Raw genomic sequence first — 144,179 nt, 5'->3', positions numbered from 1 at the left:
TTATGCTGATAATTATAATTTTAATAACCATAATAATTAAATATTAATAATCATAATAATAATAATAATAATAATAATAATAATAATAATAATAATAGTAATAAAAATGACAATAAAAATAATAATAAAAATAATAATAATCTTTTTAATGAAAATGTTAATAATAATAAAAAATTATGTTAAGAATAGCATTAATAAAAAACGTAAGAATAAAAATAATAAAAATGATAATGATAATAATAATAAAAATAACAATATTAATAATAATAATATTTATTATTATTATTATTTTTATTATTATTATTATTATTATTATTATTATTATTTTTATTATCATTATTATTATTATTATTATTATTATTATTATTATTATTATTATTATTATTATTATTATTATTATTATTATTATTATTATTATTGTTATTATTATTATTATTATTATTATTATTATTATTATTATTATTATTATTATTATTGTTAATATTATTATTATTATTATTATTATTATTATTTTTATTATTATTGTTATTATTTTTATTATTATTATTATTATTATTATTATTATTATTATTATTATTATTATTATTATTATTATTATTACTGTTATTATCATGATAAAAATAATAATACTAATGCTGATAAAAGTAATTTTAGTAAAAATAATAATTTTGGTACTGAGATTCCTCAACTTACCAACACTATATCTTGAACCGAAAAGAGACTCAAACGCACGACTGTAATCTCTTACACATATGGCAGAATTGTACTTGATCATTTCGCACTCTGTCTATTAGTGCAAGAGCACCGGTCACGGTAAATGTGATGAGTCAACGTTGAAACGATTGCAGCTTTAATAGATGTTAAAAAGTGTATACTGCTTGAATGATTATTTATTTACTGCATCAATGTAACTGGAGTTTGAACACACAATAGGTACCTACGTACCACATTTCCCGTCAAAGAAGAAACAAATTTCACAAAGTTTGTTAAAATTCATGTTGGTCTAGTTCTCGAGCAGTCTCGTCCTGTCGAAAGAGCAATGCATCCGTGTCGGAGTTGTTTGCAGAGTTGGTAGGCTCATGGTTGTTCCCTTTGCTTAGGGGCATACAATCTTCTTGTTCTGTCTAAGCCGGCATGAAATTGGAGGTGCCCGTGAAGCGGTTCCTCGGGGACCCGTCCGTGTCGTCGTCTGTAAATGGGATATCTGAGTGTCGGCATTGAACCGGTTTTGTCTTGAACCGTTTATTCCGCCGTGGTCCTTGCTCCTCTGAAATCTCATCAACATCAAAATATCCTTTGTGGTTGTAATCTGAATCCTCGTTCTCAACTGATACGCCCTGTTTTTTGGCTGGGTCCTCTCCTTGAGCCTTTTTTGATGACGCTTGAGATTACTCTTTTTGTCTTCTGGCTCTATATTTTCCCTTTTTTGATGATTAAATGTATTTCCGGTTGATGGGAACTTTTGTCTGAACAACTTTTGTCAAATTTTCTAGGTTCGGATTTGCAAAGGAATCCTTCGGCCCTTTGCGCTTGCCCTTTAGCTTTGCCGTCTGCTCTTTTGAGTGCTGTTTCATCTGGCGTTGTATGTTGTTATGATGGCTGATCACAGCTTTTCTTGCAGCAAATTGAAATAATGGGATTCGGGGTCGGGCTAGGGTTTCGAACCGAGCACCTTCGGATTTATGTAGTAAGGCATCGTCTTGGCCAGGACACTTGATTGTCATGTTGAATTCGCTCAATTTTGAGTTACCTCGAACAATCCTTAAGGTGTTTTTTTCTAGTGGCCCTTATTGTTTTGCGAGCTAGCTGTAATCCTCGACTATTCTCAGCAATTTCTTCAAAAGCTTAAGTTAATTACAGATGTCTGCTGGACGTCCAAAAAATGCCTCAAACGGTAATACTTTGGTTGTTTTTTAAGGCATCCTTATTTCATATGCTACTTGTCTTAATGACTGCTTTATGTTGATGAGTTGTAGATTTGGGTCTAGTTAATTGCAATCTAGTCTTCGTCTGAAAAATTGTATAAGTCTGTCGACGAGTACTATCGGTCGATGGTCGTGAGTGGGGCGAAGCCTACTTTGATTTTAATTCTATTGCAGAATTCTTTGATTATGTTCTCTGTTTGGCATCTGGCCTTGAAAAACTAGATATTTGCTTAGGAAACGTTCTATAGTGGTGGCAGTAGCGTTATTATAGATCTTACGGGTTGGGAATTTTGAGAATTGGTCGATGCACGGGAGGAAATATATTTGTCTGTCTTGACTGTCTAGTAATGCTCCACCGAAATTGATTTTAATCTCTTCATTAGATTTCACGCATGGTGTGCTCGACGACAATTTAAATTTTGGTTTTATGCTTTTAAGAGTCTTACCGAACTCGGTGCAAGGGGGGGCACGTTTTGGACTCGTCTATTCAGTCTCTCTTGGTGAAGGACCATCATAGTGTATAAGTAATTCAGTCATTCCCAATGCGCCAGATGAGTTGCGTGTAAGACATCTGTGACTGCCTATTTCGTGATGTCTTGGATTGCGAGTTTGTTGTCGAGTAACATGCGCCCCTCTTTACACTGAGTTGGTTCCAATGAGCGTGAATTTGCTTGCTTACGGCCTTGCACCTTTGCACGTCGCCTTGTGTGAGTTAGTCTCTGATTTCTCACCGGACCGAATATCTATTTGTCATGGCTTTAAAGAGTTCTGCCGTGAACACGTCTTTGATCGCTTTGTCTAATTCAGGGCTTAGTTTTGGGTCGGTCTTTTTTGCATGGGCTCAGATATGTTGAAAACGATAATTGGCTTTTTGATGGCGTAACTGGAGAAGTGTGTTTTGAATTGCTATGTTGAGAGCTCACTTCGATTAAGTTAAAATGATTTGATAGCGACTGTGTAAAAGATGCACAAATTGGCAAATGCCATTTGCTACTGCGCGCTGTGTTACTATTGCTCTTTTCAAGTCATTATACGTCACGCCGTTGTCTAGGTTTGGTTTGTTTTTTTTTGCTCTTTAGGCTGTAATTATGTTGTTATTGATGTGTGGGCATTTTTGTCTCGTGAATTTGCGTAATAGCGTTTTCTTTGTGGAATCTTCCTGCGAGTGCAAATATATTTTTCTTCGGCGTCCCCTTGGGCTTTTCTTTTCAGAACCTAAATTTTTTGTTGTGGAATCGTTGAAAAATTCCAGTGTGTCTATTTTTCGTGGTCTCTCTCGTCGCGTCATTGCATTCATAATTTATATGATGGCATCCAGTTCAGCAATTACGAATTTTTCATCGTACAAACCAATTAACTTTGCTGTGCCTTGTGGGTTTCGTGACATAGAATCTGTCAGTCCCAAGTTTGATCCCGGTACGTGTTCGATTTGGAATTGAAAGGCGACTAGTCTATCACACCAACGTGTTAGCCTACTGTGATGTGATTTGTTAGCCCTGTCTTTGAGGACGGAAGAAGTGTCCTGTGATGTGTGGACTATGAAAAACTGGGCGGATAAATAGTGTTTAAATGTTCGAGTAGACTACTCGTAATAGTTCGATCTCGTTTTTACTATATATTTTGTCGACTTGTTCAAAGAAACGTGACGGTATTTTTCACCACCCCTTGTTTGTTTCCTGTTCTATTACTGCTCCGTACAAACTCTTGTCTCTCTTGTGGAATCGTAATGTGGATTCTATTTGTCAAGTCTTTCAAGGCATTTGATTACCTTTTCTTGGTGATTCCGAACTCCTCCTCCGGAGAAGATAATTATATCGTCTAGAAAGCTGTATGTGTCTTTGAGGCCTATTATCGTTTTGTCTATTGGCTTTTGAAATTCTGCCGGTACATCTGTTAGGCCATAAAAGCCTGTTATAAATCGGTAAGTACTGGTGGTTTGACTGCCTACACTGCTGAAATTGCACTGTGTTGCAGTTGATTCGCCTAATTGTAATTTTTTATCTCGGTACCGTAAGTTGCCGTTGTCCAACGATTGCGAGATTGATTGTGCGATGTTGTCCATTAAGAAATAGATGTTACGCATTTAGTATTTGATTAGTAGTTCTCTTGTATTTGTTCCATGGCGGTATTTAAGGATACTACTTTTGTTCCTTCTTCCAGTCGTGTCTGATCGTTTTCCGTTATTTCGTCGTTTTTTCTGGGGTTGTTTATGAATAGGTTGGATCTACAGACTTTTGTAAAGTGATTGGGCTTGTTGCAGCGTCTGCATATCTGAACAACTGCTTGACACTTTACTCTATGTTCTTGGTTCCAAGGCTGTCGGTAGTTGCGTCTGTTGTGTTGTGGTTGTTGTTAGACTGGTAGTCTAATCGACTCAGTGTAGCCTCCTCTGGATTGACTTGGTTTGAATCAATATCTTGAGCTGGAAATTGCTAAAACGGGCTGTGACGTTCCTACTATCAAAATTTTTGAGGGATCGGTATTGTTTGTAAGGAATTTTGTAAGAATTTCCTTACAATGAAGTTTGTAATGAATTTGATCAAAATGTGTGCGAAAATTAAACAACGAAAATAAAGAAATGTGCGAGAGTTATTTACTATTATGGATGAACTCTCTAGTTTTGAAGTTTTGTTTGATTTAGGCGATTTGATGAAGAATATGCTGAAGTTGTCTAAAAATTGCCTCGACAAGTGATGCGAATTTTTTTAGCGTCTAAATATATGCTGTGAACACATTCCGTACTTTTTCTTAAATAACTTCAACACATTCAGCGCATTACTGCCAAAATATTTCGTTTATAACCACTCACACCTTAACTTTCTCCATAAAATGAATTTGGTTGTTAAAAACTACGCATTGCAAGATATTTGCGAGATAGGTTTATCTTGGAAGGTCATGCGAGATAATTTTTTGTTTCTCTACTATTAAAGCTAAACACTTCTAATTTAATGTTGTGCTAACAGCTTAAAAAAGCTGCTCGTGATGTTCAACAGAGAATAGACGCAAAATGCATTAGCGGCAAATGACCTGCAGAGGTGTCATCAAAACTTAAGTTCAAGCGTTACCGCCCTGTTATGATACTATTCAACGATGATGGGAGACAGTTTTCATAGCTTTTAGTTCCCGGATCGAGATGTCAGCGCCGTTTCAGCGCATTTTTTTGTAAGAAGTGCGCTGAATGCGCTGAAATTTTGTAAGAATTGCGCTGAATTTTCATGGCAATTCTTACAAAGTTTCAGCGCATCTCAGCACATTTTAGCGCATTATAATGTAAGGTTTTTGCACTGAACTTTTTGAAAAATAGGCGCATTTCTTACATAATTTTTGGAAAATTTCTCGACCCGAGTTTGATCTAGCAACCAGTAGAACATAGAACAATACGATTTACTTATCTTTTTTGGAATCCAATAACCTTCCAATAGAGTTGTTTAGAATAAATGTTGCTTCGATGAACTTCGGCAATGAACTCTGGGTTTTTGCTTTTTTAGTTTAGGTGTGAGGATATGAAGTTTGATTTGTGTAGGATAAAATTTATTTAGAGTGTCTTTACTAGGAAACAATTGGAGTCTACCGAAATGAACAAAGTGACGATCTCCGAAACGTAATACCATGGCACCCATTGGAGCCAGATAATGGGAATAGAGGCCATCAGTACGAAGTTTACTTGGACTGTGAGGACTGGAACCCAGGCAATACTAATAAAAATAGGTACGGAACTGAATATGCGGATCTTCCTGGAGGTGTGCCCTGTGACGCCAATCCACCCTAGGACAGATGTTGGAGCCCAATTCTAGGAGCTTCTGGTTTCCTAAACCCACTGTTTTTAAAATTAGCGGCTACCTCGTTTCAGTTTCCAGACTTTCACCTATAATCAGGCCTGATTTTGCTAGCACACGGGGGTTTAGTGCGATCCAAATTACACGTCTGACAAGGGATATAAATTGCATTAATCCTCAGGACTGTGGTCGAAAAATGGTCTGGTCGATCATACACACACCATTATCAGCTTATGTGCAAAATTATGTGCTTATTATCAATGTGACATAACACAAGACAGTGAATTGCCCCCCCCCCCCATATCGACTAACCAACTAACCCCATTTCTAATGGCTGCAGGTAATCAAAATTAAAGGGTTAATTCACGGTACCTCAAAACATTTGAGGCCCATCACGGTAATTCAAAATATAAGGCTTGCAGAACCTTGATAGATAAACATATTTTTCCTGAAGCTTGCAAGATTTTGCAAGTTAACCATCCATTCTCGCCTGGTGTGTTATTGATGCCATCCCAGGTTAAGTCTGAGATGTTCTCCCTAAAATCCTCCCATTTTGTTGTAAGAGGGGGGGGGGGGGGGTACATTGATGTAAGAGTGATGGATAATTTGGTCGAGGGGTAAAACGATGTAAGAGTTGGGCTGCAATGGGAGGACTTTGAGGAATTCCCTCCCCACCCCCTGATAAAAATTGCCATGTAAGAGTGGGCCTCAATCGGCTGCAATGCGAGGACCTTTGAGGAATTACCCCTGACTCCATTTGCCATGTAAGAGTTGGCTGCAACGGGCTGCAATGAGAGGACTTCTGAAGAATTACACCTGACTAAAATTGCCATGTAAGAATGGACTAGGTTAATTTGATGTAAGAGGATAGGGGGTAAAATGATGAAAAAATTGGGCTGTCAAGGTGGGTAAAATGTTGTTAGAGTGAAGAGTTATTTTTTTCAGAGGGTTTAAAATGGTTTGCGAATGAGTCTGAAAAGGGGACTAAAATGTTCTAAGAGTAAGGAGGTAACTTGTTGACAGAGGGTAAAATCATGTAAGAATTGGGCTTTCAAGGTGGGTAAAATGTTGTTAGAGTGATGAGTTATTTTTTTCAGAGGGTTCAAAATGGTTTGTGAATGAGTCTGAAAAAGGGGATTAAAATGTTGTATGAGTAAGGAGGTAATTTGTTGACAGGGTATAAAATCATGTAAGAATTGGGCTTTCAAGGTGGGTAAAATGTTGTTAGAGTGAAGAGTTATTTTTTTCAGAGGGTTTAAAATGGTTTGCGAACGAGTCTGAAAAGGGGACAAAAATGTTGTAAGAGTAAGGAGGTAATTTGTTGACAGAGGGTAAAATCATGTAAGAATTGGGCTTTCAAGGTTGGTAAAATGTTGTTAGAGTGAAGAGTTATTTTTTTCAGAGGGTTTAAAATGGTTTGCGAATGAGTCTGAAAAGGGGACAAAAATGTTGTAAGAGTAAGGAGGTAATTTGTTGACAGAGGGTAAAATCATGTAAGAATTGGGCTTTCAAGGTGGGTAAAATGTTGTTAGAGTGAAGAGTTATTTTTTCAGAGGGTTCAAAATGGTTTTTGAATGAGTCTGAAAAAGGGGACTAAAATGTTTTAAGAGTAAGGAGGTAATTTGTTGACAGGGGATAAAATCATGTAAGAATTGGGCTTTCAAGGTGGGTAAAATGTTGTTAGAGTGAAAAGTTATTTTTTTCAGAGGGTTTAAAATGGTTTGCGAATGAGTCTGAAAAGGGGACTAAAATGTTGTAAGAGTAAGGAGGAAATTTGTTGACAGAGGGTAAAATCATGTAAGAATTGGGCTTTCAAGGTGGGTAAAATGTTGTTAGAGTGAAGAGTTTTTTTTTCAGAGGGTTCAAAATGGTTTGTGAAAGAGTCTGAAAAAGGGGACTGAAATGTTGTAAGAGTAAGGAGGTAATTTGTTGACAGGGGATAAAATCATGTAAGAATTGGGCTTTCAAGGTGGGTAAAATGTTGTTAGAGTGAAGAGTTGTTTTTTTCAGAGGGTTTAAAATAGTTTGCGAATGAGTCTGAAAAGGGACTAAAATGTTGTAAGAGTAAGGAGGTAATTTGTTGACAGAGGGTAAAATCATGTAAGAATTGGGCTTTCAAGGTGGGTAAAATGTTGTTAGAGTGAAGAGTTATTTTTTTCAGAGGGTTCAAAATGGTTTTTGAATGAGTCTGAAAAAGGGGACTAAAATGTTGTAAGAGTAAGGAGGTAATTTGTTGACAGGGGTTAAAATCATGTAAGAATTGGGCTTTCAAGGTGGGTAAAATGTTGTCAGAGTGAAGAGTTATTTTTTTCAGAGGGTTTAAAATGGTTTGCGAATGAGTCTGAAAAGGGGACTAAAATGTTGTAAGAGTAAGGAGGTAATTTGTTGACAGAGGGTAAAAACATGTAAGAATTGGGCTTTCAAGGTGGGTAAAATGTTGTTAGAGTGATGAGTTATTTTTTTCAGAGGGTTTAAAGTGGTTTGTGAATGAGTCTGAAAAGGGGGCTAAAATGTTGTAAGAGTAAGGATGTAATTTGTTGACAGAGGGTAAAATCATGTAAGAATTGGGTTTTCAAGGGGGGTAAAATGATGTTAGAGTGAGCAGGTATTGTTCAGAGGGGTTAAAATGGTTTGTGAATGAGTCTGCCAAGAGGGCTAAAATGTTGTAAGAATGAGGGGCAATTTGCTCAGAAAGTGTAAAATGATCAGAATGTCAGAATTGGGCTGCCAGGAAGGTTAATTTGATGTATAAGTTATGGGGTAACTTGAGAGCGGTAAAATGATGTAAGAATTAAGCTGCCAAGGGGGGTAAAATGATGTAAGGGTGAGGGGGTAAACTCTCCTGAAGGGATAATTCAAGGAAATATAATTCATAAACAGAGACCGTCAAGAGTTGGACAAGCATTGATTTTCTGGAGGTTAAGGAGAACCAGTTGAAGGTACAGAGGTTGTGGGTTTAAAACTAGCAGTTTTTGAGTATGGGGCTAAAACAATGTAAGATTAGGGCTTCCAAGTGGGCTAAATTTATGTAAGAGTGAGGGGGTAATTTGTCCAGAGGATGTAGAAAGGTGTAAAAGTGGGGCTACGATGGGAGGATTTTTTTAGGGAAATGCAGCTCAAAACTCTTACATTGTTTTGGGCTACATTAGGTTTGTAACAGCGGTAAAATGCTGTAAAAGTGAGGGGGTAAAATATTAATTAACCCCCCACTTATACATATTTTTGGTCTGTCAAGGGGGTTAAAATTCTGTAAGAGTTCGGGTTTAATGAAGAAATTCCCCTCCAACTCTTATATTATTTTAAACCCGTGGATAGACCAAAATGATTTAAGAGTGGTGGGTTAATTTGTTTTTTACACCCCTCACTTATATACCCCCCGTTGGAAGCCTAATGCAGCGATGATGTAAGAGTTTTGAGCTGTCTTTTCTTTATAAATTCTCCCAAGGCAGCCCCACTCATACATGATTTTGAACTGAAAAAATTGATCCCGGCACCTCTGACCAGACTGACGCAAGAAAATCTGATCAGAGACCAATTTATGGACACTGTCTTGACAAGGGTTGCACAGAAGTCTGATAAAACCCCGGGAGGAGGTTTCACCCCTATTTCACCCCTAATTAGTGGGGATTAGGGTGTAATCCGTTTTCCACTCTCATTTATCCGGGAAAACAATATAAGAGTGTAATTTTTAAAAATTACACTGTTATTACACTTTTTTGTCCACTCTTCTTACACTCTTAAAAAGAGTGTAATTGGGAGAGGAATGATAAAAGGTTACAACATTCTTTCCACCCTTATGAAACGAATCAATCATTTTTACACTTTTACAGTGTTTTTATTGAGAAAGTCTAACTTAAAGTGGACTAATAAAAAATAGAGTGTAAAAATTAAAGAAAAAATACACCCCTATTTCTCCGCTTGTTAAGTGGTGTAAAAGTGTAATTGTGAAGATTATAATTTTAAAATTGACAGTGGAAGAGTTTAGAAATAATTTAAAGGTGTAATATGAAGAGTGTAAAAGAAAATTGAAAATGTAATTATTATTTTAAATTACACTCTTATAATTACACTCTTACACCGCTAGTTAAGCGGAGAAAGAGGGAGGTAATTTTTTTATTTTTACACTCTTTACACTCTTTTCCCCGTTATTTTCGGGGAAAATCCTCTCCCCGGGAAACCAAGTTTTGGATATAGTCGGGAAAATAATTGCACAAAAGTGCGCAAGGGTGGCACAAAAGTCTGATCATAAATCAAAGTCTGAAAAAAGTTGCCCTAAAATCTGATCACAAAGGATTAACTGACCATTTTCATTTGACTGCAGTTCTTAGCCACTTTTTTGGTAACACAACGGTAGAATTGCAGGCAGTTCAAATTGTCTTTTTGTTGACAATTTCGTCACTTGATTTCGTTCTGAACTTAACAAGATAAATCTTATTCAAAACTAACTTGAGCACTATAGGCTAGAGTTGCTGGTTTTTATACAAATTCCGGGTGGTGTATGAGGAGTGCTCTGATTAGAAGGCAGAGCCTGGAAAATTGTCTGATTAGATGAAGTGTTGGTCGCACTAAAGCCGCACACAAATTTTGGGTAGCGCGAAAGTTGCAGGAAATTGAGGGGCGCATGAAGGTCTGATCAGAGGTCGCTTTAATATGGCCTTGTCTGGTCAGTAGTGGATACGGTCACACAAAGATCGCACTTTTCCTTGGGTCGCATGAAGTTCCATTCAGATGTCATTTCGGTGTAGCAAAGTCTGGACATAGTCTGATAAGAACTAATCTTGGTCTGGGACCTTAACCTGGATCCTTGTTTTTTTACGACACAAAAGAGAAACACGGATTTTCTACCGGTTTTTTAGGCGGAAAGAATATATCTCTTCATCAATTCAAACCGAATACACAGAAAAAGTAGGATTGTGAACAAAAAGGAATGAAGAGAGTCAAACCTAAATTTGGGAACTGGAATCAGCATAATAGAAAAAAAATAGATTATAAGGCCTTAATCCCCACTGATATCGGCACTCATTCATGCAGAGGTTGGACTACGAACAAGAAATTGAAAGTAATGTAAGAATACGGGCAAAAGAAGCCTGAAATTGCCATTTTATAAGACCTGAAATTGCAACAACAATGTGTTAAGAAATAATAGTAAAAACAACGAAGTTAATTTTCTAGAAAGTACGCAGTTCATTGACCACAAAAACACAAAACCAGAGTCCAAATTGTTTTGTGTTACATGAGACAGCCCCGTTCGAAAACCTCTTTCAAAACGTGAAAAAAGCTATTTAAGGAATTTAATGTGCTACTAAATGACAAATTTGATAAAAGTAAAAAGTCTAATTTTTTGTGATTATCGATAGAAATGACAATGTCGATGCCTCCTGGGGGGATCGTTTGGTGCTCGGTTGGGGGGCGTCGACTTGCCTTCTTTCGGATTTTTCTACTCTGTTCTTTGATGTTTCAAAACCTTAGTCCTCAAAATTATCTTAATTACATTGTTGTCACGTGCCCCTTTGGTTTCAAATTTCTTGTGTTATGAATCAATGTTTGTTAGTTTACAAGGATTATGACAATTTTGCGGTAAAAAAATTTAGCGCCAATCAATAAGAAGATTATCGATGTCGATAACATTCTCGGGGCCTGCCTTACCTGACCTGGTTGGATTGGTTTCGGGAAAACATGTGCTAATCTCACAGCTGGGCGGGTTAGAAGACCTAGAGCGGTTTTTACTTCACAAGATCTAGCAGTTTGGTCGGGGCCGGTGAACGTCCTTGTCACGCGTCCTAGGGGCCAAATTCCTCTGGGAGTCCACTCTTCCAGTACCCAAACAATATCGTTGACTTCAAGCTTTGATTCTGGGTTGGTCCACTTCCTTCGGGTGTTCAGGGTAGGCAGGTATTCTCGGACCAGCCTCTTTCATATTGCTTCCAATCGTTGTCTGAGCTGCGTCCAATTTTTCGTCTTCAGTGAAGGGTTCTCAATGAACACACAGGCTGGTATGTTAGGGGAAGCTCGACCAATAAGGAAATGATTTGGGGTTAGTGGATCTTCGTCTTCGTTGTCGCTTCTGACGTGGGTCAAGGGGCGTGCATTAACTAAGCATTCTGCTTCTGCGACAATGGTTGTGAAGACGTCCCAAGTCAATTTGGCAGAACCCAAGCTCAGAAGAGCTCGTTTTACTATCGGTACGAGCCTCTCCCACACGCCTCCAAAGTGAGGAGCAGATGGAGGGTTGAGGGGCCATTCAACTGACTGGTTCAACAAGTTGTTCTTGATAAAGTCGTGGTCCAACTGCAGATTTTGTCTTCTGATTTGTTTTCTGGCTCCCAGGAAGTTGCTTCCGTTATCACTGAGTAAGAGCCGTGGTTGTCCCCGTCGAGCAATGAATCTGTGGATGGCTGTCATACAAGCTGATGTTGTCAGATCTTCTGCCACCTCCAAGTGTACTGCTCGAGTCACTAAGCAGTTGAAAAGACAGATATAGGCCTTCTCTTCTTTGCCTCTTTGAATAACGGTGAAGGGCCCAATATAATCTAGTCCTACATTCGTGAAGGTTACGGGTGATTCGTTTTCTGGAAATCGAGCATCAGGCAGATCTGCCATAGGTGGCTGAAGACCTTGTCCTTTAAAACGTCTACATTCAAAGAACTTGTATGAAATGCTTCGTAAGGAGTCTCTTAGGCCAAAAACATAGTAACTTTGCTGTACAAAGTTTTTGACATACTCTGTTCCAAAGTGCATGCAGATTTCATGGAACTTTTCCAGGAAAAGTCGGGCGATTGATTCCTTTGCGTTAAGGACAATTGGATGCTTTGTGTTATATCCCAAAGTACTTCTCTTTGTTCTGCCACCAACTCTTAAAATATTATCCTTCAGAAAGGGTGAGAGCGGCAGAAGTTTGTCTTTGGATGGCAAATTCTTGTTTTTATTCAAGAGAGCGATTGAGGGACCGAATGAATTCTGCTGAGATACTTGAATAAGGTGGTTCCTGGCGTTTTCGACATCGTTGATGTTGAGTGCTCTTTTGGATTTAGTTCGCAAGATTTCGATGAACCGAAAGACTTGGGCTGTTGCTTTTAGCAACTTCGTCCATTTTGAGAAATTTTTTGCTGCAACCACTGGTTGAATTGTTTGTCGCGCCATTGTGGTGTTTGTCTTCTCGGTGTTGAGAAAAGTGCTCCAGTTTTCTTTCGGTTTGAACAAAAATGCTGGTGGGCTCAGCCAATGCTCTTTAATGTCAGCAGGAAGAATACCTCAAGAAACGTTATCGGCTGGATTGCTTTTCCCACTGATATGTCTCCAGCTGCTGGTTGGCGATTGACTTTGAATTTCGCTTACTCGGTTGCCCACGAAAACTATAAGTTTTTCTGAGTTTTTGATCCAAGCCAGGACAGCCATGCTGTCACACCAAAATGTGGTATCTTTGAACTCTATAGTATGGTGTTTCTTGATGAAGTGAGCTAAACGGGTTCCAAGGACGGCGGCTTGAAGTTCGAGTTTTGGGATACTTTGCTGCTTGATTGGAGCAACTTTGGCTTTGCTCATTAGGAAACTACAAGATACGCCGTTTTCAGAGATAATTCGGGCATAAGCATCGGCACCATAGACTAGTTGAGAAGCATCCGTAAAAACGTGTAGTTCATAGGCTTTTCTGGTCGCTACGTCTAGTGTTAGGCAGCGAGGGATTTCAATTGGGGGAGAGCACATGTAATTGTCTATCCATGTTTGAATTGATTTAATCTTCTCCTTTGGCAGGCTGTCATCCCATGCTAGACCCTCTTTCCATATCTCTTGTAGTATAATTTTTAGAGTGATGATTACGGGCGCTATAATCCCTAGTGGGTCAAAAAGGCATGCGATTAGAGATAGTAGATTTCGAACAGTGTAATTCTCTGCGTTGGTTTCAAATTTTGATGGTTTCTGATGGAAAAATTTGTCAGTTGATTTATTTCATTGAACACTTCAAGCTTTGATTCTGGGTTGGTCCACTTCCTTCGGGTGTTCAGGGTAGGCAGGTATTCTCGGACCAGCCTCTTCCATATTGCTTCCAATCGTTGTCTGATCTGCGTCCAACTTTTCGTCTTCAGTGAAGGGTTCTCAATGAACACACAGGCTGGTATGTTAAGGAAAGCTCGACCAATAAGGAAATGATTTGGGGTTAGTGGATCTTCGTCTTCGTTGTCGCTTCTGACGTGAGTCAAGGGGCGTGCATTAACTAAGCATTCTGCTTCTGCGACAATGGTTGTGAAGACGTCCCAAGTCAATTTGGCAGAACCCAAGTTCAGAAGAAGAGCTCGTTTTACTATCTGTACGAGCCTCTCCCACACGCCTCCAAAGTGAGGAGCAGATGGAGGGTTGAGGCGCCATTCAACTGACTGGTTCAACAAGTTGTTCTTGATAAAGTCGTGGTCCAACTGCAGATTTTGTCTTCTGATTTGTTTTCTGTCTCCCAGGAAGTTGCTTCCGTTATCACTGAGTAAGAGCCGTGTAATTGTCTATCCATGTTTGAATTGATTTAATCTTCTCCTTTGGCAGGCTGTCATCCCATGCTAGAACCTCTTTCCATATCTCTTGTAGTATAATTTTCAGAGTGATGATTACGGGCGCTATAATCCCTCGCGGGTCAAAAAGGCATGCGATTAGAGATAGTAGTTTTCGAACAGTGTAATTCTCTGCGTTGGTTTCAAATTTTGATGGTTTCTGATGGAAAAATTTGTCAGTTGATTTATTCCATTGAACACCAAGTACGCGGTGACAGTCCTCGCTATTTTCTTCACCATCGCTGACAATGTCTATGGCTGTTTGCTCATTGGAGACAAACTTTGTCAAGTTAAAGCCGGCTCTCATGAGGGTTTTCTTCAGCGACACTGCGGCTTCTTGTGCAATCTACAAAATCGTCCATGTAAAAACTAATTTTAACAAGATTTTGAATCGTTTGGTTCGGCGCAAAATCTGCCGCCGTTTTCTGGAGGACAAAAATAGCTGTTGATGGTGAGCATCGAGCGCCAAAAATGAGACGGGTGTACTGGAATTGCTTCACACTGTGATTGGTGGGCCATAGAAATCTCATTGAAGGCTGGTCTTTCTCAATTATACCTACTTGCGTAAACATCGCCTCAATATCGGCGCTGACTGCAACTGGATTTTCTCTGAAACGAAGCAGGAGACCAACCAGATTGTTGATCAGGTCTGGGCCTGTCAAAAGGTTACTGTTCAGAGAATTCCCTTTAAAAACAGATGCAGCATTTGAAACTCGCCGTACCTTTCCAGGCTTATTGGGGTTGATGACTGGGTGATGTGGTAGGTACCATACGCGGCTAGGGGCGATGCTAGAAAAAATAACCGGCTTGACATATCCCTTCTCGATGTCTGTATCGAGTGTCTTCTGATACATCTCTTTCAGCAGCTGATCTTTGCTTAGTTTCTTTTCGAGGCTTTGAATTTGTGCCTTGGCTACAGGATAGTTGTTCTCCAAATTTACTTTTTCTTTCCAGAGAAGACCGATTTCGTACCTCTCGCCTGTGTGACGCACTGTATCATTCAGTATTTTAAGTGCTCTGGTGTCATCTTTTGACAAAGGCGTTTCATTTTCATTTTCCGCTCCCGATGAATCGATCTTCCAGAAGCTGGTTATATAATCTGCCAGAGGATCTTCATTTGTTGTGAGCGTCAATTCTCTGTCGAATGCTTCATAGCTAAGAGAAAGGAAGTTGGTTCTTTGTTGTTCCTCATGGCCGAATTTGATTGGACCAGTTATAGTCCAGCCAAACAGATTTCTGATTGCAAATGGCGTGTTTTTGGGTCCCTGTAAAACTCTCTTTCGAGGATGTACTGTGTTGCGTCAATTCCAAGTATTACTTGGATGCGATTGTTTTTCAGTTGGGGAAAACTGATGAGTTGAAAATGGGGATGTTTGCTGCAAACATCATTCAGTTCTGAAATGGGGGCATCATCAAAATGCCAATTGTTAATTGAATAAACGTAATTCAAGCGAAACAGTGGTTTGTTGCTGTTAAAGAGTCCAATATCAAGTTGTACAAGTTTGGCTTCCATTGAGGAATCACCAAAGGCAGTCGAAACGCTCAGAGTTGATTCTAGGCTCGTCGGTGCTGCATTGAGTTTGGTTACCATGGGATCGAAAACATAAGATATCGTGCTGCAGCTGTCAAGTAAAGCATAACATTCGCATGTTTCGTTGGGACCGTAAAGTTTGATGGGAATCATTGGAAGCTGATTTCTAATTTTTCGAGGGAAAACTGGGGTGTAGTTTGGTGATTTCGTTTCTTTGCTGATCTCGTCAAAGGACTCGCATAGTGGTAATTCGTGTTGAGTAGCGTTTGTTTTTTGCTGTGAGACGTAATTGTTGTCATGTAGCATTGAGTGGTGTTTCCGTGAACAATGTCTGCATGAAACTTTCCATGGACATGTTTTTGCGTTATGGGTTGAGCTAAGACAATTGTAGCAACGAAAATTCTTCTTGACTTCAGCATTACGTTCAGACGGTGACATTTGCAGAAATTTTGGACACTTCCCTATGTAATGGTCTCCTTGATCGACCGGACAGTTTGTACTTCTGTTTTGTTGAGACTCGTGTTTCTTTGGATTGAATGGTTTGTGAACAAAACTGCTGTTGTTGCTTTCAAATGTTTTTGCTCTGTTAGCGTTGTTGTGATGATGTTCGTTTGCGTTCTGGTTATTATTGTTCGGGTTTTGGTTGTGGTGGTTCTTGTTGTAGCCCGATTGGCTAAATTTTTGGTTTCCGTTTCTTTCTTTGTGCCTGAAATTAGATTTATGGTTAAATTTACCTCTATTGCGGTCGTTCTTGTCGTGATTTCCGTTGTTCGTTTCGTTGCTGGAAAAGCTGTTGTCCTGTAGATGTTCACAGGCTCTAACCTGTTTATCCATCCATATCGAGAGGTCTTCCAATCCTGGAAATGGACTTCCATTGTCGACTAGGTGTTCACTCCATTTCATTTTCAATGACCATGGTAGCTTATCTCGGGCGATCCGGACTAAATAGGTAGAATTCAAGTCTGCGTAAAAACCATGTGCATTAAATGTCTGGACTAGTTTTCTCAGGAAAGAAGCGTAGCTTATCAATGTTGCGTGGTTGCTTGCTTGTGGTCTCTGCCACAGTTCGAGTTCTTTGGTGAGGGCGGCGAAAACGTGTTGAGGATTTCCAAAGCGTCTTTCAAGTTCCGATAAGGCATCATGATGGAATCCGGGGTTAAAGAGATATCCCGAAATGGCTTCTCTTGCTGGTCCAACCACCAATGTTTGCAGGTAGCTCATTCTTTCATTGTCAGTGATGTCACGGTTTTGATGAATAGCTGAGGAAAACATGCAGGACTATTCATTCCACTTCAGTGGGTATCCGTCAAACTTTTGTATTCGTATGTCTGGCAGCTTCACTGAGCGATAGTTGTTTCGAAAGAATGGCTGATGATGATAGCTGTCGGAGTATTGTGGACGCGCAGTTTGCTGATTAGCTTTATTTCCATTGTGGATTGGTTGTTGGTGACCATTTACATTTTCCGAAGAGGGTTGTTGACGGTTTGTACAGTTATTAGGTTGAATATATTGTTCACGTGTCGTTGGCAGTTGCTGATGGAGGCCTGGTGGATGTATCATCTGCTGAGTTGCAGGGGGTACGAAACCCTCTTGGCAGTAATTTTGGTTTATTGAGGCCTTTTGGTGGTTTTGGCCAAGACTTTCAGGCCAATTATTTACGACGCCAAGTGAGTTGAGCGATTCCTTTTCCTTCCACTTTGTGAGATGCTGTGTGCTGTGGCTCGGTTGAAAATGTGTATGGCTTTGTGCAGGAAGGATGTTTTGCGCAACGCGATGATGAATTAAAGGACCATTTGCTTTGGGGTCCATAATTGAAAAACCCTGGTTGCTGCTGAGGCTGCCGATTGGTTGCGAATAGCTACAATGCTGGTTTATGTCAGGAGTTGATAATGGGATTGATGTAGAAAGTTGGGTTGAACCGATTTGTTGAGGATATGCATTGCTATTGGCGTGTGATATTGTTGAGATTTCTCTTAATTGGCATGCAACGTTTTGACTTTCTTGTAAGCTTGCCACCACCTCTGTGATTCCACGGCCCTCTTTTGGTAGGAGACAAGGTTCTGATGTCTTCTGACGGAATGTGTTATAGGATTCTCGTTGTTGCTGACTATTCAGACAATTCTGCGTCTTAATTTGTAGCATTTTCTGCCTAGAAGGCAAGTATATTCCCTCAGGGTTTCGTGTGTAGTTGGGCTGCACGTCGTTGTTTCTTAGGTTATTAGGAAGAATGGAAATGGGATTTTCGGTTGTCCGATTATGATCACCAGATCCGTCTAGATGATTTACATCGTTGTTGTCAGATTCATCTTCTTGTGAAATGACGTTCTGACTTGGGAGAGCTGTTTGTGTGTCAAAATCTGCTTCTCCACCCGTGCATGCGCCCAATTTTGGTATGCTTCTGTTCCGCAAATTGTATTTACCAATCGTTGTTGTTGTTTCAGTTTCTTTGGTTTGTCAACATGCCTGCTTCCAGTGGTTTTTTGCTGATTTTTCCTCAAAGTGCTTGAAACAGCTGACATTCGACTTCTAAGTGATGATCTGCTACTTGCTCTGGAGGTTTCTTTGCTCATCGGAATTTCGTGTTGCTTGACAATTTGCATTATTTCAATTTTCATTGTAGTTAGCTTCTCTGCCTCTTCAAGAGGTTCCAAGACTTGACTGCTTTCGGACTGGGCCATTACCTCCACGATTTTTCCTGTTTGTTCGACATTTCGGATGAATTCCTGAAACGTCTGAGAAACTATTTCTGAATCAAGATTGTCTGATATTTGCCTCCTTTTTTCACTCTCAAGCAGTTGCGCGTTTTTAAAGCGTTGGTGGAAAAGCTTGACAGGGCTATTTATGCTTTGCTTGCTATTTACGAATTTCGATTTCTTTGTTAGTGTTGTCTTCATTTTTGTTGCTCTTTATATGTTTTGGTCTGTTTGAGGGGTAAGTTCGTCAATTCATAATTCTTAATCCAATAATCTAGGATGTTATTGGGGGCTTAAGGGGATAAATTGCTGACCTTAGGGGTTGATATATGTCAAGTTGGATGACGTTGGTGGACACACGGATAATTTTGTGGCGAATTTTGGGGTGAGCTCGGAGGGCACCTTGCGTTTCTTCGAGGGTTGAGTGAGATCAACTTGAGTGAACTCGGGGGCTCTTTGAAGAGCTTTGGATGGCCTTAAGTGGACTCTGGGTGACCTTTGGGGGCTTTGGGTGATCTTAGTTGGTATTTTGGGTGACTTTGGGGGGCCCTTTTGACCTTGGGGGGTAATCTTGGTGACCTTTTGGGCACTTTGTGTGATCTTTGTGTGCACTTTTTGGTGACCTTGGGGGCACTCTGGGTGACCTTTGGGGCACTTCCGGTGACCTTGGGGGGGCCTTTGGGCGACGTTGGGGGGGCCTTTTTGTGACCTTGGGGGCACTCTGGTTGACCTTTGGGGCACTTTGTGTGACCTTTGGGGGCACTTTGGGTGACCTTTGGGGCACTTTGTGTGACCTTGGGGGGCACTCTGGGTGACCTTTGGGACACTTTTGGTGACCTTGGGGGGAGCTCTGGTTGACCTTTGGGGCACTTTGTGTGACCTTTGGGGCGCTTCGGCTGACCTTTGGGGCACTTTGTGTGACCTTAGGGGGCACTCTGGGTGACCTTTGGGGAACTTTGTGTGACCTTTGGGGCGCTTCGGGTGACCTTTGGGGCACTTTGTGTGACCTTAGGGGGCACTCTGGGTGACCTTTGGGACACTTTTGGTGACCTTGGGGGGGTGGCCTTTGAGCGATGTTGGGGGGCCTTTTTGGTGACCTTGGGGGGCACTCTTGGTGACCTTTGGGGCACTTTTGATGACCTTGGGGGGCACTTGGGTGACTTTTGGGGCACTTTGTGTGACCTTGGGGGGCCTTTGAGCGACGTTGGGGGGCCTTTTTGTGACCTTGGGGGCACTCTTGGTGACCTTTGGGGCACTTTTGGTGACCTTGGGGGGGCCTTTGAGCGACGTTGGGGGCCTTTTTGTGACCTTGGGGGGCACTCTTGGTGACCTTTGGGGCACTTTTGATGACCTTGGGGGGCACTTTGGGTGACCTTTAAGCACTTTGTGTGACCTTGGGGGGCACTCTGGGTGACCTTTGGGACACTTTTGGTGACCTTGGGGGGCCTTTGACCGACGTTGGGGGGCCTTTTTGTGACTTGGGGGGACTCTTGGTGACCTTTGGGGCACTTTTGTGTGACCTTTGTGGACCGAAGGCCGGCTGCTGTTGACTGGTTCTACAGGCGGAAAGATTAACTCGGCTGGTTGCGGCTGCACAGATGTCCGATTGGCCGGATTGCACTGGCTGGCTGCTGGGGTGGTGTAGATGTCGACTACGGCTTGGATGTTCCACTGGCTGAACGATGAAGTCGGCTGGTTGAGGCTGCAGAGATGTCCGGTTGGCCGGATTGCGCTGGCTGGCTGCTGGTTTGGTGTAGATGTCGACTACGGCTTGGATGCTCCACTGGTGGAACAATGAAGTCGGCTGGTTGAGGCTGTAGAGATGTCCGGTCGGCCGGCTTGCACTGGCTGGCTGCTGGGTTGGTGTAGATGTTGACTGCGGCTTGGATCTTCCACTGGCGGAACGATGAAGTCGGCTGGTTGAGGCTGTAGAGATGTCCGGTTGGCCGGATTGCATTGGCTGGCTGCTGGGTTGGTGTAGATGTTGACTGCGGCTTGGATGTTCCACTGGCGGAACGATGAAGTTGGCTGGTTGAGGCTGTAGAGATGTCCGGTTGGCCGGATTGCACTGGCTGGCTGCTGGGTTGGTGTAGATGTTGACTTTGGCTTGGATGTTCCACTGGCGGAACGATGAAGTCGGCTGGTTGAGGCTGTAGAGATGTCCGGTTGGCCGGATTGCACTGGCTGGCTGCTGGGTTGGTGTAGATGTTGACTGCGGTTTGGATGTTCCACTGGCGGAACGATGAAGTCGGCTGGTTGAGGCTGTAGAGATGTCCGGTTGGCCGGGTTGCACTGGCTGGCTGCTGGGTTGGTGTAGATGTTGACTGCGGCTTGGATGTTCCACTGGCGGAACGATGAAGTCGGCTGGTTGAGGCTGTAGAGATGTCCGGTTGGCCGGATTGCACTGGTTGGCTGCTGGGTTGGTGTAGATGTCGACTGCGGCTTGGATGTTCCACTGGTGGAACGATGAAGTCGGCTGGTTGAGGCTGTAGAGATGTCCGGTTGGCCGGATTGCACTGGCTGGCTGCTGGGTTAATGTAATCTTTGCAAAAGTTTCACCGGACCCGAATTTTATAATATAACAATTTGAACTGCTAATAATTTTAACAATCGCTTAGCTGAGAACCTGTTTTTTTTTCAAAAAAAGGAGAAATCCTGAGTTATAGTTACGCAAACCCTGTTGATAATTGGTGACTACGCCTCTTCAGGGAGGGGGGGATGTTATTTGCCCCGAGAATCAATAAATGGAGTGATATAAAAAATATATAAGTTCTCAAAGCTTATCTGATTTGTCATTTCTTCTCACAGAACACCTGCACGAGACACTTCCATAATGCAAATTCAACTTTTGTCCAATTCCAACATTCCACGTATTTCTTTTTTAATGTAGCTTCCTTTCCACCCTCTTTAGCATCTGTGTTGACCAATTTGTCCACAGAGGAGGTTGCTCTGCTGTTCGGGTTGGATCTGTTCGTTTGAAGCACCAAATGACAATGTCGATGCCTCCTGGGGGGATCGTTTGGTGCTCGGTTGGGGGGCGTCGACTTGCCTTCTTTCGGATTTTTCTACTCTGTTCTTCGATGTTTCAAAACCTTAGTCCTCAAAATTACCTTAATTACATTGTTGTCACGTGCCCTTTTGGTTTCAAATTTCTTGTGTTATGAATCAATGTTTGTTAGTTTACAAGGATTATGACAATTTTGCGGTAAAAATAATTAGCGCCAATCAATAAGAAGATTATCGATGTCGATAACAAGAAATGCTGCTGGTGACGATCTGGTGACATTCATTCATATAGTTACTTTTATTTTGACAATGTATACTTCAAAAATCAGGAAAGGCGTTCTTTTTCTGAAAATTTGCACTTATTGAATCTCCTCTTATATTCTCAGTGGTTTTTTTATATAAAAAGCATAAATTACCTGCGTTTTAAAGAAGGTACCTGTTAATACAAAATATTGTTTCACTGAATGTTGCCTGAAGTTGGCTCTCAGAAAAAAAATCTTTTTGAACTCTGCAATCTGTAAACGAATCAATTGCCGTGCTGTAGCTGTGATAGCAGCTTTGAAAACGAAAAAAAGAGAGAGAAAAAAGGAGATAGTAATTTTATCGATACCAAAAACATTTTCGGCGAAATCGATAGCTGATCCAATTAATTTTTTCAAGGACCTTGAGAGCTTATGCGTAGGAATAATACCTAACAATATTAGGTCGCCCAGGTGCCACATCTAGTTAAAAACATCATTTAAATAAATCGTTTAATTGGTTTTCACCAATTAAATCTGAAAAAAAAATTATCAAAAGAAATTGGTGTCAAATTTTGATTATAATGTCATTACAGGAGAAAATTTTCTTTTGATTTGTGGCTACTTTATACACTCCACAAGTAGAACTTAAAAACAAAACATAAAAACAGCTCTAATATCATATGTTTTGAACGTTCACAAAAAAAACTGAAACAACAAATCGGTATAAGGAGTTGTACCACTCCACTTCGCTTTTTGACTGCTTGGATTTGGATCGTATTTTATAGCAAACATTTTTGAGTGATACTCTCCTGTGTTCAGATTGTTTCTCTCAAGTTTCTTGAATACTAAATCTGAAAAACTAATAACCAAGAGCAATCCCGTTCTAAAACAAAAGGAATGTCAGAAAAAAATTTAAACGTTTTCTAACCGAATAATAAATGAATTCGCTGAATCTACTCAATTTTTCAAACAACTGCGGAAAACGTTGGAAATTGGACAGAACCGTAACGCAACCCAAAAAAAAAACAAACAAAATAATCACAATCAAAACATCTGGGAGCTATTATCAAGAACTTCTTAGGAACCGAGCCACAAAAAGTGTCAACCTCTTCTATTATTGATTCACGGAAGAGGGAACATAAAATAATGTAAAAACTACAACATCCAAAGCAATAAAAAAAACCTGTGATTCAATTTTAAGCAAGTATACGTATCTTTATTAAACTCGGCAAAATGAAACTCCAGGAGCCATCACTTTTTCTCGATAAGCTTCGAAGGAGTCGAATCAGTCGTTACCAAAGATCTCTCAATAAATGAGAACTTGTATAGATCAATCTTTAATGTGTTTCTACTCCCGTCTGCCCACCATGTGTTAGAGTTAAAAATAGCGCTTTTGTGTTTGTTGATAGCACTGATAACAGACAGAAATCTGCATTGTTCACATTAGAGGTATAACAAATTTTGTTGATTTGTTCAGTTCAATGGTATTTCAAATAAATACACCTTAGTTGCCAACTACACTAGAACGTTTTCTTTAAAGAATTTTGAGCAAGCAGTAAAGTACCTAATTTTATTTCTTGATCTTCTTATCTACAAACAAGTCGTTCCTTGAAATCAAACCGTCTGTTTAGTTTCAGGAAATGGAGATGAGCAATCTTTTGTCTAGATACTATGAGTATTATGACATGTGTTATAATACTTCTACGACAGAGAAACGCGTCTTGACAACAAATGCTAAAATATATGAAGTACCTTGTTCGTTTGTCACCATCCAATTATTCAAAAAGGAAGCTGAAAGCAGTGGATATGGTCGGAATCAAAAATTAAATTTCACTCTATTGGAACTGGAACAAATTTCCTCACAATTTGACAAAATACAAGATCTGACGGAAACTAAAACCCAAAAAAACTCTCGAGGAAAAAACAATGGGAAAAAATCGGTCAGAAAGCTCAAAAACACTACCAGGGAGCAAAAGCTAAAAACATAACACCAAGACTGTGACCTTAAAACTGAAGACTAAAACATCAACTCAGAAACATACAAAAGGGATCTTTCCATCAAAGTCTTGAGTTCTAATCAGCGATAGTGGAATCAATGTATGAGCGGTCACCGGAATTTTTTGAAAAGTTCAAAAGTGATTTCTTTTTTTTCACCCTCTACCAAAAACCGTCCTTCGATACCTCTCAATGTTCTTGTTTTGTGTACTCATTTCACGAAGATTCTAACGACTTCTGCAAATAATTTTGTCCCCATTATCACCTTTCATTAGAAAAATTGAACGTAAAAGAATGCCCCTAACTATCAGATTTTTCTTCCTACAAGATTTTCCTCTTTCAGGATAATTCACCAAATGCTTAATATCGTGGGAAAGAATTTAAGAAACTAAAGGAAACAGTTATTTTTAACAAATATAGATCCATAGAATAGAGACATCGAAACCAACTGTAAAACGAAATTGCCTAATTTGTAAGAGTTTTTAAAGGTGAATGCTCAAACTCAAACTGACTTTGCACCGACCTCTACAAATTCTCGGTTCCTTAATTTATACAACAATGGCCATTATTCTGATTTTTTGAAAATAATTGACAAAATGAACAGTGGATAAGTAACTATAGACTTTGATAGCAATACATTGTTTGTAAAATTGTTCTTGAGAAAAAGTTGGTTTGGTAATTCGTTGACCGCATAATGAAAAATTTGAAAAAAAGTTTTCCAGAAAATTTTTTTATTTATTTGAGCATGTGTTTATCAAATCAAAGTAAATCAATGTCATTCATGTACACAATGTATTGATAATATGATTCAAAAAAACGGTGAGCAAAATAGATGCAAAACAGACCAAATACCTTTGAGTTTGGAGTCTGATTTGGGTCAATTTTGAACACTTGGTAAACTTCATCTTTGTATCTCAATTCCTTTTAAAAAAATTAGGTATTATTGCAATGGTAAGCCCAAAGGATCAGCAAAATATAGTTTCTATTGTTCTAGGCACAAACAAAATTAGTGACTTCCTGTCATGAGTGATTCAGATGCGTTTATAATCACAAGTGATCCATTCGTTAATATGGAAAAATTGTCCGTGGCAAAAATGAAAATGAATTTAAACTTCACGTGTTCGCATTGTTGAACTAAGTCCAATATCATCATAAAATTGACGTATCCAATTCTTGGGTTAGTGATCAGGGTAATTTTGGCTAATTTTCTATCAGATGACACTTTAATTGCTGAGGTACGTTCTCCCATAAACAAAACTTTAAAATTGATTGTTAGAGTGGCTGAAAAATTAATATTTACTGATATAGAACATTTGGATAACTCCGGACGAACAAATTCATGAGAGGTTTCTTAAGTCGAAGCCAGGTCAAAAACCATGTTGAAGTGGTTTGAGTTTTTTGAAAGTTTTATTCCATGTCCGCCTTTATCAAAGAAATCTATACTTTCTAGGGTGTTGAAAAAAAACTCTTTTCATGCGATGTTGAAATTGGTGTGCCAAAAACTGGAATTCTATTCCGATAAAAGACGACTTGACTAAGGCCAAATTATAAGAAGTGTACGGCGTTGTTCTTTTTGTACCCAAATAGGCTTGATTCGCTTTGCCGAACACGTTCTTTAGAAAACACCTTCCTGTCTCCAGCATGTTATACCGGCGGTTGCAAGAAAAGTCCGCAGGAATACCTCTGTGTATCTGTTGACTGAAGGAGTCTTGGTCTTGTGCAATGTTTTCTCAATTGCTACCAAAACATGGTCGCTAACTGTCAATTTTTGCACGTAAATATTTCCTTCCCTTATTTTTGTTTTGTAGCGTTAATTGTACTCCGAAATGGCAGAAAAATCATTAATTGACCTTCTGAAAGATATTCTGAGTGTAACACCACTCAGCATGTGTTTATCACATGTTAGTATATCACTCGCTGGCTTTCCAATGAAATATTTTTCCTGTGAACCAATTACTAAAGCTTTACTTGCAGCAAAATTTGTTGCTCTGTTGTCTGCGCCATCATTTTGCTGGCTCGTCCTCATGATAAAATCCTCAACAAATCAGCCATGCATTCTTAGCAGTTTTTCCAATTTAAAAGTTTGTTTCAATGAACGCTTTATGTCCATAATTATGGTTTGTGTTTGAGATCTTCACTCCATTAGCCAATACCGTGCATTCAGAAAAAGTGAATGAAGAGCATTGTTGTTTCAAATAAGTTGAATCAATAAACGTAGCATCTGTACTGTTTCGAGATTAGCATCATTTTTCTGCGGACTTTCGCACTTGATCTCGAGCAAAAACTTTTACAGATCAGTAAACTTGTCCTGTCACCAATGACTTCGAATTCTAATAATGGTCCGCCTGGTGAGTACGAAGTTCGATTTCTTGAGCAAAAACATAGTCAAATGTAACTAAAAAACGTTGTAATTCTATTAAATCAAGCGTTGAGTGGGTTGCGTTGGCTGGTAACAAATTAGCGAGCTCTTTGAAAAAATGTAGAACGAATTCTTAGTGATGGGCGCTTTTTCCGAAAAGGTTTGAGACCACTCATTTTTGTCGCTTGCTTTTTTTGAACTTTAGACATCGAACCGCCACCTTTTCACGGTGTTTTAAACAGTAGATTTAACCGCTTCCTTTTGTGTTTTCACACGGTGTTTTGAACAGTAGATTTAACCGCTTCCTTTTGTGTTTTCTTTGTGCCACCTTCAGCTAGTTCGGGAGCTGCTTTAACTATCATTCTCTTCCAAAATTATTTGCAATTGGCAAGAGAAATTTTCTAGCAATTGATAGAGAACCGCGTCCAATGCCCGCTGCTAAGGCGGCAAAACCGCTACCTCTTTGACAATAATGCCCCGAAAAAAAGGTCACACATTTTGTTGCTGGTAATACGCTTCCGTATAGTCAAACATTTTGAAATTCAAGGTCAGAACTACTTTTCCAGTTCCTGTGAAAGGAATCAATTTTCCTCTCTCTGTTCTAAATTGCACTTCAACAGACTGAAAGTTCTTTCATACTAGATTATATATTCTAAGATACCAAAACACATCAATTTATTAGTTCAATTGAACACAGGCCGCCGTTTATTAGACTTTGTTTTGAATCAATGACACGTATCAATGAGGCACTTGCGTCGCCAACGTATTGATGTTCTATAAAATCTGTAAACACGGAAATGAACTGATTTACTGCCAATATGAAAAATGGATAATCAGCAACGTAGGTTTTTGCTTCATCATCTGGAATTACAATGCTTTCTGATGGAAAAAGCATTTTATAGCCAGGTGAGTTCCAATTCCATCGTATATACTTTTGAAGCCTAAAATACACAGTATTTCTTTGTCCGGATTCTTAAATTCCTCATACTTTCCAAAGAACAAAACCAACATAACAGTATGTTCGTTGTACTGATAATGAAAATTGTGAAGACCTGTTGCTGTTTTCAGAATATCGATTATCTGTTTTAGGTTTTCATAGTTTCATGAATAAATAACGACGCTTTGTCCTTCGTAAACTTTCGAAACAGCCCCCTCAGATTTACTCTTTTGATGGAAATTTTAACCTTGTGCAGAGAAATTGACAGCATGATCACTGTTAATTATTTTGATTTTTGAGGGAAAGATTTCTTCCCTCAAGGCTAATCTCCAGTTGCCTTCCAAATTGGCTTCTTGGTTATAAAAATTGTTAACGTTAGTCAGAGTGTTCTTGAAAAATATTTTCATAGAGACAGATTGAACTATTTAAACAGTAAACTCATTTATGCTTCGGTGTTTCACTGCTATTATCCACAACTTTCACCAATTCTAAATCATAAAAATTTCCTTCATTGAATCCAATCTATAAGACTGTAGGTGGGATGGTTTTTGGTCGGTATATTGTAAAACTTGCATGCTTTGTTTGTAAAGGTTTGTTTGTAACTTTTTCGAAAAGGTATATCTACTTTCAATTTTCTAACAAAGTCTCAAATATTAAATTTTGGACGACGAACTTACTTTGCTGATGCGTCAAGAGATAATGATACCAACATGATAACATCTTTTTTGGTTATCTTATTGGGTGCTAACTTGGTGACTCTAGTGACTCTAGAGTTAATATTTTAAGCATGGCTCTATGTATGAATATGTCCAATTGTCTTCAAGATAATTGTATGTCAAGTTTTTTAGGTACCGATTGCTTCTCTCAGCGAAAGCCGACTTTTTTGCTGAAAATTTTGCATACCTCAATTTTTTCTTATCACACAGCCCTTGAAACGAACCTTTAAACTCCATGCCCACATCGACCCAAACTTTTTCTGGTTAATTGCTCAGATATCGTGAGAGACAGTCAACTGCCACGAGCAATAAATTCACACCCCGGTTATTTTTTGACAAACTGTCGACATGAGCCATGTCAAGAGACCAGATCTTCTTTATATCGTATTCAATTACTTTAAGACGACGAAATCTAATACGTACATTTTTTTGTTTTGTGTGTGCGTTTTTATTTCCAAAAAAAATTTACTTTATTTCGATTTAGATTGGAGCTCCTTTGTAACTTTCTCAGCTTACACATGCAGCTGCACCATTAGTGTACTGCTTTTTTAGCAATTTTATTTCACTCGTCGTAAGAGTGCACTTCTTTTTCCGATTTATCACGGTTGGGTGGTCAGAAACCCTCTTTATTGTTTGTGAAGTCGTCGATGTTTTTATTAAGATGAGCAGTGTTGTTGTGAGTCTGATTTTAGGGTTTTTTCTCACTTGATTTTGTTTTTGATTTGGTTGACTTCTTTATTTTCTCCGGATGGTTTTTTCCGAAGTTTTCCAATCCTGATATCAGCTTTGGCATTGCTATTGATTACTAATTCTTCTTTCAGATTCAGTTCCTCCAACACTTTGAAAAAATCGAGATTCTGAAGTTTTTCGGTTTGTTGTTGCGGATCGTAAGAAAATGAAGAGCAGATAGATTAGTTTGTCCAGCACCGACGGTTAATTTTTCTCCTTTATCAATTGAAACGTTTTCATTGTGCTCCTTTATCAATGTTCTGAAGATTCTGAAGATTTTTTAGTCGTGTTGTAATTGAAACCAGTGACAAGGCTCAAATTTTTCATTACTCGATTAGCTTGTCTATTTGATTCCTCTTCCGGGTCCTTTGGGTCTTTCTGGGCTGGACCACTATCAACGTTTGATATATCATTCTTGAAATCTTTTGGCCGTGTTCTGTTTAGAGAGACATTTGAGAGCAATGTTTTATTTGAGGAATCTCTAGCATCTGTTGCGATGGGGGTTGATATCTCAATTGAAGATTTTTTGGAACTGAAATAAATTTCGCTGCTTAAAGCGTTCTGATTTTTAGTTTAATTGTACAAAACCAAAACGAATAATGAGCCATAGTATTTCAAAACCTTTTGTTGTTAGTAGGAAAGCTCAAGTTTCTTTTCATGTAGGTTTAACAACACAGAGAAATTATCATCAAAATGACTATTATTTGAACAAAAACACAACTTTCTATCTTGGCAAAGTTGTTTTTTACATAATTTCCAAGACGAGTTACCAATGTTCGCTTTTTAGAAAAAGTAATTGCTCAACTACAGCATCATGGCTTAGTTGTTTGCCCAATTACTTCACTTGCTCAACATCACGCGGAGATAAAAACAAAATGAAGTGTGTTGTGTTCAAATCTATTGTTCTAGACCATTTAGTTTGCTGATAGAGGTTGAGTTTCACGTAAATAACGTTTATCTTTTTGTGACAACTTGCACTGGTTAATTCCACAAATTCTTTGTCAATGTAAATTTCCTCGCATTTGTCGTCAATTATCAGAAGAAAATTCTCAATGCTTTATACAAAATCAAGCTGGTATACATTATGGAAATAATGTCCAATTTTCGCCCTACTTCCTTGTATATGGGCTGCATTTCTCTGTAGCGAAAGATTAAGTTTTCAGATTTGAAAAAAATATATTGCTATAGAGCATTTTGATAAATAAATCAGTTTTACTGAGTTCAGATGGCCCTACAACAACTAAGAAAACTCAATATTTTTTTGGTATCATTTGATTCGTATCCTTGGATTAGATGAAATATAACGCAATGAAGTAAATAAAATTGATATCCAAGCTGAAGTTTTTTTTCATGTGGGTTTGTTCACAGTAAGTTTTTCAATACAAAGAAATTAGCACAATTTCCTACCTCGGCAAAGTTGTTTAGTTACAAAATTTCCAAGACGAGTCACCACTGTTTGTTATTTCAAAAACTGATTGCTCAACTACAGCGTCAACTTGATCAACTGTTACTTTGCTATCTCAAAAAAATTGAAAAAAAAAATATAAATGAAAGTTGAATCGTTGATTTGTGTACAATTGTTTTATTCATTTAGGAAATTTTCATATGAACAATAAAAAAACACTCAGAAACTCAATCAGTTTTTTCATATTGAATTATTTTGTGCATTCTGTTAGCTCTAACGGTTTCTCTTATTTTCACAGGCAGAGTCGGGTCATCTTGTAGAATTTTCTTGCTGGTTTGGTGTTTAGGCATCAGAAATAGTTTCCGAGGGGAGACTTTGCAATGAAACACTGAAATTTTAATTTTCATAATGAAGGGATGGTTCGATGTAGTAGATAAGCTGAATGAATGAGCGAATTCTTTCTTCTGTGGGCAGTAAATAATTTTTTTCCCGGATATTGATTCCATGTCTTTATTGTGATTTGAAATAGAAAGATTCAGTATCCCGTTTTGAATTATCATCGCGCAAATAGTCGAACTCGGTGACAAGGGTGCTTCAACTTTTGTCAACTCCTCTCTCATTAGTTAGTCACTCAAAATAAAAGCCAGCTTTTTATCTTGCTCTGTGGTATGAAGTTTCCTTGTCCAAAAGTATGATTTTGACAGTTGAATTCAAAAAAATTTAGCGGAATCTTTGGGCAGTCAATCGAATTCAAATCAAAAAGAAGAGGTTCAAGAAATTTGATTAAATTTTTTTTCTCCTTTGGCGTAAAAATCTCTTAAAAGAAAATTTTGAAAAATTTGTGTGAGATAATTGTAAAGATAATTTTCTAAATACCAGCATAATATGTGTAAGTTTTTTTGTCAACCAACAAAAAGACGTTTTTTGCTGTGGAGTTAGTCCTCTAATGTTTGACGGAGGAGTTGATAAAATGCAATCGTTGTCGTCTTGCTCACAAACACCAAGCTCTTTAATAATGAAATTGTCCTTCTTGTGACGAAAACCCTCAAGGTCTAGCACAACTGTTTTTGCGCTAAAAATTCCAGTAAATGATTAATTGTTTGGGTGAAAAATCTTTATATAAAGGCAAAATAAAATCTCTTTTAATTGTCCACTGAAACAACTATTGAGCTTACACGGAAGCATAATTGAAGAACCTGAACCGTTGTTTTAAAGTTCTTGAATTAAACTACCAGCATCAATTAAAATAGCACGTCGCCGTAATTTTTTGAGCTATTAAGATATTTATCCCATGAAGAGTTGTCAAACCAAAGGGCCCTCAGGAGGGACGTAATTTAATGACAATGTCAAAATCAAAGTTTTCTCTCCGACTGAAGTAACTACAAGCAGCAATAAAATACTTAAAACGATTCAGTTTTTGTGAAATAGTTTCTGATAGAGCAATAAATTTCGATGAATTTTCTTTAGGTCTTCTCGTTCTCGGTAAAGAATAGGCTTCATAAGGTAACTGAAAGCTACCTAGAAACTTTTTCGAATAAAGGATGATAGTTTTGAGGGTTTTTAGCTTCAATAATAAGCTTTGTTACTATTGATAATTCCCTTTTTTTCAGTTTTATTAGCTAACTTCATGGTCCAATGAGTTAATTGGTTGATTCAATTTTAGAACTGTTGTTCAGTGACGCTATTTTTAATTTTATGTCTTAGTAACAAAGTTTCTAATGTTTGGCTTGGTCCGCCCAAGAAATAGAAATTTTTAGAAGTTTTTGTCACTTGCACATATCGAGAAAATTTTTACTACAAGTGTTTGTCCTTACAGCAAAATTGAGAGACAAAGTTTCTGACGAAGTCCCAAAAAATGTATCTCACGGATCGTCACGGGTGGGGACGTCCCCCCCCCCCCCCCCCGTGACAAAGCGTGTACATGGATCGTCACGGGGACCCCCCCCCCGGTTACAAACCGTGAATTTTGCCTTACTATTAGTAAGGGTCGGATCTAAATTGAACAAACTCTTAGGGACGAGGTTTCGTAAAATTAGAACCGAATTGTGAAGGAATTGTGAATCAAAAGTGCGCTGGTTTCTAAATATCTATATGAAGGTTCAAGTTTGCCACGCTCATCCAAAAAAAATTCTGGCAGCATCCATCAGCGCGTAAATCATGTTTGTTTCTGGAATTTGAACAATTTGAACGATTTGAGGAGTAATTAAGTCAAATTAGTTCGTCTCTTTGTGAAACTCATCAAAGGGTCTCGGTCCTCACCTTTTTGCAAGTTATTTTTGCTAAATCTGACCAGAGCCGGTTCCAGCAGTGCTCTGTTGTGAGGTCGGTGGGCAGCTTAATGATCAGACAGGTTTTCAACCTTAGCTTTCTGATCAGCTTCTTTTTCGACCGTACAATTTAGACCAACGACCCCCCCCCCCCCCCCCCCCCCCCGTGTTCGGCCCACCATGGTCTGATTATATGTCGTTTGGTTCTGAAGCCTCTTTCTGGGTAGTACTCTATGCTTTGACAGTGTCAATCAATTGATGTGTAATAATTAATGGGTGATTGTGTGTGCATGTGATGCAAAATTATCTGTAAATATTAACAAGGAATGAATTTTTAAAGTAACTCACTACTGGCGCTTAATTTACCGTTTGTGCTATCATTGCATTTTCAACTTATACCTCGCAAAGCAGACGTTCAAAATACATGGCGAAATTGGGGGAATGCGTTCAAAATACCTTTCAAATAAGGCCGGTTGAAAACTGGGCTGAGGTGTCTCAGATTAATATTGCTCAAAATTGTAAGAAATTCACGTTTGAGTTCAAAATCACAGTTCGAATTCCTCGTTGTCTGCAAAGTTTGCCGAAAATTTTCCCGGCCAAGAAAGGTATTTCTTCGCTAGGTAAGAATCACAGCGAATGCGGTGAATGGTTACAATAATTGTGGTTTTTAACGTTGAACGTAAAAAAGTTGCTGGTTGGCTGCTAAGAGCAAAGACAAATTTTTAGCGGGAATTTTTTGTAAGATATACAATTCGAAATTTTTAGTTATTGCACTCAAATGATCCCGGTTGACCTTTCTTTGAAGTCATAAAAAGGACAATAAATGGTTCTTGAGAACCATACGTAAGACCATAAATGATTCCAACCAAGAAGAGCCCAAATTTCTTGTAAATTCTTGCTATGACTTTTATGAACCATAAATGGTTTCATTTACGGTTTCAAAGATTGCATACAAGATTGATAGGAAGCGAGTGGCAGACAGATCGAAACAAGTAGTTTTATTTATGGTCTTACTTATAGTTTCCAAAAATCTTTGATGGTCAGATATTTGGTATCCGAGAAACATTTATGGTCTCATATATGGTTTCCAAGAACTATTTATGGCCGGTAAGATAGTTCTCAAGAACAATTCAAGGTCCTATCTTTTGTTTAATCAGCGGCTAACAAGCTTTTTTAAGCACTTAAAGAAATATTATTTAATTTAATGGAAATATTGTTTAATTATTAATAAAAATATTGTTCACTTCTTGCTTTCGAGAGCTGCAGATGAGACTCTCTACTAATTGCGAGCTTCAAAAAACTCCAAAGTTTGTCAGTATATGTCAGTATTAAATTGAATTTGCGAAAATCAGTTTTTCTTTGACTTCTAAGAACGACTTTCTTTGGAAAATTTGTCTTTACAACTCTGCTCTTAAAAATTTTTGTTCCGACCCCCACTTTAGTGGGGAGGGAGGAACTATATACTCAACTGGGTTTTTTTCTGTTCAGTCAATTTTGGCCGATCTATATATTCATCGTAGAGAAATGTGAGTGGCATCATTAAAAAACCTGTCCAGCGTAGAATATGGAATTGAAAAGATTTTTTGATTTTCGTTTTTCACAGGGAGTTATCGAGGTTTAAAGTTTTGTGAACATTCGACTGTTTTTGTTCACATTTTCAGTAATTTTTGAATTCAGCACAATTTCGCTAATATAATTCAAAATAAGTTAAAATATTTAACAGCAAAATGTTGTTGTTACCGTTAGAGATAGCAGAGCGTTGCTGAATTGTTTGATTGAATTTTTTTGTCGGCTAAAATTTTTGATAAAATTTTCAAAATTCAAATTTTTGTCATCAAAAATGGCACAAAATATGCTTTCTTGGTCCACTTTGTTAAAGCTTACCAGACTTAGTGACCTATAAACCTTAACACAGACTCTCTAAACTCAAAAAGAGCGCTAGTTGCAATTAGGCGCCGCATGAAAGTCTTCCGGAATTAAAACTTTGCCGTTTTTTACAGATTTAACTCGATAATTAAACAAAATGCATTTTTGTTTCAATATTTGAAGAATTCCATTCAACAATTGGTCTCATTTTCAAATAACTTGAACACTTGGTTGGCTTGCTGGTCGCGCGACGAAATCAGGGAGAGGTTTGATAATATCATGGACTCTTAGAGTCAGAGACTTTTTGGTTTTTATTTTGATGCTGCCTTTTTTCAAAAAATTTTGCTTTTGTTTCTTTTAATGTTAAATACTGACAATATTTTGTCAATGAAAGCTCCGATTTACGTAAATTTGATGCCAAATGTAGATACTGTTTGTTTTCAGAGAACCAAAGGGTTTTAATGAGTTTGACGAAGAGTTTTATTAAAATTTAGCTTAATTCTTGTATTTTGCCTTCAATTGTTATTCTTTTGGCAGTCTGATTTTTAAGTTTAACCCCTCAAAGATCCAAATCTCTTCCTCAAGAGGTACAAGTGAACCTTTTCTATTCATTCAGTTGTTACCTAATGTCTCTTATATTATTGAATGCATTTGTTTTAAGGAAATTTCTGTGATTTTTTGATTTTGTCATTTTTTTTATATTACTTTAGTCAAATTTTTGCTTATTCTCAGTAAATACAGGTCAATCTTTCTTCCATATAGAATTAAAACTAAGTTTGTAACCGATTTCGTTAACAGATGGTCTTCTTGCTTTTGTTACTACGAGTTTTCATACAAAACTTTCTGATTTTTGTGCATAATTGCCCAATTTTGCTAATGTTTTCGTTTCTTTTGAAAAATGTCACATTATTTAACAATCTATATGAAAAAAGCTTGACAACATTTGAAACTGAATTTTATTTTTGTTTTCATAACAAATGGTCTAGAGGGGTGCGAAACCGTTCTCTTCCAGACATTGTTTTTTATTTTTGCCCTTTATTTGTTGTTAATTTTTGTTGTCATATGGCAAATTTTGTGTAACTAAAGGTCTCAGTGACCAACTCTAGATAAACAAGTGAACTTAAATAACTGATATTGGTTAACAGTTAATGGCTGTTTTGACTTTCGACATAAATTTCTTGAAAAAAAGAGTAATAGTATTCTTCAACTTATCCCTTTTTGTTCTGGTTTGCGTTTTTTTTCGTATATTACAATGTAGTATCATTTTCGTAATTTAACCTCATTATTTAGAGCTCTTTTGAATGTTTTGTTGAATCAAACAAAATATATTTTTTTGTTGTTTAAATTTTTTAAATGATGTCTTCAGGGCTTAGACAATTTGTTTCAGAAGAATTTTGTGAAGTTTAGACAGTTTTCAGATTTTGTGGTTCTTTTTGTTGTCATTTTGTGGTGGTATTTTTACAAAAAGATGTTATGGTGATCAAGGGAGACGCAATTGAAGATGTTATATCCTCGCGGTTAATATTTTTTGGTTAATCGCGGTTAAAATTAATGGCTTCAAAACTGTGGTTTCGTAAAGTTGTTTGTGAAATTTATTAGTTCAGATTGTATTTAATGTTATTATTTAGTCTTATGATTTAGTCTCGTTAAAAACAGTCGCAATTATTTTTACAAGTAGTTTCAAGACAAACTGTCTACTCTTTTAGTCGAAAGCGTTTGTTGGCTATGAATTTTGAAAATATTTGTTTTTTTTTTTAAAAAAAAGAGATAGATTTTTAGAGATCTGCCAATTTTATTTCTTTTAAGTTGTAGCTAAGCATCTCTATATACAATTTACACAATTTATCTTTTGAAATGTAATTTGCTCTCCATAACGGTTTTATTTTCCTCAAATGGTCTTTCTTCTTGGAACAACCAGTTTTCATAAAACCAATTTTTGTGATTTTTGCAAATTTGCCCCCTTTTTTGTAGGTTTTTGTTTTCTTTTCACAGTATCACAATAATGGGCGTCATTTGACTTACAAATGTTGCCATCTGCAAAAAGTGCAAAAGAAGATTTTTATTGCTTTTAGTGATCAGCTTAATATTAATTGATCGGGGGGACATCGTTTTCGTGCATAAATTTTCGTGCAATTTTTTCATTTTTGCTTGTATTTGTCGTTCTTTTTGTAGTAGTACGACATATCCTGGATAATGAAAGGCCTCAGTCGCTCTCTATTGGGGGTATAAAAGACTATCTCAATGATTTCATTTGATGTGTAATGTTTCTAATCAGTTCGAAATTAATTTTTTTTAAAAAAAGCAATGTTTTAATAAACTTTTGCCACTGTTGCCAAGTTGCATTGAGAAAAAGTCCCATATTATGTTCCAAAAACTACCGGTTAATCTTCTTAGTGTAATTTTTATCTGATGCCTTTTTGATTTGGTTATTATTGGTTTTCAAAAAATGGACAAGGAGTTTTGGTCGTAATTAATATTTGTAACAATTTGATTTTTATTGCCGTTCTTTCTGGTAGTCATATTATGGTTGCCACAGGTCTCATAGGCCCTTTAGAGTAGATTGTTTTGTTTTTTTTCAGTAGTTTGTTGAACTATATGTTGATATGTTAATTTTTTTATCTCTTCCTCATTTGGTAGACAATTAAGTGAAAAATGTAGATGAGCGGGGTCGGAACTTAATGTGCGAACGCACATTACCGAGCCTCCTTGTTCTCATTTTAAAATTTGTTTACTTCATTTTGATTATCTTGCATGCCACACGAATTTACTAAAAGTTCTGAAAATTGATGAAATTTTAGTTAATGGTTGCGGGTTTTTTGTCTAACAAAACAACTTTACTCGTTTTGAAGGCAAACATTTTCAATGTAACAATTTAAAAAAATGATTTAAAGTACTAGTAATATGTATGGTCAATTTCATTAGTTAATATTTGCAAACGACAAAAATTGACACTGTTACATTCTTATATCCGTTCTATTGTGTTTCTTAAATTTTGGCGACACTTCAATTTGTGATGAAAAATGAAAAGACTATTCTATGTTTACCAAACTTTTGTTTAAAAAAGTGGTGCCAATAATGTTAAAAGGTGACCTGATCAACCACCTGGGAAGAAAAAGTGAACAAATATTTGATTATTCACGACTGGTTTTCGATTAGCAAGGTTCCAGATGTAAAATAGATTAGTCTAGAGAAAGCCGAAAAATTGAATTCTATTGACAAATTTTAATTAAAAAGTGCAAATTTAGAAAGTTTGGTGCCTCAAAAAACGAGAAATAAATTGAGCCAGGAGGAAATACAATTCAGAACGGTTCGTATTGAATGCCAAACAAATTCCGCTGAGGCTGAGTTAATTTTTTACATGTGTTTCATATTTTAATGTTTAACACAGGTACTTTTTCAACTCAGGTATACTTTTGTACCATAGCCCAGAGCCCCGTGAAATGTAGACATTGCCCACGACGCACTGCCAAGGGAACCCTTTTCTTAAAACTTGGTAAATAAAGCCTTTTACCGTATAATGCTAAATTATTGGGTACGCTTTTAATTTTTAACATTTGGCAGTATGTCCGGTCAACTTTGAACGTTCCTCAGATCTGTCTTAACGCATGTCGTCAAAATAGCAAGTTTTTCACAGCGATTTTTAATACTCAACATCTTACCAAGTTTTCAGTCTGAAAAAAAGTTCTTAACGATCTGTTTTTTTCCCGTAAATTTTAGCTTAGGAGGTGAAAAAATCATCTTAAATGAATGCTTTATGCTACCTAGTTTTATAACGCTTTGCTGTATGCTCGTTTTTTCTTAATTTTTAGCCCGCCCATGTTAATTATCGTGATATTGTTTGCTGTCATTTTTGAGTTGCTGCTGTAAATTAGGTGCTTTTTTATTTTGGCCACTTTATGGGAACTCACACGTTGTGGTTTTTATTAGCCGCTATTGTGTGTAAGTCTACGTTTGAAAATACAGAAATGATCAGTAGTAATTGGTAAAAAATCTTGACGAAGAATAAAAAAAACCAAGAGAAGGCCAATAATAGCCCCCATTATTGCTGTGTGCCTATTAATAATTGCTTCAAACGTTCGAGAGCAATTATTTATTTTATTAAATTATTTTGAAACAGAAAGTAATTGAGAATAGACGTGTTACCGTTCGATTCGGTTTAATCTTTGGATCTCTTCTCCTCTTGATTGAATTACTGCGAACTTGCTTCTTGTAGTTCTCTGTAGGTTTCTTCAAGTAAAAAAACTTCACTGTTTTCGATCGGCTGAACAAACAAACAAACCAAAAGTTTTTCATTCCCATAAATTCAAATGAAACGGACAAAAGCAACTTCAAACTTCATTTTCACAATAATTTTCTACTTTCATTGAAATATAATTATCATGATAATTAATGGATAATTGCATTTAATTAATCGCCTACTCAGAAAAGTGTCTTGTACGCCGTTCTGCACATAAAAATCTTTAAAAATTTTTCGTGAAAACAATCTTATGAGCGAGATAACTCATTGTTGATAATTCTTGGTGCTACTTTTGGCCATGACAAAATATAGGTTCTACTTCTTTTCACCCCGGTTCATTTAACGCCGCATATTTTAACCCCGTATCTTTAAACCCTCTATCATTTATCCCCTATATCATTTCACCCTTTCTCATTTCATCCGTCAATTAGCCATTGACATTAAAGGCATATTTTGTCATAATTAAGTAGATAACTTAAACACATGTTTGGTACTGATAGTTCCACATAAAGCCCCACGGACCGCTAAGGTATGGCCATGGCCCTCGACTTCATCATTTGAATAGCGTTCTGGTTATTTTATATGTTCATTTGTAAGTGTTTGTTTAATTAACTCTTTCTTTGAATTGAAGGATAGATAACAGCTGACGCAAGCTTGTTCTGCGTTATGACTGAAGGTATTCATTTCTTAAGGGGAAAAATTTACAAAATAAAAAATTGAATATCAGTAGTATAGTAAACTGCGGATAGTCTACCAAATCTCAAATGAACATATCTCACTCGCCTCGCTCGCTCGATATCTCCATTCAAGATTGGGTAAACTATCCGGCAGCCTACTAACGCTCGCTCAATACTTCGCATCTCACCGTTCGTCGCTTCGCAAGTCACTCTCGCTTACTACTAGCTCATACTTCGCTTTCGCTCTAGCTTCGCATATTATTAATATAGAATATGTGTATATATAGAGAGAGCTTACTACTAGCTCATGCTTCGCATTCGCTCTAGCTTCGCATATTATTAATATAGAATATGTGTATATATAGAGAGAGCTTACTACTACGCTTACTAAAATTTGATTAAATATGTTCACATAATGATAAAAAATAATTCGAATGCCTGTGTATCCACACTTTGGCAAGCATATAATTTCTGCTATACTATGATAGATACCCCCTTATTCGTAATCAAGATTCTCGTCATTACATTCAATTAATAAGGTTGATAGATATTCTTTAATCTTGAAAAGGTTTGATATTATATAATCTCTAGGAAACAAATTATTCAATTAACTTTTTCATGCTGTTTAATTCTTCAATCATATTTCTAATAGAGTCAGGATTTAATTTATTTTTTAAAAAGAAATCATCTCTAAAATTAACATTATTTATAATAACATGCATTTTGATAGCTTAAAAGATTGTAAAAAATCTTATCACTAAAATGTAATATAATATTAGGAGTAGTTTTCACAGCTGCAAGAACGACTGTCTCATCTTGTTGTAGTCTACTACTAGCATAGTCTATAAACATACCACTATGTTCAATCGCTTTCAAAACAACTTCTTTATCATCTTTTAATTCATCACTTACAAATTCGAACCATGCACAATTTCTATCAATTAATTTCAACATTAAATCTTTATCAAAAATTATATCTACTTCATCATCGTTCTCATACATATTTAAATAATAATCAATTATTTTTTCTTCTTTTGAATATGTAAAATTAGTTCGCTCATATGGATCTTCAATTTCATCACAATATTCATTCAAACACTTTTCAGATATCTCACAAATATTAACAAATTCAATAAATTTTCGATTTATAGGTGAAGTAGAATTCGAATCAAGCCATTCAACTAAACATTTCTCTTCATATATATAACCATCACTACACATAACAGGATTTCTGATTCCAATACTATTGATAGGACACTTCGGTACCATTTATATATACACAATTATTTGAATTAAATATAGTTGAGAGTAAAATTGAAATAATTATATTAGAAATTGATAACAATACTAATAAAACAGATATTAAATACATAGCCAATCTAAAATTATAAAATTCATTATCAGTTTGAATCATCATTTATAATTAAATAAATTATCCAATTATAAATGAAAACGAAATTATATCCAAAATCTCCAGTACGAGTAGTAATATCAGGTCCATCAGGCTGTGGAAAAACCTGTTTATTAACAAAATTAATAACTGAAATAATTAATGATTATACTCAAATATATATTTATTCTCCATCAATCTATCAAGAAACATATTCAAAATTGATAGAATGTTTCGAAAAAAAATACCACCAAAATCAATTCCCAAAGTATTGAAAAATAATAAATCTATTGATGACATTATTAGTGATGAAAAATTTGAACCTTCTGAAATCCATATATTTCCCTATCAAAACATTGATGAATTAAAATATCCAGAAGAATACGAAGCCGAATCAACTGCTATTATATTTGACGATCTCAATCAAAAAGAAATGGAAGATTCAAGAGTAGCAGCACAATTCAAAAGATCACGAAATAAAAATATTTCTGTTTTCATTATTAGTCAAGATTATTATGAACTACCAAAAAGAACAATAAGAGAAAACAGTAATGTTTTTCACTTATTCAGACCAAATAATAGTAGGAATGTTCAAAGTCTATATCAAGATAAAGCCAGTATGGATATGATTATTGATGAATTTAAATGCTTATGCAATAGCTGTTGGCAAACTAAATTTCAACCACTGACAATCGATATATCGAAAGATAAATATTGTGGAAGATATAGAGTAGGATTAGATACTATTTTTCTTCCTAATTCTGATCCGTTATTTTGAAATTATAAATGACGTTTTATTCTCCTAAGAATGATGAAGAGTTAGAAAAAATCAAAACAATTATCGAACAGAAAAAAAAGTCAAAAAATGAATCTCAATAAGAAAATACAGAAACAAACACTAAATTATGATTTAGCTGAGCAATATGCTCCCATTACAAATCTCCAGAAAAAAACAACTGAAGATATTAAGAAGGGTCAACAGGAACAAAAACTAGCTATTGAAGACCAAACAAAAGCAATTAGAGATCAAACAAATATAATGACTAATATGCTTCCAGAATTACCAGAAGAAATGCCAGCAATACCAGATAACGAAGTACAAATAAACGCTACTGATGGTGGTATTTCCGATAAATTTAATCGTATAACAAACAATGGCAGCTATGCTAAATTTAATTTTATAAAAAAGGATTTAAATAATTATTCTATTAATGAAAAACCTTTTCAAATCGTTGACAAAAAATTAAAATTTGATAATAAAGAATATGAAATATCCCCAAATTTCTTCGAATTATTTAGGCCTAACAATAAAATAACTGCTAATAATTTATCAATAATAGAAAGAGAAGCTCTCCTAGATTTTGTAGAAAATGCGGGTGGGTTAGGTAGAGATGTGAAATCTAAATTATATCAAGCTATTAAATTAACAGAAGCATTAAATGAAGATTCAGATTTCGATGGAAATGCAGAAAATTTTGCTGATATAGAATTACGACGTGAGGAAAATGCTTTCAATAGAGCACTTGAAGGTAGAGGTGTTACTAACTATGTATTCTTATCATCAAATCCCGACTCTCTAGTTGAAAGATTAGAAGTCCTTGTAGGTGAACATTTTGCAGGTAATAAAAATGCATACAGAGAAGCCTCAGCAATTTTGCACGAATTGTTAAAAATGGATGAACTTTCAAAAAATGAATATGAGAATGGAATGAATATTTTCATTGAATAAATGAATGAACTTCTACCAGTTTTAGATTCTATTGAAAAAAATACTCGCCCTTTACCACAAATTCCTAATGAAGTTAGTTTCAAGACTGATTATTTTAAATTAACTTTTCAAGATAGTATTGACGTTTCAGATGGTGATTATATTATGGGAGTTACTTCTTTTAATACTTAGAATTCTATATTCAACGTAAATTCTAAAAATAATAAAATTGTTTATCATGATGGAGTCGAATGGAGAGAGATAATTTTTCCCTATGGAGCTTATGAGATTGAACAGATTAATGATGAAGTTAGTAGACAAATTTCTCTCAAACTTGAATTTGAAGAAAGCCCCATAATTATTGAAGCTAACACTGCCACACTTCATTCTATTATTCATCTTAGTGATAATTACAAAATTGAGTTTACACAACCTAATACTCTTCCAAATCTTCTAGGATTTGAACCAAAAATCATATCAAATACATTTAATTATTCTAAGAATAAAGTTATTATTATCGATATACATCGTATTCATTTGTGTTGTGATTGTATAGTGGGATCTCTACAAAATGGTCAACCCTCAAATATTTTATTCACAATTATTTTAAATGAAGTTCCTGGTGCAAAAATTGTTCGTGAACCTAATCTTGTTCTTTATAAACATATATATAAAGATAAGATAGACAATATAGGATTTTGGTTTGAAGACAACAATGGAAATCGAGTTGAAATGCATGGAGAATCAATAGAATTTACTCTTCATATGAAAAAGAATTCTTAATATATAAATGACTCTAAATCCAAATCCAAAATCAAAAACAAAACCTATAATCCAACCGAAACCAATAAAAAAGACTAAGCTCACTAATGAAAATTATACTAAACTCAGAAAACTAACGGGAGGTGGTTTTGTTCGAACTTATAAACAATGATTTTGTCAATATCAATGGCTGAAAATTTTGTACAAATTACTATATCAGAAAACTACCAATTGGATAGACCTGAAATAATCGATAAAACGAAATATAAATCAGATTTTGTTGCATATCGCCCGACTTCAATGGTGGCTGTTAATGGAACTTCCCCTTTCAATATTGTTATTCCTAGAGAAGATGTCTATTCAGATCCAAGAGATTCATATATAGATTTAGAAGTAGAAATTGTTAAAAATGCACCACCCGTACCACCTGCAACTGATCGGTATGCAGATGGAGACAATATACAACCGAATAATTTGTTTGGTATTAGTTTATTCAGAGAGATGTCATTAAAGTCATTTGGTTCAAAAGTATTAGAAACTATTGATAATGTTTATATTGCTAGTCTGATGTACAAACTTTTATCTGATAATGAAGAAGATATGATGATTATCTATAGGAAAGATTCGGGTGATGGAACAGCAATTGATGAAACAAAACGTGATAGATTAATCAACGATACACCAGAAAAAGGTACAATTTTTACTAGAATCTATTTGAAAGATGTTTTTGGTTATATAGCTCATCTCGATAAAGTAAATTATGGTCTGGGATATACTCTAACAATGAAACGAGCAGATATTGGCCAAAGTATATATAATACAATCGCTGGTGATGCTGCTGCTAGTAATGCTAAAATAGAAATTAAAGATATTGTTTGGTATGTTAGACATGATACCCCGTCATTTGATAATATCTCTCTTGTTAATGAACATATTCTAGCAAAAAAGAACACAGAATATTCATATGTAGCAAGAACGGTATCATCAAAACAAGTGAATTCAAATAATAAATGGAGAATGGAAATTGGATCTTTATCTGGTATTAATATTCCGATATATGTTACTGTAGGATTTCAATCACAAGCAAGAACAGGTCCCAATCAACGTCAAAATAATGCAATATTTGATAGGCTAGATGTTATTGAAGCTTCTTGTAATATTGGTTCAGTAAGGTATCCTGAACATGAATATCAAGTAGATTTTGATCGCAATATGTATAACGAACCCTACAATGAAATTCGAAGATTTTACAAAGACTATAATAAAGGTGAAGGATCACCAAACATTTCATTTAAAGATTTTAAGGAACTTTATAACCTTTGGGTATTTGATCTCAGAAACCAAAAAGATAATCCTTCATTACAACCAATTACAGTTGAATTCAAATTTAGGGTAGGATATGATGCTGTAGGTGCAGATTATCAAGCAACAGCTTTAATACTATCACAAAAGATTATTTCAGTATCAAGCGATGGTCAACGACAATTTGATATTATCTAAATGAATAATTTTATGAAACAACACAATCTACAAAATAAGTCAACATCAGCAAAAAAAATAATTGAAGTTGCTAATAATATAGGTTTAAAAGACTTCAGAATATATATTAGAACAGATAAATTAAAAACAAATCAAGGTATTATAAATTTAACAGAAAACCCCAATAAAGGAACTCATTGGGTTGCTTTCTATGTCTCACCATTAAAAGAAGCAGTTTATTTTGATAGTTTTTTTGTTGAGATTCCAAAAAGTATAGCTAATCAACTAATTGAAAAAAATGGGAAATGGTGTGAGTCTTATGTTAGTTCCAACTCAATACAAAATATTAATGAATATAATTGTGCTAGTTACTGTTTATATTTCCTATGTTTAATGAATAGTGGTCAAAGTTTCAAAAAGGCTATTATGACGATAATAAATTACTGATAAATTTGGAAGACCAGTTTATAAGGGAAATAGTAATAATTCAAATGGTGTTACTAAGAGTTATGTTCGAGCGAATTATATTGAATCTGAAATGGAAGAAGATATTGATTTGAAACAGAAATTTAAATTTAAAAACTTAGTTGAGCCCAGTGATGTAAATGATGCTGCTAACAAAGCATATGTTGATAAAAATATTAATGAAAGTACATTACTAAGAATTCCAATATATGAACCACTAACAAATGATTATGTATCCCTAAAAAAATACAGTGTCAGATAAGGTAGTTGAATTAGCTACTACAATTTATGTCAAAGACGATATCTCAATTAAAAATTATAATAAAACAAATGATACAATAGATTCAATTGATATTGCTAATCATGATTTTACTCCGGAAATAGTAACTCTACCAACAAAACAACACATGGATGAAAAAATTGATGAAAGATCACTACTACGAATTCCTTATTATGAAAATTTTCAAAACGATTATATTCATCTTGTAAATGGGTTAACTGGAGTTAACTTTGCAACCACTGAATATGTTGATTCTAAGTTAAACAGAACTAGGATATCAATAAATGAACATCCTGACATACTGCGTAAAGATTTGGAATACACATTTGGAAGTAAATTTGTATATAATAATTTTTATGAAATTTATTCAACTGGTAGAACTAACGCTAGTAGTGAGATTTCTCCAGATCACAGTTTTCTTGGAATACCATATACTATTTTCACAGTTACAGGACCAAATGCAAAAGTAGCACAAATTCATATTTCTAATCTTAATGTGAATATTGGCTCTCAATACACACTAGGATTTTTAATTAGATCACAATCACTGAAAAATATTAAATTTGGGTTTTCAAAACAATTTTCAGAACATGTGTTGAGTTATGATTTCGAGCTTATTGAATTAACAGCAACACATACTAACCCTAATGACTTCAAGGTGTTTATTGATTTGGCTTCTTTTTCAGTGGGTGAGACAATAGAAATAGCTGCATTATATATTGAAGCATTAAACACTTCAGATCAAATAAATGAAAATATAGATTTAAAATTTCAACATAAAGTTATAAATAGCGATGATCCAACAGGTGAATATGATCTAGTTACTAAGCGATATATAGACTCACATAGTAATATTGTTTATAATAACAAAATAAACAACTTTAACAACAATAGACTAACAAATATTGCAAACCCAGTTAACACTAATGATGCTGCTACGAAAAACTATATCGATAATGATAACACAATTGTTAGAAATAATAAACATAACAATTTCAATAATAATATAATTAGTAATATTGGAAACCCAGTTAATACTAATGATGATGCAAATAAGAATTACATAGATAACCATATTAATATAGTATATAATAACAAAGAAAATAGTCTCAATAACAACAAAATTACAGATATTGGAAATCCAGTAAATGCAATTGATGCTGTCAATAAAGCATATATCGATAGTGATACAACAATTGTTAGAAACAATCAAGTTAACAATTTCAATAATAACAGAATTATGAATATTGGATACCCAGTTGATGATAAGGATGCTGTTACTAAAAGTTATATTGATGATAATGTAAAAGCAGCAATCTCAACACATCCATATGTTCTGAAATATCAATTAGAGAAAATCTTTGCATCACCACATATTTTTGACAACTATTATGGATTGAAATATAATGAACTCCCTTTCGATGGTGGTAATAATACAACAAGTTGTACTGTTAATGATATATCATTCTTGGGTGAAAAATATGAAAGATACAAATGTGTTGGTAATAATAGTTATACAATGCATATTCAAAAGAGTAACCTTCCAGGGATGAAACAAAATAAAACTTATAAGATGACATTTATTATGCGAGGTGTTAATAACAGTATCGGTAAACAAGTTGGATTGGGAATTTATCGAGAAAGTGGTCTATCTGAAAAAAATTCTATATTGAAAGAATCTTGGTCATTTGTTGAAAGTGATGAAGTTGTTAATAATTCTATTCATTCCAATTTCTTCTTGCGATTAAATGGTTATAGTGCTAATCTAGCTGTAAATGATGAGGTAGATGATGCTGGTTTATACATAAAAGAAATTGACTCTATAAACAACTTCAATAACACAATAATAACCAATGTAAAAAATCCTGTTGACCCACAAGATGTTGCAACTAAACAATATGTAGATAATCGCAATCGAGTTATCGAAATTAAATCAAAAACTATTATGCTATCTAGTGGAAGAATAATTCGTGCAGGCTTAAGTGGCTCAGTCAATACCACTATGACACAAAATTTTATAATTAACGGATCAAGCGTAACAAGTTTTATCAAACCTTCAAATGAAGATAGATCTATAACAGTATTTCAAAATCCTATTGAATTATCAAGTGGTGATGAATTAACTTTCCATTCTAGTAATAGTGTTGATGTTTTTGCAATTTGGGTTGAAGTTGACCTGTAATTTGCTTAGATAAATGGATAACTACTATGTAATTTTCAGAAATGGTAAAATGATCGATTATCAATTGTTAAAAAATGGTGTGTTAAATGCAAATGAAAATGATACAGTTATTGAGTTTAAATTCGATCCAAATCTAACAAAATTATCACTCGACGAAAATAACAATATTGTTCAAACAAATATTATATCGAATGATAAGAGGATATTACAACTAGTAATGAAATATTTGCTAACTAATAATATTTTCAAATATGCTAATAAAGTTAACACTGGAGAATTAGATTGTGACAAATTTATAAAACATATAGAAAATAGTCTAGATTTTAAACTATTAAATGACTAATACCTATAAAGACCTAAACAAAGATATTGAAGCAGATCTCATCTCAGTTAGAAAAAAAGATAATGGTATCCGAGATTTACAATATAATTACCTAAAAATTAATTATGAAGGGGTGATTAAGAAGTAAATTGATGATGAAGAGAAATTCAAGAAAAAATACAAAGCCCTAAACACAAAGAAAGGTGTTTCAATTGTAGCAGGAATAATTACTGGTATTCTGGGAGTAACTTCGGGTATAACTCTGACTGCAACAGGTGTTGGTGCAATCGCGGGTGTTCCAGTAATAGCAACTAGTGGTTTGTTAATTTCGATCACAGTTACAGTTATTAACGAATATATATCAAAATTAAAAGAACGATATCTGAGATTGAGAACATTCACTAATAAAATAAGAGTTGATTATGAAAAAGCGTTGAAGAAATCGATGGTTGATAAAGTTATTGATGAGAAAGAAGGATTAGAACTAAAGAAAATATATGAATTTTACTTGAAAAATCAGAAGAAGATTATGAGTGAAACTAAAGTTAGTGTTGAAGATATTTTTGGTGATATGGTTGAAAATGTTATCAGTAATGAGCAATTACAAAAATTGAGTAGTTTTTTAGCGAGTGTGAAGTAAGCATATCAATTAGAAAGTCATTGTTCAAAAAAGAGATAGATATTAGCTTAAAACCTATACACTCAGCAAGCGTAGCATTTGCGCCAGAATTACCACCATATGACGAAATTATTTGAAAAATAAGTTGCTTAATAAAAAAATGAGTAAGCGATGTACCAAGTGTGAAATTGAAAAATCGTTTTCTGATTTCTATCCTAATGTGAGAACTAGTGATGGTAAACAGTCTCAGTGCAGAAATTGTAGTAATGAACAAAGTTTACAATGGAAGCAAAACAACTCTGAAATTGTAAAAAAAGTATGGTCGAGAATATCAAAATGATAGATATGCTAATGATATGAACTTCAAACTTGCTAAAAATCTCAGAAATAGACTTCGAAAGGCATTATTACTACAAATAACATCAAAAAACGATAAAACTGAAGATTTATTGGGGATAAGTTATTCAGAATTTAGAAATTATATTGAATTCCTAATGACTTCAGATATGGGGTGGAAAAATATTGAATTAGACCATGTTAGACCACTATCTTCATTCGATTTAAAAGATTGCGAACAACTGAAAGAAGCTGCACACTACTCTAATATTCAACCTTTGTTAGCAAAGGATAATCGATTAAAAAGCAATCGCATTCACGAATATGATCTATGGTCACAATCAGAAAAACTATATGATTATGAAACATTTAAGTATTATTCTCAGCTACTAAATGAGTGAAATAACATATTGTGTGGGCGGTCGCCACTATTCACCAACAATTAACGAAATAAAAACTGAAAAAGTTAATCCAAAAACTAATAAACTTATCGTAGTCATAAGAGGTAAATGTACAATCTGCAACAGAAACAAATCAAAGATTTTAACCAAATAAATGACTCGTGGTGAAAACTTTCAGAAACGTGGGAAATGTAATAAAGGTCATTGTAGTACCTTATCAGGGGTAGCTTGGACTGATTTGAACAAAAATGGAACAATTCTAAAATTTCACGACATATGTACAAATAAAAATTGCAAATGTCAAAAGCAGATAACATTTACTCCTAGGCAATTTGAATTAGAAGGTTCGGGTTTTAAGAATTTCATGAAAAAAGTATTTAAGGGCAGTAAGACAGCATGGAACCGTTTTCTAAAACCTGTTGTTAACGAGGTTGCACCTGTAGTTGGTACGATGGTCGCTGCAAAATTGAAAAACCCAAAAGCTGGTCAAACAACTACACAAATATTAAAATTTATTTCAGGTGGTGAAATTTTAACACTAACAGATAATTATGGGGGCGAAGGAGTGAAAATTGGAGATCTAACAACTGGTGGTGCTTTATATCTTTATCGCTGATTAAATGAAAAAGGACTCAATTAAAATTTTCGTTGTTGAAATTTATGATAATCCACCTAAAAAGATTTACCCAACTAAAAAAACTATTGTTAAAAGCATAGATGATGATTGGTCAGCTGATCTATTAGATCTTGTAGATTATGGTGTTAAAAATAATAGAGGTTGTCGTTATATTTTAGTAGTTATAGACAATTTTTCAAAGTATGGATGGACAATTCCACTGAAAAATAAATATGCAACTACTGTCAAAGAAGCATTTGAACAAATAATAAAAACTTCAAAAAGAAAACCAAACTTAATTGAAACCGATGATGGAAAAGAATTCGCTAACAAAATCTTCGAATCTTATCTAAAATCTCAAAACATTAAAATTTATTCTAGATATACATCGAAGGGTGCAGTTTTTTCAGAGAGATTTAACAGTACTATAAGGAATCTTTTGAAAAAACCAGTATTTGAAAATGGTGACGCTAACTGGATTGATACTCTTGACTCAATAATCAACAAATATAATAACACAATTCACAGTTCAACAAAAATGACACCAATTCAAGCTTCTAAAGTTATAAATCAAAAGAAAGTATTAAATAACTTGCAAGATAAGCGGAAAAAACAAAAACCGAAATTTAAATTAGGAGACTTAGTTAGAAACGCTGACATTGATAAAACTTTCTCCAAAGGTGATACTACAAATTGGAGTAATAAGCTATATATGATAACAGAAGTAATTCATGAGACTATACCGAGTTACCATATTGATTTTTTGCCTGAAAGATATAATCAATCAATATTGAAGAAGTCAAAATTAACACTAAGCGAAAATGATCAAGTTATGTCAAAACTAAAAATAATTTGAATAAATTTAACTATAATAAATGAAATACATTAACGGAAAATTTTATAGAGAACTTGAGAATGAAAAATATATAATTCATGATGGTAAAATTATGTTTGAAACAAAAATGCCAAAATCATTGAAAACTAGATATGAAGTTATATTCAATACTAAACTAACAAAAACACAAACAGTAGTAGAATTAGACGATGGGTTACTACAGTTATTGGAATCACAGAACCAAAAAAACTTACAGAAGATGAAATAATTATGAAATATGCTACTATGTGTGTGAGCTGCAACCGAAGATTTTTTATTGAATTTCCATATGAATATAGATGTTTAATCTGTAACGCTAAAGCAATAAAACCAAAACAAAAACTAACAAAATTACAAAGAAAAAGACGAGCTAATTTCAGTAATAGATTTAAATATGCAGAGTTGAAAATATCAGTTATTTGTATGGATGTTATGCAGCTCTATCGTGAGTCAAATCCAAATTTAATAGCAGCAAATTTATTATTATTGAAGAAATCGAAATTAAATTTTAATGATACTTTATTTGAAAAATATTGTAATATGCTTGATAATTTAGGCTTTAGTGTGGTTTTAGATGCAAAAGGTGTGTGGGTGTATGGATATGAAGCATTAAGGCTCGTTAAATGGTTACAATCAGATAAATATTATGATAACATTAATTATTTTGATTTAATTTACACTATAATGAATAAAGACAAAAACATAAAAATAACTTTAGAAGTTTTTGATAGTATAAATGAGCTTACCAAGTGACTCCGAAACAATATATAGTGATAGCGATTACTCCAAGGATGAATCTATACACGATTCTGATTTAGATTTTATTGATGATTCTGACCTTAGCACTAGCGATAGTAGTAGTGATGAAGATTTTCAAGATAAAAAATGTACTATTTTCAAGTCAACAGTAATAATTCGCTAAAATATTACTCGAACAAGTTTGACAGTTTTGTTGAGTTAGTAAATAACACTAATTTTGATTTTGATTATGTAGATAAATTTGGCTACCAAGTATACTTCTTTCAAAATGATAAATTATTAAATATTCTTGTTTAATAAATGATCACAACTAACAATGAAAATTATAGAGAATTACCCACACATATAGCAGAAAAATATATTATTCATAATAATCAAATATGGGTTGAAACTACTGAACCAAAATCTATCAGAGAACGATATGAAATTAATAATAATGTGAAGTTGAATAAAAATCAAAAAGTAGTAGAATTTGCCAACGGAACAGTGCTTATTAAATGAAAATATTTTTAAATGATAAATATTATAGTTTAGTTAAGGATAAAAGATTTATCATCCATAACAACAAAATATATAAATTATCAAATTTATCTGTAAAACCAACTATAGAGTCATCTATACCAGAAGAGTGTAGTTATTGTGGTAGCTCAAGACTTTTCAAATATGGTGATAATAAGTTACAGTGTGATATCTGTGATAGACTAATGTATATTAATAAGCCTGTGATAAGAAAGCGACAAACTAGATATACTCATCGAAGAAGATATGCTAGAAATAGACTCTACAACATAGCAGATAAATTACCTGATACTAACAACATTGAAAAATTGGTATATCATTTAACTATACTCAAAAAATCTAAATTAAGTTTCAATAATGAATTATCTAAAAAATATAACAATATGCCTGAAGACTTTGAACCAATCAAGATTAATATTTAAAAAGTTGTATATAGAGCAATTGCTAATGGTTTAAGATTTGAAAATTATTTGAAAATGGATCACTATTTAAACAATATAAATTATTTTGACTTATTATATTTGTTACTTTGTTATGAGGGTGGTAGTATAGTAATAATTTGATAATATTTTTGAAAAATGCTATTTTTATTTGAATAAATTATTTCCTAATAAATGAAGACAACTAAACATAATTCAAAAAGTCAAATCGATGTAGGTGAATTCCTACGTATGAGTGAAAGACAAAATCGCTCTAGACGAATCCCTGAAGATATAGATCTTGGTGAATTCTTTAGAATAGCCGAAAGTAGATCTAACAGAATAGTCAGAAAAAATATACATGAAATTAGAGAAAAAATGAAAGAGAGCAAAGGTTTTGATTTAGTTGGAAACATAAAAATTAATGGAATATCCAAAAAAACTAATATGAGATTCAGATCGGTAAAAGATTTCGAATCTTACATAGAAAAAATAGATAATCATTACGACGGAGATGAAGTTATTTTCACAGGTGATAGTATCGAATATGATGTGCCTGAATTCAAACCTGTTAAAAGAAGTAATTACGGAAAAGGTACTAACTATTTAGCAGATATAGAAGAATTTCATGGAGATAAATGCTTCATTCCAAGTGGTAATAACTGTTTTCTCAAATGTATAAATTATCTAACTAGTAAAGACTATAAAAACGAATATTTTGAATTCATTCGGAATGAAGACCGTAGAAAAGATGTAATGACTTCAGCACGAGTTCAACCATTTGTTACTTAGCACGGAATAGATGTTGGTATTTTCAATGGAACACAAATATTACCTAAATCTGTTAAAGAACAAAGAAAATGTCTATATCTTTACAAGAATCATTTCTGTGTAATATGGGGTGATTCTTTGAAGAAAGCTGTTAAAGAAATCGAGCTTAATTTTAAATATATTAATAATAGAGTTAATAAATTAAATTCACAGAATTTCAAAGAATATAAATTTAATCCTAAAACAGTAGAGTCGCAAGTAAATAATGTCTCTGTTTACGATATTGAAACTTTCAATAGAAAACGAGCTGTTCCGTATGCTGCAGGTTATTTCCCGATTTCAAAGATGGGTATTAGCAAATATAGTAGAGCTTTAACAAAAGAAGAAATTCAAAAATATCTAGACGATGTGAGAATATTCGATGGTGAAGACTGTATAGAAAAAATGTTCAAAAAGTTGCGGGATGTGAAAGGAGAACCAAAAAAGATTGAGAAGAACGGAAAAGAAATAATCGTAGAATATGAACTAAAAATGATTGCTCATAATGGTTCTGGTTTTGATAGCTGGATAATCTTAGATAATTTACCTGAATGGGCACGAATTACTAGTATGATCAAGACTGGCAAGGGAATAATTAATATGAAAATCTATAACGGTATGTGCGATGTTAAATCTAATAGCAAAGGCAAACCTCAATATTTAATATTTAATTGTAGTGCAAATCATATGAAATCTTCACTTAGAAAATTAGGTGAAACTTATAAATTACAAGCTGAAGTATTGAAACAAGAAATTGATCATACTGAAAATTATGAAGACACTTGGCAAGACCAACAACCTATTTGGGAACCATTATTGAGAATGGATATTCTAACACTAGCTATTATATACGCAAGATATTCAATGAATATGCAATCAATTACTGGATTTGGAATGAAAGATTGTCTATCATTGCCTTCTTTGGGATGGAAATAATTTAATTCGAAAAGGGACCAACCAGACTTAATTGAACCTATTTATACTTATACTGATAAATATATAAGGTATTTTGTTAGACAATCTATCAAGGGTGGAAAAGTCGGTGCTTTTAACCAGATTTATGAATCAGAAATTTCTGATAAGATATTTGATATTATAAAATCTGAATTAGCCATCGATGGGGATAAATATGAAATTATTGAGAAATACTCTAGTTATATAAAAGCATATAGAACTAAATATGAAAATGAATATGAATCACAATTCGATGATTATAGACTTATTAAACAAAAAGCTAAAGACAAATATGTAAATGAAAAACTCAGTGAATTATCAATATCTAAGATGTTGCGAGAGTTAAATAGAGACGATCTATTAATGGCATTTGATGCTACTAGTCTATATCCAAGCGCAATGGTCGATGGTAAATATCCTAAAATTGAAACTGGTTATGCTTTCACAAAAGATATGTCTTCAGATAATATTAGTCAGTTCAATTCAGGCAAGACACAATTTGCATCAGCAATACTCAAAGTAAAATATTATAACCCAAAAGATCTTGTTATTCAACATTTGCCTGTTAAAGAAGAAGTGAATAAAATTGAAGTTAATAGATTAAGAAATGGATATATTATTGATACTCTCACAAGTGTAGACATTGAAGAAATTGTAAAAATTGGTGGTAAAGTTATTGAAGTATATGAAGGTGTGCTTTACAGAGAAAATTTCAAAGAATCTCCATTCAAAGAATTTATTAATAATTTGTTCGAGTAAAGAGCTAAATATAAATCTGAAGGTTAAGATATTCTGCAAGAAATGGTTAAATTGATTATGAATAGTTTATATGGGCAAACTATTAGAAAGGATATCGAAGAAGAGTTCTGTTGTAAGACTGAACATTGGATGAAAACTGAGTTTGATGAAAGAGTTAAAGACTATTGGAAATTAGCAAATGGAAATTATATTGTAAAATTGAGTTTAGACGAAGGTATTGAAAAAAAAATTGAGGACAAAAATACTATGCCATCTCAGTTGGGAGCATTCATTCTGAGTAATAGCAAGCGAATTATGAACAATTTTGTAAGAATTATAGACGGTTTCAAAAAAAATAGTGTGTATTACCAGGATACCGACAGCCTGTACATCGAAAAAAAATATTGGAATATATTAGATGAGAATAATCTTGTTGGAGAGAAATTAGGTCAAGGAAAAAATGATTATGGTAGTGGTGGTATTTTTTATGGACTATTTTTAGCACCTAAAATTAAATATTGTTTGACTATTAATGAATATGGAATAATTAATGAAAAGAAAACATTCAAAGGTTTTGGTGATATTAATAGATTGTTAGATACTAAAAAGTATTTCGATATGTTTGAAGGTAAAACTGTTGAAGGAAAGTTCCCTCTTAGTTGGAAAAAATCATTCGATTCAGGTGTTATAATTCCTTTCAAAACTAGAAATTGTGAAAAATGTGATGATAATGAATTATGCGAAGAATGTGATTCAAAAGTTAGACAGAATAAGAAGTTTCAACATAATCTCAACGAATTAAAAAGACAAGCTGCTGACAAAAATGGAATTATGAAACCTTATTATATTGTATAACTGTATTCAAAATGTCGACAGAGTGTGAATATATAAAACTCAAAATTATATGCTTGCCAAAGTGCGGATACACAGGCATTCAAATTATTTTTTATCATTATGTGAACATATTTAATCAAATTTTAGTAAGCGTAGTAGTAAGCTCTCTCTATATATACACATATTCTATATTAATAAAATGCGAAGCTAGAGCGAATGCGAAGCATGAGCTAGTAGTAAGCTCTCTCTATATATACACATATTCTATATTAATAATATGCGAAGCTAGAGCGAATGCGAAGTATGAGCTAGTAGTAAGCGAGAGTGAGTTGCGAAGCGACGAACGGTGAGATGCGAAGTATTGAGCGAGCGTTAGTAGGCTGTCGGATAGTTTACCCAATCTTGAATGGAGATATCGAGCGAGCGAGGCGAGTGAGATATGTTCATTTGAGATTTGGTAGACTATCCGCAGTTTACTATACTACTAATATCGAAAATAGTACGACCCAACTCAGTGATCTGAAAAATTGCAGTCGCGCCTTTAGTCTGGGTAATGCCATATTTTGATCTGTTCGTTCTGAACACAGACATCGATATGAAAATGGAAATAGATACCCTTGTAAAATAACCGTGTTCAATGGCACTAACAACAATTAACTGCTGTAGCAGTGGATAAAAAGTAAGTAGATTCCTATTTTTAGATAGAAATGGATACATATTTTTGGATAGAAAAAAATCATGAGGTGCAATATCGCTAATAGCAATTACTTCTGTAGTAGTGGAGAAAAATGGGAGTAGAGGTCTAATTTTAGATAAAAGAAAAATTGGAAATAGGGACCTAATTTTAGATTTAAAAAACATCAAAAAAGTAGAAATTGGGGACGCAGTAGTGAATAAAACGGGGGAATCAGCAACGAATGTGCGTTAGCGCTGAGTGGTTGATGCCCCCGTTTTATCCAATACTGCAGCTATTCTCATTTGTGAGCTTTAAAATCTTTAGACGGGACAAACGTTATTGTAGTAACCAAAGATTCATGTGAGACTCAGTGGGTTTACTTCTCATAATAAAAACAGGGAAACGCTTTTCTATTGAGGAAAAACAGGTTGCGAAGATCGTTACAACTGCTAGCATGCAGCCCCTGTCGGAAACAGTGCCAAAAATTGACTAATGATGGATTATGACTCAGTTTTTTTTGCAAAGTTTTTGCTTTTGCAAAGAGCAGGAGCGGTTTTTTAACAAGAATGATAATTGCAAGGCTTAACAGAAATGAAATGTGCATGGCGGTTTTTGTTCCGAACAATTTTTATAATCATCACATGTCTCTTCATGAATGTGATGGGAAATTGGGAAGCAGCAACCCTGGAACAGCATTCATGAAAAATCTGGCAGTCGATGACATTTTGTTCCTGGTTCTCGATTCTTGGCTCTGTATTCATGGACAACGCGTATTTGAGGCAAGCCATTTTGTCAGGTCTTTTTCTATCTTAGCCTCCCACTAAATTGTAGCCCCCATTACGGTATGTAAATGGGGGTGGGGGGGGGGGGGCTATTCCCTATATGGCCACTAAGTTGGGGGCCCGGGTTGCTCATCATACACAATTCTTAGTAGTCATACTAGGTCATATATGATTCCTAGCATTCATACAAGGTCATATATGATTTGTTTGATTTCTTAGTAGTCATACAAGGATCATATATGATTTCCTAGAAATCATACAGGAATCATACAAAAAAATTCAAAACCTAAAAACTGTATATCTTTCATTTTCTTTTGATGTTGAAAAAATTTCCCGGAAATCATACAAGGTCATATATGACACATAAAACATTGATTGGTTCGACAAATTCCCGTATAATGTAGTCAGAGTACATAATAAATTATTATATTGCATTTGCATTCCACATTTGATGCTTTGTGTGGGCGAAAAAAAAACTTTCCAACTTAACCATATTCAGAAAAAACGAATTAGAGGTTATCTGCAAAAATTGTTGCAAATATTTTTCTTATATATGAGCATTTATAGGTATAAACTGGCTTCAGAGAATATCAGAAATCTATTTATGTTTTTGGACTTACTGTTTAGTTACGTGCCCAACTGTGCATATGATATTGTACGTTTGGGTGTTTTGGGGATCACAAGGTGATGCCGGGGAATCACATAAGTGAGTCCCTGCCGAATAAAATTTTTAAAAGACAGAAATGTTCTAAAAATTTATGAAAAATTGATGTATGATTCTTGCTATTCATACTAGGATCATATATGATTTCTTTGTAGTCATACAAGGTTCATATATGATTTCCTAGTAGTCATATATGATTTCTTAGTAGTCATACAAGGATCGTACTAGGAAATACGTTATGATTTGTATGATACCATATATGATCCTTGTATGACTACTAAGAAGTGGTGACCCGGGGGAGGGAAGGCTGTTATCTGCTCTTTGAAATTCTAATTGAAACTTTCATGCCCGTATATATTTGTATGCTAATTGTGATGGCTATTTCTATCTCTAGTCACGCTATTCGAACCATAATCAAAGCTAAAACACGTATTAGTTTGTTCACGTATGCTTATGAAAACAAATGAAATTGTTCACATTATTTAATAGAAACAATTTCTGATCCTCCAGGCTGAAGTCAGTGACCCAAAACTGACTATCGGCAGGACCAACTTGGGTCGCTGACAGGGGTCGGGTGCAACCCAACTCAGTGGTCTAAAAAAATTTCGGTCGCGCCTTTGTTCTGGGCAATGCCAAATTTTGATCTCTTCGTTCTGGTTAACACAGACATCGGTCTGTTTGGTCTCGCATTGCCCACATTTTGCTCTGTTTCATCTGACCACTACTCGCATTTTGGTCTGTTCAACTTGGTTATGGACGTTTATTTTTATTGATTTTATAAAAATTGATTGGAGGAAATATCAAGATAGTTGAGAGTTCAAATTGAAGTATATGAACTTATCAAAGCCAGCTTGTGTTTCCATGAAAATTCAGTTTGAGGATAAATGAAAAATTATGTTAAAAGTTAATATTGTTATTCATGTTATTAGCAATGTTCAAAAAATACTGACCAGGAAAACACTGGTTGTTTACGGACTTCGAAAATGCTGCCAATTTCTTACAAACTAGTATTTGATTATCTTGTATTATTGAACAAAGTGAGCTGGAACAACAAAAAAATTTGGAACAACAAAAAATTTTGGAACAAAAAATGGAACGAAAAATTCAAGCAAACTTCAGATAAAAGTTCTGCTTCTCTGGATGGATGTTTTTCGAGAACTGAAAAATAAACCTAAAACAAATCGACCCCAAATCGGGGTACAACAAGTTGGTAAAACCAAGCTTGGCTAAATTCATTATTGTTGCAATTATTATTACTAATAAATGAAGGACAAATATTGTTCCAAAATAAGACGCATGGACTGATCAAAGCCCAAACATCCAGTCAAAACAACAGCCAGTGTAACTGCAGAAAAAATATTTGTTATGAATTGACTGTTCCTTAAATAATGCTCTCGAAAAGACTCTGTTCAGTCAGGCGACTAGTGGCTAAAGTCAGTTTCGTCTGGCCAAGGGAAATCCAAAGTCTGGTTGTACCCACTTATTTGCATACTGGCCAATACCTGTCTTGGGTCACAGACCTAATCGTGGGGTGTATTTTCCCTATTTTTCCCCCATTTCTCCCTGCCTGCCTGCATAAACAACTTTGTCAACTTTATTAACTTCTTCGAGGCAATCAGCACAATCTCAGAAACAGTTCTACAATCTCATTGGACAAAAATCCAGTAAATCATCTTTCACCCTTCTCAGCCGCATATTTAGTGGTGATAACTAGTCAAAATAATTTCAAATTTTTTGAAAATGAAAGAGCTGATGAAGCTATTAGATAATATAACACATTGAAAACTTTTTACACTCTTTTGTTGTTTTGAGAGACCAATTTTGTAGACAAGCAGTCAATATTTTCGACGTATTGTGTTAACCAATCAATTAAAAGAGAGGCGAACAAAAGTTGTGACCTTTTCAAGAAAGTTATCAAAGCAAAAGTTCATCTAATTACGCAATTGCCATAATAGTCAAATGCTTACGTTGAATTTTATATCTGAGTTGAAAGAAGAAGTAAAAAGGTTCCGTTTTTAGACTAAAAAGTTTACTTAGAAACCTATGCCAGTTTCGATGTTTATTTGATTCTTCGTTCAATCTATATTAATATGCAGTCAATCAATGTCTGTATTTATTTGTTATTCTAAGACCAAGCAAGTATGATCTGCACTCGAAACATATATCAAACCGTGGTTTTAATAGAGAAGTGGAATTGACTGAGAGGTCTAAAACAAAAAGGAGATTGACAAAAACGTGGACTGCGGGAACTTCCGTCCGAAACATTGAATTGCAAAGGCCGGTCTAAGAATGTATCTGCAAAACACAGATTTGATCCCAAAATCAGTTCAGTTGTCAACAAAGGTATGAAAAAATTGGCATCTCGTCAGTCTACTTTCACTTCGTTTTTGATGGCTAAGTCCCTATTACATAGATAAAGCCGGGCTATAGTTAAACAGATTTATATATCTGGCGCTAAATGAAAATTAGTGCCTAGATCGATTAGAACTAGAACTAATTCGAGTCGAACCATCATTACTATTGCAAAAAATTGTTGTGAATTTTTTTACATATTAAGTTTCTATTAATTTCTAACACATTTAAACAACCCAATTTGAGGTCTCAGACCAAAGCGACTTTTGATCAGACTCCACCCAAACTATTTTCCAGGGTTTTTTGCTAGAAATTTCTTCTGATTACATTTTCGAGCATTCGAAATGACATCTGACAAGACAACAACCATGCCATTTCCCACACTGTCCTCCATTTGATTCTGACCATTTCGGCTCAAACATTTTTGCGCTAGGAGCAAAATCTACAACGTTTTCTCTTCTGAGCAATATAGCCCACTTTTAACCCAAAATTTTTCCGTATCAGATTCAATTGCGCTCAAGAAAATTTCTAATCAGATCATATTGCGCACAAAATCATCTCAATTTACCACTGATTATCATTGAACAATAACAAGTTCTTCAATTGAAACAAATAACCAGACATTTCAAAACGGTTTGACCATATTTCGCTTCGGCATAGGAACTCAGAAACTCCGAACTTGGGAACTATCGCGAAAAAATTAAAGGAAAATAAAGCAAAATTTCCATTTTGAAGTTTTTGGCGTACATATACTGAATCGTAATTCAAATCTGAATTATTGATAAGATCACATTCCTATCATTCAATTTTTGATAAGGTAAGTTTGAAGTCAGAAATCAATTTCCTAAATCAATCATTATTGGATTTCGATATGAAAAAACAGAAAACTTTTAAAAACCCCTTATCATTTTCTCTCAATATCTTAAGTTTGCGTAACAAACAGTACCATTTGACTGATATTTGGCAATAGACGCATTACTTTACTTCATTGAGCGCGTTAAAAAAATTGAATAAAGAACTACATGGACTCTTTTTGACCACTCTGAAGCTTTCAACTCAATAAACCATATTATACTATTTTAAAAAATGAAATGTCTCTAAATCAATGATTCCTCAGTGAAAATTTAATACATTTTTTCAAGCCATACGATGCAGTGTAATTGTGAACGATAAAATACCGGACTGAATCAATTAAAACATTGAGTAAACCAGAGTACAGATCTAGGACGGCTTTTATTCATCTTCATGTTAACGATTTACAAAAATAAAAGTGTGAAATCATCCAAAACGCTAACGAAACTGTTCTCCTGACATCACATTGCAACCTTGATCTTTCTGAAATTCAGTTGAACACCCAAAATAAGATAGTACAACACGGCACTTAAATAGTACATCACTGGCACTTAGTATCTGGATGGTATATCTTATTTTGGGGGGTGTTTAAAGGATTTTCACAAGGATCAACGTTGAAATGTGATGTCAAAAGAACTGACACTGGCACTTTTACGTCCCTGGCACTTAAATTAAATGCAGATAAAACTGTATTTGTTGGAATTGGCACAAAAGAATCAGCAACAATCACGACAAATTTGAGAAAAATTTGAAGCAAAACTCAAGTGAAATTTTTGGGTGTAACCATAGATGATTAGCTCAGCTATCAAACAGAGGTTAAGAATCTGCTCTAGAAAATGGACCAAAGTATTAAATGCCTATACAAATTGAGAAACTGCCCAACAAGAAGCTACTTTCTGTTGTGATTGATTCTTTAGTAATTAGCTATTTACAATATTCAGCCGTATTACTGCGCACAGTTGATAGCAATCTAATCGTTACAGTAGAAAAAAATTAAACTGGGCAGTAAAAGCCTGTTATTATTGTTCGATATATTAAATCATCTAGAGAAATTAAGCTTCAGGAGAAAATACTACGGGTTAGCAACTTGCTTGACTACAGATAAACCTGCTACCTCTTTCTCTTTATTACTTTTAGGAAACCAGCATTCAATAGTCTAAATGGGATCTCCCTACCTACTTTTGACTTCTATAAACGTCAAGGAACTGGAAACATTTTTCCTCAAACAGTTAGTAGTAGCAAACACTACGATAAAAACGTAATCCGAAGATTTATTGAAGATTTGAACAAGTTACCTAAAAATCTGTTTTTTTTCTGCCCTTGAACTTACGCAACATTTTCGAGAAGTCTTAGAGATTTTTTCTGTAAACTTTTTGTTGCAAATTATGAAAATCATAGATTCATTAAAATTTCAGGAAATGACTTTAAATTTTCGTGATTCCTTAAAGCGTACAATAGTAGCAATAACTTCAGATTTTTTTCCGATTCTAATAAATATAGGTGTAATTTCTCTCAATGCTTAACGATTTTAAACGTGCATTGTCCTTTTTAAAATAATAATTTTGTAATAGTGTACCAATTACTCATCTAACATAATACCTGTAAAATACACTGCCTGGAAGTTTACATAAGTCTGTAAACACTCAGGCAATTCATTGTTTCTTATTTTTATTTCTACGCCCAGCGCACCAATTCTTATGATCACTTAGACGATTTCAGCAATCGAAAACGGGTGCAGAAATTCAATTTAAAATTAATTTTCAAAATAAATTTGTAAGCAAACATTCAGATCATATCAAAGCTTTTTCGTCTTTTTTGCAGATTTATTTCGTTACACAAGTATGACCTCGAATTTGAGACTAAAAATTCAAAAGAATTGAAGACATCACCCAAGGCTTTTCACAATCGGACTTACTATTGTCAGAACGACATTCGAAATTGGTTATTTATTATAGGAAATATAGATGTGAGAAAATTATTTTGAATAAAATTATGTAAGAAAATTGCAGAGAATCTTCTGAATTGACAACGCCGGTTACCGATTTTTGTACATAATCTTACTAAAATTTCCAGTATGGCCTTATCAAAATAGGAAGATGGGACTGCCTTTTTTGAATTCTATCTGAGGTTAAGGTTGAAAACAAGTGTTTGAGGCAAGTTTTTTTTGCTGGGAGTTTTCTTGGAACAACATTTAATTTAAGAAACTTAGTTAGGCATGATAGGTAAATTATTAAACACATACATTGACAATCAAGTGCTCAAGCAAATGATTAAGCTAATGTTCCTCCCCACTTTATATAGCATCCCACAAAATTATAGCTCCGTTTACGGTATGGTATGTAACAATTGGGGGAGCGCTATACGCTATCTGGCCACTAAGTGGGGGGGGGGGGGTTTCTAAGCTAGATAGTTATTGACCAGACCAACTTGGGTCTCTAACAGGAGCGGTGCGCCCCAAATCGGTTCTCCGGAAAAAAAATTTGGTCGCCTTCAGTCTGGCCAATGCCAAACATTGATCAGTTCGTTCTAGCCAACACCGAGCAATTGGCCTGGATAAGAGTCTAGCCACTGGTCTGGATAAGTCTGCGCAGTCTGGCCAACAGTGACTAAAGTCTGTTTGGTTTTGCAAGGATGGCCGAAGTCTGTTTGTTCTGGTGATTACCCACTTACTTTTTGGTCTTCTCACTCTAGACCCCCCCCCCCCCCCCTGACCGCGACTCAAGTTCGTCTGGTCAATACCTCTCGCAGATCCTGGGGTTTATTTTGCCTGTTTTTCACATTTCAGGAGCTCCATGCTTTCATAAACAACTCATAAACAATTTTGTTAAATACTTCGTGGCAAGCAGAGCATTCTGAGAAACAGTTCTTCAATCTGATTGGACAAGAATCCAGCCAGTCATCTTTCACCCTTCAGCTTCAGTTTTGGCTGTTCTAATAATTATGCTAGTCAAAGTTTTCAAGAGCAAGAAAATGAAACTGCTGTTCAAGTCATCAGATATAACATTGCCAATTTTTAGACTCTTTTGTTCTTATTTTAATAGACTGATTCTGCAGATAATCAATATTATCGATGTATTGTGTTAACCAACCAATTAAAAAATTAGCAAACAAAAGCTATATGACCTTTTCAAGTGCGTTATCAAAACATATGTTCATCTAGTTATACAAACACCATATTGGCCAAATGTTTACGTTTATGTTTATTTCCGAATTGTTGGAAAAAGGAAAAAGGTTCCGTTTTTACAATGTAAAATATTTACTTAGTAACCTATGCCAATTAAGATGTTTATTTTATTCTTTGTTCAAATTTTATTAATATTTAATCAATCAATGTCTGTTTTTTATGAGCTATTCTAAGGCCAAGCTAAACAATGTTTAAGAGCAGAGTAAAAGCCATTGTAAAACGTTGCACTGAAACGTAAAACGCTGGCCTAAATGGCTGTTTAAAATTTGCGTTTTATCAAACTTTTATCATTGATATGTTCATAATTTGGCTTAGAAAATCGCGTTTTACAATGTTCAAGCACGTCGAAAATTGTTAAAATTAATAAAACTACAAATGACAAATTATGACCACGACAGATTTTGTACATAGCGTCAATATTCCTCACGTACATTTTTTGGAACCCTCGAAAAATCAAAACCCTCCGTTTGAAAAGTACGATTTGCACTCAAAGCATAAATCGAACCCTGGTTTTAATCGAAAAGTGGAATTGATCGAGAGGTCTAAAACGGAATGGGGATTTACAAAACGTGGAATGGTGGAACTTCCGTCCGAAATATTAAACTTCAAAGGCCGGTCCAGAAATGTAACTGGCAAACACAGCTTTGATCCCAGAATCAATTCAGTTGTCGAAAAAGGTATGAACAATTTTTCCTCTCATCATTTAACTTCGTTCTTTTTTGATGGTTGAATCTCTATTACACAGATAATACCGGGCCATGGTAGCAATAGTTTAGTAATTCTGCCGCTGAATAGTAAATAGTGATTATTTCAATTAGAACTAGAACTAATTCGAGTAGAACCACAATTACTAATGTGAGGAAGTTTTATGAATTTGTTTATCGATTAGGTTTTTTTAGTTTCTGAAACTTCTTAACAACTAAATTGAGGTCGCAGACCATAATGACCTCTGATCAGATTCAACCCAATTTATAGTCCAGAGTTTTTCGTTGGAAATTGCCACTGATTACATTTTCGGGAGATCCAAACTACCTGTAATCAAACAACAGCTACACCATTTCCCAGACTTTTATGCGTTTGAGTCCGCGGCAATTTCGGCTCACACTTTCGTGCGCTAAAACCAACCTCCTCTCCCGTACCTTTTCCTAGGTGATCTAACTGACTGTCGTGGTCGATAACACGGGTCAAAGAATTCAATAAGTTGAATTTTAAATTAAATTTTGAACTGAAAATATACAAAAACTAGCTTGTATTTATAGTGGTTATCTATGCGAAAATATACAGAGAAAATTTAGATTAGCTAAAAATATTTTACATGATTGGCATGTGAATAGATCTTAACTCCGAATCCCGGAGGTGATTTTCTATTTTCATCAACATTTCATGAGAATCATATATGGCTTGGGTACAATCGAGTTCATTAGTTGGAGGTCGGTGGATGTTAAAATCAGGTTTCTGTTGGTGGGAGAATTTACTTCTGACATATGATTGATAGGTCAATAAGATAAGGATAGCGCCAAAACAAAATTAGAATTGAGTTTAGTTTTGTAGCCATTACTTATCGACACAGCAATAAAGTTTGTCAGGTAAGTTCTTCTTTCGTTCTTTGAAACTTTAATAAAGAAAAATTCTAAGTTTCTTGATGTTTCTTGGAAACCATCACATCCTTCCTCCTTTTTTAAGCAAATTTGTGGGTATAGGTTCTCCAAATCTGTCGGGTTGTTTTCTGTTTCTTGTTGATGTTCGTGGAGGCTCTGAGGTTTCGAGGTTTCGGGTTGTTGGTGCTCTGCAGATGATGTGGCTGCAGAAGCTTCATCTTGGAATGAAGGTCCCACATCTGTACTCTGAAGTTGTTGTTTTGATTGAGATATGGTCTCCTCCACTGTTGGTTCAATTTTCACATTGTCCTCGTCTAGTCTCGCAATTTGGTTGTCGCTCACTAGAATAGTCCGTGCTGAGTTTTCGGGCTGTATGAAAGATGTGTTCGAGCCCTTCCTGATGATGAAGGTAGCAGGAACTGTCTTTGTGTTTTCGTTGGCCTTGAATAGAATGGGTTCGCACAAGTCGAAATCTGCTATTGCTGGTAGTCTCACTCTGCGTCCCAACAAGAGTTCAACTGGAGTTTTGCTCCTCGTCTTTGAAGTGTTGCGATGTGTCATCAGTGCCCTTTGCAGGAATGCTCCAAATGACACATTAAGGTTTGGACTCCACGCTTGAAGTGCCCGCTTCACTGTCTGAACTGCTCTTTCAGCTAGTCCATTAGCTCTTGGATGATAGACGGGTGATTCCATTTTCTCAATTGCCAGTGATTCACACCACTGTTTAAGGTCACCACTTACAAATTCAGGACCATTATCAGAAACTAAAGTTTTTGGTATTCCGAACCTTGCAAAGATTTGACTAAGATATATTTTAACTGTTTCTGATGTTCTAATTCCCGAGGGGAAGGCTTCTATCCAACCAGAACCCGCGTCAACAATTACTAAGATATTGCCTTGGTCCTTAACATAACCCCAGTCCATGTGGAGCCGTTCCCAAACGTCGGCTTCCGGCCACGTAGAGACCGTTTTTCCCAGGCTAGGCCTGTTCAATTGACAATTCTTACATTTACTAACAAAGTGTTGAACGTCTTGGGTAATGCCAGGCCACCATGCTATCATTCTGACTAATGCCTCAGTTGCATTCTTTCCGGGATGTGTCTCATGCGCTTTTGGCAAAACCAAGTGTCGTAGTTTGGCTGGAATGAAAGGAACAACACCTCTGAAGATGATTCCATTATATAAAGTAAGTGCATCTTTCTGTTGTTCGAATCCTTTTTCAGCTTCTGAACATTGTTTCCAATTGCCGCTTTTGATTCGTTTCATTATGTCCTGGAAGAGTCTGTTTGTTCCAAGTTCAGTTTTGATTTCTGCTTGGGTCACCAAATCACTCTGAGCGAAGTAGATGTTATTGATTGCGAAGCACACTCGATCGCTGTCGGATTTGTCTTCGTCAAAATCCATTCTGCCTAAAGCATCTGCATGGGTTATCTGCTCCCCTGGTGTGTACTTCAACTCATAGTCGAAACCCATTAGAGCTATTGCCCATCTTGTGATTCTCGCTGATGCTGTCTTCGGGATCTCCTCGTCTGGTGCAAAGAGATATTTGAGTGGTTTGTTGTCAGTCTGTAGGGTAAATCGTCTTCCAAGAAGGAATTGCTTCAATCTTGTGACCACAAAGACAATTGCCAGTGCTTCCCGCTCTATGTTCGAGTAGTTTTGCTCCGCTGGAGTCAATTTTCTTGATACATATATGACTGGATGTCCTTTTTGCGAAAGAACCCCGCCAATGGCTTCAGAGGCGTCAGTAGTAACTGTTGCTTCTTTTTGTAGACTATATTGCTGTACTAGTGGGTTAGCACATAATTCATTTTTTATGTCTTCAAAGGCTTTTTGTAGCATTTTGCCCCATGAGAAATCGCTATTTCTCATGTTTTTTAAGGGTAACATTTTTGTTGCAAAATCAGGAATCATTCTTCCGTAAAAATTAGCTAGCCCAACAAACGATTCGAGTTGTTTGTTGTTAGTTGGTGCTTTTGCATTATTTATTTTTTCAACATGTTTGGGATCTGGTGCTATTCCCTCCTTTGAAATGGAGTATCCCAAAAAACTAACGCTATCGACTGGTTTTTAGTTAGATTTTTTCTCATTAATAGTAAAATTTTTCTCACGTAGTCGACTCTTGACTGCAAGCATTCTCTTGTCGAACTGCTCCTTGGTAGTTCCATACACCAACACGTCGTATTGAAAGATCACAACACCTTTGATTCCTTTGAGTGTTGATTCTATGCAATTCTGGAAGATTGAAGAAGAGTTTTTCAATCCCTGAGGTAGTCGGCACATCTTGAACAGTCCCTGAGATGTGTTGATTGTGCATAAATCTTTTGCCTCTTCGGCATGTTCAATTTGACAGTAGGCATCTGAGAGGTCAATTTTGCCAAAGAATAAGGCCTCTTGTAGGCTGTGGAAGATCGTCTCCATGTCCGGTATTGGGTAGCCCTCATCCATGACCTTGCCATTGATGTGCACTTTCAAATCCACGCAAAGTCTCAGTTCTCCACTCTTCTTTCTCTGCCACACCACTGGAGATGCATTAGTGACTCCTCCTGGCTGTACCGGTTCAAGGATGCCTTGTCTGACCATTTGTTCCAGCTTCTCTGTGACCTTGTCTTGAAGAGGTAGAGGTATTTTTCTGGCTTTGCAGAACATTGGCTGTGTTCCTGGTATCAACTTCACATGAGCTTTGTAACCCTTCACAGCAGGTAGGTGCTCGGCTGTGATGTTGTTCACGCCGTGCTTGGGTAGAAGGTCTCTACCAAGTAGTCCAAATTCTTTATCAGACTGCACAACTGCAAGTTCTTTTTGAGTGAGCCTGCTTCCGTTCCACTCAACGTCACAAGTAAGTGATCCCAGAAGCGTTAATTGATGACCATCATAAGCTTCAAGATGTCTTATCTTACCATCCAACTGAGGTTTACCAAGCTCAGTCCATATTTTTGATGATATCACTGTGCTATCTGCACCTGTGTCTACTTGCATTTTTACTTTGCAGTTATTTATTGAGATATATTCCCATGTCACAGACATGCTAAAGATTTGTTCTTTAGTTTAAAACATTCCCATCTCCTATGCTGGAGATGCTTGCTCTGAAGAAACATTTTCTTCTTCGCAAAAGTTATTCTGTTTATTGTACTTACCTGAATTTGGTTGGGGTTTGCTTCTACACATTTTTGAGAAGTGTCCCACCTTTTCACAGGTGTTGCATTTCTTACTTAGCGCTGGATAAAGTCAACTAGAGTGTGGCTTACCTCCACACCTAGTGCACATGTTGTTGCTTTTATTAGCCGTAATTTTTTCATTTGGTTTTCGAAAAGTCTTTTTGAAGTTGAACCCAACTTCTTCTTTCACCGTAAAGGGCTTATTACCTGATGAAGAACTTGCAAAAGCCATTGCTTGACTTCTGAACTGTAAACTCTCGGTCATTTAAGTAACCGACATTGCTGGTTTTGCTTTAATGCCGTCTAGTAGTCTAAGTTTTGCTTCAGGGTCCCTCAAACCTGAGATAAACTTTATTTTTACCAACTCCTCTTCGGGGTTGCCCGCTGTTTTCAATTTTTCGAAGTCACAATAGCGTGTTTCTTCTCTAAGACGTGCTAGGAAGTCGTCGTCTGACTCCCCTACACCTTGGATTACGGACAGAAATTTAGCCCGTTCTGCCGTTACTACTCTCTCTTTAGAAATATAATTTTGAATCGCCAATCTGATGTCTTTATACGGAGTGTCTATCAAATTCCTAGGACTCATTAAGCTCCTAAGTTTAATAATTGCATCTTGTCTGCACATACTAAGAAAGAGATTGGTTACCTGTAGGTCCTGTACAGTACCATCGGTGTTGACCTTGTCCTCTTTCTTCTCTGCGCGACATTTCGCCACAAAAGACATAATCCAAGCAGTCGCTGATTCTGCATTCTGTAGATCCAAAATTTGTCTGTCTGTAGCTGGTCTGGACACCATTGTCGTGGTCGATAACACGGGTCAAAGAATTCAATAAGTTGAATTTTAAATTAAATTTTGAACTGAAAATATACAAAAACTAGCTTGTATTTATAGTGGTTATCTATGCGAAAATATACAGAGAAAATTTAAATTAGCTAAAAATATTTTACATGATTGGCATGTGAATAGATCTTAACTCCGAATCCCGGAGGTGATTTTCTATTTTCATCAACATTTCATGAGAATCATATATGGCTTGGGTACAATCGAGTTCATTAGTTGGAGGTCGGTGGATGTTAAAATCAGGTTTCTGTTGGTGGGAGAATTTACTTCTGACATATGATTGATAGGTCAATAAGATAATGATAGCGCCAAAACAAAATTAGAATTGAGTTTAGTTTTGTAGCCATTACTTATCGACACAGCAATAAAGTTCGTAAGGTAAGTTCTTCTTTCGTTCTTTGAAACTTTAATAAAGAAAACTTCTAAGTTTCTTGATGTTTCTTGGAAACCATCACACTGACCACTTTTGCTCTGATTTGCTCCTGATCAGATTCAATTGCGCAAATTGCGAAAAAACGAAGAACAAGAGTTAATTGCGAAAAAACGAAGCAAATTTTCCTAGAGAAATTTTGAAGCGTAATGGTACTGAATCAAATGTCAAGTCAGAATTTTTGGTGAGATTACATAGTGATCATGTAATTTTAATTGCATTAAAACTCAAACCAAAAAAAAAAACGCTAAATCACTATGGGGTCTCGATTTGAAAAACATTAATGTTTTTGATAACCTAATATCATTTTCGTTAACACCTGAACTCAGCTTAAATACATTGCTGTTTAACCAGTTTTCTACGACCAACCAGGCAAGAGTTTTTGCTGACTTGGACTATTTGTTGTTGAACATGAGTGCTTAAGTATAATATAAAAATAATTTTCTACAATTTTTGTTTAAAAAAAACAATTTGTTCACAGCGAAACATTTAGGTAATAATTTTTGCAGATTTATTTATTCACTCAAATTTGACCTTGAACTTAGAACTGGATTTTTCTAATAAATCGAAGACATCAAACTGAGCTTTTTATTCTCAACATAGTATTGTCAAAACGACAAAATTTTTTGCTTATTATAGCAAATATAGGACCCAATTATCAACAACAACAATAGTTTTTGAGTATCAACACTGTACATAATGTTTCTTCCATCTCATTCAGATTTTGTGCGGAAGTTGCTTCTTAATTTTTTTCTAACTCACAGAAATTCAAGGAATGATGATTCTAAATAGTGCCGTGGTTGTGATCAGAAACAATTCAGATTGAACTTAGTCACCCCTTGTCTTATAAACTCTTGCAAAAATTGATCAGCCCCGGTGCATCATCTGCATCAAGACAAAGTGTGTGCTAAACCTGCAGAATTTCCACTGTTTAAATAAGTAGAACCCACACAAAGGGTGATAGCCCACTGAGTTGGTGATAAAATTTTGGAAAATACTTATTTTCCTTTTTGCACGTGACAGCTGATATTAATCGCTCCCAAACGATGTTTCTAGCAATTATAAATAATCCTGTGGTCTTTTATGCGACTTTTTGCCTCACCCATTTTTCATGTGACCCTTTAGACTTCAACCCATTGGTTTTCTTCAGACAATGGTTTTCATACATTGGTTTTCTTCAGGGATCATTAGTTACCAAATTCAGGCTGTCATGACATGACGACGGATCACAATGATTGCAACAGGAAGTTCAAATCTAGTGTATAATACATTTGTATCTCTGGAATAATAGCTAAATGTGCTTTAGCATTTAACGATTTTTTTTTGTCAAATTAATTCAAGAACTAATTTTGCTGCAGCCCGGGCCAATATATGAGCGCCGTATTGCGCGTTATTTAAATGCGCTTAGATTAATTAAAAATACGAGATTACTCATCAAATAAGATGAAGTTCACTAAAAGTTTCTTACCAAGCTTCCGTGCATTTCAGCGCATTAGCAGGCAAAATTTTGCACTGAAATTTTCGAAAATTAGGTGCATTTCAGCGCATTTCTTACATCTTTGTGAAACTTTTTACCCGAGGGCAGCCTCTAGGTATAAGCCATAAACATGCAAACACATTTAAAATTACAAAATTATTTAAAATTACAAAACACATTACAAAAGTAACAAAACCACCAAGCTTGCAGATACCAGAATTGCTGATGCCATTCTTGATAGTTTCTTTACGAAGACATCGAAAAACAAAAAAATTCTTTCAAACTTTATAAGAAAGGTGCCACTAACTTGATTCTTAAACAACAAATTGTGCTCACGTTAATTAAAAGGTTACCCAAGGCTGCGTACCCAAACTTACACCCTACGTAAAGTCACTATATACAACAGTTTGGAAAAAAAACAGATTGAGAGATTGAAACCTCAGTCAGATCAAAATGTTCCCCTCATCATTTTAACTTTGTTATTATGAAATTCTTAACACCTTCTCAAATTTCTTTTCTCGTTGATAGGCAACTGGCACAGGGCACGCAATTCCAACCTGCGCTGGAATCAGGCCTCCATGTTTTCACAAGGCGCCGGACTTCACAATTTGGGAAAAAGTGCCAGTAGCAACAATACATCATCCGGGCCACATTCAAGTTCCACCAAACACCCATCCGCATATGAAGTTTCTTTGCGAAAGAAAGGAATGCTGCCCACTGACTCAGTTCGCCCAGTTACTGGTGGGCCTTCGTCATATATTGAACAGGTATTTTTTTCTCCATTAATAATCCCGCAAGATCTTGAATCTTGATCGGACCTTTCCTTTAAAACCTCAACTATAGGCGACACTCCAATTAAGATAAATTTAAGGTAATCGGGGGGCTATACCCTTTACTTCGAAATGATAGGTCTGGTTTCTCAATAGGATTAAAGACATGGATCCGGAAATGGTCACTAAATGTGCAATGAAGAAATATGAAAGTATATGTGCAATGAACTCTTCACTCATCAGAACACACAATTCAAAATACATTGTATATTTTCCAGGTGTCAAAAATGTTTCATTTTTAGAAACCGAAAAAATTGTTTCAAAAATAACTTATACAAAATTGAGAGGTTCTTGGAAGAAGCGATAACCGTTAATATGGAAATTATGCATAAAAATTCAGGGAGAGAAATGCTAAATTGTCTGCATATTTTGGAGTTAAACTGAGTCATGCAAACGAAGAGTGGGAAACCGGTTAAACAATTTCCGTTTACTTGTATCATAACCAGTAATCCCATCACATTTACTTTCATTAGGAACAAAAGAAAATTAACCTTAATAGAGCCCTTCGAATCTTAAGTAAATTTTTAATAAAAAAGATTGCAGCTTTCACCACTATTTGTGGCTATGTGCAACTTTTTGAGGAATGTATGCACAAAAATTGAGAAATATTTTACAGAGAAACTGATTCATGCAAAAAAAGTGAGGAAAACCAGCTGAACAATTTCTTTTCTCATAACTAGTAATCATTTCACATTTACTTTCATTAGAACAAAAAAACTATCGTTACTAGAGCCGTTCAAATTTTAAGTTTTGCTTTTAAATTACATGATTGCAGCTTTTTTCACTTTTTGTGTGGTCCAAAAAATCTGTCTGAGACCTCTTCCTGCTGAGATCTCTTCCAAAGTTGAACAAAATGATCAAGTCCAGAACTAACTCAAACTTTTATGTACAATACGACGGAAATGCTCCGGGTTGCTAGTATTGATGAATGATACTTCAGGTTCCCAAGAAATTGCAGACAACTCCGCTTGAAAATTCTGTAGAACAAGTTTCTATAGGCGTCAATACGGGCTACCACAACGACATCGCAACAGATTCTCAGGCACTCTTGAACATCATGCAACCTCCCATGAATCGAGAGATCCCCAAAGCTAAGATCAGGTACTCAGACGACTCCTGGCGACGTCGGCGATCTCGCCCTAGACCCAAAACGTCATCAGCAGCTTTTCTAACTTCAAAATCTAACGAATCAACGCATCAAATGCAGCGAATATTTCATTGGTCACCTTATCCTATGACGTCAGAACTCGAAATGAAACGAGCGTACTCAACAGTGACCGGAGAAAAAATTGGAACGCAATCGCGGGTTCCAAGTTCGCGATGTTCCAGAACAGCTGGTAGAGCCGATTTGGGTGACAGCCTTGATGACCCCCCGATTCCTAGGAATTTACGAATCCGAGCTCTGAAGTCTGCGCCATTGGCTTCGCTTCTCCAACGACAGCAAATGCCCACTACCTATACCATAAATGGTAATGACTCGGAAGATTATAAACGAGCATCAACTGCGCAAGTCAAAAGCAATTCAGGCTTCTCTGAGAACCAATTGACAACAAAGGACCCAGTTCTGGATGATTTGGACCAACTCACCGGAATAACAGAATTCAAAAATGGAATAATATAACCAAAAATTGTATAACCTTGTAAAAATTTTCACCTAGATTATGGAAGTTTATGGAATTATTTTTTATGATTATTTTCTAGTTTTTATAAAACTGCATTTCTTCGGAATAATATTGCCTTTTTAGATATTTAAAAACCACAAATTAGATATACTCCCAGAAAGTTGCAACCTAAACGAACATTCGAAAGCCTCCCGAAATGCGAATGATCAACGAAGTGCTAATCTCGTGAGCCTTTTAAATCTGAATTTTGGTCTTTCAAAAGTTCGATAGCGTTGCAGCTTTATGGGACTAACTATAGCACTCATGCTTTTGCTTCACTTTAAGAACGGAAAACAGCCCTCCTTTCTGCCACATTACTGTAAAAAAAGACAAGCTAAAACCCCCTGACTCAATAACGATTGCAGATCGAAACATGAGAATACAAAAGTTCCACCAAAAGCAAGGAAATTTTCAACAATGGATAGAACGAATTCAGAGAAACGGAAATAAAACTGTAAATTTCAGGACGTTGAATCTCAAAAAATGGCACCCAACAATCTTTTTCCCTAAAATATGCCAACGGAGGTTACGTCATAACTCACATTTTCGCAGACAAAACATTAGTGCGAAAATTTTTTGAGAACTTTTCTTGAGACATATTTTGAATGTCTCAGTAAATACAACTGCTATAGAACTGTTTCCATTACATAGAAATATTATTGGTGGTTTTCTGGTGATGCTCTAGATTTATAGAAACATTGCGTAGTAACAGTTGCAATCAAATGGTTAAAATGCTCCGTTGCATTAAAACCGCGACAATTATTACGGTTCAGCATATGTACGCTCGATTTAAAATATCAAGAACAATTACTTCGAACATGAACTAGGTGTTTCACCGAAAAATCGTCCGTTTTTTTTTTAAAAAAAATGGCGAAAATTCTATTTCCAGTTATTTATGTCGCTATAATTGCAAATGGTAAATACTGATGAAATAATTATATAAAATCATATTTTTTTATAGTGACATTATTGTAAATCATTCACTTAGCCAGAGAAACAGTGAGGAGCGAGGAAAGTTATCAAAAATTCTCGATCAGATAAAAGGAAAAAACAGAAGTTATCTTTTTACGCACAGATTTTTTTCGCAACTTCAACTTTCAGTGATTCAGTCAATGTAGTTCTCCGCAACATATTTATCAGTATCAGACAAAGAGAAGCTTTAAAACAAAAAACGATACTGAACATAGAAATTAAACAAGGAGGCTCGTTAATGTGCGTACGCACATGATATTCCGACCCGAGCTCATCAACATTTTTGACTTAATTGTCAACCAAATGAAGAGATAACAAAAATAGATGTTTGAGTTGAAAACAATCGTTACACAACCTAACTATTAATTGAATTACATAATGCTATACCTCATTACATCGCCAACGAGATCTGGGTCGAGAGACAACAAGAAAAAACAAAATTAGCAAAAACGAAAATTTCACGGCAAAAACTGCATATCTAAATTTAAAAGCACCTAGTAACAACGTCAAAAAGCAGTCAGATAAAACCTTAACTACACAAGTTTAAATTTACTGACTATACAGCAGATGAAAATTTTTCTTAATGAGACTGGGGAGCAGGTGGACAAAGAGAACGAATAATGAGACGAAATTGAAAAAGTTATCAACATCTTTTAAATCAAGAAATTTCAGAAGTCTTAAAAATCATTAGCTTTTAACAAAATAATCCTTGGCAAAATACAAAAAAGTCAATAATGAACCAAAAGAACCTGTCTTTGGTAAGATTAAGCCATAGAAACGGACTAAAGGTGAACAAAAACTAAAAATTACAAACGATTTGCGAAAACACAAATTATTGATACCATTACAATCATTAGCTATTATCTGATTATTATGCAAATTTATTTAAATTGTTATTTCTACTAATTCCGCTAAAGAAATTACACTGAAAGATCAATTAAGTTCACTTGGGCCACATATGAAAACCATTGGGATCTGTTATTACGCGATTGTGCTGAAAGAAGAGAAAAAGAAACAAAAACTGACTACTCAAAAAACGTTAACAAAATATTGTCCAACAAATATAACGTCAGCGACAAATAATATCAGTAGATACGTTATTCAGTGAATTACAAGAAATTGAAGGGACCTCACAATGATGAAAATAAGTTACAAGTTGGAGAAAAGAAAAACAAAAACGGAAAAGTTTGAAAAAACTTCAAAATGTATATCACAAACCTTAAGACTATTCGCTTTAAACTGACTACTTCGGTTAACACCATTCGTTCAATCCTCAATTACAAGCTTATGAGACCGGTCAGCATTATAACAAAAAAAAACAGACAGAAACAGCAATTTCAAGAAAAAAATTGAGGGAAAAGTGTCGAAGGCATTAAAAAATGAACTTTTCAGTAAAAACTTTTCAACGTCAAATAATTTTTTAACAGCACTAGCAATTTTTATGTAGCAAAATGAAGCAAGAAACAACTAATATGAACAATTAAAATAAAGACAAGAAATGTTTTTGGAAACATTTCTTGTCTTTAAAATGGTGGCATTGAAGTCTTAAAACTAATAGGTAGAAGATAAAACCTGTAACCAGTTTAATTTGTGTTGCAGTAGAAATGAAAGGGATCCTGTCAATGCTGAGACTGACTAACATTTCACGAAAATATAATTAAGATTGATTAATGTTCAAAAAAAAACTTTTCGAAAAATTAATTTTGAAGTCTTAACAGCCATTTAATTCAATAGCTTTCAACGGAAGTGAAAAAATACACTCAGTTGAGCCCCGATATGAGGAAAAGGATGTTTGCCATTCATTGGTAATCAATAAGCCATCGCATTAAGTCATGACTATGAAAATTAAACAAAAACAGGCAAAAACCAAAAATTCAGTAGAAAAGTGCCTGAAGAAAGTGTCGAAGCAACTTAAATCATATGCTCTTCTCTGAAAACTTTATCTATGATTGTCTTTTCTAAACCAATGGGAGCTATCAATAATTGAATAATGTGATAAAAGTTCAAAAGTAACTAATAATACGAAAATATCGATAAACTTTTTAATTTCGAAATCTTGTATCATTGAAGTCATTTAACCAATAGTTACAAGATAAAACCACTAACCAGATAAAATTTGGCTTAAGTAGGAAGGAAAAATGTCCGGTCATCACTTACACTGACTTATAGTTCAAAATAGTTTATGATTGGTTAATGTTCAAAAAAAATACTTTTCGAAAAATTATTTTTAAAGTCTTAACAGCCATTTAATTCAATAGCTTTCAACGGAAGTGAAAAAATACACTCAGTTGAGCCCCGATATGAGGAAAAGGATGTTTGTCATACAGTGGTAATCAATAAGCCATCGCAATAAGTCATGACTATGAAAATTAAACAAAAACAGGCAAAAACCAAAAATTCAGTAGAAAAGTGCCTGAAGAAAGTGTCGAAGCAACTTAAATCATATGCTCTTCTCTAAAAACTTTATCTATGATCTGTCTTTCCTAAACCAATGGGAGCTATCAATATTTAAATAATGTGATAAAAGTTCAAAAGTAACTAATAATACAAAAATATCGATAAATTTTTTATTTTCGAAATCTTGTATCATTGAAGTCATTTAACCAATAGTTACAAGATAAAACCACTAACCAGATAAAATTTGGCTTAGGTAGGAGCGAAAAATGTCCGGTCATCACTTACACTGACTTATAGTTCAAAATAGTTTATGATTGGTTAATGTTCAAAAAAATTTTGAAAAATTATTCTTAAAGTCTTAACAGCCATTAGCTGTCCACTCAAAGCACTAGATATGTTCACTTAATGCTCATTACGAAATATATTGCACTTTTAGTCATGAAATTGGACCGAAATCAGTAAATCCTCAAAAAAATCAAAATTTTATTGAACATTACGAAAACTCCGAGTCGAAGCCAAAAAAAACACGAGCAATTACTTGAAAACGAAATTTTTTTGTTCATTGGGCATCATTTGACTGTAAATGAGCTTTGTCAATAACGGAACCTCGATATGAAAAGTGACTGGTCTCTACGTGACTTGAAAAAACGAAGAAATGAAAAGTTTTCTAAAGAAAACGCTCTCAAAAAGAATTCAATTTTTTTTATAGTGATCTTCCCTATGAGACCAGAACTAGTCTTTCTCATCGCCCTTAGTCTACTAGAAACACATTACCGCCTTTAGTCTATTAGAAACACAAAATTGGTTCATTTTGTGGCATGAAATAAAATTTTGAAATACTATTTTTATAGAAATTATCTTAAATTGAAGAAAAACTAAATTTAACTAAAAGAACAAAAATCATGCCAAATATCTCGTGTTCACATAAAACTTCAATCCTCAATAAGTCTTCGAAAAAAACGAAATTCTAAAAAATCTTTAATTTTGAATTCTAAGCTGGACCAAATTTTTAATGATACCACTCACATTTCTCTACGATGAACATATCGATCAGCCAAAATTGTCTGAACAAAAAAAAAGCCATTTGAGTATATAGTTCCTCCCCCCCACAAGTGCGATCGGAACAACAAAGTCATAATGTTATCCGAAGAAAATGGTAAAAAATATGCCGAAATCACAGAAACGCAATAACCAAGAAATTGAACACAGTCAGTAAGGGTAAACTGAAAATTGCCACCTTCGGACGGAAGCTGGAAACTATCAAAATACACTTCAACAAACGCGCTATAATTACATCTGAACAAGTGCAATTACAAAAACAACTAATTTTTCAACCAATTAGCGTGCCAACATGAATCGACACTTTTTTAGAAAAAAAAATTTGATGTCTGGAATATTGTGAGATTTTCGCAAAAAACAAGAAAATTGTCTACTTGATTTGAGTTGAAAATTTCCACCAATTTCGTTTGGTTCATTAAACAGAAAAATGATAAAAGTCTATATTGAAGCTTCAGAAATGATTTAAGAAAAAACTTTGGCTGTTCTCGACAATGGAAACTGGGCTATTTAGTTAACATACATAAGGCACCATCAGATGTTAATCAACTTTCTCCTTTACGTGTCATAATGAGAAGTGCCAGAAAAAATGAACGACAACCGCAGCCAAAAAATCGATCAATTTCAATTGGCTAAAAACTAATTCCAAAATAAGCTCTCAAAAATAGAAAAATAAAATGCGGAATAAGCAAAGCTTAATTTTCGAGCAAATCAAAAGATTTCCTTAAACTCTTAACTACTATGTTCTTACGTTAAGAAGTTGACATCAAACGCAAAAAAAGTTTTACTCTGGGAGACCAGTTCAAATTTTGCAGGATGGTTTTTTAAGTTAGCTTCAAACTAGATTTCTTACGCGAAAAGGTTTGCTTCTAATAACGAGTGTTTGTGCTTGGAAAAAAATATAGAACATAAAAGCAAAAGCATCTCAGTGTGAAGGAAATCTGCAACTTTGTGGAATTTTTCTGGAGAAAGATTTTAAAAGACTCAAGTGGAGTTTCAAGTCATGAGTAAGGAAAAACAACATATTGGGAAGTTGAAAGAGCTATAAAAATTATTTATTGACAAAATTCTGAAAAGAAGAAAAAGTACAAAAAATCAAATCATTTGGTGAAACAAAAACAGCCGATTATAACCTCCCAGCAAAAAAAATGTTCTCTGGAGTCTGAAAGTTTCCAGAACTTTTTAAACTGCTATAACAGCGTCGAAAAGAGCGGAATCCCATTACAAAGCTCTAGATGTCGTCTACAGTCTGAGTTAAATTGAGTTGCATAACAATTCCAACTCCTAAGCAGAGCTCGCATCTACTGTAGCTTGCTTCAGTTGGAGGACAATTTAGTCTACTAGAAACACAAAATTGATTCACTTTGTGGCATGAAATGTAATTTTGAAATACTATTTTTAAAGAAATTATCTTAGTTTGAAGAAAAATTACACAAAGTGAACAAAATCATGCCAAATACCTCGTGTTCACACAAAACTTCAATCCTCGATAACTCTTCGAAAAGAAACGAAATTCTAAAAAATCTTTTTAATTTTGAATTCTACGCTGGACCAGCTTCTTAATGACACCACTCACATTTCTCTACGATGAATATATCGATCAGTCAAAATTGTCTGAACAAAAAAAAGCCAATTTGAGTACATAGTTCCTCCCCCCACAAGTGCGATCGGAACAAAAAAGTCATAATGTTATCCAAAGAAGTTGGCAAAAAAATATGCCGAAATCGCAGAAACGCAATAACCAAGAAATTGAACACAGTCAGTAAGGGTAAACTGAAAATTGCCACCTTCGGATGGAAGCTGGAAACTATCAAAATACACTTCAACAAACGCGCTATAATTACATCTGAACAAGCGCAATTACAAAAACAACTAATTTTTCAACCAATTAGCGTGCCAACATGAATCGACACTTTTTTACACAACAAAATTTGATGTCTGGAATATTGTGAGATTTTCGCAAAAAACAAGAAAATTGTCTACTTGATTTGAGTTGAAATTTTCCACCAATTTCGTTTGGTTCAATAAACAGAAAAATGATAAAAGTCTATATTGAAGCTTCAGAAATGATTTAAGAAAAAACTTTGGCTGTTCTCGACAATGGAAACTGGGCTATTTAGTTAACATACATAAGGCACCATCAACTGTTAATCAACTTTCTCCTTTACGTGTCATAATGAGAAGTGCCAGAAAAAATGAAAGACAACCGCAGCCATAAAATCGATCAATTTCAATTGGCTAAAAACTAATTCCAAAATAAGCTCTCAAAAATAGAAAAATAAAATGCGGAATAAGCAAAGCTTAATATCCGAGCAAATCAAAATGTTTCCTTAAACTCTTTTAACTACTATGTTCTTAGGTCAAGAAGTTGACATCAAACGCAAAAAAGGTTTACTCTGAGAGACCAGTTCAAATTTTGCAGGGTGGTTTTTTAAGTTAGCTTCAAACTAGATTTCTTACGCGAAAATGTTTGCTTCTAATAACGCGTGTTTGTATTGGAAAAAAATATAGAACATAAAAGCAAAAGCATCTCAGTGTGAAGGAAATCTGCAACTTTGTGGAATTTTTCTGGAGAAAGATTTTAAATGACTTTCAAGTGGAGTTTCATGTCGTGAGTAAGGAAAAACAACATATTGGGAAGTTGAAAGAGCTATTAAAATTATTTATTGACAAAATTCTGAAAAGAGGAAAAGTACAAGAAATCAAATCATTTGGTGAAACAAAAACAGCCGATTATAACCTCCCAGCAAAAAAATGTTCTCTGGAGTCTGAAAGTTTCCAGAACTTTTTAAACTGCTATAACAGCGTCGAAAAGAGCGGAATCCCATTACAAAGCTCTAGATGTCATCTACAGTCTGAGTTAAATTGAGTTGCATAACAATTCCAACTCCTAAGCAGAGCTCCCATCTACTGTAGCTTGCTTCAGTTGGAGGACAATTTAGTCTACTAGAAACACAAAATTGGTTCACTTTGTGGCATGAAATGTAATTTTGAAATACTATTTTTTTAGAAATTATCTTAGTTTGAAGAAAAATTACACAAAGTTAAAAAAATCATGCCAAATATCTCGTGTTCACACAAAACTTCAATCCTCGATAACTCTTCGAAAAGAAACGAAATTCTAAAAAATCTTTTTAATTTTGAATTCTACGCTGGACCAGATTTTTAATGACACCACTCACATTTCTCTACGATGAATATATCCATAAGCCAAAATTGTCTGAACAAAAAAAAACCAATTTGAGTACATAGTTCCTCCCCCACAAGTGCGATCGGAACAAAAAAGTCATAATGTTATCCAAAGAAGTTGGCAAAAAAATATGCCGAAATCGCAGAAACGCAATAACCAAGAAATTGAACACAGTCAGTAAGGGTAAACTGAAAATTGCCACCCTCGGACCGAAGCTGGAAACTATCAAAATACGCTTCAACAAACGCGCTATAATTACATCTGAACAAGTGCAATTACAAAAACAACTAATTTTTCAACCAATTAGCGTGCCAACATGAATCGACACTTTTTTAGACAACAAAATTTGATGTCTGGAATATTGTGAGATTTTCGCAAAAAACAAGAAAATTGTCTACTTGATTTGAGTTGAAAATTTCCACCAATTTCGTTTGGTTCATTAAACAGAAAAATGATAAAAGTCTATATTGAAGCTTCAGAAATGATTTAAGAAAAAACTTTGGCTGTTCTCGACAATGGAAACTGGGCTATTTAGTTAACATACATAAGGCACCATCAACTGTTAATCAACTTTCTCCTTTACGTGTCATAATGAGAAGTGCCAGAAAAAATGAAAGACAACCGCAGCCATAAAATCGATCAATTTCAATTGGCTAAAAACTAATTCCAAAATAAGCTCTCAAAAATAGAAAAACAAAATGCGGAATCAGCAAAGCTTAATTTTCGAGCAAATCAAAGTATTTCCTTAAACTCTTTTAACTACTATGTTCTTACGTCAAGAAGTTGACATCAAACGCAAAAAAATTTTACTCTGGGAGACCAGTTCAAATTTTGCAGGGTGGTTTTTTAAGTTAGCTTCAAACTAGATTTCTTACGCGAAAAAGTTTGCTTCTAATAACGCGTGTTTGTGCTTGGAAAAAAATATAGAACATAAAAGCAAAAGCATCTCAGTGTGAAGGAAATCTGCAACTTTGTGGAATTTTTCTGGAGAAAGATTTTAAATGGCTTTCAAGTGGAGTTTCAAGTCATGAGTAAGGAAAAACAACATATTGGGAAGTTGAAAGAGCTATAAAAATTATTTATTGACAAAATTCTGAAAAGAGGAAAAAGTACAAGAAATCAAATCATTTGGTGAAACAAAAACAGCCGATTATAACCTCCCAGCAAAAAAATGTTCTCTGGAGTCTGAAAGTTTCCAGAACTTTTTAAACTGCTATAACAGCGTCGAAAAGAGCGGAATCCCATTACAAAGCTCTAGATGTCATCTACAGTCTGAGTTAAATTGAGTTGCATAACAATTCCAACTCCTAAGCAGAGCTCGCATCTACTGTAGCTTGCTTCAGTTGGAGGACAATTTAGTCTACTAGAAACACAAAATTGGTTCACTTTGTGGCATGAAATGTAATTTTGAAATACCAGTTTTATAGAAATTATCTTAGTTTGAAGAAAAATTACACAAAGTGAACAAAATCATGCCAAATATCTCGTGTTCACACAAAACTTCAATCCTCGATAACTCTTCGAAAAGAAACGAAATTCTAAATAATCTTTTTAATTTTGAATTCTACGCTGGACCAGCTTTTTAATGACACCACTCACATTTCTCTACGATGAATATATCGATCAGCCAAAATTGTCTGAACAAAAAAAACCAATTTGAGTACATAGTTCCTCCCCCCACAAGTGCGATCGGAACAAAAAAGTCATAATGTTATCCAAAGAAGTTGGCAAAAAATATGCCGAAATCGCAGAAACGCAATAACCAAGAAATTGCACTCAGTCAGTAAGGGTAAACTGAAAATTTCCACCTTCCGACGGAAGCTGGAAACTATCAAAATACACTTAAACAAATGCGCTATAATTACATCTGAACAAGTGCATTTACAAAAACAATTAATTTTACAACCAATTAGCGTGCCAAAATGAATCGACATTTTTTTAGACAACAAATTTTGATGTCTGGAATACTGTGCGATTTTCGAGAAAATTGACCATTTGATTTGAGTTGAAAATTTCCAACAATTTCGTTTGGTTCATTAAACAGAAAAATGATACAAGTCTATATTGAAGCTTCAGAAATGATATTTGAAAACACTTTGGCTGTTCTCTGTTGGACAATGGAAACTGAGCTATTTAGTTAACATACATAAGGCACCATCAAATCAATCAAATTTCTCCTTTACGTCTCATAATAAGAAGTGCCAGAAAAAATGAAAGACAACCGCAGCCATAAAATCTATCAATTTCAATTGGCTAAAAACTAATTCCAAAACAAACTCTCAAAAATAGAAAAATAAACTGCTGAATAATCAAAGCTTACTTTTCGAGCAAATCAAAAGATTAACTTAAACTCTTTTAACTACTATGGTCTTACGTCAAGAAGCCGACACCAAACGCAAAAAAAGTTTTACTCTGGGAGACCAGTTCAAATTTCGCAGGGTGGTTTTTTAAGTTAGCTTCAAACTAGATTTCTTACGCGAAAAGGTTTGCTTCTAATAACGCGTGTTTGTGCTTGGAAAAAAATATAGAACATAGAAGCAAAAGCATCTCAGTGTGAAGGAAATCTGCAACTTTGTGGAATTTTTCTGGAGAAAGATTTCAAATGAAAAACATATTGGGAAGTTGAAAGAGCTATTAAAATTTTTTATTGACAAAATTCTGAAAAGAGGAAAAGTACAAGAAATCAAATCATTTAGTGACACAAAAACAGCCGATTATAACCTCCCAGCAAGAAAATGTTCTCTGGAGTCTGAAAGTTTCCAGAACTTTTTAAACTGCTATAACAGCGTCGAAAAGAGCGGAATCCCATTACAAAGCTCTAGATGTCATCTACAGTCTGAGTTAAATTGAGTTGCATAACAATTCCAACTCCTAAGCAGAGCTCGCATCTACTGTAGCTTGCTTCAGTTGGAGGACAATTTAGTCTACTAGAAACACAAAATTGGTTCACTTTGTGGCATGAAATGTAATTTTGAAATACTATTTTTATAGAAATTATCTTAGTTTGAAGAAAAATTACACAAAGTGAACAAAATCATGCCAAATATCTCGTGTGCACACAAAACTTCAATCCTCGATAATTCTTCGAAAAGAAACGAAATTCTAAAAAATCTTTTTAATTTTGAATTCTACGCTGGACCAGCTTTTTAATCACACCACTCACATTTCTCTACGATGAATATATCGATCAGCCAAAATTGTCTGAACAAAAAAAACCCATTTGAGTATATAGTTCCTCCCCCCACAAGTGCGATCGGAACAACAAAAGCTGGAAACTATCAAAATACACTTCAACAAAGGCGCTATAATTACATCTGAATAAGTGCATTTACAAAAACAATTGATTTTACAACCAAATAGCGTGCCAACATGACTCGACACTTTTTTAGACAACAAAATTTGATGTCTGGAATATTGTGCGATTTCCGCAAAAAACAAGAAAATTCTCTACTTGATTTGAGTTCAAAATTTCCATCAATTTTGTTTGGTCACTCAACAGAAAAATGTTACAATTCTATATTGAAGCTTCAGAAATGATTTATGAAAACACTTTGGCTGTTCTCGACAATGAAAACTGGGCTATTTAGTTAACATACATAAGACACCATCAAATGTTAATCAACTTTCTCCTTCACGTGTCATAATGAGAAGTACCAGAAAAAATGAAAGACAACCGCAGCCATAAAATCTATCAATTTCAATTGGCTAAAAACTAATTCCAAAATAAACTCGCAAAAATAGAAAAAAAATGCGGAATAAGCAAAGCTTAATTTTCGAGCAAATCAAAAGATTTCCTTAAACTCTTAACTACTATGTTCTTACGTTAAGAAGTTGACATCAAACGCAAAAAAAGTTTTACTCTGGGAGACCAGTTCAAATTTCGCAGGGTGGTTTTTTAAGTTAGCTTCAAACTAGATTTCTTACGCGAAAAGGTTTGCTTCTAATAACGCGTGTTTGTGCTTGGAAAAAAATATAGAACATAGAAGCAAAAGCATCTCAGTGTGAAGGAAATCTGCAACTTTGTGGAATTTTTCTGGAGAAAGATTTTAAATGTCTTTCAAGTGGAGTCTCTAGTCATGAGTAAGGAAAAACAACATATTGGGAAGTTGAAAGAGCTATAAAAATGATTTATCGACAAAATTCTGAAAAGACGAAAAAGTACACTTTTTAAACTGCTATAACAGCGTCGAAAAGAGCGGACTCCCATTACAAAGCTCTAGATGTTATCTACACTCTGAGTTAAATTGAGTTGCACAACAATTCCAACTCCCAAGCAGAGCTCGCATCTACTGTAGCCTGCTTCAGTTGGAGGACAATTAATTTCACTAATGAGGGCTTCAAATGACGTCATTAGAAGTTATTAAATACTGCTACAACCAGTAATATAATTCAACGTGGAAAAAACTAAAGCAATGTTAGCACTTTTTCATTTTAATTTTAGTAGTGAACCGCCGTCACTGGAGTTCAACTGCTGACACTTGCGAATGAGAGGGAGATTTAGATTGCACAAAACAAAAAAATTAAGGGCGTAAAAGTCAAGCGAACGATTTAGATTGCACAAAACAAAAAAATTAAGGGCGTAAAAGTCAAGCGAACAGTAAAAGCAGTCACACAAAAATTTTGCATGTTTACAATAATTGCTTAATTGAATGAGCAATTGAAATCATTAAAATGAGGAAGTGAAGCGCGAAAACGTCACTTGGCAAGGCACAGAAAGTTTCAGAATAAAAGCGCAAAAATTTTGCGTAAAAAACTCCACTGATGTCGGGCGAATTGATCTCAAACAACCGGCGATCATTTGGCTTTGGCAGTACCCAGCTTTAGAGAGATGCTAGCATGCGGTGGATGTTGAGCGTAGAGTTGCGGAGAGGAAGCGGATTTGGCGAAGGGGGATGAAATTAATGAAAAAAAGCTTAGGAGCAGTTCAAGGACACGGCTTTCTCAATACAAATCAGGTCTATGACCCAAAAGTTGTTTAGGAAAATCTATCTCTTATGGCAACGACCGGCGAGCGGTTGGCTTCGTCCGTAGCTATCTGCAGCTTTTAGAGGCTAGTCTAAGCTTAATTGAGGAGTTGTAGGAGGAGCAGAGGGGGAGCATAGTGGCGTAAATAAGAATGTGAAATAATTCCTCGAACAATGAAAAACAAACAAATTGCCGGAAAAAAAGCCGCCGTTGGTTCCCATAACCAAGATTAGGATTGAAAGAAGGAAAAACTAATGAAAAAACTGATTTCTGTACACAAAAAATTTTAAAGTGCGAACTAATTTGATACCATTTTGGAGCTGAACATACTCCTGTGTCGTAGTGGGAAGACATAGGAGCTAGTATTATAACCAATAAGGATTAGAGATGTAACTAAGAACAAAGATCGAGTAACGAGCATCTAAAGAGTGAAAATAGCCTAGTGAAGTGAAAGATTTCACGCGAAATGTTGAACAAGCTGTGAACTAAGGTTAAGCGAAAAAAACTTTAGTAAGACGAAGTAAAAAAAAACATAGCAGGACAAGTGCTGAAATACAAACCAAAGAAGTGAATGAAAAACTGAGATCTAATGTACATGACCAGCAGATCAATTGAACAATCACAGCCAAATAGACAATAATAATCAAACTAGACAAAAATAATCAAACTAAACAAAAAAATCATTTCTAAAACTCTTGAAGCTTTCACCCTGAAGGCCAAATATATTACAATTGACTATACTCATTACAAAACTCACGCAAAAGACTTGAAAGAGACTTATTATCCGTTAAAGGCAGATAAACTCGAGAAATAAGACAATTGCTTCAAAAAAACTGACAAGTGCAAAATTTAAAGAAGAAAGTTTCTAAAATTGCGGAAAAAATTGTTCACAACCATTTTTTTGGTCCGTGGATTTCTGCCATGTAACAACCTGCGGGGGTAAAAAAGATTCGTCGGCCTGTTAAGATCGCTAAACTCAGAAAATGACAAAAAAAATTCTAAAAGTTAAGAAACAACTCGCTTTATTAAGATATTGAAAATCAATCCATTACCTCCAGCAACGATGCAGTAACCTATTACCAAACCCTAGTGGAAATTCCTATTCACCTGGTGCCGGAAAAACTTGCTGATGAAAAATTTTCAAAATCTTGAAAAAATTGAAAGTTTTATAAAAAAAACCTCCTAAAATTTGTTATATTGAAATATAGAAAGCTATTTCATTTCCACTAGAAGCTATGCAATAACCTATTATCAAATCCTAGAGCGGGATCCTTGGCCTAGGTTGGAGAAACCTAAAAAATAACACACATTTTCAAAAAACTTTAAAAAACTGCAAGTTTTATATAAAAAAATTGCTAAAATTTGTGATATTAAATGTTAAAAACCATTCCATGGCCAATAAAAAACTTTCAGTACCATATTACCAAACCCTATAGAAGGTTTCCTGGCTCCTGGGTCGGAAATACTCAGACACTGACAAAAAAAAGGTTTAATAAAAAAGTTTTTAATAAAAAAAGTTTTACCAAAAAATTGCTAAAATTCGTGGTGTGTGTGAAAATGCTGAAAATCTTGCGTATATAAAAGACACATGACTAGAAAAAATGCTTCAAACATCGTTCGAGAGCAACAAAAAATATGTTCTACAACTGAAGTACCAAGCAACGCTCTCTAACCCAACCTGTTACTATCAAATCCAGCACTTCTGTTCGTTTGTAAATTAGCAGCCGCCCAAAAATAGCTAATTCTCAAGAAAAAGTTTGAAAAAAGATTAAATTTGAGAAAGGAGAGTAAGGTTAATCTATAAAACACAGCTGCTCAACTCACTACAGTAGCGTATCTCTAATTGATATAATCTGATGAGGGACACACACACATGGCATCTACCTAGCTAGCTCCTCTACATGTCTCTATGTAGAAAACTAATAACACATCACGGTATGGCAATTAAACTCTAAGATGACAGTAGGAAATGTCTGTGAAAATGACACTGCTGTTTCCTTCACTTATTGTTCAACTTTTCCGATGCGATTACCGGCTACAAAACCCTTAATTTTGCAAATGTCAACACCCGCAGAGCAAGATTTGACATTTTGTCATTATATACACCCCCCCCCCACCAACTTAGTGGGACTATAAACTTTAGATAAACTCTAGAATCCATAACTCTTAATTTTACCATTAAATGGGGTAAATTTTTCGCGACTATACTCAACTTAAACGCCACTTTCGGGCGAACATTTAGTATTTAGTTCAATCAATGACTTTAGGTTTAAAAATGTAGGTATTTAAAATTGACGCCTGATCGGTTTGGAATCGGAAACGGCAGCAAATTTTCAATCATAATCCAATTTTCTATGACTCGTTACATTTCTCAAGGTCAAGTATTTACAGTGAAACAGTTTCCAATCCCCTTTAAGACGTGAAAATTTTTAAATATCATCTATTCTGTCATTTTCAATTCTGTAGGAAACCGATTCTTCAATAACAAATTTGTCATTCACGAGCATTAGAGAAAAATGCAAGTACATCAGGATTGTAATGCAATTATTTAAATGATCATTTACAACTTCCGAAGAAATTTAACATCGTTAGCACCAATTTGTTTCTCGCGAAATGTTTCAAACTAAAAAGGGGTAAGAATTTTAGAAGGAATTATCACACAATAAGCACTATACTCATTCATTCCACATCAGCTCTCGAATCACGTAAATATTTTACATTAATTGTTTCCCGAAGTTCACAAAAATTTTACCCGAAGTGCCAAACTACCCAATTTGCCTAAAACAACAATATGCCACAATTCCCCAATTTTTTCGTATATTTTACCTAATGAATAAAGGTTATTCTAAATTGAGAATGATTTTTAAACAATTGAATTCAAACTATTACTAGCCAAGCTTATGGGAAAACCTAATAACACCGGCATTACATTGCTTGTGGAATAATAACCGTCGATACAATAATTCCTTTTGAAGGACAATTTCTGACACTAAGTTTACAATATATGAATCTAACTATTGAGCTTAATGAAGCGATAATCTGGTAATATATTCCGAATGATGGGTTGCAACAGGACATTTTGAAAGAGAAAAAAGAAGCTAAATCTACGAATTAAACGAGTTAAGTATGATTTGATACAACTATTTTCTGTCTTCACAAAATGGCGCGTTGAAGGCGTACGAATTGCTCTCAAACGACAGCTCAACTTCCAATCTATAGAAGAAAAACTTAAAGTATACCAACGCATAATATAATTGTTTTAGATATAATTTTTGTTGACCATTTAGTTTATTAAAATTGACTTCTGAAACCAAATCGTGTAGCAGTGATTGTAAAATGCCTGAAAAAAGCACAAATGATTTCAACATTACGATAAAAGCGGATAACTGGAAAGATAATAAGTGATCAAAAAACAAAAAAAAGTTAAAACAGAAACCCAATGGAAAAAAACCAATAATATCCATCGCCTTAGTTTGAGAGCAATTCAAATATCTTGCATCTGTTTCCTTTCATTGTGAATAAATTGATGGCCCAAAAAATGTTCTTGCAATAAAAAAAATTCACAGCCTTATAATCGATAGGAGCAGCCACTACAATTAATATATGCAACTATAATCCGTAAATAAGAACATTATTCAAGACCATGTTCTATTAGAAACGTGAGGTTAGGAAACAGTTGTCGAATGTCTTCAGTCAAATTCACAATTCAGTTGATGCAACACTGGTTTAAGGGACAGTCTAACACACAAAACATAGACGACGAGTGAGCTGCTAAACTAATTTATGAACAGGAATTTTTGAGGAAAAGGAAAGAAATAAGCTCGGTTTCATTATATCAATTGCATGCATCGGAAACAAGAAGCTCTACGAACACAAATTTGAGTGTTTTGCAGTCAACGGTGGAACTCTAAAGAAAAAAGTAGCCAGTATGTCACGGAGAATTTTTCGCATGCATAGGTCAGCGAGCTTTTTGGATGCACAATTGGTATATATCTAAGAGCGATCATTAAAGTACAATTCGGGTTCTTTCCACTTCCAAAAATTTGGTTAAAAATACACAATATGGTAAACAAAAACTGTTGTAATCAGCCTAATATTTGTTCAATGGTATACAATCATATGATTAACCCAAGGAGGTTGTTTGTTAATTGGTGTGCATATGTTGAATCTTATTTTTAGTTGCGACTATTTTGTCTGTGACTGTTTTGTCTGTTCACCCAACACTCACCTCAGCTATCGAAGCAAACTTTTCAACGTTATTATATTTTGACCATTCTGAGATCTTTGACTTTGGTGGTACACAAAAATCAACCTTAATATAACGTTGAAATATAATATGAACCAACATAAACATAGCCGGCAGATTGCCGGAATAGCTGCGAAAGAATAGACCTGCGTGCCATATAATAGAGATAGAAACAGATACAGATCTAAATTGAAAAAAAATCGACGCCGTTTAAAAAATTGGGCTAAAAACATTCAGCGATAAATCAATAAAGGTTGTTAAAATTCATTCCACAGAAGCCTCTCGTTAGGAACCTTTATTACACATATGAGTTCCCTTGACCTTAAACAAACTCAAATTAAACTTAAGTTTTAAAGTTTAAAAGTCATTTTATTGAGTGAGGTAAGTCACGTATGATCAAAATCTAATCACGCAAATAACCTAAAAACTTTTGCTAAAGCGAGTGAGAAATGACGTCACGCGCGCAAATGCCGTTAGTGAGAGGAAGAAGTCATTCAGAAAATTTGACTTTTTCAGCTTTGCTGTGTGAACAAATGTAAAACGAAAAAAGAGCGTCAGACGACGAAACAAAAAAATCAACATAGCCGGCATATTGCCGGAATAGCTGCGAAAGAATAGACCTGCGTGTCGTATAATAGAGATAGAAACAGATACAGATCTAAATTGAAAAAAAATCGACGCCGCTCAAAAAACTTGGTAAAAAACATTCAGCGATAAATTAATAACGCTTGTTACAATTCATTCCACAGAAGCCTCTTATTAGGGACCTTTACTGCACATATGAGTTCCTTTGACCTTAAACAAATTCAAATTAAACTTAAGTTTTAAAGTGCAAAAGTCATTTTCTTGAGTGAGGTAAATCATGTATGATCAAAATCTAATCACGCAAATAACCTAAAAACTTTTGCTAAAGCGAGTGAGAAATGACGTCACGCGCGCAAATGCCGTTAGTGAGAGGAAGAAGTCATTCAGAAAATTTGACTTTTTCAGCTTTGCTGTGTGAACAAATGTAAAACGAAAAAAGAGCGTCAAACGACGAAACAAAAAAAAACCAAGAGCACCGCAATATAGCTTCGCTCAGCTTACAGCTTCGCAGCTATAAAAACCAAGAGCACCGCAATATAGCTACGCTCAGCTTACAGCTTCGCAGCTATAATAAATCTCTTCCAAGATTCCGGGAAAAATTTTGAAATAGCGAGGCTGATCAGTAGGAAATAACCCGAGATGATTCTAGTTTTCATGTACAATTCTACGAGCGCACTCAACGTATAGCAAATTGTTTCGATTTCCTGTAGCTAATTACACATTAGTCAAGAGTCCAACATCGTCAGGTACATGGACTCTTGGGTCACAATCTTCGGCAGCCTCTAAGTCCCTTCGCTGAGGTCCCTGCAACGTCGGCAACTCCTCGGATCTCTGGGCAGAAGTGTCAACAGTTCCTCCAGGGTGTCGAACAGCCAAGGTGGGAAAGAAGCGACTGGAACCTTGCGATGAGACTGAACCCTCCCTCGAAGCAGCTCTTGAAGATTGATAGTCCGCGGATGAAGTTGATACTCCATCAGAGTTGTTGGTGGACATCTCCGCTTTTCGCTCTTTTGGTTTCGTAGACTTAGCGAGACGGGATTTTCTGTCGGATTTTGAGATAACCGCATCCTTGTTGGCAGCTGTTTCGTCATTGTAAGGACTGAAAAATTTTAAAATGGTTAGGAACGCATAGATACTTAATTACAATTTTCAGATCGAAATTTGGTTATTTAATCAAAAAAAGTTTTCTTCAAAATTTGGATTGGAACCTATAAAACAATTTATTTGCTGGTGCGATAAATCAACCTTGCTATCAATGTTTACTATAAAAGAGAAACACGAAAATCGAAGAAAAAAATACTGATAACATGTATATATTGTTTACGCGTTAAATTTTTTAAATAACCATTTTCAACCGATCATACAACATTCTCTTAACATAGCCGGCAGATTGCCGGAATAGCTGCGAAATAGACTTGCGTGCCGTAAAATACAGATGGAAAAAGATACAGAAGTGAGTTGATAATAGTTATCGCCGCCGCCTATAAAACTTACAAGTTTATTTCAAAGGAGGTTGTTTTTGGGTGCAAAAAAAGTTTCCCTGTCGCGTCTCGAACCGTCGATCTCCGGATTAACAGCCAGTCGCCTTAACCACTCGGCTATCGGACCATATAATCTGTGTTCTTACAATCAACTTTGTTCTAGGAACAGATTCTGTTTCTGAATAACCGCAATTTAGGTCACGCAGAAAGCGTGAAATCAAGCGCGAAAAAGCCATTTAAGCAGTGACGAGACAGAATGTTCTAGAACAAATGTAAAACGAAAATAAAGCGTCAGACGACGAAACAAAAAAAAACCAAGAGCACCGCAATATAGCTACGCTCAGCTTACAGCTTCGCAGCTATAAAAAATAATTTGGAGCGACACCTAATGAGGCAGGAAAAACGTAAAACCAGCAAACACGTAAGTTCAAAATCAAAGGGGGCGGTAATACTTTTGATCGCCAATTTCATAGTTAAAACATGTTTAAAACATGACAGAAAATAAAAAATGTTCTCAAATTTTTATGAGAAATTTCAAAAACTTAAATGAATCCAAATCCAAGTAAAAATAATTACATTTTTTAAGGAAATAAATAAGGAAAACTTTGTTTTACCAGCAACTTGTTTTGGTTAGCTGCTGTAGCCCTGAGCAATGATTTGGTCTGATATATAAGGAGGTAAGATATCAACTATGAGGGGATTTTAAAAATATCAGTCCTTTTAACATAACCGACTAATGTCGGGCGAATTGCTTTCAAACGACTGGTTAGGGATTTATATAAATTGAGGAGCGCAACAAATTGTATGTGTGTGGTGAGGGGGGGGGGGGGTGCAGCACTCGTAAAACGCTAACGTAGAGACTAGAGTTCTGAGAGCCCTGCACAAGACAACGCCCTTGGGATTAAAGAGTTTATCGCTTTTCTGAGGCCATAACGATAAATTGTCAAACAAAAATTCAACAGTCGAATTGCGTTTTATGTATAAAAAGAGCTGACTAGCAACGTTTTATGTATTTTATGCTTTACAAAATTTGCACCAAGACAACACAAACTAAATTCTATGGGCATAAAAAAATCAACCCCTTATATGAACTTTTCCTCTTTGTAGACTTCGTTCAAAAAAATTGAGTGCTTCAGTCACCACCAAAGACATCGAAATTTAATCTATGCAAAATCAACACATGCCAAAAACGAATAAAAACTCTCGAAAGCTTAAACAAATAGAACGCTCCGCACAAAGCCCCATAATCAAAGACACAAACTTGAACCCAGTACCGTTTCCAGAGAACAGCGCACTATGAGCAATAACTGGCGTTCGAGAGCAATTACACAACTTGAGAAGGTCCTAGCCATCGTGAAGTTACAAAATTCAAAATACTCGAAACTTAAACGCTCAAAAACACTTTCTGGCTCAAATTTATCAGACCTACTTTTTCGCTCTCTATCTCAAAACCCTGCAAGATCAAAACAACAAATCTCTCTCGTCCTTGCTTACCTATTCGTTTGCTTCTCAACAGCAAAAACTCAGAGCGAGAGAAGAAGAGTGCCAAAAATTGCCGTTCACCATTTTCTCACTCCATTTCAAGTGATGCAAATTTTTACCCCTTAGAACCGCTCGTTCTTGCACTCCACTTCCGTTAGTGACCATGATCAAAATCATGCCTTGCAGAAATCACAGCCAAAATACGTAAAATTTGTTAAATTGAAATTGGACGATATCTCTACCGCTGCTTGGGTCATAAAAAGCACGTCAACATAAGAGCCGCAAAACCACCACAAGAATTAAACATAACTGACTAACGTCGGGCCACTTTCTCTCAAACTGCTGGTGAGCCGTTGGCTTCCTCAGTAGATGTAGTTTAGGGAAGCGAACTGGGGGTCGCGAAAAATTGCATAAACCATAGCCGACAGACTGCCGTAATAGCTGCGAAACAGACTTGCTTGCGGTAAAATACAGATAGAAACAAATGACGAAATAGGTTGAAAAAAAGTTATTGCGGCCAGCTTACTGTTTTAATTTCTGAATGTGTGCAATTTAGGTCACGCAAAAAGCAAGAAATCAAGCGTAAAAAGTCACTGAAAAGTCAAGTGAAAGTTCTAGAACAAATGTAAAACGAAAAAGAGCGTCAGACTACAAAACAAAAACATAGCGGGCAGATTGCCAGAAAATAGCCGCAATAGATTCGTAGATCTGCAGTCTAAAAAAACAGTAAAAAAGACAGACCAAAAAAAATCATCTTTTCATTGAAGGCTGATCTTTTATATTTTGATTAAAAATCTGTATAAGTTATTGCTGCCTCTATTAGCTGATCTCAAATAACCATCATTTAGAGTGACACACGCCCATTTGACCTCATCTCTTTGAATTAAAGTAAATAAAAGTCAATTTCAAAGTGAGGAAGTCATTTTTGAGAGTTAGGTAAGTCAAGTGTGACCAAAAATTTATTCATGCGCATGAACAAAAAAAAACTCGCTCCACTAAGAGCGAAAAATAACGTCACACATGCAATTCAGTTGAAATTTCATGAACGAAAGAACAAAAAGTGGCTGTGACGTCATATGGTCGTAATAAAAAATCATGACGACGAAATAAAAACATACCCGGCAGATTGCCGGAAAATAGCCGCCGTTGATTCCAATAAGCATGATTGGGATTGAAATAACAGAAGATATTGAAAAAAAAAAGATTTTTGTACAAAAACATTTTTTTAAGTCCGATTTATTTTGATGGCATTTCGTAGTTGAACATACTTCTGTTTCTTAGAGAGATGCTACAGGGGCTACTATCAATACCAAGAAGCATTAGAGATGGTAACTAATACTTATAGGAACGACGTTCAAATAGCGGGCATCTAAAATTGGGCTTTATGGGTTTATCCCGTTTCTACTTCTGACTTCAATTTTTTATACTGACTCTGTTCATTTTGAATTGCTTTGCTGAGCAACTGATGTTCAAAATCACTTTTAGCAGAATGAGAGAAGAGAGAAACTAGCCTAGAGAAGTCAAAAAGATTTCACGCAAAATGTTGAAAAAGCGACAAAATGAGGTAAAGCGAAACATTTTTTTATTCGACGAAGTAAAAACATAGCCGGCAGATTGCCGGAATAGCTGCGAAAGAATAGACCTGCGTGCCATATAATAGAGATAGAAACAGATAAAGATCTAAATTGAAAAAAAAATTGACGCCGCTCAAAAAAACTAGTTGAAAAACATTCAGCGATAAATTAATAAAGCTTGTTAAAATTCATTCCGCAGAAGCCTCTTATTAGGGACCTATACTGTACATATGAGTTCCTTTGACCTTAAACAAATTCAAATTAAACTTAAGTTTTAAAGTGCAAAAGTCATTTTATTGAGTGAGGTAAGTCGCGTATGATCAAAATCTAATCACGCAAATAACCTAAAACTTTTGCTAAAGCGAGTGAGAAATGACGTCACGCGCGTAAATGCCGTTAAGAAGAGGAAGAAGTCATTCAGAAAATTTGACTTTTTCAGCTTTGCTGTGTGAACAAATGTAAAACGAAAAAAGAGCGTCAGACGACGAAACAAAAAAAAACCAAGAGCACCGCAATATAGCTTCGCTCAGCTTACAGCTTCGCAGCTATAAAAAAAATAGAGCGCTATAATAGCCGGCTGAGAAGATGAGGGCGGCTGTTAAAAAAAATAGGAGCGCTATAATAGCCGGCTGAGAAGATGAGGGCGGCTATTAAAAACCAAGAGAAGGCCAATAATAGCCCCAGTTATCGCTGTGCGGCTATTAAACGAAAACCGACAAATGTTGGAAAAATTGCTCTCGAACAACAGGCTGGTTGAAATTTATTTGACCACGCCGGGATCCCGATCCGCCACCGTATGCACTGCCACTGCGCCATCACACCATTATTATTGCTGTGCTGCAACTAATTTATATTAGCAACAAGCTTTATTTCGGAGTGAGAGCAATAGAGATCACTCAACAATGAAGAACAAAAGCGTAAAAAAGTCACTTGAGAAGTCAAAGAATGTTCTAGCAGAAAAGCGCAAAATGATTAAGCGAAAAATTTCTTTTGAGATCAAGTAATAATAGCTCTAAGCTATCACTTTGGGGATATTGAAAGAGACACACCTCTGAAATGATAGAGATGCTGATGAAGTAGTGGAGCAGGTATCGCTATTAACAGTTCCCGACCTCACTCCACCAACCGGTTCCTCCTCATTACCATCCGCAACTCGGACTCCACTCAAATCCGTCCTATTCAGAATTAACATAACGTCATCTGCATCTTCGGCGCGTTGATGATTAAGCACCCGCATCAGTCTATTTTCATTATCCACAGGCTGCGCTGCCACGTCAGTTGACCTCCTCGCAACAGTGACGTCACTAGAACCCTGTTCCGTAGCAGAGGTGCTCTCAATGGCGGAGTTAGAGCGTCTGCTTGAACGCTTTCCAAACGCCTTAAACAACCTCGATATTCGACTTCCACGCTCCGACGCGGAATCGTTGCTTTCCGGATCGGATGATGCCACTCGGGCGGAGTTGAAACCCATACGGTTCTGAGATCTCATTCGGAGATCAATCAAAGGACAGTCATCTCTTCCAGCCTCATACTCGTCTGGTTCATATTCTACACCTAGAACCAGCAAACAATCCCGAAATATGAAATAAAGTTATATAGCACAACTCGCAGGTTAATTTCATTTATTGATCGCAACCATCATTAGGCCGTGCCAAACAAACTCTATAGCAGTTAATAAAGGAGGTAAACAACGTTCGAATCATAGCAAGATGCATTTGTTATGAATAAATGAAGGCCATAATTCCTTTTTTTTAACTTTCGAAGACAAACTTTCTCAAAATAGAACCTCTTGCAACAATAATTGGATGTACAGCGTACTAAGAGGTGTAACTATCCATTAGAACTAAATATACCATTACAATGGTGTAAAAATTCACTTATAGATGGCTGTTTTCCACCAGGGGGGTTAAGTTCAATTTCAACTTTGCACCTTGTTCGTCCTCAGTGTCTGTGTGTGCGTCTGGTTCTCGATCATCGGGTCTTATCAAATCATCGTCAACATCCGTCCGTCGCCTAGCTCCAGAGGATCCCGATGCATGGCCCAAAACTCGAGAGTTCGAATTGGACATCTCCGCGTCATGCTCATTACGCAATAACTCATCGTGGCTTCCATCAGTTTGATCACTGACTGAGTCACCTGTCTCTGGTTGTTCCTCGTCTGGGGTGGAGGGAGGGGTGGGTTCCTCAATTTCTCCTCTAGGAGTGATTCTCTGTTTGCATAGGGGGCACACTCGACGTGTCTCTGTGAGCCAAGGGTCGATACACTTGGTGTGGAATGCATGTTTACACGGCAGCAGTCTCAACTTGTGACCATCTAAAAATCAAACATTTTAAATAAGAACTGCCATAAGGTCGCCAAAATTTTACATTTGTTGAAATTGCAGATATGAAATTCTACCACGCCTGGATAAATATTTCGCCAAACCAATGAAGTCCAAGGTGTAACTCTCTTCAAAAATTTACAATAGAGTGTGCAGTAGCTTTAAATAAACATAGCCGGCAGATTGCCGGAAAATAGTCGTGCTAGACGCTTCAGGCCTTCCATGGATTTGAAGCAACTAAAAAAGATAGACAGATTGACCACCAGTCCTTTAATAGACCACTAGACTTTTTGGGTTAGATCCGGTCTGACATTTTTATGAGACACATACGCTCTACAAGGAAAAAGCCCTAAGGGAGCTTTTTCAAAAATAATATTCGAAACCATAAACTCCAGACTCTAATACTCAAGAATTAGGGAAAATACGCTTGGCAACCCTTAGATGCACACTACTGATCTTTATCTAGTAAATTGTCATAAAATTTAAAGTTCATTAAGTGATTTCACAAGTCATTTTTTTAAGTGAGGTAAGTTCCCAGTAACTTCACCACTCTAAGTACTTGAAGGACAACCAAACGCGGCTGAGGTCCTCTACTGAAACTTGATGCCCACTGAGCTTTACCTGTTTATCCCGTTTTGAAAGCTCAAAGTCACGAGAAGTCATCAAAGTCATGAATGTCAGGGTAAGAAGAAACAAAAATCTGTTAGACGAAGTAAAAACATAGCACAACAAGTCCTCAAATACAATTCAAGGAATTGAATGAAAAACATAGACGTACTCTACGTGGCCAGCAGCTCAATTGAACAATGCCAGCCGAACACAAACAAAATCATCAAAATGTTGAGAAGTTAAAACAAACAAACAAACTAAACAAAATTACACTCATTGCCAAAACTCTTGAAGCTTTCACCACGAAGGCAAAAGTTGATCCCTTTAAATATACCTATTTCAAAAATATATACAAAACCATTTTTTGATCTTGAATCAGTTCAGGATTATATCTGCAAGACCTGACAAAAAAATCACTGGCCCTTGAAGATCGATTACCTCAGATAATGAATCAATTGCAAATGTTAATAAAATGTTGCTAACAATCGTGATATTAATGTCTTCAGGATCATTTCTGTGTCTCTAGAGGCAATCCAGTAATCCTATTCCAAGCCCTAATGGCTAAAAGGCCCTAATTCAATGGCTCAAAGATCGATTTGCAATAATTTTAAATTCAAATTTCAAAAAATTGAAATTCCTATTAAATCTATTTAAATGTTGAAAACCATTCCCTTGCCCCCTAGCAACTATGTTATAATTTTTTATCAAAACCTGGAGGAGGATACCTGGCAACTGAGGCAAAAAAACCCAATAAAAGAAACGTTTTAAAAATAATTGCAAATTTTATTGCAAATTTTATCAAAATTCCAAAATTCGAAATGTTAAATTGTTGAAAACAATTCCATTGACACTAACAACCATGCAGTATCCTTTTTTCAGACCGTGGAACAGGTTTTCTAGCACTTGAGAATGGACAAATATCAAATTGACAAAACTTTTAGGAAAACTTAAAAAAAATTGCAGATTTTATTAAAAAATGCTTAAATTCGAGAAATTAAAATGTTGAAAACCATCTCATTACATCTAGAATATCTAGACAACTAAACAGTACCCAAATATTAAACATTAAAGGAGATTCCCTGGCCCCCGCGGCTTGAAAAACTCAAAAAATAACAAAAATTGTCAAAAAAACTTAAATTGCAAAAATTATTATCATTTTGCGTGTTTGTGTTTGGCGTACCAAAACATATAGCCCATAAAATGATCATAACAAGTAAGTTTCCCTCGCAAAAGACCTTGATCGACTTTTAAAAACTTCAACCTCAAACAAATAAAAAAAAACTGACGAAAATTTTTAAAAAACCTGAAAAAAAATTAGTATCATTTTGCGTGTTTATGTTTGTAGTACCAAAACATATAGCTCATAAAATGGTCATAACAAGCAATTTTGTCTCGCAAAAGTAAGCCCTTCATCAACTTTTAAAAGCTTCAACCTAAGACTAATGAAAACAAAAAATCACAAAAAACATTGAAAATTGCACCATTTTGAGCCCAAAAACACCTAAAAATGACCTTTTAACCTTAAATTAAAGCCATCCCAGCAGCTGTACCACTCTAAGCATTTGAATGACTACTAAAGCCCTCTTCGGGCCTCTAATGAAACTTAATGCCCGCTGGGCTTTACCTGTTTATCCCGTTTTGAAAGATCAAAGTCATTGAAAAATGTGTGAACAGATCTTAAAAAAAAATGGCGCCCCAATACAATTCAAATTAATTCTTAAATTAGGTTAATTCAAAAAAAAAATAGGAGCGCCTGAAATTGCTGACGCGGCTATTAATTAATTCATTTGAGTTTCACATACCTGGTATATAAATAGAGAACAAAAAAACCTCACACGGCGGACGAATCGCTTCGTCAGCAACTAGCTGAGGCTTAGGGAGGCCAGCTTTAGCTTAATTGATTGAGGTGGGGTGGGCTGAGCATGAGATAGGGCGAGTGTACTTGGTTACGGGTGGAATGAGATCGAGGGGTAGAGGGGCTGTTGATGTGGAGGAGGGGGTTCAAATTCAACGAACTGCCGTTCACCGCATGAATTTGCCCCAAGTTTTGATGAATCACATACTTAGAGACTAGCAAGGCTCTACGAGAACTTCTCAGCGACTTAACGCCCTCCGGGCTTTACCTGTTTATCTCCTTTTTGGGTACCAAAGATAAAAAAAGCTTCAGACAAAAAAAGGTAAAACGAAAAATCGCAGTAAAAAAGACCAGCAGTACTAATATAAATGCTAAAGAGTTTGAGAGCATTAATAATGTGCTCTCAGCTTCGTATCTAGAAGCAATGCCCGAAAAGATGCTATTCCCCCAACTTCCCTGAACACATTTCAACCCAAAGAAGGCAAAGAACTAAAATGTGCCTACCACTACTCTCATACCAGGAGTAAAGGCAAATAAATAGTACCGAATGCGACTAAAAAATTAATGTCAATTCTTAGAAAGCAAAAATTGGATCGTTAGGACAGTCACAAGTTGTTCTTTGACCTTATAAAGAAATCTTTCCCCTTTTGCCCCACAGGGACTCATCGCAGGGGTCTCCAGCGTTTCAAGATGTTGCGGCTCGGTGATAAAAGAGATAAATATTAGTTTAGGTTTCCATACAAGATGCAAGAGATTAAAAATCACCCTGATTTCATTTCCGAAGACGTTCCGGAAATTAGAGAATCGTAATTCGTCAGAAACCTCGTACTCGTCCAGAAAAAAGAATTAAATCCATTAAAAAACATTGATACATTGAAACAACTAACATCACGCGATTCGCTCTCAAACGACCGGCGAGCAGTTAGCTCTGAAGTTGACCAGCTTTGGCTTAGGGAAGATGCCATTAAGGGAGTTGAAGCGGGAGTGGGGATTGGAGGAGGTGCGGTGGGGGAGGGTGGAGCGGAGGGGAGGTTTTGGAGAAAGTCGGGAGGGGGTGAGCTGAGTGGATTTCAAGGGGAAGGACGGGGGTGGCGGGTAGGAGTTAGGGGTGAACAAAGGAAAGTAAATTTGATATATTTTTCAATAAAAAATAATTCTGATTAATTGCTCTCAAACGCTTCGAGCAATTATATTAGTCCTGTAGTCTTTTTCAGGCGCTTTTTTGTTTGACAGTTTTTTTGTCTGAAGCTTTTTATGTTTCCGACATTTTTCTCAACAAAACACCCTTTTATACCATAAAAACTGTAATTATTTGGTAACCAGAAATACTTTGAGCAATAGTCGTCGTTTCTCTCGGCAATAAATGCGATAAAACAAATCGCTAAAATGATTAAAAATTCGCAAAATAGCAGAAAAACCTCAAAAATACCACAAAATGCCGATTAATTATACAATTCTCAAAAAACAATCTGAGCATGCTTAGAATTATTACTACAGCTTATTCAAACCACTAACGGTAAAGCATTTTAAACGAAGAAAACTGCTTGAAAAGCCGCACTTAAAAACTCTTTCATACTTCAATTTCTCGCTCTCTCAAAATCAGCGGTGTGAAAAAAAAACCTGATTTCTATACTTTCAATTTTGTTCACCTCTAAAACCACACCAAAGCCTTTCACGTTTTTCATTTCCTGTTCGAAAAGTCACTACAATAAAATTGATTAAATAAGACTTCTACAATACTGCTCTTCGAGTCGAAAGACAGTGCCCCAAAACAGTCCAAATTATTTGAACTATAAGAACCACGAACACCGCAATATAACTACGCTCAGCATACAACTTCGCAGCTATAAAAAACAAGAGAATGCCAATAATAACCTCAGCTATTGCTTTGCATCACCAAAAATAACTGACACACGTCGCACGCTCGGACGAATGCCGAGAGATCAATTTTATTTTAGCCTGCTTCATACGCTAACACGTGCAGGGTGTGAGGGGAGCAAGAAGCTCACTGCATTGCCTCAACTAAGATTTTTAATCTATAACTTTAAACTTGCTGACCTTCGTACTCGTCCAGACAAATGGCACACGAGTCCCACTGCATACATTCCACATCTCCCTTCTTCCACTTGCGAGTGGGCAGTTTCTTCAGTCCCCTGCGGGACAGTCTGTTTTTCAGTTTAGCCCTGTGGTCCCTCACCAATTTGAAGAGGACAAATAGGAGCATGATGGAGAAACACACCCCAACTATGACCACAAATGGGATCAGATACATCTTAAGGGGTATCAGAAAGTCGCCTTTGATCGTGACTTTGGCATTGATGTTTCTAAATAACACACATAAAATCCAGTTGAACCACATCAAATGAAGCCCACTGGACAGTAACCGATTTAGACATCGGAACAACTCGTTCAGATTGAATCATAAAATATTCAGACTATTATCATTCACAGATTATTGAGATACTTGAAGATGGAGATTTAAGCACTTTTTCTGATCTCAAAAGTGCAATTTTGAAGTTGACAGAACAGCACTGTTTTCAGCATCATTTTAAAAGGCTTGTAGTTCGACTAATTTCAGCTAGGGTTTTCCAGTATTGACCTCCACTGTACATGAACGCTCGTTCCCGGTAATTAGTTTTGGCAGCTTGGATACGACATAGATCCCACGCAAAGGGTTCGGCGAACTTGTACTGTTCTTTATTATAAATGTCGTTATCATGATAACAGACTTGAATCGATGTGAGCATCAATATAATTAAATCGTTGACTTTTCCCCCTTTTCGAGATACTGCAAAACAAATTGAGTTCAGCTGAAAAGTACTTAGTGTAGTCAACGAGGTACTCAAGCGAGATATTTCTCTCCGGTTGTTTCAATTCTGATTATTTGTCAAATTTTTGCTAGCTCTTTCGTCAGTTAGTTTGGTAAAAGTTTAGAATCATCTGAACCTATTTGCATTTCAAAAAACGGCAACTATTGCATTACGGGAAAACAATTTTGAGAAAATTTTGGACACCAATTTAAAATTTTGCACTGTTCTTTCTATTCTACACAAATTTTATTGTTCTACACAAGACCAATTAGAACTCGAGCTTTTCTTTCCAAAATTGACTTTTTCAATCTTGGATAATTTCAATCTTGGACTTTCTCAATCTTGGATTTCCAAGTTTTTGGAAGTTCTCTTGAAATCACGTGGTCAATTATTTCTTTGAGGTTCGGCTGCCGTCACTCGTAAAATAATGGAATTAGAACTTAGGTTTTCAGGATTTTTACTATTTTCTGTTTTTCAGTTCGTTTTTTACTGCTTTTGCCTATAGATGCATGACTATATATCCAGCAAGTTTTGTTTTGAATTTATATTTTTCTTCTTTTTGCCCAGCAACTGGTTTGATTGAGAAGCATGTTGTTTAACATAGTTATCCTGAGAGTTTATACTTTTCGAGTGCCGTTATAGTTCTCATAAATTTGTGAAACTGTCTGTCTTTTTGATTTGTAGTGGTCATCTGGTCTGCTGGTTATATATTGTTTTTAGTTCATTGAATTCTGTGGACTATAATTCAGAACCTGTCCTGCTATGTTTTTCTATTTCGTCATCAAGATTTTTGTTACCATCATATGACGTCACAATCACTTCAAATCTGCGTTTTGTTTATTCGTTCATGCAGTTTCAGCCGAATTGAGTGCAAGACGTGATTTTTAACTCTTAGTGGAGCGAATTTTTGGTTCATTCGCGTGATTAAGTTGAAATCAATTATAGAAATCAAGATGAATGCGGGATAATCCTATAAAGCCCAGTTTTAGATGGCCGCTACATGAGCTTTGTGCTTTTGATTCTTAGTTAAATTCTCTAATGCACTGGCTTTGATAGTAAACCGTGCATTTGCTCATTAAGAAACAGAAGTAACTATAAAATCCAATAAAATAGTTCTCGCTTAAAAATAATGTTGTACAGTCAATGTTTGAGTTTTTCGTTTCCTTCGGTTCTAATTGGTATTATAGGAATAAGTGCCGGCTACTTTTTGGCAATCTGACGGGATGTCTTATCAAGATATTTTCATGGCTTTTTCAGATCACTATTAGCTTTCGAAAAACGTTAAACAGGTAAAGCTTGGCGGGCTTTAATTTTCAAAAGAGGCTGTTAGCTAATTTAAATAGTCTAAGGTGCTGAGTGTACTGAAATTGCTGGGAACGCCTGTATTCAATCTGTAAAGGTATTTTTGAAGTTTCTGACCACAAAATTGTGCTTATTTTGTTGAGATTTTTACCAAGTAGGACTTTGTTTAATGTTGACATGTGTTAAAGTTCCTACTAGTCTTGTACAACCTAAAATTGCCGGTGATAATTTTTTTGGTATGTTTTTGTGTAGTTTTTTCAATCTCTGGGAGCCAATGAAACGTTTTTAGAGCTTAAAATGTGTTACTGGATAATGTCTAGTGACAACGAAGAAGTTATAATGATTTCAGATTCATCAAATTTTGACAATTTTTTTCATATTTTTTGAGATCTTACCAATTTTCTAGTTCGGTCTTTAGAGGCTAGATAGAGATTCTCAAGGGCTTAAAGATGGGGTACTGGATGGTTTTCATTGACAACGAAATAATTTAGAGATATTGTTTTGGTGAATGCAAAAGTTTTCTATAAAAATTAGCCATGTTTGTCAAATTTTGGCATTTGTTTTTTTGTTGCTTGAATTGAATTTTTCAATATTGAATAAATTTCAAGTTTTTGGAATTATATCATTTTCTGTTCTCTTGAACTCAAGTGGTCAATTATTTCCAAGAGGTTGGGCTGCCCTGACGCGAAAACTAATGGTATTAGAACATACGTTTTCAGGATTTTTACTAGTTTCTTCTTACTAGTTTGTTTTTGCCTGCTTCTGCCTATAGATACATGCCTATATATCAAGAAAGGTTACTTTTGGATCACCGTTTCCTTCTTTTTGCCTAGCAATGGGTTTGATTGACAAGCATGTTATTCAACACGGTTATCCTGAGAGTGTATACATTTTGACTGCCGTTATTGTTCTCTAATTTTGCACAACTGTTCGTCTTTTTGATTTGCATTGGGCGTCTGGTCTGCTGGTTATTCTTTTTAGTTCATTGAATTCTTTAGATTATAATTCAGAACGTGTTCTGCTATGTTTTTCTATTTCATCGTCAAGATTTTTGTTACAACAATATGACGTCACAATCACTTCATATCTGAGTTTTCTTTATTCGCTCGTGCAATTTCAGCTGAATTGGGTGAGTGACGTCTTTTTTAAACTCTTAGTGGATCCAATTTTGTCCTTTCGAGTGATTAATTTTTGGTCACACGTGACTTACCTCACTCTCAAAAATGACTTCCTCACTCTGAGTTTGACTTCTCAATTTTATTCAAAGAGATAAGGTCAAGTGAATGTGTGTGGCACTCCCCGCAATTCTAGCATCGCTAAGCCCCAGCTGTCTACTACCGAAAGCAACCGGCCACCAGGAGTTTGAGAGCAATTCCTCCGAGGTTGGTCGGCTATGTTCAGGAAATTCATACCAGCACTACTTTTTTAATGAGCCGATATTGTGCGACCGCTGTCTCGCGGTGATATTTATAATTGGTGTCATTGAAAAGCTCTTGAAAAATTGAATTGATTGTCGAAAAGGTATTTTCAATTTTTTTAATGCTCAGGGAAACAATGATCTTTAAACTTTTCATTTTTTAATGTTTGAACATGCGATCTTTTCACGTTTGAATATGCGACTTAAATGAATTTTTTGAAAATTGGTTTTAAAATATATTGACATGTATTATCAAATATATCAAAAAATTAATTTTTTAAAACAACAAAATAGCAAAAAAAAAACAGAAAAAAACAGATTCAGTAACCAGTTAGTATCGCAAAACAGCTTTGAATGTTCAAAAGCAAAATGAAATTGGTATTTTTTTCCAGCATTTCTGAAAGTTAAATCATCAAAAAAAGTTTCGTGCATTTTGTCTAAGCTCAATAGAACACTTAAATAGTCTTCCACTTCTTACAGGAAGTGGTTTTCGTAATTTTGATATCAAATTTTGCAACAACTTTAATGGGAGTGACAAAGTTTTTTTTGAAGAAATGTTACCCCAAAACTGTTTATCTGAACTGCTTTCTATTATAATTGCCAATAATGTGTTTGTATATATCTTCCAGCCTGTCGGAAAACATTATTGTATGTAATTGATTTTCAATTTAAGAATAAGGTTATGGCGAAAGGGTTTCTTCGAAAGCATCCTGCAGAACGTACAGACAGTGCTTGACAACGAAATAATTAATTATTTTAATGGCATTGCTGGGTGTGTTGTAGTTGCGTATCTGAGCAAAAAATGAAATGGATTAGTAATGGTAGGCCATTTTTGTCCCTCCAATTTTGGCCGTCCGATATCTTGCAAAAAAATTTTCTATTTGAAGTGTTCAAAATGAAAAAAGCTCCTGAAAATCTGAATCAATTTTTGAAGACATGTCAGTTTTTAGCTGCTCGTCAAAAATCCCGTGAAGTAGGACTTAAACTGAGATTAACATCGTGGGCGAGATTATGTTCTATTTACTGAATTATATACATTATCAATTGAAGGATTGAAACATTGTATGCGAACGCACATTACATATTCTCCTTTTTTTAATCCAACCGAAATAGCGCACACTTTTGTCATTGTGTAGAACAATTTTCTCAGAATTTTGTCATAGTGTAGAACAATTTTCTCAAGTTCTAATTCCATTATTTTACGCGTGAGGGCAGCCCAACCTCAAAAAAATAATTGACCACTTGAGTTCAAGAGAACAGAAAATGACATAATTCCAAAACCTTGAAAAAGTCAATTCATCCAAGATTGAAAAAGTCAATTTTGAAAAGAAAACTCACAAAATTTGACATACATGGCTAATTTCTATAAAAAAATTATTAACATTCACCAAAACAATATCTTCAAAATTATTTCTTAGTCAATAAAAACCACAGAGTACCCAAACTCTAAGCCCTTAAAAAGTCTATCTCTCCTCTAAAGACCGAACTCGAAAAACGGTAAGATTTCAAAAAAGATGAAAATATTGTCAAAATTTGATGAATATTAAAATCATTAAAACAATTTCGTTGTCCCAAAACATTATCGAGTAACACGTTTTTAAGCTCTAAAACGTTTTTGCATTGAGGCCCAGAGATCGAAAAACTCGACAATTGTAAAAACGTGAAAAAAATGCAAAAATTGTTAGACCTTTTTGTAAGTTTGCATTACCAAAACATATACCAAAAAAATATTGCTAGAACTTCTAGCTTGCACAAGAGTACTAGGAGCTTTTAAAAATGTCAACATTCAACAAGTCCTATTAAGGAAAAATCTAAAAAAAACACAGAAAACAAGAAATCACCTCATTTTGTGGTCACAAATTTCAAAAATAACCTTTACACCTTGAATTCAGTCGTTCCCAGCAGCTTCAGTACACTCAGAACCTTACAGTCTAGTAAAATTAATGCCCACCGAGCTTTAACTGTTTATCTCGTTTCGAAAGCCAACAGTGATCAGAAAAATGCGTGAATATCTTTACAAAAAATACCCGGCAGCGGCACTAATTCCATAACATCAATTGAAATTGAAGGAACCAAAAAACTAATAAAAATCGATTGTACAAAATTATTTTGAAGTGCGAACTATTTTATTTGATTTTGTAGTTAAACATACTCTTCTTTCTTAATGATTGAATGCGGGGGCTAGCATCAACGCCAAATGCATTAGAGAAGTTACCTAAGGCTCAAAAGAACAAAGTTCAAGTAGCGGGCATCTAAAACTGGGCTTTATAGGATTATCCCGTATTCATCTTGATTTCGTTTTTCGATACTGATTCTGTTATTTATATTGCTTTTATATTGCTGAGCAACTGCTCCTTAAAAGCACTGAGCAGAATGAGCGAAGAATGAAACTAGCCCAGAGAAACAATTCATTTAAAACAATGCTGCACAAGCTGTGAACTAAGCTCAAGCGAAACAAACTTTTGTTCGACGAGGTAAAACAAAATTATAGCAGGACGAGTCCTGACAGAATTCAAAGAATTTTCAATGACTAAACAAAAAACAAAGCCTAAAATGGACTATGAAAGGATTGAGAAACCCATGTAGAAAATAAATCCGAACATAGCTGGCAGATTGCCAGAACATAGAGGCAATAGCTTTGTAGATATGCAGTCTTAAAAACAGTAAAACATACCCGACAGATTGCCGGAAAATAGCCGCCGTTGATTCCAATAAGCATGATTGGGATTGAAAGAATAGATATTGAAAAAAAAAGATTTTTGTACAAGAATAATTTTTAAGTCCGATTTATTTTGATGGCATTTCGTAGTTGAACATACTTCTGTTTCTTAGAGAGAGGCTACAGGGGCTACTATCAACACCAATAAGCATTAGAGGTGGTAACTAAGACTTATATGAACGACATTCAAATAGCGGGCATCTAAAATTGGGTTTATCCCGTTTCTATTTCTGACTTCAATTTTTTATACCGACTCTGTTCATTTTGAATTGCTTTGCTTAGCAACTGATGTTCAAATTCACTTTTAGCAGAATGAGAGAAGAGAGAAACTAGCCTAGAGAAGTCAAAAAGATTTCACGCAAAATGTCGAAAAAGAGGCAAAATGGTAAAGCGAAAAAAAGTTTGACGAAGTAAAAAAAAATACGAGCGCAATAATAGCCGGCTGAGAAGACGAGGGCGGCTATTAAAAAGACAGACCAAAAAATTCGTCTTTTCATTGAAGGCTGGTATTTTGATTTAAAAGCTGTATAAGTTTTTGCTGCCTCTATTAGCTGCTCTGAAACAACATTCATTTAGAGTGACACATACCCATTAGACCTTATCTCTTTGAGTTAAAGTAAATAAAAGTCAATTTCAAAGTGAGGAAGTCATTTTTGAGAGTGAGGTAAGTCAAGTGCGACCAAAAATTTAATCACGCGAATGAACAAAAAAATTCGCTCCACTAAGAGCGAAAAATGACGTCACGCACGGACTTCAGTTGAAATTGCATGAAGGAATGAACAGAAAACAGATTTGAAGTGGTTGTGACGTCATATGGTCGTAACAAAAATCTTGACGACGAAATAAAAAAAACAACGGCTATTATAAAAAAAATTGAAGAACAGCAAACAACGTTAAAATGCCGCATGCGAAAACCAACAGCGAATTTTTGATCAGACACCGTTTTACGCTCCACCTCCTGTTTCGGCGTGACCAAAATCATCACTTCAATTTGACTTCAAAAATCGTGAAAATGTGTGAACAGATCTTAAAAAAAACGCAGCCCCAAAACAATTCAAATCTTTGGCTTGTAAAACAAACCAAGAGAAGGCCAATAATAGCCTCAGCATCGCTTTGCGGCTATTAATAACCAACTAACGTCGGGTGAATTGCTCTCAAACTTTCATGATTAAGAACCGCCCTTCACATCATAAATGGGAGGAGTGACTCGGGAGGAGGGGTGACCGAAGGTGTCAACTTTTAAGAATAAGAACCCCGCTTCACACCATTAAATGTCTCCTCAAAACGTTTTCGGTGATTCGCATACTTGAGACTAGCAAGGCGTCAGGCTGTAATGCTCAGTCACTTAATGCCCTCTGGGCTTTATAATTGTATCCCGTTTTTGAGTACGAAAAGTTTGGTCAGACGAAAAATCGGTCAAGTAAAATGTTCAGATGATTGAGGACGATTGGTCAGACGAAAAATCGGTCAAGCAAAATGTTCAGATGAGTGCCATATTTCCACGATGAATGGTTGTCTTGCGAGATATAGACATAAAACAAGACGACGCATAGACTTTAAGATAACAGTTCGAAGTTGAATATTTCCAAAATAGCCGGCACGCCTTTTTGAGATATAGTGCATCATTTTACATACCTAAAAGCGTTGAGTTCTAAAGTGTAGTTGTCTTTCAAATCCAGGCCATCTGATCTGCCCACAAAAGTTGAGGGGATCTTGATTTCGTGTCCTGAAAAAGTATCACAGAAAATTACTATTGATCTTAACTACTGTTCTTTGTCTTCTAAAGCATCAGAAACTCACAATTACGTTTTCTGAAACTGTCACTAACGTTCCTAAGCCATTGATCTCATTCAAAGCAACAAATGACATTTTCATTTTTTCCATATTCTACAGACCGTTTAATCCGGAAAAAATTTATTGAAGGACTACCAATTTATGCAAAAGACGCCAGAAACCAGAATTAATTTGAGTTCCAGAGTTCTGAAGCTAATTAACTCTGAAAAATGCATAAGCTGAATTTCTTTTTATTGACATATTAGTTTCAGTATTGCACCAATAAACAGCTCACTCAGCCCCGCAAACTTTTCTTCTTAACACTTCCTTCTTCAAACCATACGGATCCATAATCCTATGTTTTAATTGTATCTATCTTATCAAGAAACAAAATCGGGGTTAAAATGATATTGTGGAGAATAAAATAGGTTTGCAAAAGCGGAGCACCCAATGTCATTACCGAGCTGTTTTAGGGGGATTTAGGCAGACATAACTATTGTAAAAACGGACCTGCAGTGGATCTGAACAAGCATCTCTTACTTTCAAGAGTGATCTTACTTAGCTCTCTAGCCATTGCGCCAATTGGACTTAAGCTCTCAGACTAGCACATCTAACCCAATCTCAAGTTTTCGTTGAACAATTAGAGTTTCATTTCAAGCTATCCCCCGCTTATCAACATATCACATTAAGTAGTTCTCTCGACTTTCTAACAATCAACTTACTTCCGTTGGACTTCATATTGATACGACTGTCATTGTCTTTATTATACACGACAACAGCCTCGAATCCAGCATTCTGTGCATTGAACACCTAAAACACATCAGTCAATTAAAATATGTACGACAATTGAATAAAAATTCAATAATAGATTAATTTTCAGGGCCACGGACGTCTCCGGGGAAAATTTTTTAAATCGCTTTACCAACATCAAAATTATTTCAGAATAAGAGCTTTATGATGTTTGTATATCTTAATTGTAATCGCTAGTCCCACCTCTTACGACTGTACACATCATAAGTTATAAAAAGATCATTAGTTTGTTCATACATGCACATGAAGAAAATTGTTAATGGCGGAAAATTGAAACCTTTCAAAATTTGAGCTGCTCACCTTATCTTCGAAGTCACAGTCGCCCTGTTCAACTAGAGCGAAGAATGGGTAGTCTGTCAATTGATCATTGGGTGAGTGAATTTTGGTGCAGGCATCTAGAGGGTCAGCAACCATGAGCAGGCCCTAAAGAAAAAATAAAATACCAAACACGCAAACTACAGCTCTCGTTTATATGGAAAAAATGAAAGTGACGTAATAAGTTGCAATATTAGATAAAACAGTTTAAAAAGATTCGTAAGCATATTAATGAGATTCTTTGTCAGCTCAGAATTTTTCGAAAATAAAAATAGTTCAAAATTCGAATTCCGTTTGCTTATTTAACATTTTTTTACTGAGAGGGTTTACTCAAAAAAGTTTGCTAAATTGTTCTCCGATTCTTTTTTGACGTCTACATGTAAATAAAAAGTCAGAACACAATGTCAAATATTACAACATATATTCACAACAAGGCGGCTCGTTAATGTGCGTTCGCACATGATGTTCCGACCCGAGCTCATCTACATTTTTGACTAAAATGTCAACCAAATCAAGAGATAACAAAAATAGATGTTTGAGTTTAAAACAATCGTTACACATTCTATCTACTAATTGAATTACTAATGCCATGCTTCATTACAGCACCAACGTGACCTGACATTGAAGAGACTAGAAAAAAAATAGCACCAACAAAATTTTGGCGGCAAAAAATGAATATCTAAATTTAAAAGCACCTGGTAACAACGTCAAAATGCAGTCAGATAAAACCTTAACTACACAAGTTTACCTTTTACTAACTATACAGCAGATGAAAAGTTTTCTTAACGAGACTAGGTAACAAGCCGACAAAAAGAACGAACAGTGAGGCGAAACTTAAAAATTAATCAACATTTTTTGCACCAAGAAAATTCAAAAATCTTAAAAAACATTGGTTTTTAATAAAAAAATCCTTGATAAATTACTAAAAAGTCATTACAAAACCAAAAGCACCCGTCTGTGGTCAGACTATGCCATAGAAACAAACTAAAGAGAAACTCAAAAAATTACAAACGATTTGCGAAAACACAAACCTTTGCTACCATTAAAATCAATACCTATCATCTGAATATGTATTTTTAATTCAGTTGTTATTTCTGCTATTTCAGTTGAAGGATTTATACTGAAAGATTAAATAAGTTTACTTGGGCCACATTTAAAAGCCATTGGGATCTGTTATTACGCGATTGTTCTGAAGGAAGAGAAAAAGAAACGCAAAAAATGGCCATTCAATAAACGTTCAGAAAAACGAAACAACAGTGGCACATAATATCAATATATATGTTATTTCTTGAAATACACGAAATTCGATGGGACATCTGATTGATGAATAGAAGTTAAATTTGACGAAAGGAACCTATTCGCTATATACTGAATGTTTCGAGCAACATCATTCATTCAGTCCTCAATTACAAGCCTATGAGATCTGTGAGCAATTTACGGCTACCTAAAGAACAAAAACAGCGAATTCAGGAAAAAAAATTGAGCGACAAAAGGGTCGAAGGCATTAAAAAAAATGAACTTTTCACTAAACACTCTTCAATTTTAAATTAATTTTTCAGGAGCAATGGGAAAACCTTTTTTATCAATATAATTTCAAAAAATCAACAAATATAAACAAATACATTAGACGCACGAAAATTGCGGGAAAACACGTATTATCAACGCCATTAAATTCATTAGCCTTCAACGGAAGCCAGTATATACAATAAATGATGCCTCGAGGGGACAATAAGTTTTTTTGCCAATCGTATTTCATCAATAAGACCTTACAACAAGTTAATGACTATGAAAACAACAACAGAGAGAGGCAAAAACCACAAATTCAGTAGAAAAGTGCCTGAAGAAAATGTCGAAGCAACTCAAATCATAAGCTCTTCCCTGAAAACTTTATTTATGATCCGTTGAACTTCTTCCCTAAACCAATAGGGACTCTCAGCAGTAAGATGATGTGATAAGATTTCAAAAGGATCGAAAAACAAAATAAAGTACCCAAAAAAAATATGAATTCTCGTGGCATTGATGTTTTAAAACTAATAGGTAGAAGATAAAACCGCTAACCAGATTAATTTTGGCTATAGTAGAACGGAAATGGATTCTGTTAGAACCAACAATGACCAAGAGTATTCACGAAAAAAAATTAGGAATGGTTGAATTTCAAAAAAGTTTCGAAAAATTATTTTTAAACCCTTAACAGCCAGTAAACTCAATCTTTCATCGGAGCTCAATGACGATGCTCAGATATAACCCATAGGGAGGAAAATGATGTCTGTCATGCATAGATAGTTAAAAAGACATCACAATAAGTCTTATGACAGAAAACAATAACAAAAACAGCAAAAACTAAAATTCAGTAGAAAAATGCGAGAAGAAAGTGTCGAAGACAATTAAACCATTAGCTATTCTCTGAAAACTTTCTCTGTGATCCACTGAACGTCCTCTCTAAGCCAATTGGATTACAATAATCTTTGGATAATGTGATAAAGAGTTCAAAAGTGACCAATAATTCAAAAAATCCAAAAAAAAAATTTAAAAAAATTGAAATCTTTGTCATTGAAGTCATATAACCAATAGCTAGAAGATAAAACAGCTAAACAGAATATTTTTAGTCGCAGTAAAAAGCAAGTGGGTCCAGTCAATACTGAAACTCACTAACAGTTCAAGAAAAATTTAGGAATTGTTATTGTTCAAATAAAATTTTCGAAAAATGATTTTTATTTTAACAGACATTAAATTCAATAGCTTTCAACGGAAGTCAATAAAAACGCTCAAAGATGCCCCGGTGGCAGTACATTTATGTTTGTCATGCATAGGTATTCATTATGAGATCACAGTAAGTATAATGACTATTAAAACAACAAAATAAAAACAGGAGAAAACCAAAAAGTCAGTAGAAAAGTGCAAGAAGAACGTGTCGAAGCCATTTAAACCATAAATTTTTGTTTAAAATTTTTATTGGTCATCCACAGAACATCGTTTTTAAGCTAATGGGAACTGTCAATATTTGGATAATGTGATAAGATTTCAAAAGTAACCAATAATTCAAAAAATCCAAAAAAAAAATTTAAAAAAATTGAAATTTTTTGTCATTGAAGTCATATAACCAATAGATAGAAGATAAAACCGCTAACCAGTTTAATTTTGGTTGCAGTAGGAAGGAAGAGGGTGCTCTCACCCCTGGACTGACTTACAATTCACTATAATAAGATTATGATTCTTTAATATTCAAAAAAAAATTCGAAAAATTATTTTTTAAGTCTTAACAGCCATTAGCCGCCCCCTCAATGAAATAGACATGTTCACTTAATGCTCATTATGGAACATATTGCACTGTTAGTCAATGAATCCCTACCATAGGACTCCAAAAAAAATAGTAAAACTTCAAAAAGAAATTCAAAATTTCATTCAAAATTACGAAAACTCAGAATCGAAGCCAAAAAAAAACATGAGCAATTCCTTGAAAACGACGTTTTTTGTTCATTGCGCTTCATTCGACTATAAAGGAGTTTTGTCATTAATAGAACGTCGATATAAAATGTGACTTGTCTCTAGGTGACTTAAAAAAGCAAAAAAGAGAAAAGTTTTATTAAAAAAAGGGCTCTCAATTAGAGTTCGATTTTTTTTTGATAGTGAACTTCCCTATGAGACCAGAACTAGTCTTTCTATCGCCTTGCATTCAACTTTTACGAACTCAAAATTTATTCTTTTTATAGAAATTTGAATTAATGTTTTCGTAAAAAAGATCTTAGTTTGAAGAAAATTGTACTAAAAGTGAACAATCATGCTAAAGATCCCATTGTTCACACAAAACTTCAATCCTCGATAACTCCTCGAAAAAAACGAAATTCGAAAAAATCTTTTTACTTTTGAATTCTACGCTGGACCAGCTTTTTAATGATACCACTCACATTTCTCTACGACGAATATATCGATCGGCCAAAATTCACTGAACAAAAAAAAAACCCATTTGAGTATATAGTTCCTTCCCCCACAAGTGGGATCGGAACAATTATCAAATGATCAATCTTCTGAGGCTGTTCACATATACTCTCATTTACAAATAAAAAACATAGCCGGCATATTGCCGGAAAAGTTGCGAAATAGACTTGCGTGTCGCATAATATAGATAGAAACAGATGTACAGATTAAGTTGAAAAAGCTAAGGACACCGCTTAAAAAATGTAAAAGACATTAAACGATATAATAAAGCTTGTTAAAATTCATTCCACAGAAGCCCTCTTATAAGGGGCCTTTATTACTCCTTTGACCTTAATTTAATACCAATTAAATATAAGTTTAACAGTGTAGAAGTTTATTGAGTGAGGTAAGTCACGTATGATCAAAATCTAATCACGCAAATGGCCTGAAAAGTTTTGGAAGAGAGAGAGAGAGAGAGAGAGAGAGAGAAAAGGACGTTACAAGTACAAAAACCGTTAGCAAAAGGAAGAAGTCATTCAGAAAATTTGACATTCAGCTTTGCTGCATGAACAAATGTAAAACGAAAGAGTCAGACGACGAAACAAAAAAAACATAGCAGGACGATTCCTGGATAACAATCTAAAGAATTGAATGTCAAACTTGAAAACTCCTCAATTCACTAACAAAGAACTGGATAACAAAAACCAAACAAAAAATTTTACGATTTGGAAATTATCAAAACAGAATTTGAACTGTAAATACTCTGGTTGTTAGGGCAACGAGAACCAATAACCAATATACAAAAACAGTAGCTCACAGATATCTTTCCGGAAACAAACAATAAGCGCACGTGAAAACATAAGCACGAGCCAAACAGAGGATGAACAAATCCAAACCCCGAAAAACAACACAAAATTACAAAAAATCAAACTTGAAAAAATTAGCAAAAAATTTTATTCTGGTGTGAAAGTTGGCATGAACAAAACAAAGAAACCGAATATATTAACATTTAAAACAATTTCAACAATTAAAATACCCAAATTACAAAATAAAGAAATAGACAAAAAAACTAAAAGTTGATTCATTCAGAGCTTAAAAACAGCAAAACTGGCCTTTTCACCATGAATTTAGACGTTCCCAGCAACTTCAGCGCATTAAGCACCTTAAAGACTACTAAAATCAGCTATGGGCTTCTATTGCAACTGCGCAGCTACGAAAAGGATTTGAAAGCTCTCATTGGTCTGGTATGAGATATTTTTTTCATATTGATCGAAAATGAAATCATTTAAGTTTTTTTAAAACTATGCTCAGTGTTCAAAAAATTATCGGAGATGATAACTTATTAATTGCTCTCAAACAAAGTTTGTAGCAATATATTAGTCCTCTTGCGCTTTCTTTTTCATGCCATTACTCACACTAACTACTTTTCGTCTGATAGTTTTTCCTTTTATCATTTGATTTCCCTTTTCAAAATCGGGACAGACAGATAAGGACCAGAGGATGAGATCTTAAGTAGATCTTAAGTAGTCTCTATGTGTACAAATCACTGAAGCTGATGAAACTGACTTAAGCGATGCAGTTTCTTGGCGGTTTAGACCCATTCATCCCACCGCTCCCCGGTCGTTTCAGAGCAATACATTCTATCTGTATATAGTTCCTCAATACATTCTATTCCTCTATAAATTCTATCTGTATGTTCCTAATACATTCTTTCTGTATGTACTCTTACACTGATAGATTTTGAGAAGAATATGTTGTCCAATAGAAGATCCGGACAGCTGTTGAAGGTGTGTTAAATTTGTAGGAATGTTATACCATTGAATGAAAGATGTGAAACACCAAAAAATAAATCATATCAGTGGAAATGTCACTTCTCATAAGCTACAATTAATGAACTGCATACGCCGTTTTAATTGAAACGGAACTCAAGTGGCTTTCAAATGTTAACTTTGTATCACTTTGTGTAGCAAGGTATTGGCAGCTCAGAACAGGTTTTTTGGTTTCAACTTTAAAAACGAATAGAGACACTCTGTTTTGTCTGCATTCAGCGTCAGCTGGTTCTTGTTTTTTTTGAAAACGTGTAAACGTCCACAAATTTCTCCACCTTCATCTGTTTTTCTCGGGTCTTATAATAGCAAATCTAGCTGGTTTCATCTGCAAACTGAACACGGAAAGATGTCAAACAAAACTTCAATTTATTTGAAGTGTTAAACGTAATAAAGACAAATGAGCGAGAACAAGGCAAAAGACAGACAACTGAACGATGCTGATACTGAACTTATCTGCTAAGAAAATGGAATTACTAACCAAGATTTTAAGAGAACAATTGTGAGTCCAAAAACGTTTTCTTATTGTTGTCGGTCTGTTTTTATGTACTGGTGACTTGAAAGCTCAAAAACTATGAAACAACAGCATCAATACATACATTAAAAATTGTAGACGGTTAAAAACAGCGTATTTTCCGGGCGTCAAAGCCCATGCATTGCAAGATTCAGGAGTAGTGATTTTATTACACTACAAACACAGAATCACTAAAAATTTGTTCGAAATTTTTGATGTTGACAAGCCTACACTGACTTTTGGAAAAGATTTCACAAAGACCTTTAAAGGCAATCTTAACGGAAATTTCAAAGACAATCTTAAAGGCAATGCAAATTGATTCCTGGTTAACTATTTCAATGCCATTTTCCTCAATTCCTTTAATACTAGCATTGCTCTTCTTTATCATTTTTTCAGTAATTCCACTCTTATGAGGTTTCCAATTTTTTAAAGAATTCTTGCAAATACCAGTGTTGTTCAAACAAAATTCCAATAAATTCTCGTTTATTTATCACAATTGTCGCCAACACATCTTTCATTTCTCATGCTCCCAAACTAAGGATCAGAAAAAATTTGAAGTGCCCGATTTCAATTTTAAACAACAATGGAACTCCGGAGAAGAAACGTTTATTAAGACTGGGACAATTAATAGCTATTTCCAACATATTTTTGAAAACTATTCACCTGTACTTTCATTGTTTTTAATGACAACGGAAAATGAAGAATGGGAAGAAATCAAAACTTTTTCTAGCAATTGGCAAAAAAAATATGAGGCGTTTTGATTAAATCGCATTCCAAAATAAAAAAAACAAAGCTGAGAAACTAAAATTTGCAACAGTTTCATATGTCAAACCAAAAAGAATGATCATATTTGACAAATGATAGTTTACGAAAATGCGAAATTTTTATTCTAAGTGTATTTGTCTCGAAGACAGCGCAGGTTTAATTTTCAATAAAACAAAAAATTTTTTGATCAACTAAGCTTCTAAAAAGAGCAACAAGAACTTAAACAAAAAAAATTTCATCGAAAGAAAGAATATTTTTCCTGAGATATTCAACTAAAACTCACAAAATTACTATGAAGAAGGGAGTTCATTCTTTGGTACTCAAAGAATTAAGGTATAATCTAACCAGCGCAAATAAACTGTATTGTCTGTAAGTGTTCTGTAGGACACATTTTCTCAACCCTAACTCTCTTCAAAACAAAATTTTTCAATCCCGTTGAAATTGTGTCAAAATTTTTAATAATTTGATACCCACATCTTCTAAAAGGTGGAAGAGCATTATTTTGTTCTGTTGAGCTTAGACACAATGCACGAACACAAAATTACAAAAATGTTGGAACATAACCGACTAACGCCAGGCGAATTCCTCTCTAGAGGCTCTAAGACAACATAATGCACACCGGTCATCACTGGTTTATCCCGTTTTTGTGTACAAAAAGTCATAAAGGACAGATGAAAAATCGTTCCAGCAAAAAATAGCTTAAAAGACTGCAGGACTAATATAACTGCTACAAACATTGTTTGAGAGCAATTAAAAGTGAAAAAAGTGAAAACTTTCTATTTCATTTTATATTCAAACGTGTTCATTTTAACGTCTATATTTCCTCGAGTAATCAAATAACTGAAAATACCTCTTAAAAGTTATGTTTTAAGTTGTATCTATTTCTACCTCGGCAAAATAGTGTACATGCTGTAAAGTTCCTAACCCCCATTTCATTGGGGGTTGGAACAATAATTAATTGATCTACACCATTTCGTGGGCACAGCATGCATTAAGTCGGCCTAGATGTACGTAATATCGATAAAAATGGCTGTTCAGAAAAAGCGTTCGAAATTGTATCTTACTAATTTTAAAAATTAAGGCTAATTGAATCTGTTGTCCACAAAATCCACTAAGCTAAGTGTGTGTGTTGTGGCGTCAGGAAAGCATAGATGTAATTAAATCCACATGTTCTTTTTTATTGTTATTCTTATGTGTATGCAAGGGAGAAAAATGTTAGATTGTAAAACAGACAATTCAAATTTATATAGAGCTCTCATTTCTATTTTTTTCACTCATGGAAAATCTATTTAGGGAGTATTTTAATTAATTAAAATTTTAGCGGCAGTTATCTTCTGACCCCATATCGAACCTAACCGTAGACAAAATTGACGTCAGTACAAAAGCTATGTAGTGAACTGAGAAGTAATAGATTGAAAATAACAATTATTTCATACTCAAAATCTTTCCTCAAAACTGTATAATAATTGGTAGAAAAAACACTAATAATTATATGGTTTTGAAAAGAGGTCAGCTTCATTTTCCCCTCCAATCATTTTCGGAAGTCAGGGAAGGCTGCTTCTATCATTCAAAGAGATAAAGATGCACAATATAAGAAGCTAACAAGGAACTGGTTCTTACCTATTTACCAACTCGTGCTCAAAATTTGTTTTCACTGCCATGTGTGAACAAACTTTGCACTGACAAAGGTTAAAATAGTTTCAATAGGAAGTATATCCATTTTAATATACATAAACCAATTTAAAAACGTTGAGAGGGAGGGGGAGGGGAAGAAACAGTTCGGTTTGTAAATATGGGAGGGGGAAGAAACTGATTGCTCGCTTTATAAATAGCCATATCAAATAATTCTCATAATCCGCTTGCAGAGATTGAATACTTTTCCTGCAAACTTGGCAATGTAAAAAAAAGAGTAAACATACCGTGTACCCATAGACGTTGAATGTGGGCCCAAATTCCGCCTGAGTACTGGAAATCGTTTCAGTTCCCTCATAGTTCGTCTAAAAACATCATTTGTTAACAATTAATTGCCAGGCTAATGAGCAAAACTTCAGAAAATCTGACTTAATGCACACTTTCATTTTAACTTTCACACATTACCACTTTGACATAAAAGCATAACTCATTTACAAAAACGTTAATTAAATGAAATTAGACAACTAAAAACATGGGACAACTAAAAAATGGATACCCCAGATAAATAATCGAATCTTTTCATTTATTGATTTCAAAATTCGCTGTTGTGTTATTTTTCAAATTGACATTATTCCCATATTTATATGTAAATAGTTTTGAAAGCTACTTAAAAGCTATAACCTAGTACATACCTGGGGTGCAAAATTGTGGGTGTGGGGGGGCAATAACCGAGAAGACACATAAATTGAACGAAAAGTCACATCATCGCAAAAACGGAGTAAAAACTAACGATTACTTATTTTGTAAGTGTCAAAAAGAGTTTTAAGTCTTTCTGCAATTTAATCAGATTAAGTAAATATGTTGACATCACTTTAGAGAACAATAAGCTAACTACTAAAACCAGTTAGCAGTAAACTCTAAGGATCTTTGATAGCTTAACGCACTGTCTTTGATTGCATTCTTACTGCCTGGGTTAACCTGTTTCCTAAGATTTCACTTTTGACCTTGAACGTCTTCGCGTAAAAACACTGGCTGAATACTAAATGCCAATCAGTTGAGACAGTGAGTGAGGTAAGTCTAAAACCAAATGTGAAACTCGTGACTTATGTGATAGGAAATATACAATGAGAGTTTAAAAAGCAAACGCCAACTTTGTAGAAAACAATGAGAGAGAACGTAAAAGAACAACAACCATTTTTCAAATACCTGTTTTTAGGATCAAATGCATTGAAACACTTAACTAAAAATTGAATTGATCAAATTCTATCGCACTATCAATAAATAGGAAGCAAATAGCATCTTAATAAAAATAACGGGGGACTACGTAACAAAAGCAGACAACAAACGCAACAAAAAAACTGGAAACCAGCGTGTCATAACTTCAGTTATGAATTGAAAAAATTCGTTAATCTCATCACAACTTAATGAGACCAATTATTAATGAAACTAAGTGACAGAACAACAAAATAACGATAAAGCGCCAAAATCCAAAAAAACTTGCAAAATCGTAAAAACGTGAGATAAGAATACAAACGGTCAACATTTGACTCATAGAAGAGCCACATAGAGCTGTCTATAATGAGACAGTTAAAAGGAAAACATCGTGAAAAGATGAAAACATCCACAAAAATATTTTTTTTCAATTGTGTTAAATTTGTTTAAACTGCTACATTTCCATTCAAATTCATTAATTCAAATTTAAGATATCCAGATTGAGAGGCACCGAGACCTATCATTAATGACGCTAAATAAGAACAACAAAACGGCGAAACCGAGAACCACTTTATATTATGGATACAGATAGCTTCCGAGTGTTAAAAAACCATTAGTTGGCTTTTGAAGGGTTTAAACAACAGCAACCATTTATTATTGGAACATGCGTGTCACTTTTATAGTATTCTGTACAAATACTTTTTAAAAGTGAAAACAGCGAAAACAGAAGCAAAATTGCGTCACGTGAAAAAATTCGTTCTCAAAAACTAAAAATCGGTTTAATCAACTATGTCTCATTTCACTTTATAGAAGTTTGAAACTATTCGCTCTTCACTTCTCTCCAGCGCATTCCAATTTGACTTCTCATTCACAAGAAAAGGTCGGAAAAAATGGACAGATCTTAAGAAAACCACGCCAAGGCAATTAAAATTCTTTGAAAAGTAAAAACCATAACTGGGCGAATTCTGGAGCCGACTTGAAGATTCGCCCCTGCCGAAAAGAAACTCTGGACGAATTGAACTTTTTCAATTCATTGGCAGCTACAAAAGCTACTACTAAAACTTAAAAAAAAAACTCAAAATACGCAAAAAAGTCCAAAAAACCAATAGAAAAACTCAATAATTTTCAATAAAAAACAAGTACACATCGCAACAATGAGAAATTGCTAGAAACTGGCAAAAAAGTTACAAATGATCAAATTTTGGTCAATTGTCTAACGAAAAATAGTTTTATACCATAGAGAATGTTCGGTACCAAAAAAAATTGCGTCTTTTAAATTTCCACTGAAAGCGATAAAACGAAACAGTTGCCAAAAATTTGCTAAAATAGCTTTCAAATTCGCAAAAAAAATAGATGAACAGCCTTAAATTGGATTAATTTTAAAAAAAGTTTTACACACTATCTGAACCTGCACATGAACAAAAAACTTTTAGTCTGTTACAGAATTGTTTTTTACACCTAAATTTCTCATTCTCTTCAAAAAGAGCGGTATGAAAAAAAGCCAACCTGTTTTCACTCCCTCTCAATTTTGTTCAACACTGAAAACACTCCTTAATTTTCACGCTTTTGATTTCCTGTTTCACAATTCACGCCAATAAAATTTATTTTCAAAAAGACACTTCTAATACTCCTCTTGTCCTAAAAAGACGAGAGCGCCTAATTAAGTCTTTGAGAGACTGACGGAGATTTTCAAAATTATATCTATTAATTTTAACATTCCTATTTCGAGAACCATTGAGGGGTCAACTAAACGATTATTCTATTGAAATACAATTTTAAATATAGTATAGGTGCTAAGTGGCAGTAAAAGCAATATTCTCCTCCGGTCTGCGGGACTCTATATCATACACTCACGCTACACAACTTTAGATAAATGTCGCTACATAGAAATTTTTGAAAATCAAAAGACGCAATTGGAAGGATCTACTGTGCACGAAACAGCGACTGCACACTTTCACTCCTTACTTATATTAAAACAAAAATCAGCAGTAGCGTTGGCTGCGCTTAAAAATAAATTAGACACTTGAAATTAATGTTTATATCAGGTAAACAACAGAACCACTTTTTGCTACTTCTAATTGGAATACCAGAAGGATTAGAATGTATTAACCTGAGTTTGCTTTACCTGCTAAAAAAACATCCATATTTTCTGTCTTTCATTTCGAAGCAGAGCTTTTTCTCCGTTTCAAGTGATACACTTAACAGGGCCTTTAAATGCAAAACTAACATATAGCTTTAGTATTAATCAGAAGGAGTGGTACAGGTCAAATAATATCGCCTGATTTTTCCGCACCCTTTTTGAAGAATTCAATTTTCAAAACCTTTTCTGAGACCACGAAATAAAGAGCAGAGCCTTATTGGCGACATGGTCAACTCTTGTGTGATCAAAATACTACAGAATTTTTTCAATTTTCGAAGTTAGGAGCACCAGAATGTCTATGGGAATACCATTGAGTAGTGACACAGAAATAAATAAGTTTCCACAAAATTGCAAATATTAAAATTTTTTTTGCGAATCATCCCCCCGAATAGTTGATATCATCTTTTAACAAAATTACCTAATCACTACAAGGTCAACACAACTCGACGAAGAGAATCAAAGCTTTGAAAAGCTAAATCTTTGTTTTTCGGCCATTTTTTTTCAAAACTATTAAAAATCGTTTCTTTTAAAATACAATTATTTTAACACATATTATACAAAAATGGGCAGTTTTCCAATTTTTTTCAGCATAACTATGAGATTATGATAATGGTAACTGCATAAAAAATGACTACCACTATTCCGCATAATTGACCATTAATAAAATTTTTTCAAAATTTTCAGATTCCTGTTATTTGTTTCCACAATATATTTCTTTTATTTTGACGAAGTCAAAAGGAAACTGCTGTGATCACTGTTCAAATATTTTTTACCAACGTACCCGAGAAAGAATAACAAAAGCCTCAATTTTTGACTTTTTTGCAGAAAATCTATTCCAGTTTAAGAAAAATTTTAAGCCATTCCCTCTTACGAGTTCCAAAAATTAGCGATTAATAAACATTCATTTTTGGATCATCATTAATGACAAGCGACCTTGAAAAATATTTTCAACATTTTCTTTTTCTCAAAAAACCTATCACCAAATTTGGGATAAGTCAAGATTTCATTGCACACAACTTCAGCGTCAAGATTTGGATCCAGCCAGCTATGCTTGATGAAGTTTCTTTTGATTGTCTCGATACTTGCCCGCCAAAATTGAGTAGCCAAAAAAGCCAGGCACACATAAAGTCGGAAGATGGTAAGAAAACTCATGTAATATGATAGCCAAAAAAGTGACTCGAAACTCGAAAAAAAACACTCTCTATTTTACTGGCTCATCAATTTAGTTCAAAGTACTTATCAAAATAGGCTAACCATCTATAAAGGAAAAGAATCGATCTATATACCCCTAAAATAAACCCAACAAAAACTATCTTAGTTAGACACCTTTTAATTGAACAAAATAAGAACAGTGCCTCATGTGCGTTTTGATGACCTGGTTAATTCTTCGCACTAAATTATGTGAAAGGTGAAATACGTGATAATTTCATATGGACATACCGCGTATATGAGGGCGTCCAAGGATCCAGCGTGAACAGAGCCAAGGAGAAAGTGTGATATTATGACTGGTAGCAAATAGGGAGACATAACAGCTCCGTTCAAATTACTTCTGCTGCTTCCTCTCGTGTTCAGATAGGAAATGGTGCCCAATTTCATCATCCGTTTTCACATCTGATCAGAGTTCGGGGTAGTTAGAGGGTCGCGTGATGATTTGTCAATTTGATCTCTGTTTCTATACGTCCCAACGTATCAATGAGACTCTCTGAACTAGTCCATCTTGAAATTAATTTACAATCTTTGTCTGAAATTTTAAAAGAAGACGCCAAATAAAGAAAAAATAGAATAGTTCATTAGGCTAATGTATACACAACTTCCGTGACTGTTAAATTACGTATTGATTGAAGTTTCGAACTTCAAATTGGGATGTAAAATTCTTTGTCTGCAACAGAAAATAAGTCAAAACTCAAAGACACTAAAACCTCAATTCGCTTAAAAGTTTTCATTTAACTAGTGCCGCAATTTATGCTAATTCTATCGTTTGGAGCAACGTTTTAATCACAGTCGTTTCAAACTAGTCCACATTATCATCAAATTAAAACTGCCCCGCTATAGTTGCCCGAAATTAGAAATACCCTCAAAACATCAAATGTAGGCAATATGTTATCGAGTATTACGAGATTGCGTATTTTGGTACATCGGGTAAACTTTCCTAGAATTGTCCACCCAACCCCCCCCCCCCCCGACCATATATAATCGATTGATATGTACACTGAAATGGATAGTCCCACCCATTATTAGGCTATTTAAAGCATTATCAGTTTAAGAAACGAATTCGAACAACCAAGTATGAAAAACAAGCCGACTAACGTTGGATGTATTGCTCTCGAACAACTATCGGGGCAATGTATTTTAGAGGTAGAGGGAGGGGGGGGGGAGTTATGAGCTACAAACTTTTATGGGTCCAAAAGCTTCCGACTCGCAGGGGCATGTACCCACAATATCCCGAATAAAAATCCGTGCCATTGAACTCTAAGCTACACGCACCATGCTTGCTTACCGCTTTTATTTTAGCGACAGACTCAATTTCTGATTATAATCACTCATAAAATTCAAGAAGTCATGCGTAAAAAAGACACTCAAGAAGCAAAATCGAGATTGTTCTAGAAAAAATCCAGAAAAAATTTTGCAGAAAAGACACACACGTTCACTATAATTGCTTCACACGTCATTCGAGAGCAATTAATGACAAAATAAAAACTATGTTAACGAGGGTGACAAAAGATTTGCAGTTCAAATTGTATTTTGTAAATTGTAACCAAATAGCTGAAAGCTTGTGTCATATTCGGAAGTAGAACTAAATCACCTTTACAAACAGTTAAGTCAGCAACACTTCAATTGAAATATAACCACTTATGTCGCATGAACCAGAAACAATAGAGAGAAAATTTGATTACCAAATTTGAGTTATAATCAATTTAGACAGACTACTAGCAACAGTACGAGCCTTTCTGTCGTCTCATTATCATGCATACGTAAATACACGCACAAACGTTCTGAACAGATTCAAAAAGTTTCCTAGAAAGTTCTACAATACTGGGAACGCAACTAAAATGAAAGATGTGAATTACAGTAACTTAAATCGGTGACTTAAAAAATTACGAGAATCAGGCGTAAGATTGACATGAATCATTCGTACTTTTTTCCTCATTGATTGAGCTAAGAAGATTTGAACTTAATTTTAATCCAAAAATCATTATTTATTTTCGGGAAACCGCTTGTAGCATTTTGTGCCAATAATAACCTGCCTCGAGCGCTCTTTATGCTGTTTGATATAAATACGCAGCAATTTTGCAGCATTTTAAGGAAAAATTTGGATGTGATTGAAAATCTCGTACGGCAGTAACTGCAGACAAAAATTCTGGTTAAGGACTAAAAAAATTCTTAACGCATGCCAAGAGTCGCGTCCGAAAAAAAAACCACGGAAACCCCCCCCCCCCTTAATTTTAGATTCGTAGGGGCTATTTCCGAGTTGAGTTTTATTTCTTTGGGGGTTTAATTCGTATCTAAAATTAGTTGGGTTTTTTTGCGAGAGGTTTATTTCCTAGACCCGCCAAGAGTGTGTAGGAGCAGAAATTAAAGGTAAGAGTCACTGTTACGCACTGATTTTTAGAGTATTTTTGTGGGTTGTTATTGATACAAATTATGGAGATAATCTAGAGTAATTATTGCCATTTTCCAAGGTCTTATTTAGATGTTTCACAGTGCGATTTTTAGCAGATATATTTTAACAAAGTTAGCTAGGAAAAGCCTTTTACTGAGCGGTTCGGATGTGCGATATATCCACTAGTTGCCTTGGTTTAGGAGTATCTGTGATCTCAACATTATTTCTGACGAGTAGTCTCAGACTTGGAAGGAATTTTAAAAGAATTGCCAGTTCAATCTTTTATTATTTCCTCTGTTAGAATTAAGAAAGATGTCACAATAATTGAAAGAAAGTTTTAGTTTTATCAACTGATTTCTGGGTCGGTTCGCTGGTGTTCTGCTGATAGTGGGTTCCGCAAGATTGTGCCTTTAGTCGTATTGGTCCTTCGCAAATATTTACTGATTTTCAAGTAGGGCGATTTCCGGCTTTTGTACGTCTCTTGGTGTTTGTTCAGTACATATACAATTCCGTATTAGCACCTACTTTATCAGAATAATTACATCACCAAGTACATAATCTCTCATGAAGTTATTTACTGATTATGTGAATTTATCTTCAGGAAACTCAAAAAAGTAAATATTAAGGCTTTTAGGCACTTGATATGTTTGCTGGTAAAACTGTCACTCTGCGGTTGTTTTTTGTAAACATAAACAAATTAGAGGTTACAGGCCTAGATGGAAATGTTAGCTATGAATGGCCTTGAAACTAAATGAATATTAATTAATATAAAGCACTATTTTAAGGATATTTTAAGGAATATCATCACGTAACTATGAGGGACGAAATAGGGGCGTGACACTACCCGACTTTATGAAAATTTTCCATGAAAATTTTGAGAATGAAGTGGGTTTTTACAATTTTTTCTATAAAACATATAATCTGCACAAGAATAAGGATATACACATATTTTTGTTGGAGCCACCCAATTTATGTTTTCTTAGAAAAGAGTTTTGGAACGAAAGCATTTAAGTTAAAAACAATTAAAGAAGTTAAGGGAAATAAAGGTTAAGTTAAGATAAAGTCAAAATGAAGAAGGTTGAGACAAGGTTAAAGGCTTTAAAGAAACATTTAGGGGAGATAAAATGCGCTAATTCAGAAGAAAAGAGTGGAGACATAAGATAAAGTGACGGTTAAAAGAACAGCGGGAATTAGCACTGGGAATAATCATGGTTATTTCTGTGAATAATGGCTCGAAAATTTTGAGGAGGAGACACATATGGTCAAACTGAAGGGATGGTTTAAAGCACTGGTTTAGGTTGTGAATTGAGGTACTAGTTTGAACTTATGAAGCACTGATTAGTTAAGCTTAATGAATGAAGAGATACTTAATGCGTGAGAGGAATAATACTTGTCAAACTTACATAAGACTATCAAGAACTCAAAGCATACTTTCCTCTGGGGTTTGAGCTGTATTCTCCAGTTCGTCTTCTGTATTGAACCGTTCCAGGGTGTTCAATGAGAGAGCCGAAGTTGTTGGCATGGAATTTCGTCTTCGTCGCTTGAGTGTTCCAAGTTCTTCTGGAGATATGACTGTTGGAGGTTGCTTGAGTTGTTTGGCAAGAGTTGTGACTACATCTGCTTTTAGATGTTTGGGCACGGAAACTACTGGGTTTAGCGGTACATTGGTTCCGTTGAGCTTCATGAAATTTGGTACCATTCTTCGTACAAAGGCTACTTTATGGTATAAGAACATGAAGAAAATATGTAACGCTAGATTTCCGATAAAAACAATAATGGTTAATGAAAGGGAAAGTTTGATCGGTACGTAAGATTCAAGTTTATCAATTAGTGCTGGCTTGAATGTCTTCATTTCAATGGTAATTGGCTTTGCTATGGCATCTAGTGACTCTGTTGATAATTTTCTGTTCGAGTAAATAAATTCCGTTTTAACTTTCTTCAATAAATCGAGATTTGCTTCGGTGGGAGAGTCATATTTCGGAAGTTCATGTATGTTAGGCACTGAACCAATTAAATGGGCAAGTGGATCTGGTAATTTAACATTAATTCTGGTTGCTGGAAGGTACTGACAACTTTGTAAATCAGCTCGAATCTTAATGTTGTCACTGAACATTGTATGTCCACATTTTAATGTGATTAACAGATGTTACAACCTTTGTGAGGAACATTGATGTGTCGGCCATTTTTATCCGTACCAATCTCACTAAGGGTATAATCACTTGAAGCTGATGTGAGGAGCCAAATTCCATATCCGAGGTTCTGTGCTCGTTCTGGGTTGGGTAACACAACCTTCTCTGTATCACATACTTTCAATGCTGAGATTGTGTGGTGAAACTTGAGGGTTGCTAGACACGAGGAGAATCCTAGGTGGGTTTCCATTGTCTCATGACAGATTCTGTATCGTGGCGATCCAAGACAGTTGTCATACTGAGCTTTCGTCAGTACTGTGGTTTCCATCTGTCCTTCTGAGATTGCTAAGTATTCTCCCTCTATTACATATCTTAAGGCGTCTACGGAGTCCTTCTGAGGCATAGGGATTACTATTGCACGATAAACTTCGAACACTGTCTGGCTAGAGGCTAGGGGAATGGCTAGTGTCAGTAAAAGTCCGTCTTCAACTGTCGAAATCTCTTGTACTAATTTCGCATCGTAGTACGAAAGTATGTCAGTCATGGGTATTGCCAAAGTTAGACGATCTGGGGCGTTCTTTTGGCTATCATGGACTGAATCAAGGATCTTTATCAAAGATTTACGAGGCACTAAGGAGATTGGAAGACGTTTGTCAAGCAAAGTAGGAATTGCGTTTATAACATTAATTCGAAAAGAATATAAGGCTGCTCTGTAACTTTTAATATCTGCATAAAGAGTGAGAAGTAATGAAGCTGCTGTATCAAAGTTAAAATTCAATTGTTGCTCTGATAATTGGATTTCCATGCAGGTTGCTAGTGCGTTCAGATTATGATCTATAATTGCGAACTGTTCCTCTACTAGTTTCCAGTTTCAGTTCTGGTTTTCTTGCATTTCGTTTTGAACTTTGTAAACCTTTGCAAGTTCGTCAGCAACTAGGAAGAATTTCTCATCGGTTTGTGCGCCGATTTCCATTACATAGTCATTGAGGCTGTTGAAACTGTTGGCTAATCTGTCGATGTTCTCAGCATTTTGGGACGTTCGCTGACAAGATCCGAAAATTCCTGTAATTCCACCGCATCCTCCGCTACTCATTGCGATTCCTGGACCAAAGAGTCCAATTCCAGCAACTGCGGCTGCTATTGCAAGCGGGGCGGCTCGTTTTTGTCGAGTGTGAGGGTCTTCTTCGACTCTGGTAAGGAGTTTTTCAGTCTCGTTGCACAATTTGAGGACTTCAATTTCGGCTTCTATGGTTTCATTGAGTATTTTTGTGTAAAGCCAATCAACATTGAAGGCAGCTGTTTGGTTCCGGTAAGTAGTGCTATGGGTAAGGTTGCAAAATTCCGATTTCGTGATCCATTTTTTCGAGAGTTCATTAAGTAGAGTCTCTACTTGTTGTCTGATAGTGAAATTATAGCGAGGAAACGGTACTAAAAATTCCACATTTATGAACTTTTCGGTAATCAGAATCTTTCCTTCTTTATGGAAGATGATGCCTTTATCCAGAGCTGCTTCTGTATTAATCGGGGTTTCAAAAGTGGGGCCAAAAAGTAAGAGATTCAACACAATTGTGAGTAACATTTTCATATTTCAATAATATCGACTATGTTTCAGGACAATCTTCTACTGATCTGGTTCTTCTGAGTGTTTCAACTGGCTCTATTTGGTCTTCCGGTGTTTATTTGCTCATTTAGTTACTTTACTCGGGCTTCTAGATCTAGTTTTCTCAATATGGCACTTGTTTATGTGATGTTTATTTATTTCAGGTGTACTTTACTTTTAGGTGATGTGTGCTGATGTGTGTATTTATTGATATTACTACTGAATATGGTGTTTAAACATGTTGAAGTGTGATTATTTGGTTGAATGATGGGTGTGTGATGATGGGGATAGTGGTTGGGGGGGTCGAATTATGCAGTCTTTACATGTTTTTTCGAGTTTTTCAGATTATTTTGCCCACAATATTGCACCATGTGCTTTAATATCACTGTTTCCTCTTTAATTATTGGATGTTGCACAAATGGGACCAGGTTTGTCGGAAGGAATGCTGTTCACTGGTCGAGGTTGATCCATCCGAAATGTAATATGACAGCGGTAGATAATGTAGTTATTGACAGTGGGAGTGGTGGTGGGACTGAGTGGTGGGTTATTATTAAATTAGTATTCTTTTTATTATTATCATTAGTATCTGGATTGTTGGGAGTGTGGGCAAATCGAAGGAGGAGGAGGAGGGAAGTGGGGAGATCAGAGGAGGCTGTCGAAGCAGATTCAGTGGGACTTATTATTTATTTTTATTTTATTTAACTATATTAATAGTTGTAATATTGTGTAATATTAATATTAATATAACTGTGTAAGGACTATTGGGACTGACTTTAATATTGTAGTTTTACATGTAATATTGAATGGTGCTACTAATATACTTCGTACATGGTGCTAGTAATATGGTAGTAATTAATATATCAAGACTTGTTTTGTGGGGGGGGGGTTGAGGATATAAGTAGGGGACAAAAGGAAGAATTAGAGAGGCGTAGTAAATAATTGAATGCTAGTGAAGGGTGTAATTGTATGTTCAGAGCGTTGTTGTGTGTTTTGCGGCATGTGTTATTCAACTAGTAGCGGTCGTTATAGCATGGTATTTAAACGTCCTTGGCATTTATTGCATAATTTGTTCTGTTTGTGTGTTTTCATTCCTGTGATTGTTCATTTTTGACTTAACACGTTAACTTTCTGCTTGCTTAATAACTAGTTTGACTCAATTTTGAAACTTTCAGATAGTTATTGTGAATCATGGATGTTGCCCAGTATGAGGATTTTCTGACTTTCTTGCGAAGCAAGTCGTTGTCTCAGTCTGAATGGATGTATCCATCATTTGTTCGGTCATCTGAGGAGCGACGAGCTTATCGGGACAAAGCAGAACATATGGTACTGGGGACAAATAACGTGGGAACATCAGAATTGGCCGTACATCGGGAGGTGTTGATGTACAAAGTGGAAGTGAAGGTGGGCAGCGAGATGCAAGTTCAGGTGAAGGAAATTCCAACTCAGCAGATGGTGTCTCAGGAGTTGGCTTGGCTTCATGTTGGGTTTAGTGCTTCTGCAAAGCACATTACTCGTGTGAGGTCACAAGTCGATCGCCTGAAAGCTGCTGGGTTCTTCTTTCCACGGTCAATGGGAGGATTGCAGGCCGCTGTTGAAAGGTAATTGCATATATTTATAATAATTATTTATATTTTTATTTGTTTTTCTTTAGTTTGTGTAGTAGTTGTAGTATTTTACTAGTTGTGAAGTGGTGTATGCTTATTGTTTAGAGCTAATCGTGAGTGTGTGCCATGTTTCGTGAAGAAGATGTTCGGCAAAGAGGTGCACTGCACTTTTTTCCGTGCAAATCTTCGTGCAAATGTGTGTGCCGAATTGGGGTACGAGTTTTACAATGACATTTATGCTGAGCATGTGGACATAGTGTCATTCAAAACTCCAAAGTTGCTTGGTGCGGCTGGTGTGAAGGCCGAAGTTGGGGGTCTGTGTGCTCTCAGTGCTCTGTACTACACTTTAACTGGTCGGAAGTCAGGTATTTGTTGTGTTTTGTCGCAATTTTCACTAAGTTTATTACTTTAATTCACATTTGTTTGGTTTGTTGCAGACAGGAAGGTTCCCAAGCGTAATGTTCGCGCTCTACGCTTGGCTATTCTGGCCAAGATGCGTTCGCCTAGGTTCTCTGAACTTGTAAAGGACCAGTTAGGGTACTTTGTGTCGGAGTATGAGATTGCTGAGAGTGAAGATAATGGGTCGTTGGCCGAGTTCTGGGTAAAGTTTTATTGTAATTACTGTTAATTTTGATATGTGCATGTGTAGGTAGGTACTCTTTGAGGTTTTGTTGTTTAGTTTGTCGGTATGGCTTCTTTCCTGGGATGCAACGTCAATATTTATTGGCAGTATACTGAGGAAATGGGGGGCGGCTGGGTGTGTTACAGGCATTCAATCAATGCTAAAACCACCGCTCCTGCTGTACTGATCCAGTGCATCGGGAAATTCATCGACAATGAGTATCGGTACCATTGTGAGCCAATTGTGGACTTTCCAAAGTGAGTATTTAGCTGTTTTTGTGCAGATTTATTGTATTTTCTATGTAATTTTCGGGCTTTTTGTTCATTATATTGACATTTAAACAGGTTGGATGATGCTGAGCGGTACGTGACTCGTTCTACTAGGACAAGAGGTCAGTCCGGTCAGTGTACTAGTGGTCGTGGTACCGTAGCTGAGGATAGCGCCGATGAGAATTGACTAGTGTCGGTGCAATTATATTAATCATGTAGTTTAGTTTCATCTATAGGTGAGTTTTTACTTATTATTTGTCAATTGTAGCTTTGTTAATTGGATTTGACTGTTGGGACTAGCAGCTGTGAAGTGTGTGAACGTGTGGTAACATTTTAATTGCAGTGTGTGACTTTATAATGACATATTTGTGAAAGTGAAATTTTGGTGACATAACGACTTTTTTGATTTTTGGGCATTAACTTTAATTTACTTGTCAATTATTGATCATAGACTGGTTCTAATGGTTCTAGATACTTAATCTGGTTGTTAGCAGCACTTGTGTGTAATTTGAACTGGTTTGGAAGAGTATTTGGTACTAATTTTCACATGTAATTTTTTCGTAATTTTGGTGATTTTTCCGCATCAGGGCTGGTGTGGTAAATATGTGAATTTTTCAATTTTTATTGAAGTTTGGGCAAATTCTTTGGCTTGGCCCAATCAGTAGACATCGGTGGGCAATAACTATGCAATAAATTCAGGTTTTTGGACACTTTTTGGTCAACTTTTTTACTGATGTCTGAAAAAACGAAAAATGCGAAAAATTGAGGGCTCCAGCGTCACTCAATTTTTAAATTGCTCCAATCGGGCTCAAAATTGGCAGGTCGCTTCTGTGGCTTAAAAAACCCTGCAGCGCAAAAATTTGGCGCAATTTAAGCATTTTTCGCAAAGTTATGATTGTTTTCGTGATCTGAACCGGGCTATTTTTGAATCACGAAATTTCGGTCTGAATAAGTCGTCACTGTTCATACATTATCGGTATTGAATGGTTAAAATGGTACTGTCTGTGCTTGGTACTAATGTATGTTACTGAATTATAGGGTTTGAAGCTATTTATCGGGTCATAACGTTGATTTTTGGGTCCAAAATGCGAATTTTCAAGCATGATTTTTCCACTAATTGAGCTTCTTCGAGACATGTGTCGGTCTGGTGATTCTCTAGTGGCCTAAATCAGGTGCTAGCTGTTAGTGCTGATATCTATGGGTATCAGAGGTAGCATTTTGGTAGGTTGGGAGTTGATTAATTTAGGTTTTATGCCAGATTTTCTGTGAAATTTACTGAATTTTTACTTGTGATGCGTCATGTTTTGTGCATAAGTTGACATAGATTGATGATGATTGATTTTTGGCGGTAATTGTGGGTCATACTAGTGAGTACTATGTTGGTGGCAGCTTTTGGTGTGGTTTAATGCATGATTTGACTATAATATGTTGAGTTTTTCACTTTAGAATTTCGGACAAAATTTTGTGAAATATGTGCAATTTTCGATTTTTTCACTTTTTTCAACATTTATGAATTTCTATGCAATTTTATTGGTTTATTAGGCTTGGACAACTACTAGGGAGACTGAATATTGAATATGGGCTCATAATTCGGCTATTTGATACTATTTTTATAGTCTAATTTTGGCTCTATTTTGGCAAATTTGAGAAGAGTTTGGTAGGCTTCAGTTTTTTACTATTATTTCAACATTTTACTTAACAATTTTTCGGATTTTATGAACATGTGCGTAAATTTTCAAAAAGTCTCCAAAATTGAGGGGCCCAGCGTCACTCAATTTTTAAAATGCTCCGATTGAGCTCAAAATTGGTGAATCGCTTTATCGGCTCAAAAAACCCTGCAGCGCAAAAATTTGGGAGTTTCAACAATTTTTTCACGAGTTATAACGTTTTTGCTGCAGTGAACCTGGGTTTTTTGAAAAGGCTCAGATAGGGGATAGGTTATTGGCTATGAGGCTATGAAAAACTTGTTCAAAATGATTGATATTGCTATGGTTGGACTGCTTATGAGTGGGGCTAACTGAATTAACAATAAAATTGGGCATATTCGGGTATTAAGATGCATGTTTGATACTTTTTTCGGAAATTTCACTCGATTTTTTGTGATTTTCGTTACTTTGGCAGTCTTTTCTCAGCTTGTATTGGCACTAGGGGGCTGGGAGTGCATATTCTGAGAGCTATAGATGTGGGAATGGCGATGGTGTGGTTAATTTTTGTCAGAAGTTAATAATTTTGACTCTAGTGGGAAATAACTGAATTTTTCCTGACAAAATTGTGGCGATTTCAGAGCTTATTTGGGTTTAAGTCTTCACGGCTGATACTGGGACGAGCTGGGACTGGTTTTTATGGTACTACAAAGCTAGTGGGGGGTCGCACTAGGAATGTAGGGGGTATAGGTGGCTTTTATCGGGTCAGGTGGAGAATAAAATGACAAAATTTTTGAAGCGGAGGATTGAAGCAGAAGCGCAATTTTCGTTTTTTCGTCATTTTTCAACATATACTTGGAGTATTGGGTTTTAACGGTTGTTTGAGGTTGTACCATGTGGGTGGCAGCTGTGAGTAGCTGCTGGAGGCATTTGGGACAGTTTTTGGCATATTTTTGGGGTATAATTTACACTACATTTTAATCAATTTTAGCACACTTTGGTAGGGTTCGGTATTTTTGTCATAACTCAACTTTTATTGATTTTTGACGGGATTTTTGGGTACTGGGATGTCAAGCGTGAGCAGTAGAATGGTCTAGAGCTATAAAATGGGTCAATTGGGGGGTTTTTTGTGGGAGTTATCATTGAATTCGAGCGGATTCGAAAAGTGTCAAAAATTGAGGGCTCCAGCGTCACTCGATTTTTAAAGTTCTCCAACTCGCTTCAAAATTTGCATGTCGGTTCCTCGGCTTAAAAAATGCTGCAGCGCAAAAATTTGGAATGATCGGGGCATTTTTCACAATTTTATGACTGTTTTTCTGAGTTGAACCTAGGAATTTCGGAAGGGTCAATTTTAGACTAAGTTTTTGGTACTTAGAACGGGTCGAATGGGGTCAATAAAGGCTGGAATCGCTTCTACTGGATGAGGGCTTTTCAGAACAATAGGTTAATCCAGGTTCGGACAAGTAGTTTTGGAGATATATCAAAATAACTGGATTTTGAGGTCAAAAATTTTCGGTTTTTTGGCGATTTTTGGGCTTTAGGGCTAAGTTGCTCAGGCTTGTTGGGCTTTTGGGGCGGATGAAGGGTACTGCTGGACTGTACTGGGTCTGTACATATTAATGGATATAGATGGTTATGGGTAGAGGGTCGAAGACTTGACATATAAGCTCAAAAATGATGTTAAAATCTAATTTATCATAGCCACTGGCGAGTTTTGGAAGACTTAAGTGTGTAATTCCTGCATCTATTACTATTTCTCTCAGTTCATAGAGACTTGCTAATACTGATTCGTATGTGGGTTTGTGGTAGTATCTAAATTTGGTAACTAAGCCGAAGATATAACGTTCGGAAATGGGGTCGAAGTAGATTAAAACTGAGCCAATATCTGGTGGATATCTAAGTCTACTTGCACTTGGGGCTGCTGGGTACCAGCTTTTGACTTGTCGGGCTAATCCCTTTGCCATTGCAAGCTCTGCTGATATACAGTGTGCAAAAGAGTGTGGTGAATATAAGATATCTGTTGGAGAACTTAGATATGTTGCATTTATTTCTTGACTAAAATGGTTTAAATTTTGATTAGATGAGACTGGTGAAGATTTTTTCGATTGAGATCTAGTTACTGGTTTGTTTGTTGAACTGCTGGGCTTTTTTCCTGAATATTTTGCTATACTTGCTCTAACTTGATCTAGTTTTGTCTCTCTACTTGGTGTATTTGACTGTTGTGCTGCTTGTGCTGATGCTTTTATTGCTTCACGTTTTTCTTCTTGTTCCAGTCTGGCACGTGCGTTTTTTGGTCTAGTACTGCCTTATCTTCTGACTGGGTTGGTTAGGTGAGGGTTAGATCAATCTTCATCATGTAACTGTATTTGTCTAGTTATTTTAAATCCTTGCACATTTTTCTTCTGTTGGTATTCCGGTGATTTGAAAGCACTTTTCTCTGGTTTTCTTTTTGGATTATAAGGTCTGGCTCTTATTTTTCTATCAGTTAAAGCAAATTGCTCTTCGTGTGTTTCTGGAGACAATTCAATATCAAATGGTACTATTGACGGCTGTGGCTGTTGAGCTGGTAGAAACATTTCATCGTCTGATGAGGATGATACAAGAGGAACACGAACTTCTGGTTCTTGCTGTCTAATTTCGTCAGCAATTAAAGGATTAACTGGTATTCGGGCAATTTGTTCTGCGTCCAGGTTTAGGTCAGCTAAATTTTCATCTGAACTGCTATTTTCATCAAATAAATTTGGGATTGCTTCGTCTGAACTTGAGGCATCAAATACTGGAAGATGGACTGGGGCAGTTCGTGGTCTAACTGCTGGTGCTACTACCCTTGGTGGGGCCGGTGGGGCTGCTGGGGGTGCTGCTACTGCTGGTCCTGCTAATGGTCCACCTAGGGGAACATTTATGGTAACTCTGACTGGGTCCTGTTTCACTTTCTTGGATTGTTGTATCTCTTTCTTGCTCATTGATTAATTCTGGGATATGTTTATCAAATAGGTCAGGTTCCATGTGTTGTCTTCTCGACGGATCAGGTTGAAAGTTTACAGGATTGATGACTTCGAGGTCTTCAGGAGTTTCACTTGGTTTAATTGGCTTCAGTCTGATGCGATGAACACATTGTGTGCAATTCGTATTTACTTTTCGATTGATGTAATTAGAATCAGTAAGGGCTTTTTCCACTTTATATAGCGGGAGCCATTTCTGTACTTGGGAAGCTATTACTGTTGATTGTTCTAGTAGCCTAGGATTCAAAAGTAAACAGAATGATTTCTCCGGAACCGGTTTTGCTGATGCTTTTTGATCATAATACTTTTTGTACTGCAAGTATGCGGTTGTCAGTTTTTCTTTGTTTTCCCCGAACTTTTGCATCATGGCATCTTGCAGTTCATTTACGAAGTCAGAGTTTACTGCTACTGCATCCATTACTTTTCTGGAGAACCGTATGTCAAGGGGTTTTATGGGTTCTCTGCCATGGAATAGAGTTGAAGGACAACAATTTGTTGCTGAATGATATGAAGTATTATGGATAAATGTTGCTAATGGTACATATTTATGCCAATCTTTCCATTGTTCTTCAGTATTGAGTTTCAGGATTCGTTTCAGTGGTCCGTGAGATCGTTCTACTGCTCCAATGGTCTGAGGGTGCTTTAGTGAGGCATGTTTTAACTTTACTTCTAGTAAACTTGCTAATTCTGACATTAATTCAGAAGTAAAGTTTGTTCCTAAGTCACTAAGTATTGTTTGAGGAATGTAGCTGTGTTGGAAGAACACCTTTACTAGTTCTCTGGCTACTGTATCTGCATATCCATTTGTTAATGGGACTGCGAATAGGTACTTTGTGAAAACATCTATTCCACTCAGAACATACTTATATTGTGATGACTTCAGGGGGCCTACTAAATCGATTTGTAGCATATCTCCTGGATATGATTGTAGTGAACTGACTGGTTGTAACTTTGGTGTAATATGGCTTTTTGGTACTCTGTTCAATTGGAGACAAGTAAGGCAGTTTTTGATGAAGCTAATGAAATGTTCGGTGAAGCCTGGGTAATAAAATCGCTTTCTAAATTCCTGAATTGTTGCTTTGATGCCTAGGTGACCTGCTGTTTGTGAATTATGGAGTCTATATATAGTCTCTTTCCACAAATTCTTAGGTACACAGAATTGTTTATGAAGTACTTTTCCAGTATCATCATAAAAATTCCGGCATAAGACATTCTCTTCAAGAATTAATCTGTTTAAATGTTTGTGATACTTTTTTAAATTTGTTGTAGCATACTTTAAGTCAGGTTGTTGATTATATTGTTGTATCCAGCTTATTACTGTTCTAATTTCTGTGTCTTTTTGCTGCTCTTCTGCTAAATTAAGGCTAATTAAGTTGTCTGTAAGATCTGGAAACTCATCTAATGGATTTGGGTACTCTATTGAATTTATTTCTGTTTTTCGTTTAAGTTTAAATAGCCCTTGTATTTCTGTAATTGGTAAATTAGTCTGTCGTTTTTTTTATTCATCATAGAAGCCGAGTTTTTTGAGAGCATCTAATACTTCTAGATTTACTTCATCATTGGATATTTCTGCATCTAATAGTACATTTAGTTCAACATCAGGGTTTTGTGCTTCTGTATCAATTTCTATTTCTTTGACAAGGATTCTATCTGTTAATTTTAAAGACATTGTAGCTGTTTTGTCATTCTCCATTCGGGAGAGGAAATCTGCTGCGTAATTAGCGAGTCCTGGGATGTGAGCGATTACTATGTTAAAGGCAAGTATTCTGTCTAAACAGTTCCAAAGTGATGGCGGTATTACTTTTGACTGAAAGAATTGTGTGAGGCTTTTGTTGTCAGTGAGTATAATTACTTGTTTACTTGATCCCCAAATGTAGTGTGAAAAGTAGTCCAGCGCATAGTACAAGGCTAGGAACTCTTTGTGGTAAATTGAAAACTTTAATTGTGTGGCATTAAACAAATGCGATCCAAACGAAACGGGAGCGTATGTTTTCTTTTCTTTCTTTCCTGTTTCGTTTACGTAGTCTTCCACCATTAGTACAAAACCTGCACCGTGGTAACTAGCATCACAAAGAATTACATACTGTAGACCTGGTTTTGGCAATCGCAAAGTTACATTCGTTGCTTCCATTAGATCCTTCTTTATTACTTCTAATGCTTTTACATGTTCTTCTGTGGTTTCTATTACTGCATCCTTCTTCAGGAGCTTGTAAAATGACATTAGTTCTTCACCTAAGTTAGGAATGTAATTTCGGAAGAAATGCGTGAAGCCGATTAATCGTTTTACTTGTTTTGTTGTTTTCGGCATTTTAAATTTATCAAGAAATTTCGTTATTTTTGATTTTTCTGGTGATATTCCTTCTGCACTGATGTTATTTCCAAGGAATTTCATTGTGTCAGTTGCTATTTCACACTTTTCGGGTGACAATTTTAATCCAGATTGACGTATACACGTAAAAATTTCTCTTAAAGAGGGTACCAATTGTTCAAAATTTGTTACTGCATTTCCAATATCATCCATAAATTGGGTACAGTTTCCTGATGCTAAACATGGGTCCAAATAATGTCTAATGAAAGAGCTAAATCCAGTTACTGACTTATTCAATCCTTGTGCGAGACATTTATATGCATAAGTTCTCGAAGCAAAGTTAAATGCTAGCAGTTGCACTGATACATCATCTGCCATTTGCACACAGTGATATGCTTGAGAACAGTCAAGTTTTGTGAACAATTTTTTCCCGGCAAAGAAATTTATTGCGTCACTCATGTTGGAAATCGGGAAATTGGTATTCACGTAGTCATTTTTCAACAAGTGGTTTACTTTTCTCAAGTCAATTAATAGTCTGAGTCTTCCTGAATTCTTTCTTTGAGCGAAAAGTGGACTACTATATCTTGATTGAGACAAAGTTGTTATCAGTCCGTAATAATGCATTAGTGCGAGCTCTACTTGTAACTCATTTCTCAAATGGACGGGCGTTGGAGGGCCTTGTTCGTAAATTGGTATGCTTCTTTCTGGAGTTAACTTTATTTTTAAATCTGTATTATATCCAACGTCAAATCTGTGTTTCGCAAAAATATCACTGAATTCGACTAGTAGTTCACCTACTACTGCTTTTTGCTCATCATTGAGGGCTGATTTTTCCCACGGAAACTTGCTTGAAAATGTTATTTTATCCTGATGATTACCCTTTGGATCTAATTTCTCCATTTCTTGCAGTTTTAGCAGTTGCTCATAAATATCTCTCTGCAAAGGCGACAAGTTTGTCGGATCTGGACACGTTTCAGGCGTTGGGAACCATAGTTTTTCATATTCTGGTGCTGGTTTCGCTGGTTGAGCCTTTCTTTTTGGGGTGTCTGTAACTTGAATTAGTTGATTTATTTCTGTTAAATAATTTTCACTCATTTTTTCCACATTAATTGAGGATCTACTTCAAACAACTTTTCAGCTTGGTCTGATGTTAAGAATGAAAATTTGGCTATTTCTTCGCCTTTATTTATGGTAATTGGGTGATCGGTAATGTTCAGGACATAGATGTACAGAATGTTATTTTCAGCAGCTTTACTTAAAGAGGATGTTAATATTACTTCACTGTCTTTTTCAAATATTTCGTTTGGAATTATTACCCCACAGAGGTCAGTGAATGATTCTAGTTTATCATAAAGCTTACATTCTAATACTGCTTGTTGATTCGGCTGTAAAACTTGCTTTTTCTTTGTATAAACTCCAAATTTTTTCCGCTTTACAACTCTTCTGGGTTGCTTTTCTGGCTTTATTTCATTTATTTGTAGTGTTTGATCAGGGAATTTAATGTAACTTTGTCCTGGGCAGATGCTAACTTTATGTTTAACAAAGAATGGGTTGCCTAAGATTACAGGAGTTGTGACAATTAATACAAGGAAATCTTCTGTAAATGTTTGTGCCCAATTTAAATGTAATTTTAATTGCTTTATCAATTTTAGCTATATTGCCGTTTGCCATTTTAACTTTATCTAGATCAGGTTTTTCTATTTCTGTTATTGCGTTAATATTTGTGTTAATTAGTTCCTTGTAGAATTCACGACTTATCACATTTGCAAATGCTCTTGTATCGACTAGTGCGCGTCTTTCTAATTCTCCATTAAATTTAACTTTAACATAGGACAATGTTCTGCCTAAAAGTGGGACAATGCTGAATAATTGCTGAACATGTGGTGTTGGCTTTGGTGCGGATTGAGGTACTTGTGTTGGGAGTTGCACAGAATTATTAACTTTACTTTTATTATTATTACTTTTGCGTTTTCTACGCTTTTTGTTACTTTTGTTATAAACTGGCTCTATTACTATATCTAAACTAGGACTAGACGTGCTTTCGTTATAATGGTTAACTGAGTTTTTATAATTTTTATTTTGTTTTTTAAAGTTGGGTGGCTTTATTAGTTTTTTTTGTTGATTAAATGGGAAATTCATACCTCTCATATATCTGCTTTGGAGTGCACCAGCACGACTAAATTCTTTTGCTTTTTGCATACCGTATCGGTCTTGTGCTGGACTATCGTAAACTATACCCTGTCTAAGAAGGTTTTGGGGGGTATTTTTTGTTGGGAACCGATAAACTGGTCTATTAACATAAGCTGGATGAACAAATGGGGGAATATCTGAAGGTTCGGTCCAATAATTACGAGTTTGTGGCTGTTCGTTATAATAAAACGGTCTAGGGGCATTAAATTGTGGTCTAAACTCTCGGTAATTATTAGCACGGGGGGCATAGTGTTGCTGGGGCCGATAGTTTTGCTCAACTGGACGATAATTAGACTGATATTGAGGGTAATTTGGTCGATAATTTTGGTATTGAAGGCGGAAATTTTGTCTATAACTTTGTTTGTAGACTTGTTGAGGGTAATGTGGTGTGAATGTGTTTACTGGGCCTTGTTCTGATGGCTCATTTTTAGGTGCTGTTCTCTGCTCAAGTTTCTGCTCAAGTTCTTTCTGATTATTTGAAATAGTAGCGATTGCTTTTAACATTTTATCAGTATTTGATTCAGTTATTTCATTAAATCCGTCGTCAAAGTACTCTTCTCTGTTACACATCTCCTTTATTGCAATTTGTTGGCTAGCTAAGGTGCATAATTGATCAATGGTATCTGTATCTGGCCTTTCTAAGAGCTTAGGCTTAAGCCAATTTGGCATAGACTTAATAAAGAAGCGCTTTATTTGCTCATTTTTTCGATTTTCTGACATCTGAAGGGCAGAATCTCTTGCTGCTGTCTCTCTTTCGAATCTACGAGCTTCTGGGTCACCATGTCCAGCTGGCGCTACTACTATTTCAGGTGCTGGATATGCTTTATTGGCTTCAGTTCTTAACTTTACTAAGAAATTTTTAACAGTGTCTGTTTTTGGATTAAACTTTTGATTCTCTAGCTTTATAATTCTGATCTCTCTCAAGTCATCCTGCGTGAATCTATTTCTTAGAGCTGTTATACTGTCTTCAAAGACTAGTCTGGTAGCCTCTGGTAGGGTTAAGAAGTATCGTAAAGCGTCTCCTTTTAAATGTAATTGCAAAAAGTTCGCTTGTTGTGAGTTTGCGATTGCTGCGACTCCGATTGCACCTGTTATTAGTTGTTCAAACTCGTTAAAATTGTCCGTTTCGGATCCGGAAAAGGGCGTTATGTTGATCTGCGCGTGTGCCATTTCGCTTTTTACCCGTTTAGATTATATACTTTTCGTTCAATCAGTCCTATTTTCGTTCTAAAGTATTAAATAGCACGCTTAACTTAATGGAGAAATTAAGGGGATTTAAGTGAAGAAAACAGTTAAATGAAGAGCACAAGAATATCAGAAAAGAAACTACTGAAACCATTCGTTCTAAAAATAATAAAGAAGGGCTGCTTATAAACCTATTCCTAAAGCTCCGGTCGAATCGTTAGACTTATATCGTTGAAGCCGTATGGGCCGCCGAAGTCTCACCTCTAAAGAGTG

The 144,179-nt window shown here is 35.4% G+C and overlaps 4 protein-coding genes across 4 annotated transcripts; 1 reads left to right on the top strand and 3 right to left on the bottom strand.

Moving 5' to 3' along the window:
* Positions 1 to 11,614: 11,614 nt before the first annotated feature.
* Positions 11,615 to 12,841, bottom strand: LOC142338528 (uncharacterized). Its single transcript, XM_075388619.1, has one exon. The coding sequence runs from the start codon at positions 12,839 to 12,841 to the stop codon at positions 11,615 to 11,617; it is 1,227 nt and encodes a 408-aa protein (XP_075244734.1).
* Positions 12,842 to 12,952: 111 nt separating this feature from the next.
* On the bottom strand, positions 12,953 to 13,405 carry LOC142337726 (uncharacterized). The gene has a single exon (XM_075387594.1). It carries the CDS (start codon positions 13,403 to 13,405, stop codon positions 12,953 to 12,955), a length of 453 nt encoding a protein of 150 aa, XP_075243709.1.
* A 50,661-nt stretch (positions 13,406 to 64,066) lies between these two features.
* Positions 64,067 to 73,940, top strand: LOC142345678 (uncharacterized). The gene is made up of 3 exons (XM_075397904.1): positions 64,067 to 64,552; positions 71,908 to 72,146; positions 73,150 to 73,940. The coding sequence occupies exons 1-3, from the start codon at positions 64,261 to 64,263 to the stop codon at positions 73,828 to 73,830; spliced, it is 1,212 nt and encodes a 403-aa protein (XP_075254019.1). The 5' UTR covers positions 64,067 to 64,260; the 3' UTR covers positions 73,831 to 73,940.
* A 17,917-nt stretch (positions 73,941 to 91,857) lies between these two features.
* Positions 91,858 to 125,621, bottom strand: LOC142334944 (uncharacterized). The gene is made up of 9 exons (XM_075383275.1): positions 125,194 to 125,621; positions 120,689 to 120,766; positions 111,735 to 111,857; positions 111,347 to 111,434; positions 110,487 to 110,577; positions 102,662 to 102,927; positions 97,749 to 98,132; positions 96,868 to 97,372; positions 91,858 to 92,380 (listed from the first exon to the last, which is right to left on the bottom strand). Exons 1-9 carry the CDS (start codon positions 125,350 to 125,352, stop codon positions 91,996 to 91,998), a joined length of 2,079 nt encoding a protein of 692 aa, XP_075239390.1. The 5' UTR covers positions 125,353 to 125,621; the 3' UTR covers positions 91,858 to 91,995.
* Positions 125,622 to 144,179: the final 18,558 nt, after the last annotated feature.

The sequence above is a fragment of the Convolutriloba macropyga genome, chromosome 1, assembly GCF_964194025.1.
Source record: "Convolutriloba macropyga chromosome 1, txConMacr16.3, whole genome shotgun sequence".
NCBI lineage: Eukaryota > Metazoa > Xenacoelomorpha > Acoela > Convolutidae > Convolutriloba > Convolutriloba macropyga.
The sequence above is the reverse complement of the archived record's forward strand: the minus strand, read 5'-3'. Positions and strand labels throughout refer to the sequence as shown.

Excerpts from the sequence above, each read along its gene's own strand:
- LOC142338528 (XM_075388619.1), bottom strand. The coding sequence starts at position 12,841 with ATGGCGCGACAAACAATTCAACCAGTGGTTGCAGCAAAAAATTTCTCA.
- LOC142337726 (XM_075387594.1), bottom strand. The coding sequence starts at position 13,405 with ATGTGCTCTCCCCCAATTGAAATCCCTCGCTGCCTAACACTAGACGTA.
- LOC142345678 (XM_075397904.1), top strand. The coding sequence starts at position 64,261 with ATGACCACGACAGATTTTGTACATAGCGTCAATATTCCTCACGTACAT. Across the intron at positions 64,553-71,907 it reads CAATTCAGTTGTCGAAAAAG|GCAACTGGCACAGGGCACGC; the intron begins GTATGAACAATT and ends TCTCGTTGATAG. Across the intron at positions 72,147-73,149 it reads CTTCGTCATATATTGAACAG|GTTCCCAAGAAATTGCAGAC; the intron begins GTATTTTTTTCT and ends ATGATACTTCAG.
- LOC142334944 (XM_075383275.1), bottom strand. The coding sequence starts at position 125,352 with ATGATGAAATTGGGCACCATTTCCTATCTGAACACGAGAGGAAGCAGC. Across the intron at positions 110,578-111,346 it reads CAATATGAAGTCCAACGGAA|GACACGAAATCAAGATCCCC; the intron begins GTAAGTTGATTG and ends ATACTTTTTCAG. Across the intron at positions 92,381-96,867 it reads GCATCTCTATCATTTCAGAG|TCCTTACAATGACGAAACAG; the intron begins GTGTGTCTCTTT and ends AAAATTTTTCAG.